Source organism: Dendrobates tinctorius, unplaced genomic scaffold, assembly GCF_039654945.1.
Source record: "Dendrobates tinctorius isolate UK_male_01 unplaced genomic scaffold, ASM3965494v1 ptg000178l, whole genome shotgun sequence".
NCBI lineage: Eukaryota > Metazoa > Chordata > Amphibia > Anura > Dendrobatidae > Dendrobates > Dendrobates tinctorius.
In genome coordinates, this window is record NW_027361845.1 from 4212 (window position 1) to 148390 (window position 144179).

At 46.5% G+C, this 144179-nt stretch overlaps 2 protein-coding genes and 4 non-coding genes across 9 annotated transcripts; 5 read left to right on the forward strand and 1 right to left on the reverse strand.

The window, feature by feature from the left end:
• Nucleotides 1–5680: 5680 nt before the first annotated feature.
• On the forward strand, nt 5681–82704 carry LOC141054318 (transcription factor HES-7-like). The gene is made up of 4 exons (XM_073551621.1): nt 5681–5828; nt 35518–35613; nt 71733–71820; nt 81962–82704. Exons 1-4 carry the CDS (start codon nt 5796–5798, stop codon nt 82342–82344), a joined length of 600 nt encoding a protein of 199 aa, XP_073407722.1. The 5' UTR covers nt 5681–5795; the 3' UTR covers nt 82345–82704.
• A 17316-nt stretch (nt 82705–100020) lies between these two features.
• On the reverse strand, nt 100021–100105 carry TRNAR-UCU (transfer RNA arginine (anticodon UCU)). Its single transcript is given in 2 exon segments — nt 100021–100056; nt 100069–100105. It is a non-coding gene; the product is annotated as a tRNA-Arg (tRNA).
• Nucleotides 100106–126469: 26364 nt separating this feature from the next.
• On the forward strand, nt 126470–134385 carry TMEM107 (transmembrane protein 107). Of its 4 annotated transcripts, none has more exons than XM_073551625.1 (6): nt 126470–126602; nt 127945–128036; nt 128462–128529; nt 129039–129139; nt 130258–130354; nt 131551–134385. In XM_073551625.1, the coding sequence occupies exons 2-6, from the start codon at nt 127950–127952 to the stop codon at nt 131618–131620; spliced, it is 423 nt and encodes a 140-aa protein (XP_073407726.1). In that variant the 5' UTR covers nt 126470–126602; nt 127945–127949; the 3' UTR covers nt 131621–134385. The 4 variants fall into 4 exon arrangements, with proteins under 4 accessions (XP_073407726.1, XP_073407724.1, XP_073407723.1 ...); XM_073551623.1 differs by lacking the exon at nt 126470–126602 and adding an exon at nt 126740–126996; XM_073551622.1 differs by lacking the exon at nt 126470–126602 and adding an exon at nt 127194–127441.
• Nucleotides 126602–126683, forward strand: TRNAL-UAG (transfer RNA leucine (anticodon UAG)). The gene has a single exon. It is a non-coding gene; the product is annotated as a tRNA-Leu (tRNA).
• Nucleotides 134386–134906: 521 nt separating the features above from the next.
• On the forward strand, nt 134907–134980 carry TRNAT-AGU (transfer RNA threonine (anticodon AGU)). Its single transcript has one exon. It is a non-coding gene; the product is annotated as a tRNA-Thr (tRNA).
• Nucleotides 134981–138254: 3274 nt separating this feature from the next.
• LOC141054369 (U8 small nucleolar RNA) lies at nt 138255–138389 on the forward strand. Its single transcript, XR_012221414.1, has one exon. It is a non-coding gene; the product is annotated as a U8 small nucleolar RNA (small nucleolar RNA).
• Nucleotides 138390–144179: the final 5790 nt, after the last annotated feature.

Genomic DNA, 144179 nt, shown 5'->3' on the forward strand with positions numbered 1-144179 from the left:
CCCCATCTCCTCCTCCTCCTCATATACTATTACCCCATCTCCTCCCCTCCTCATATACTATTACCCCATCTCCCCCTCCTCTCATATACTATTACCCCATCTCCCCCTCCTCCTCATATACTATTACCCCATCTCCTCCTCCTCCTCATATACTATTACCCCATCTCCTCCTCCTCATATACTATTACCCCATCTCCCCCTCCTCCTCATATACTATTACCCCATCTCCTCCTCCTCATATACTATTACCCCATCTCCCCTCCTTCTCATATACTATTACCCTATCTCCCCCTCCTCCTCATATACTATTACCCCATCTCCCCCTCCTCATATACTATTACCCCATCTCCCCCTCCTCATATACTATTACCCCATCTTCCCCTCCTCCTCATATACTATTACCCCATCTCCTCCTCCTCATATACTATTACCCCATCTCCCCCTCCTCATATACTATTACCCCATCTTCCCTCCTCCTCATATACTATTACCCCATCTCCTCCTCCTCATATACTATTACCCCATCTCCTCCTCCTCCTCATATACTATTACCCCATCTCCTCCTCCTCCTCATATACTATTACCCCATCTCCCCTCCTCCTCATATACTATTACCCCATCTCCCCTCCTCCTCATATACTATTACCCCATCTCCTCCCCCTCCTCATATACTATTACCCCATCTCCCCCTCCTCCTCATATACTATTACCCCATCTCCTCCTCCTCATATACTATTACCCCATCTCCTCCTCCTCATATACTATTACCCCACCTCCTCCTCCTCATATACTATTACCCCATCTCCCCCTCCTCCTCATATACTATTACCCCATCTCCCCTCCTCCTCATATACTATTACCCCATCTCCTCCTCCTCCTCATATACTATTACCCCACCTCCTCCTCATATACTATTACCCCATCTCCCCCTCCTCATATACTATTACCCCATCTCCCCCTCCTCCTCATATACTATTACCCCATCTCCTCCCCCTCCTCATATACTATTACCCCATCTCCCCCTCCTCCTCATATACTATTACCCCATCTCCCCCTCCTCATATACTATTACCCCATCTTCCCCTCCTCCTCATATACTATTACCCCATCTCCTCCTCCTCCTCATATACTATTACCCCATCTCCCCCTCCTCCTCATATCTATTACCCCATCTCCTCCTCCTCCTCATATACTATTACCCCATCTCCCCCTCCTCCTCATATGCTATTACCCCATCTCCTCCTCCTCCTCATATACTATTACCCCACCCTCCTCATATACTATTACCCCATCTCCTCCCCTCCTCATATACTATTACCCCATCTCCCCCTCCTCATATACTATTACCCCATCTTCCCCTCCTCCTCATATACTATTACCCCATCTCCTCCTCCTCCTCATATACTATTACCCCATCTCCCCCTCCTCCTCATATGCTATTACCCCATCTCCTCCTCCTCATATACTATTACCCCATCTCCCCCTCCTCCTCATATGCTATTACCCCATCTCCTCCTCCTCATATACTATTACCCCATCTCCTCCCCCTCCTCATATACTATTACCCCATCTCCCCCTCCTCCTCATATACTATTACCCCATCTCCCCCTCCTCCTCATATACTATTACCCCATCTCCTCCTCCTCATATACTATTACCCCACCTCCTCCTCCTCATATACTATTACCCCATCTCCCCCTCCTCCTCATATACTATTACCCCATCTCCTCCTCCTCCTCATATACTATTACCCCATCTCCCCCTCCTCCTCATATACTATTACCCTATCTCCTCCTCCTCATATACTATTACCCCACCTCCTCCTCCTCATATACTATTACCCCATCTCCCCCTCCTCCTCATATACTATTACCCCATCTCCCCTCCTCCTCATATACTATTACCCCATCTCCTCCTCCTCCTCATATACTATTACCCCACCTCCTCCTCATATACTATTACCCCATCTCCCCCTCCTCATATACTATTACCCCATCTCCCCTCCTCCTCATATACTATTACCCCATCTCCTCCCCCTCCTCATATACTATTACCCCATCTCCCCCTCCTCCTCATATACTATTACCCCATCTCCCCCTCCTCATATACTATTACCCCATCTCCTTCTCCTCATATACTATTACCCCATCTCCCCCTCCTCCTCATATACTATTACCCCATCTCCTCCTCCTCATATACTATTACCCCATCTCCTCCTCCTCATATACTATTACCCCATCTCCCCCTCCTCCTCATATACTATTACCCCATCTCCCCCTCCTCATATACTATTACCCCATCTCCTCCTCCTCATATACTATTACCCCATCTCCTCCTCCTCATATACTATTACCCCATCTCCTCCTCCTCCTCATATACTATTACCCCATCTCCCCCTCCTCATATACTATTACCCCATCTCCCCCTCCTCCTCATATACTATTACCCCATCTCCTCCTCCTCATATACTATTACCCCATCTTCCCCTCCTCCTCATATACTATTACCCCATCTCCCCCTCCTCCTCATATACTATTACCCCATCTCCTCCTCCTCATATACTATTACCGCATCTCCTCCCCCTCCTCATATACTATTACCCCATCTCCCCCTCCTCCTCATATACTATTACCCCATCTCCTCCTCCTCATATACTATTACCCCATCTCCTCCTCCTCATATACTATTACCCCATCTTCCCCTCCTCCTCATATACTATTACCCCATCTCCCCCTCCTCCTCATATACTATTACCCCATCTCCCCCTCCTCCTCATATACTATTACCCCATCTCCCCCTCCTCCTCATATACTATTACCCCATCTCCCCCTCCTCCTCATATACTATTACCCCATCTCCTCCTCCTCATATACTATTACCCCATCTCCCCTCCTCATATACTATTACCCCATCTCCCCCTCCTCATATACTATTACCCCATCTCCTCCTCCTCCTCATATACTATTACCCCATCTCCTCCTCCTCCTCATATACTATTACCCCATCTCCTCCTCCTCCTCATATACTATTACCCCATCTCCTCCCCCTCCTCATATACTATTACCCCATCTCCCCTTCCTCCTCATATACTATTACCCCATCTCCTCCTCCTCATATACTATTACCCCATCTCCTCCCCCTCCTCATATACTATTACCCCATCTCCTCCTCCTCATATACTATTACCCCATCTCCTCCTCCTCCTCATATACTATTACCCCATCTCCTCCTCCTCATATACTATTACCCCATCTCCTCCCCCTCCTCATATACTATTACCCCATCTCCTCCTCCTCATATACTATTACCCCATCTCCCCCTCCTCCTCATATACTATTACCCCATCTCCTCCTCCTCATATACTATTACCCCATCTCCTCCCCTCCTCATATACTATTACCCCATCTCCTCCTCCTCATATACTATTACCCCATCTCCTCCTCCTCCTCATATACTATTACCCCATCTCCTCCTCCTCATATACTATTACCCCATCTCCCCCTCCTCCTCATATACTATTACCCCATCTCCTCCTCCTCATATACTATTACCCCATCTCCTCCCCTCCTCATATACTATTACCCCATCTCCTCCTCCTCATATACTATTACCCCATCTCCTCCTCCTCCTCATATACTATTACCCCATCTCCTCCTCCTCATATACTATTACCCCATCTCCCCCTCCTCCTCATATACTATTACCCCATCTCCTCCTCCTCATATACTATTACCCCATCTCCTCCCCCTCCTCATATACTATTACCCCATCTCCTCCTCCTCATATACTATTACCCCATCTCCTCCTCCTCATATACTATTACCCCATCTCCTCCCCCTCCTCATATACTATTACCCCATCTCCTCCTCCTCATATACTATTACCCCATCTCCTCCTCCTCCTCATATACTATTACCCCATCTCCTCCTCCTCATATACTATTACCCCATCTCCTCCCCCTCCTCATATACTATTACCCCATCTCCTCCTCCTCATATACTATTACCCCATCTCCCCCTCCTCATATACTATTACCCCATCTCCCCCTCCTCCTCATATACTATTACCCCATCTCCTCCTCCTCATATACTATTACCCCATCTCCTCCCCCTCCTCATATACTATTACCCCATCTCCCCCTCCTCCTCATATACTATTACCCCATCTCCTCCCCCTCCTCATATACTATTACCCCACCTCCTCCTCCTCATATACTATTACCCCATCTCCTCCCCCTCCTCATATACTATTACCCCATCTCCTCCTCCTCATATACTATTACCCCATCTCCTCCTCCTCCTCATATACTATTACCCCATCTCCTCCTCCTCCTCATATACTATTACCCCATCTCCTCCTCCTCCTCATATACTATTACCCCATCTCCTCCTCCTCATATACTATTACCCCATCTCCTCCCCCTCCTCATATACTATTACCCCATCTCCTCCTCCTCATATACTATTACCCCATCTCCCCCTCCTCATATACTATTACCCCATCTCCCCCTCCTCCTCATATACTATTACCCCATCTCCTCCTCCTCATATACTATTACCCCATCTCCTCCCCCTCCTCATATACTATTACCCCATCTCCTCCTCCTCATATACTATTACCCCATCTCCTCCTCATATACTATTACCCCATCTCCTCCTCCTCCTCATATACTATTACCCCATCTCCTCCTCCTCCTCATATACTATTACCCCATCTCCTCCTCCTCATATACTATTACCCCATCTCCTCCTCCTCCTCATATACTATTACCCCATCTCCCCCTCCTCATATACTATTACCCCATCTCCTCCTCCTCCTCATATACTATTACCCCATCTCCTCCTCCTCATATACTATTACCCCATCTCCTCCCCCTCCTCATATACTATTACCCCACCTCCTCCTCCTCATATACTATTACCCCATCTCCTCCTCCTCATATACTATTACCCCATCTCCCCCTCCTCCTCATATACTATTACCCCATCTCCTCCTCCTCCTCATATACTATTACCCCATCTCCTCCTCCTCATATACTATTACCCCATCTCCTCCTCCTCCTCATATACTATTACCCCATCTCCTCCTCCTCCTCATATACTATTACCCCATCTCCTCCTCCTCATATACTATTACCCCATCTCCCCCTCCTCCTCATATACTATTACCCCATCTCCTCCTCCTCCTCATATACTATTACTCCATCTCCTCCTCCTCATATACTATTACCCCATCTCCTCCTCCTCCTCATATACTATTACCCCATCTCCTCCTCCTCATATACTATTACCCCATCTCATCCTCCTCATATACTATTACCCCATCTCCTCCTCCTCCTCATATACTATTACCCCATCTCCTCCTCCTCCTCATATACTATTACCCCATCTCCTCCTCCTCATATACTATTCCCGCACTTTCTGATAGTTCTAGGTCTTCATGTACGCTTGTGCCGTGTTTACCTCTTGACGCCATGTAAGTGACGTCCCTCTGCACTGCGCATTGTTTGTGTGACGTCACTGCTCCCTGCTCATTGTGTGACGTCACTGCTCCCTGCTCATTGAGTGACGTCACTGCTCCCTGCTCATTGTGTGACGTCACTGCTCCCTGCTCATTGTGTGACGTCACTGGTAGTTGCCCCCCCCCTCGCTCTCCTGTCCCCTGTGTGACTTCTGACCAAGCGGCAGCAGGGGGCGGGGTCAGTGGCCCCTCCTCTTGTGGCACGGGGGCGTGGCCCAGGATCGCGCTTTAACCCCTTGTGCGGGCTGCGGCCGCGCTGAGTCCCGGTGCTGGACATGGAGTGCGCGGAGAGTCTCCCGTCCCGGAAGGTAGGAGCCGCCGTCTCTCCGGAGACCGCTCTAGTTCTGCCTTAGGGCTCATACGAGAACCCGGCGCTGCCGCCCGCACTGGGAAAGGAGCGTGCGTAGGCATAGGGCATGTATCCGCACCCTCCGGTCCAAGTGTCGGCGGCAGTGCCGCGTATGGACTCACATGTGTATTATCTCGTCGCTTTTCCTCTGCGATCTTTCTCCCCCCTCTTTCTCGGACACTACAACTCCCAGCAGTGCCGCGGCCGTGGTGTCAGTGGTGATTGGAGCAGTCTTTCCACAGTTCCGCCGGCATGGACGGCCCGAGCACTGGGTGAGGGCTGCAAACCGCGCGGTGTGGACGCCGCCTGAGGGGATGTTCCCGCGGTGAGGATTTTCTGCAGATAGTGTGCGGCTTTCCCCTGCAGATTCCTGTAGGCTGTGTGCACACGCTGCAGCGTGCTCTGCGGTTTATCACCTCCACAATGGAGCAGATGGCAGCGGAATCTGCAGAAAAGAATGACCTGTCAGTTCTTTCTGCGGATTGGAAATTGCGGAGAATTCCGCACCGTCTGCACTGCGGCGTTCGTTTCCCATAGGATGTAATGGTGCTGGACACCGCAGCGGAATCTGCAGCGTCTGCACACAGCCGAATGGAAGAGGTGGAAGAACGTTGCGGATTCCGCACAGACTTTTCTCCAGCGTGTGCACAGACCCTGAGGGAGCGAGTGCTGCCCCCGACCCTGCGGCTTCTCTGTGACCCCCGCAGAGCCAGGGTGTGTGGCGGGGTCTCCCTGTGTCAGCGTCACCAAGGATCCTGCAGGTTTCCATGCTGCGCTGATGTCCTACAGTCTGCACCAGGATGTGGCGGCTACAGGGGGGGGGGGGCTCACCATTACTGGGGGATGGGGCCACCAGGTAATCTATCCAGGGGTAATGCCCCCCCATATTCTGGTATAATGCCCCCCCCATATTCAGTATATTGTACCCATACTGCTATAATGCCCCCCCCCCAATATTCTGGTATAATGCGCCCCCCCCCCAATATTCTGGTATAATGCCCCCCCCCCCCAATATTCTGGTATAATGCCCCCCCCCCCCAATATTCTGGTATAATGCCCCCCCCCCCAATATTCTGGTATAATGCCCCCCCCCCCATATTCTGGTATAATGCCCCCCCCATATTCTGGTATAATGCCCCCCCCATATTCTGGTATAATGACCCCCCCATATTCCGGTACACTATCCATACTGCTATAAAGCCCCCCCCCCCCGTATTCTGGTATAATGCCCCCCCATATTCTGATATAGTGTACCCATACTGGTATAAAGCCCCCCCCCCCCCCATATTCCAGTATATTGTACCCATACTGGTATAAAGTCCCCCCATATTCTGGTATAATGCACCCCCCCATATTGTGCTATATTGTACCCATACTGGTATAAAGCCCCCCATATTTTGGTATAATGCCCCCCATATTCTGGTATATTGTGCCCATAATGTTATAATGCCCCCCCATACTCCAGTATATTGTACCCATACTGGTATAATGCCCCCCCTATTCTGGTATATTGTGCCCATACTGGTATAATGCCCCCCCCCCCATATTCTGGTATATTGTACCCATTCTGGTATAATGCCCCCCCCATACTCCAGTATATTGTACCCATTCTGGTATAATGCCCCCCCATATTCTGGTATATTGTACCCATACTGGTATAATGCCCCCCCTATTCTGGTATATTGTACCCATACTGGTATAATGCCCCCCCTATTCTGGTATATTGTACCCATACTGGTATAATGCCCCCCCCATACTCCAGTATATTGTACCCATACTGGTATAATGCCCCCCCATATTCTGGTATATTGTACCCATACTGGTATAATGCCCCCCCTATTCTGGTATATTGTACCCATACTGGTATAATGCCCCCCCCATATTCCGGTATATTGTACCCATTCTGGTATAATGCCCCCCCATATTCTGGTATATTGTACCCATTCTGGTATAATGCCCCCCCCATATTCCGGTATATTGTACCCATTCTGGTATAATGCCCCCCCATATTCTGGTATATTGTACCCATTCTGGTATAATGCCCCCCCCATATTCCGGTATATTGTACCCATTCTGGTATAATGCCCCCCTATATTCTGGTATATTGTACTCATACTGATATAATGCCCCCCCATATTCTGGTATATTGTACCCATTCTGGTATAATGCCCCCCCATATTCCGGTATATTGTACCCATTCTGGTATAATGCCCCCCCCATATTCCGGTATATTGTACCCATTCTGGTATAATGCCCCCCCATATTCTGGTATATTGTACTCATACTGATATAATGCCCCCCCATATTCTGGTATTTTGTACCCATACTGATATAATGCCCCCCCCCCCATATTCTGGTATTTTGTACCCATACTGGTATAATGCCCCCCCATATTCTGGTATATTGTACCCATACTGGTATAATGCCCCCCCTATTCTGGTATATTGTGCCCATACTGGTATAATGCCCCCCCCCCATATTCTGGTATATTGTACCCATTCTGGTATAATGCCCCCCCCATACTCCAGTATATTGTACCCATACTGGTATAATGCCCCCCCATATTCTGGTATATTGTACCCATACTGGTATAATGCCCCCCCTATTCTGGTATATTGTACCCATACTGGTATAATGCCCCCCCCCATATTCTGGTATTTTGTACCCATACTGGTATAGTGCCCCCCCATATTCCGGTATATTGTACCCATTCTGGTATAATGCCCCCCCCCTATTCTGGTATAATGCCCCCCCCATATTCTGGTATATTGTACCCATACTGATATAATGCCCCCCCATATTCTGGTATTTTGTACCCATTCTGATATAATGCCCCCCCCCCTGTATTCTGGTATAATGCCCCCCCATATTCTGGTATATTGTACCCATACTGGTATAATGCCCCCCATATTCTGGTATTTTGTACCCATACTTATATAATGCCCCCCCCCCTGTATTCTGGTATAATGCCCCCCCCATATTCTGGTATTTTGTACCCATAATGGTATAATGCCCCCCCATATTCCGGTATATTGTACCCATACTGGTATAATGCCCCCCCCATATTCCGGTATACTGTACCCATTCTGGTATAATGCCCCCCATATTCTGGTATTTTGTACCCATACTGGTATAATTGCCCCCCCCATATTCCGGTATATTGTACCCATACTGGTATAATAAGCCCCCATATTCTGGTATATTGTACCCATTCTGGTATAATTCCCCCCCCCCCATACTCCAGTATATTGCACCCATACTGGTATAATGCCCCCCCATACTCCGGTGTATTTTAACCATATTGGTATAAGGCCCCCCCCATATTACGTTATATTGTACCCATAGTGATATAATGCCCCCCCATATTCTAGTATATTGTACCCATACTGGTATAATGCCCCCCCCCCCATACTCCAGTATATTGTACCCATGCTGGTATCATGCCCCCCCATATTCCGGTATATTGTACCCATACTGGTATAATGCCCCCCCCCCATACTCCAGTATATTGTACCCATACTGGTATAATGCATCCCCCCCCATTTTCCGGTATAATGCGCCCCCCTATATTCCGGTATATTGTACCCATGCTGGTATAGTGCCCCCCCCCATATTCCGGTATAGTGTACCCATACTGGTATAATGCCCCCCCTATTCTGGTATATTGTACCCATACTGGTATAATGCCCCCCCTATTCTGGTATATTGTACCCATACTGGTATAATGCCCCCCCCATACTCCAGTATATTGTACCCATACTGGTATAATGCCCCCCCATATTCTGGTATATTGTACCCATACTGGTATAATGCCCCCCCTATTCTGGTATATTGTACCCATACTGGTATAATGCCCCCCCCTATTCTGGTATTTTGTACCCATACTGGTATAATGCCCCCCCATATTCCGGTATATTGTACCCATTCTGGTATAATGCCCCCCCATATTCTGGTATATTGTACTCATACTGATATAATGCCCCCCCATATTCTGGTATTTTGTACCCATACTGATATAATGCCCCCCCCCATATTCTGGTATTTTGTACCCATACTGGTATAATGCCCCCCCATATTCTGGTATATTGTACCCATACTGGTATAATGCCCCCCCCTATTCTGGTATATTGTGCCCATACTGGTATAATGCCCCCCCCCCATATTCTGGTATATTGTACCCATTCTGGTATAATGCCCCCCCCATACTCCAGTATATTGTACCCATACTGGTATAATGCCCCCCCATATTCTGGTATATTGTACCCATACTGGTATAATGCCCCCCCTATTCTGGTATATTGTACCCATACTGGTATAATGCCCCCCCCCATATTCTGGTATTTTGTACCCATACTGGTATAGTGCCCCCCCATATTCCGGTATATTGTACCCATTCTGGTATAATGCCCCCCCCCTATTCTGGTATAATGCCCCCCCCATATTCTGGTATATTGTACCCATACTGATATAATGCCCCCCCATATTCTGGTATTTTGTACCCATACTGATATAATGCCCCCCCCCCTGTATTCTGGTATAATGCCCCCCCATATTCTGGTATATTGTACCCATACTGGTATAATGCCCCCCCATATTCTGGTATTTTGTACCCATACTGATATAATGCCCCCCCCCCCTGTATTCTGGTATAATGCCCCCCCCATATTCTGGTATTTTGTACCCATAATGGTATAATGCCCCCCCATATTCCGGTATATTGTACCCATACTGGTATAATGCCCCCCCCATATTCCGGTATACTGTACCCATTCTGGTATAATGCCCCCCATATTCTGGTATTTTGTACCCATACTGGTATAATTGCCCCCCCCATATTCCGGTATATTGTACCCATACTGGTATAATAAGCCCCCATATTCTGGTATATTGTACCCATTCTGGTATAATTCCCCCCCCCCCCATACTCCAGTATATTGCACCCATACTGGTATAATGCCCCCCCCATACTCCGGTGTATTTTAACCATATTGGTATAAGGCCCCCCCCATATTACGTTATATTGTACCCATAGTGATATAATGCCCCCCCATATTCTAGTATATTGTACCCATACTGGTATAATGCCCCCCCCCCCATACTCCAGTATATTGTACCCATGCTGGTATCATGCCCCCCCATATTCCGGTATATTGTACCCATACTGGTATAATGCCCCCCCCCCATACTCCAGTATATTGTACCCATACTGGTATAATGCATCCCCCCCCATTTTCCGGTATAATGCGCCCCCCTATATTCCGGTATATTGTACCCATGCTGGTATAGTGCCCCCCCCATATTCCGGTATAGTGTACCCATACTGGTATAATGCCCCCCCATACTCCAGTATATTGTACCCATGCTGGTATCATGCCCCCCCCCATACTCCAGTATATTGTACCCATACTGATATAATGCCTCCCCCCCATTTTCCGGTATAATGCGCCCCCCTATATTCCGGTATATTGTACCCATGCTGGTATAGTGCCCCCCCCATATTCCGGTATATTGTACCCATGCTGGTATAGTGCCCCCCCCATATTCCGGTATAGTGTACCCATACTGGTATAATGCCCCCCCCATACTCCAGTATATTGTACCCATGCTGGTATCATGCCCCCCCCCATACTCCAGTATATTGTACCCATACTGGTATAATGCCTCCCCCCCATTTTCCGGTATAATGCGCCCCCCTATATTCCGGTATATTGTACCCATGCTGGTATAGTGCCCCCCCCATATTCCGGTATAGTGTACCCATACTGGTATAATGCCCCCCCATATTCCGGTATAGTGTACCCATACTGGTATAATGCCCCCCCCATACTCCAGTATATGATACCAGCATGGGTACAATGCCCCCCCCCATACTCCAGTATATTGTACCCATACTGGTATAATGCCTCCCCCCCATTTTCTGGTATAATGCGCCCCCCTATATTCCGGTATATTGTACCCATGCTGGTATAGTGCCCCCCCCATATTCCGGTATATTGTACCCATGCTGGTATAGTGCCCCCCCATATTCCGGTATAGTGTACCCATACTGGTATAATGCCCCCCCCATACTCCAGTATATTGTACCCATGCTGGTATCATGCCCCCCCCCATACTCCAGTATATTGTACCCATACTGGTATAATGCCTCCCCCCCATTTTCCGGTATAATGCGCCCCCCTACATTCCGGTATATTGTACCCATGCTGGTATAGTGCCCCCCCCATATTCCGGTATAGTGTACCCATACTGGTATACTGACCCCCCCCATATTCTGGTATATTGTACCCATACTGGTATAATGCCCCCCCCCCCCATACTCCAGTATATTGTACCCATACTGGTATAATGCCCCCAATACTCCAGTATATTGTACCCATACTGGTATAATGCCCCCCCCCCCCCATACTCCAGTATATTGAATCATAGAATCGTAGAGTTGGAAGGGACCTCCTGGGCCATCTGGTCCAACCCCCTGCTCAAAGCAGGATTCGCTAAATCATCCCAGTCAGATGTCTGTCCAACCTCTGTTTGAAGACTTCCATTGCAGGAGAACTCGCCACTTCTCGTGGCAGCTTGTTCCACTCATTGATCACACTGTCAAAAAGTTTTTTCTAATATCTAATCTGTGTCTCCTCCCATTCAGTTTCATCCCATTGCTTCTAGTCTTTCCTTGTGCAAATGAGAATAAAGTTGATCCTTCTACAATGTGACAGCCCTTGAGATATTTGTAGACAGCTATTAAGTCTCCTCTCAGTCTTCTCTTATGCAAACTAAACATTCCCAAATCCTGCAACCTTTCCTCATAAGACATGGTTTGCAGACCGGTCACCATTCTGGTCGCTCTTTTCTGAACTTGCTCCAGTTTGTTGATGTCTTTTTTAAAATGTGGTGCCCAAAACTGGACACAATATTCCAGATGAGGTCTGACCAAAGAGGAGTAGAGGGAAATAATGACTTCACGTGATCTAGACTGTATGCTTCTGTTAATACATCCTAGAATTGCATTTGCCTTTTTTGCTGCTGCATCACACTGTTGACTCATATTCAGTCTGTGATCTATTAGTATACCCAAGTCTTTTTCACATGTGCTGTCACTTAGCCCTATTCCTCCCATTCTGTATATGCTTTTTTCATTTTTATTGCCCAGATGTAGTACTTTGCATTTCTCCCTGTTAAAAACCATTCTGTTAGTTGCTGCCCACTTCTCCAGTTTATTTAAATCTTTTTGAATCCTCTCTCTCTCTTCTCTAGTATTAGCTATCCCTCCTAGCTTTGTGTCATCAGCAAATTTAATCAGTTTACCCTCAATTCCTTCATCTAAATCGTTGATAAAGATGTTGAACAATACAGGGCCCAGGACAGAGCCCTGTGGTACCCCACTTGAGACACTTTTCCAACTGGATGTGCAGCCATTTACGACCACTCTTTGGGTCCGATCACTAAGCCAGTTATGAATCCACCTAACAGTTGGACCCAAACTGGTATAATGCCCCCCCCCCCCATATTCTGATATATTGTACCCATACTTTTATAATGCCCCCCGATATTTTGGTATGTTGTACCCATACTGGTATAATGCGCCCCCCCATATTCCGGTATATTGTGCCCATACTGGTATAATGCCCCCCCCATATTCCAGTATATTTTACCCATACTGGTATAATGCCCCCCCATATTACGTTATATTGTACCCATAGTGGTATAATGCCCCCCCCCATATTCTGGTATATTGTACCCATACTGGTATAATGCCCCCCCCCCATATTCTGGTATATTGTACCCATACTGGTATAATGCCCCCCCCCATATTCTGGTATATTGTACCCATACTGGTATAATGCCCCCCCCCCATATTCTGGTATATTGTACCCATACTGGTATAATGCCCCCCCATATTCCGGTATATTGTACCCATACTGGTGTAATATCCCCCCCCATATTCTGGTATAATGCCCCCCATATTCCGGTATGTTGTACCCGTACTGGTATAATGCGCCCCCCCCCCATATTCTGGTATATTGTACCCATAGAGGTATAATGCGCCCCCCCCCCTCCATATTCCGGTATATTGTACCCATGCTGGCATAATGCCCACCCCCCATATTCTGGTATATTATAATGCCCCCACCCCATATTCTGGTATATTGTACCCATACTGGTATAATGCCCCCCCCCCCCCCATATTCTGGTATATTGTACCCACTCTGGTATAATTTCCCCACCATATTCTGGTATATTGTACCCATACTGGTATTATGCCCCCCCCATATTCTGGTATATTATAATGCCCCCCCCCCCATATTCTGGTATATTGTACCCATACTGGTATAATGCCCCCCCCCCATATTCTGGTATATTGTACCCACTCTGGTATAATTTCCCCCCCATATTCTGGTATATTGTACCCATTCTGGTATAATTTCCCCCCCATATTCTGGTATATTGTACCCATACTGGTATAATGACCCCCCATATTCCGGTATATTGTACCCATACTGGTATACTGCCCCCCCATATTCCGGTAATTGTACCCATACTGGTATAATCCCCCCCATATTCTGATATATTGTACCCATACTGGTATAATCCCCCCCATATTCCGGTATAATGCCCCCCCCATATTCTGGTGTACTGTACCCATGCTGGTGTAATGCCCCCCCCCCCCCATATTCCGGCATATTGTACCCATAGTGGTATAATACCCCCCATGTTCTGATATATTGTACCCATTCTGGTATAATGCCCCCCTCCATATTCTGGTATATTGTACCCATTCTGGTATAATGCCCCCCCCCATATTCCAGTATATTGTACCCATTCTGGTATAATGCCCCCCCCCCATATTCCGGTATACTGTACCCATTCTGGTATAATGCCCCCCATATTCCGGTATAATGCCCCCCCATATTCTGGTATATTGTATACATAGAGGTATAATGCGCCCCCCCCTCCATATTCCGGTATATTGTACCCATGCTGGCATAATGCCCACCCCCCATATTCTGGTATATTATAATGCCCCCCCCCATATTCTGGTATATTGTACCCATACTGGTATAATGCCCCCCCCCCCCATATTCTGGTATATTGTACCCACTCTGGTATAATTTCCCCACCATATTCTGGTATATTGTACCCATACTGGTATTATGCCCCCCCCATATTCTGGTATATTATAATGCCCCCCCCCCATATTCTGGTATATTGTACCCATACTGGTATAATGCCCCCCCCCCCATATTCTGGTATATTGTACCCACTCTGGTATAATTTCCCCCCCATATTCTGGTATATTGTACCCATACTGGTATAATGCCCCCCCATATTCCGGTAATTGTACCCATACTGGTATAATCCCCCCCCCCCATATTCTGGTATATTGTACCCATTCTGGTATAATTTCCCCCCCATATTCTGGTATATTGTACCCATACTGGTATAATGACCCCCCATATTCCGGTATATTGTACCCATACTGGTATACTGCCCCCCCATATTCCGGTAATTGTACCCATACTGGTATAATCCCCCCCATATTCTGATATAGTGTACCCATACTGGTATAATCCCCCCCATATTCTGATATATTGTACCCATTCTGGTATAATGCCCCCCATTTTCCGGTATAATGCCCCCCCATATTCTGGTGTACTGTACCCATGCTGGTGTAATGCCCCCCCCCCCCATATTCCGGCATATTGTACCCATAGTGGTATAATACCCCCCATGTTCTGATATATTGTACCCATTCTGGTATAATGCCCCCCTCCATATTCTGGTATATTGTACCCATTCTGTTATAATGCCCCCCCCCCCCATATTCCAGTATATTGTACCCATTCTGGTATAATGCCCCCCCCCCCATATTCCGGTATACTGTACCCATTCTGGTATAATGCCCCCCATATTCCGGTATAATGCCCCCCCCCATATTCTGGCATATTGTACCCATAGTGGTATAATACCCCCCATGTTCTGATATATTGTACCCATTCTGGTATAATGCCCCACTCCATATTCTGGTATATTGTACCCATTCTGGTATAATGCCCCGCCCCCCCCCATATTCCGGTATACTGTACCCATTCTGGTATAATGCCCCCCATATTCCGGTATAATGCCCCCCCCCATATTCTGGCATATTGTACCCATAGTGGTATAATACCCCCCATGTTCTGATATATTGTACCCATTCTGGTATAATGCCCCCCCCATATTCTGGTATATTGTACCCATACTGGTATAATGCCCCCCCCCCCCCATATTCCGGTATACTGTACCCGTTCTGGTATAATGCCCCCATATTCCGGTATAATGCCCCCCCCATATTCTGGTGTACTGTACCCATGCTGGTGTAATGCCCCCCCCCATATTCCGGCATATTGTACCCATAGTGGTATAATACCCCCCATGTTCTGATATATTGTACCCATTCTGGTATAATTCCCCCCTCCATATTCTGGTATATTGTACCCATTCTGGTATAATGCCCCCCCCCCCCCCATATTCCGGTATATTGTACCCATTCTGGTATATTGTAGTATATTGTACTCATTCTGGTATAATAATGCCCCCCCCCCCCATATTCCGGCATATTGTACCCATAGTAGTTTTAATACCCCCCCATATTCTGGTATATTGTACCCATTCTGCTGTAATACCCCCCCTCTCATATTGTGGTAACACCACTAAAAAGCTTTGGCAAGCATCCATAATTGCAGAGAGGCGCAGGAAGAAGATGCATTTGCAAGATGACTTCACTGCACTCAGACAAGCAACACTTGCATTCAAATCTGCCCTCACCTCTGCTAAACAGGCCTACTTTGCATCCCTTGTATCTTCCTTATCCCACAACCCCAAACAGTTGTTCAATACTTTTAACTCCCTCCTCCGCCCACCACTGCCCCCTCCAACTTCCCTAATCTCTGCCGAGGACTTTGCTGCACACTTCAAAAACAAGATAGACCAAACACGGCAAGTCTTTATTTTTCAACCACCAAAACTCCTTTGTATACCAGACCAATGCCCAAACCCCATAACCTCCTTATCCAACATCACTGAAGGGGAGCTTACTCATCTTCTCTCCAAATCACACCTCACAACTTGTGTACTTGACCCCATCCCACCTCCTCCCCAACATCACCACCACTCTTATCCCATCCCTAACCCACCTCTTCAACCTGTCACTAACTTCCGGTACCTTCCCTTCTGCTTTCAAACATGGCACAATCACGCCTATCCTTATCAAGCCAACCCTCGACCCAACAGCCACGTCCAGCTATCGCCCAATATCGCTGCTCCCATTCGCTTCTAAACTGGAGCAGCACGTCCACGTTGACCTTTCCTCCCACCTCTCATCTAACTTGCTCTTTGACAATCTACAATCTGGCTTCCGCCCCCATCACTCCACTGAGACAGCCCTGACCAAAATTAGTTATTACTCCTGCTTCTAGACCTGTCCTCTGCTTTCGACACAGTTGACCACTGCCTCCTACTACAAATCCTCCCCTCCTTTGGCATCAAATACCTCGCCCTATCCTGGATCTCCTCATACCTTTCCAACCGCACATTCTCCCACTCCCACACTACCTCCTCATCCCACCCTCTCTCTGTTGGAGTCCCCCAAGGCTCTGTTCTAGCCTAGGACCCCTACTCTTCTCAATCTATACACTTGGCCTGGGGCAACTCATAAAGTCCCATGGATTCCAGTACCACCTTTATGCCGATGATACTCAGATCTACCTCTCTGGCCCAGACATCACCTCTCTGCTGTCCAGAGTGTCTATCAGCCATATCCTCCTTCTCCTCTCGCTTCCTCAAACTCAATGTGGACAAATCTAAACTAATCATCTTTCCTCTATCTCACAGATCTTCTTATATGACCTTTCTATAACAATTGACAACATCATGCTTTCCCCCCGTACCGGAGGTCCGCTGCCTCGGAGTAACCCTTGACTCTGCCCTGTCCTTCAAACCGCACATCCAAGCTCTCTCCACCTCCTGTCACCTCCAGCTCAAAAATATTTCCAGAATCCGTCCCTTCCTCAACCCTCAATCTACTAAAATGCTTGTGCATGCCCTCGTCATCTCCCGCCTCGACTATTGCAACATCCTTTTCTGTGGCCTCCCTGCTAACACCCTCGCACCTCTCCAGTCCATCCTCAACTCTGCCGCCCGACTAATTCATCTTTCTCCTCGCTACTCCTCTGCTTCTCCCCTCTGCAAATCTCTTCACTGGCTCCCATTCCCTCAGCGTATCCAATTCAAATTACTAATACTGACCTACAAGGTCATCTATAACCTGTCTCCCCCATATGTCTCTGAACTAATCTCCCGATACCTTCCCTCACGTAATCTCCCGTCCTCCCAAGACCGCCTTCTCTCCTCCACACTTATTCGCTCCTCACCCAACCGCCTCCAAGACTTCACCCGAATAGCCCCCATCCTCTGGAATTCCCTGCCCCAACACGTCCGGCTATCAACCACACTCGGATCCTTCAGATGGAACCTGAAAACCCACCTCTTCAGGAAAGCCTACAGCCTGCAATTATTGCCGCTGCCTCCTCACCACTACCTGAGCTACCGCTTCACCATCACTGGAGCTGCTGCAACTCCACAACCTACTGTCTCCTTCCCCACCATCATGTAGCATGTAAGCCCGAAATGGCAGGGTCCTCTCTCCCCTCTATATCATTCTGTTATTGTTAGTTTGTTTACTGTAAGTGATATTTGTATTTTGATGTAACCCCTTCTCATGTAGAGCACTATGGGACTAATGGTGGGATGAGGAGGTAGTGTGGGAGACGCTGAATGTGCGGTTGGAAAGGTATGAGGAGATCCAGGATAGGGCGAGATCTTTGATGCCAAAGGAGGAGAGGATCTACAGTAGGAGGCAGTGGTCAATTGTGTCGAAAGCAGAGGACTGGTCTAGAAGGAGGAGACTAGAGTATTGTCCTTTAGCTTTTGCTGTAAGTAGGTCATTAGTAATTTTGGTCAGGGCTGTCTCAGTGGAGTGATGGGGGCGGAAACCAAATTGTAGATTGTCAAAGAGCAAGTTAGATGAGAGGTGGGAGGAAAGTTGAGCGTGGACGTGCTGCTCGAGGAGTTTGGAAGCGATTGGGAGCAGCGATATTAGGCAATAAGCTGGACATAGCGGTTGGGTTGAGGGTTGGCTTTTTAAGGATAGGTGTGATTGTGGCATGTTTAAAAGCAGAAGGGAAGGTACCAGAAGTTAGTGATAGGTTGAAGAGGTGGGTTAGGGATGGGAAAAGAGTGGTGGTGATGTTGGGGAGGAGGAGGTGGGATGGGATTGGGTCAAGTGCACAAGTGGTGAGGTGTGATTTGGAGAGAAGATGAGCAAGCTCCCCTTCAGTGATGTTTGATAAGGAGGTTATGGGGTTTGGGCATTGGCCTGGTGTGCAAAGGGGTTGTGGTGGTTGAGCAATAAAGACTTGCCGTGTTTGGTCTGTTTTGTTTTTGAAGTGCGTGGCCGAGTCCTCGGCAGAGATGAGGGAAGTTGGAGGGGGCAGTGGTGGGCGGAGGAGGGAGTTAAAAGTATTGAACAACTGTTTGGGGTTGTGGGATAAGGAATATATGAGGGATGTAAAGTAGGCCTGTTTAGCAGAGGTGAAGGCAGATTTGAATGCAAGTGTTGCTTGTTTGAGTGCAGTGAAGTCGTCTTGTGAATGTGTTTTCTTCCAGCGCCGCTCTGCAATTCTGGATGCTTGCCGAAGCTTTTTAGTGATGTTATTGTGCCAGGGTTGTATGTTGGTACGTCGCACTCTGTTGTGCATGACAGGGGCGACTGAGTCGATGGCTGAGGAAAGAGTGGCATTGTAGAGACTAGTGGCAGTGTCTTTGTCGTGGAGTGAAGATATGGAGGACATTGGTAGGATAGAGTCAGAGAGCGTGTGGGTGCCTAGGTGTGCAAGGTTTCTGCGGGAGTGCGCATGTGGCTGGACATGGGTGACAGGTGAGGAGGACAGGGATGAGAAAGAGAGTAGATGGTGGTCAGAGGGAGAGGGGAGGTTGTGAAGTTAGAAAGAGAGCAGAGGCGAGTGAAGACCAGGTCTAATGTATGTCCGTCTGTGTGGGAGGACCACTGGGTAAGTCCAAAAGATGGAAGTAAGGGACAGGAGTTTGGAGGCTGCCGACTGGTGGGTGTCAATGGGGATGTTGAAGTCACCCATGATGATGGTGGGAATGTCAGCAGAGAGAAAGTGAAGGAGCCAGGTGAATTGGTCAAAAAAGGCAGTGGTCGGGCCCGGAGGTCGGTATATGACAGCCACTTGGAGGTTGGAGGGAGAATAAATGCGGACAGAGTGGACTTCAAAAGAGGGGAGCATAAGGGAGGGTAGAGGTGGGATTGGGTTGAAGGTGCAGTTGGAAGAAAGGAGAAGGCCCACTCCTCCACCATGTCTGTTGCCAGGGTGAGGAGTGTGGGTGAAGTGGAGGCCGCCGTAACCTAGCGCAGCAGGGGAGGCGGTGTCGGAGGGGGTCAGCCATGTTTCGGTGAGGCCAAGGAAGGAAAAATTACGAGAGGTAAAGAGGTCGTGAATCACATGGAGTTTATTGCAGACGAAGCGGGCATTCCAGAGTGATCCAGATAGTGGGAGCAGGGTGGTGGTTGTCAAGGGCACGGATTTGAGGTGGGAAAGATTTCTGGTGTTTGTATTGGGTTGGGAAAGATAGAAGGGGGTAATAATGGGAGGTAAGGGCTGTGGGGGTCCAGCAGTGAGGAGAAGCAGAGAGAAGGAGGGTGGGTGGCTTGTTTTGTATTTTATTATTATAGCTCTGAGGTCGAGGAGCAGGTCAGCAGAGGAGGTCAGGTGGGGAGGCAAGAGGGAAGGAGAGATTATTATTTGAGTAGTGGGTGCTGGGGTTTGCATATAGCGAAGGAGAGTGAGGAGTAATGGAGCCAAAACTGTTAGAGCGTATGTCAGCATGGTGAGAGTTATTGTGAAAGCAAAAGAAATTTAGTACATGTAAACACAGCGGTTAGTCGTACCTTCTGGTCTCTTCTGGCTCATTTCTGGCATATTTCTGATGTTATCCTTAAAGACATCCTTAAAATAGACAGCCCCCCATATTCCGTTATATTGTACCCATACTGGTATAATACCCCCCCATATTCCGGTATATTGTAACCATTCTGGTATAATGCCCCCCCATATTCCAGTATATTCTACCTATTCTGGTATAATGACCCCCCCATATTCCGGTATATTGTAACCATTCTGGTATAATGCCCCCCCATATTCCAGTATATTGTACCTATTCTGGTATAATGACCCCCCCATATTCTGGTAAATTGTACCCATACTGGTATAATGCGCCCCCCCCTCATATTCTGGTATATTGTACCCATACTGGTATAATGCCCCCCATTCTGGTATACTGCCCCCCATATTCCGGTATATTGTACCCACACTGGTATAATGCCGCCCCCCCATATTCTGGTATATTGTACCCAAACTGGTATAATGCCCCCCCATATTCTAGTATATTGTACCCAAACTGGTATAATGCCCCCCCATATTCTGGTATATTGTACCCATACTGGTATAATACCTCCCCCCCCCCCCCCCCCATATTTTGGTATATTGTACCCATACTGGTATAATCCCCCCCCTCATATTCTGGTATATTGTACCCATATTGGTATAATGCCCCCCCATATTCTGGTATATTGTACCCAAACTGGTATAATGCCCCCCCATATTCTGGTATATTGTACCCAAACTGGTATAATGCCCCCCCATATTCTGGTATATTGTACCCAAACTGGTATAATGCCCCCCCATATTCTGGTATATTGTACCCATACTGGTATAATCCCCCCCCCCCCCATATTCTGGTATATTGTACACATACTGGTATAATCCCCCCCCCTCATATTCTGGTATATTGTACCCATACTGGTATAATGCCCCCCATTCTGGTATACTGCCCCCCCCATATTCCGGTATATTGTACCCATACTGGTACAATGCCCCCCCCATATTCCGGTATATTGTACCCATACTGGTATAATGCCCCCCCCATATTCTGGTATATTGTACCCATACTGGTATAATGCCGCCCCCCCCATATTCTGGTATATTGTACCCATACTGGTATAATACCTCCCGCCCCCCCCCCCCCATATTCTGGTATATTGTACCCATACTGGTATAATGCCCCCCATTCTGGTATACTGCCCCCCCGTATTCCGGTATATTGTACCCACACTGGTATAATGCCGCCCCCCCATATTCTGGTATATTGTACCCAAACTGGTATAATGCCCCCCCATATTCTAGTATATTGTACCCAAACTGGTATAATGCCCCCCCATATTCTGGTATATTGTACCCATACTGGTATAATACCTCCCCCCCCCCCCCCATATTCTGGTATATTGTACCCATACTGGTATAATCCCCCCCCTCATATTCTGGTATATTGTACCCATATTGGTATAATGCCCCCCCCATATTCTGGTATATTGTACCCAAACTGGTATAATGCCCCCCCATATTCTGGTATATTGTACCCAAACTGGTATAATGCCCCCCCATATTCTGGTATATTGTACCCAAACTGGTATAATGCCCCCCCCATATTCTGGTATATTGTACCCATACTGGTATAATCCCCCCCCCCCCATATTCTGGTATATTGTACACATACTGGTGTAATCCCCCCCCCTCATATTCTGGTATATTGTACCCATACTGGTATAATGCCCCCCATTCTGGTATACTGCCCCCCCCATATTCCGGTATATTGTACCCATACTGGTATAATGCCCCCCCCATATTCTGGTATATTGTACCCATACTGGTATAATGCCGCCCCCCCCATATTCTGGTATATTGTACCCATACTGGTATAATATCTCCCCCCCCCCCATATTCTGGTATATTGTACCCATACTGGTATAATGCCCCCCATTCTGGTATACTGCCCCCCCATATTCCGGTATATTGTACCCACACTGGTATAATGCCGCCCCCCCATATTCTGGTATATTGTACCCAAACTGGTATAATGCCCCCCCATATTCTAGTATATTGTACCCAAACTGGTATAATGCCCCCCCATATTCTGGTATATTGTACCCATACTGGTATAATACCTCCCCCCCCCCCCATATTCTGGTATATTGTACCCATACTGGTATAATCCCCCCCCTCATATTCTGGTATATTGTACCCATATTGGTATAATGCCCCCCCCATATTCTGGTATATTGTACCCAAACTGGTATAATGCCCCCCCATATTCTGGTATATTGTACCCAAACTGGTATAATGCCCCCCCATATTCTGGTATATTGTACCCATACTGGTATAATCCCCCCCCCATATTCTGGTATATTGTACACATACTGGTATAATCCCCCCCCCTCATATTCTGGTATATTGTACCCATACTGGTATAAATGCCCCCCATTCTGGTATACTGCCCCCCCCATATTCCGGTATATTGTACCCATACTGGTATAATGCCCCCCCCATATTCTGGTATATTGTACCCATACTGGTATAATGCCGCCCCCCCCCCCATATTCTGGTATATTGTACCCATACTGGTATAATACCTCCCCCCCCCCCCCCCATATTCTGGTATATTGTACCCATATTGGTATAATGCCCCCCATTCTGGTATACTGCCCCCCCCCCATAATCCGGTATATTGTACCCATACTGGTATACTGGCCCCCCCCCCCATATTCCGGTATATTGTACCCATACTGGTATAATACCCCCCCATATTCTAGTATATTGTAGCTACCCTGGTGTAATATCGTCCCCTCCCCCATTCTGGTATACTGTCCCTCCATCCTGTCTGTTCTTCTCCAGCTCATTGTAATAACACCGGATTCTCCTCGCCTTCCCCCGTTCCCACACCGTGCGGCATCCTCTTCTGTAGGGGACGCAGGCGCGGGCAGCTGACTCAGGTGTGCCGGCACATGCAGCACATGACGTTACTGCCATGCGCCTCCCATCACTGGTGAGCCGGTGGCGTGTGTTGCAGGGAGCCGCAGTACATTTCACCTGAATGTGTGTAGGAGACATTGACATCAGTGGACACCACCCCCACCCTACCCCCTCCAGCACCGGCCCGGTCAGTCGCGGTCCCATTGACAATGAATGGAGCCGAGGCCGAGCAGCTGCACCTCCACTCAATTCAAGATGGGGACTGTCAGCCTCCTTGTTTGGGATCTGGGAATCGGCGGACGGGGGAGACGCCGGGATCCTACGTGTGCGGCACATGTCGTTACGCCGTGCCCAGTTGTCAGATTTTGCCTGAAGTGCCCCTTTAACCCCTTCATGACCCAGTCTATTTTGACCTTAATGACCTGGTCATTTTTTGCAATGAGGTGTCCCTTTATGAGGTAATAACTCTGGAATGCTTCAACGGATCCTAGCGATTCTGAGACTGTTTTTTCGTGACATATTGGGCTTCATGTTAGTGGTAAATTTAGGTCAATAATTTTTGTGTTTATTTATGGAAAAAAATCGGAAATTTGGCTAAAATTTTGAAAATTTCGCAATTTTCAAATTTCTATTCTGTTAAACCAGAGAGATATGTGACACAAAATAGTTAATAAATAACATTTCCCACATGTCTACTTTACATCAGCACAATTTTGGAAGCAAAATTTTTTTTTCGTTAGGAAGTTATAAGGGTTAAAAGTTGACCAGCGATTCTTACATTTTATTGTAAAAATGGGATTTTTTTTTTTTTTTTGTGACCACCTCACATTTGAAGTCACTTTGAGGGATCTATATGGCAGAAAATACCCAAAAGTGACACTACACATTCAGCTTTACCAAAATGAACACAGTCTCCTCTCACTGCCCCTGATCAGTATAACACGGACTCCATTCCGTTACCTGTTGGATCGGCCACACAGGTTCTCGGATCCCTCTTCTACTCAGAGGTATTCCATAAATATCAATACACAGTCTCTTTCTGACCCCGGTCACTACTTTATAACACGGACTCCGTTTCGTTACCTGTTGGCCACGCAGGTTCTCAGATCCCTCTTATCCACAGAGGTATCCTGTAAATCTCTCTCACTGACCCCAGTCAGCATAACTCACGGTTTTCAAGACCGTCTACTCCTTTTGCTCACTCGCCAGCATTGCTTCCCCAGGCTATGTGACGTCCGGCCTGGAAACATGGGAGCTCTGTCCAGGCTGACAGACTCCCAACACACACTCTCCCATGTGCAACACACCTTCCTTAGATAGGTAACTGGGAGTGGTTACAGCTATCAGATGGCTAGTCACATGGTCATGACCGCATCACAGGTCCTCAAAATTCACAACCACACACACAACTTCAGGCAAAACCGGGTACGGTGAGCCCCCTCACCACAGAGCGAGGTAAATGGGTAGCACAACCCTCCCAACTCTGAGCTACCTAGACCCAAACGTGAACAAAAACTACTTGGATTCCCTTTAAGTGTATGTAAGTTCTGTCGCCCCATTTTTGGCCTATAAGCTGCGGCCACTGCCATCAGGGGCTTATCTACAGCGTTCTGTAATGCTGTAGATAAGCCCCCGATGTAACCTGAAAGATAAGAAAAACTAATTAGATTATATTCAGTGGGGGGGGGGGGGGGGGGGGGTCGGTTGTGGTGGCTGTCGTGGTCCGTCCGGCGCCTCCCATCTTATAGAGATGATATCCTCCTTCTTACTTCTGCCTCGGCTCCTGTGCAGGCGCACTTTATCTATCTGCCCTGTTGAGGGCAGAGTAAAGTACTGCAGTGCGCAGGCTCTGGACCTCTCTGACCTTTCCCGACGCCTGCGCACCTTTACTCTGCCACGGCAAAAGTAAGAAGGAGGATGTAATCTCTAGAAGATGGGAGGCGCCGGACCAGACCGCGGCACCCAACCCGTCCCCCCACCCCCATGAGTATAATCGAACTCGTTTTTTTCCTCTTTCAGGTTACATCGGGGGCTTTTCTACAGCATTACAGAATGCATTACAGAATGCTGTAGTTAAGCCCCTGATGTCGGTGCCGGCAGCTTATAGGGCTAAAAATGGGATGATAGACTCCCTTTAAAAAAAAACACTCCGGGCTACATCACAGGGAGCTGCCACTCCTGTGATACATACCTCCCATTAACTATCCGGGCATTAGTATCGCTACAATACATAGTGAGCACTTTGAGCCCCCAGGTGCTTCACAAATCTAATATATAAAGCTCAAAGTATGTGTGTGTGTATGTATGTGTGTGTGTATGTATGTGTCCGGGATAGGCATCCGCACCGTCGCAGCTACAGCCACAAAATTTGTAATAGGCAGAGATGACAATGCATATGGCTGAAATTGACTATCATCATGTATCATAGATATATTTGTTATAAATCGTGCAAAGAATCTTAATCCGCCCATAGCCAATCAGTGTAGGACACACTGTAAATATATATAATAAGAAAGACAGAGGAAAAACCAGCGCATAGACGTCCAGCGCTAAATAGAAAAATCACACATCTTTAATAAAGACACAGGTTAAAAAGGCATAGTGGCATAACAAGAGTGACATAAAAGACAGCAGGATGATAGGTGCACAGTGTCCATGTACAATCGTACTCAAATATATAGTACATGACATCTGGCAGTGACACAAATGATATTACAGAAATAGGTTTACATAGTCCGAGTTAGCATATGAAACATATTAGAGATCCAGCCAGTCAATAAAGAGTTAGTGGTATAATCCCCGACCGATCAGCATATAGTGAAAAGCCGGCCAGTCAATGAAGAGTTAGGGGTATAATCCCCGACCGATCAGCATATAGTGAAAAGCCGGCCAGTCAATGAAGAGCTAGGGGTATAATCCCCGACCGATCAGCATATAGTGAAAAGCCGGCCAGTCAATGAAGAGTTAGGGGTATAATCCCCGACCGATCAGTATATAGTGGAAAGCCAGCCAGTCAATAAAGAGTTAGGGGTATAATCCCCGACCGATCAGTATATAGTGGAAAGCCGGCCAGTCAATAAAGAGTTAGTGGTATAATCCCCGACCGATCAGCATATAGTGAAAAGCCGGCCAGTCAATGAAGAGTTAGGGGTATAATCCCCGACCGATCAGCATATAGTGAAAAGCCGGCCAGTTAATAAAGAGTTAGTGGTATAATCCCCGACCGATCAGTATATAGTGGAAAGCCAGCCAGTCAATGAAGAGTTAGGGGTATAATCCCCGACCGATCAGTATATAGTGGAAAGCCAGCCAGTCAATGAAGAGTTAGGGGTATAATCCCCGACCGATCAGTATATAGTGGAAAGCCAGCCAGTCAATGAAGAGTTAGGGGTATAATCCCCGACCGATCAGTATATAGTGGAAAGCCAGCCAGTCAATGAAGAGTTAGTGGTATAATCCCCGACCGATCAGTATATAGTGGAAAGCCAGCCAGTCAATGAAGAGTTAGGGGTATAATCCCCGACCGATCAGTATATAGTGAAAAGCCGGCCAGTCAATAAAGAGTTAGGGGTATAATCCCCGACCGATCAGCATATAGTGAAAAGCCGGCCAGTCAATAAAGAGTTAAAGGCATAATCCCCGGCCAATCCGCTATATAAAACACAGATAAATAGTGAGGACTAAAATAGCAGACCACATACCAGAAGGTGGGACACTGGACACCCCGTGCTGCAAGAGCCCCGACGTACGTTTCGGAAGCAAATCTTCCTTCCTCAGGGGGTGTGTCCAATGGGCGCTGCGTGCACTTTATATAGGGGTCTTAAAACCAAACGCCAATCGGGCAGGAGGACGGAGCACAACCTCCCAAGCTGCCTAGGCTGGCGCTGACCGTGCACGGGGCCCCGTGACGTCAGACCACAGGCAGACGGGGGTGGAGCGGAAGGCGCGTCGACCCGCGCATGCGCAGATACATGTAAACAGGCCGCGGCCATCTTGAAAAAGGGCATACATAAGGGAAACATCAAATCAATACAAAAAAGATGTGGGGCATGCAGGGTTGACGAAAAACATTAAAAAGACTACTCTTAGGAGGTCGACGTCAATATATATAGGTACCTATTGTGAAAACCCTATAAAGAATCCATATTATGGAGATGGACAAGAAATAATCAACCTGGTTAAATACAGATGAAAAATATGATAAAGTTTACGTCGCATAACAAATTGTATCTGCAGCATATGCCAATAAAGCGTGATGGGGAAGTAATGGAGACAGTAGATAATCAATCCAACATATTATAGGCAAAGCGTGTATCACTTATACCTCAATAAGAGACATACACAATCCATCATGACTTGATCATGCAGATAATGAGATGGAAAAAGAGAATTCTAGATACATCAGTAAACCCACAAATAAAAGAACTGATATACATTGTGTATAAATCCACGTAAAATAGGATACACACAACAAGGTATAAGAGACGTCCAGCGCAGTGTTATAGTCCATAATGTAGTCGAGAAGAATCCCCAGTCTTCATCTTGATTTGAAGAAAAATTCATCAGGTTCATCAGAGGAACTGAACCGACCGCAACACAGCCACAGAAGGGTGCCAATATACACACCAAAATAAAAACGAGTTAAAACCAACGACACAACATATGTCAGGGAAATAGATTATAAAAAGGGAGCAAATGAGAGACACTCACTGAGGCCGTGTGGGTGGACTGTGTTTAATTTCCATATCCGCCTCGCTTCCAGTTGACCAAGCCTCTTAGAGAGACCCCCACCCCGGATATCAGTTCTCAGGGCCTCAATACCTCGCACTTTTAATAAGGTTGAGTCAGTTATGATGATCTTTAAAGTGTCTGGGAATAGTCCTCAGGGTGGAGTCATCCGTGTGACCATGTGCAGCCTGGATCCCCAACACATGCTCCCTAACCCGTACCTTTAGTTGATGCGTGGTTAAGACCACAGGGGCACGTAGAATGGTACACGGCGTATCTTGTTGTGCCTGTAATCCGTTGCCTGATGGTAAAACTTTGATCACCATCCGAATTACTAAAGTCAACGCAGCGCACAGTGTTGGGGCGGCTACACCCAACCCTGGGGATAAAACCATCCAGGAACGAGGGGTTAAGACCACCGGCATAGCGACTTCTGACCAAATGATCCCTTGGGATTTTAGCCCGTCGGAACGCCATAGACGGCCTCTCAGTAATGTATTTATGAGCGGATCGATTCGCAGAATAGGCCTTTAGGAGGGCAGTGCGGACAGCAACCTAGAGTTATAGGTGGTGCCGAACCTCCCCACCCGTATATCCTCAACACTTCAGGTGTCCCGGATTTATAGAACAAATCTTGTCTACAGGTATGCTTAGCTCGATTAAATTTGGCACAGTCACACGTCTGGACCCCGAGAGCATCCTAGGCTATGCGGCGAAATTTTAACCCCACGCGTTACAATTCACCAAACAATTTTGCCCCTATCTACTGTACATACTGGGGAAAAAGTGTGTGCACGTCAAGCCCCGCCCCTCATTATGATGTCACAATGGTTGACATGGCGACGCTGATGTCATCAAGCCCCGCCCCTCATTATGATGTCACAATGGTTGACATGGCGACGCTGATGTCATCAAGCCCCGCCCCTCATTATGATGTCACAATGGTTGACATGGCGACGCTGATGTCATCAAGCCCCGCCCCTCATTATGATGTCATAATGGTTGACTATGGGATGGAGGATGTGTATGATGGGTATATGGCCACTGGACTATGGGATGGAGTATATGTATGATGGGTATATGGGCACGGGACTATGAGATGGAGGATATGTATGATGGGTATATGGGCACGGGACTATGGGATGGAGGATATGTATGATGGGTATATGGGCACGGGACTATGGGATGGAGGATATGTATGATGGGTATATGGGCACGGGACTATGGGATGGTGGATATGTATGATGGGTATATGGGCACGGGACTATGGGATGGAGGATATGTATGATGGGTATATGGGCACGGGACTATGGGATGGAGGATATGTATGATGGGTATATGGGCACGGGACTATGGGATGGTGGATATGTATGATGGGTATATGGGCACGGGACTATGGGATGGAGGATATGTATGATGGGTATATGGGCACGGGACTATGAGATGGAGGATATGTATGATGGGTATATGGGCACGGGACTATGGGATGGTGGATATGTATGATGGGTATATGGGCACGGGACTATGGGATGGTGGATATGTATGATGGGTATATGGGCACGGGACTATGGGATGGAGGATATGTATGATGGGTATATGGGCACGGGACTATGAGATGGAGGATATGTATGATGGGTATATGGGCACGGGACTATGGGATGGTGGATATGTATGATGGGTATATGGGCACGGGACTATGGGATGGAGGATATGTATGATGGGTATATGGGCACGGGACTATGGGATGGAGGATATGTATGATGGGTATATGGGCACGGGACTATGGGATGGAGGATATGTATGATGGGTATATGGGCACGGGACTATGGGATGGAGGATATGTATGATGGGTATATGGGCACGGGACTATGGGATGGTGGATATGTATGATGGGTATATGGGCACGGGACTATGGGATGGAGGATATGTATGATGGGTATATGGGCACGGGACTATGGGATGGTGGATATGTATGATGGGTATATGGGCACGGGACTATGGGATGGTGGATATGTATGATGGGTATATGGGCACGGGACTATGGGATGGAGGATATGTATGATGGGTATATGGGCACGGGACTATGGGATGGAGGATATGTATGATGGGTATATGGGCACGGGACTATGGGATGGTGGATATGTATGATGGGTATATGGGCACGGGACTATGGGATGGTGGATATGTATGATGGGTATATGGGCACGGGACTATGGGATGGTGGATATGTATGATGGGTATATGGGCACGGGACTATGGGATGGAGGATATGTATGATGGGTATATGGGCACGGGACTATGAGATGGAGGATATGTATGATGGGTATATGGGCACGGGACTATGGGATGGTGGATATGTATGATGGGTATATGGGCACGGGACTATGGGATGGAGGATATGTATGATGGGTATATGGGCACGGGACTATGGGATGGAGGATATGTATGATGGGTATATGGGCACGGGACTATGGGATGGTGGATATGTATGATGGGTATATGGGCACGGGACTATGGGATGGTGGATATGTATGATGGGTATATGGGCACGGGACTATGGGATGGTGGATATGTATGATGGGTATATGGGCACGGGACTATGGGATGGAGGATATGTATGATGGGTATATGGGCACGGGACTATGAGATGGAGGATATGTATGATGGGTATATGGGCACGGGACTATGGGATGGTGGATATGTATGATGGGTATATGGGCACGGGACTATGGGATGGAGGATATGTATGATGGGTATATGGGCACGGGACTATGGGATGGAGGATATGTATGATGGGTATATGGGCACGGGACTATGGGATGGAGGATATGTATGATGGGTATATGGGCACGGGACTATGGGATGGAGGATATGTATGATGGGTATATGGGCACGGGACTATGGGATGGTGGATATGTATGATGGGTATATGGGCACGGGACTATGGGATGGAGGATATGTATGATGGGTATATGGGCACGGGACTATGGGATGGTGGATATGTATGATGGGTATATGGGCACGGGACTATGGGATGGTGGATATGTATGATGGGTATATGGGCACGGGACTATGGGATGGAGGATATGTATGATGGGTATATGGCCACTGGACTATGGGATGGAGGATATGTATGACGGGTATATGGGCACGGGACTATGAGATGGAGGATATGTATGACGGGTATATGGGCACGGGACTATGGGATAGTGGATATGTATGATGGGTATATGGCCACTGGACTATGGGATGGAGGATATGTATGATGGGTATATGGGCACGGGACTATGAGATGGAGGATATGTATGATGGGTATATGGGCACGGGACTATGGGATGGAGGATGGGTATATGGGCACGGGACTATGGGATGGAGGATATGTATGATGGGTATATGGGCACGGGACTATGAGATGGAGGATATGTATGATGGGTATATGGGCACGGGACTATGGGATGGTGGATATGTATGATGGGTATATGGGCACGGGACTATGGGATGGTGGATATGTATGATGGGTAAATGGGCACGGGACTATGGGATGGAGGATATGTATGATGGGTATATGGGCACGGGACTATGGGATGGAGGATATGTATGATGGGTATATGGGCACGGGACTATGGGATGGAGGATATGTATGATGGGTATATGGGCACGGGACTATGGGATGGTGGATATGTATGATGGGTATATGGGCACGGGACTATGGGATGGAGGATATGTATGATGGGTATATGGGCACGGGACTATGGGATGGTGGATATGTATGATGGGTATATGGGCACGGGACTATGGGATGGTGGATATGTATGATGGGTATATGGGCACGGGACTATGGGATGGAGGATATGTATGATGGGTATATGGGCACGGGACTATGGGATGGAGGATATGTATGATGGGTATATGGGCACGGGACTATGGGATGGTGGATATGTATGATGGGTATATGGGCACGGGACTATGGGATGGTGGATATGTATGATGGGTATATGGGCACGGGACTATGGGATGGAGGATATGTACGATGGGTATATGGGCACGGGACTATGGGATGGAGGATATGTATGATGGGTATATGGGCACGGGACTATGGGATGGTGGATATGTATGATGGGTATATGGGCACGGGACTATGGGATGGTGGATATGTATGATGGGTATATGGGCACGGGACTATGGGATGGTGGATATGTATGATGGGTATATGGGCACGGGACTATGGGATGGTGGATATGTATGATGGGTATATGGGCACGGGACTATGGGATGGAGGATATGTATGATGGGACTATGGGATGGAGGATATGTACGATGGGTATATGGGCACGGGACTATGGGATGGAGGATATGTATGATGGGTATATGGGCACGGGACTATGGGATGGAGGATATGTATGACGGGTATATGGGCACGGGACTATGGGATGGAGGATATGTATGATGGGTATATGGCCACTGGACTATGGGATGGAGGATATGTATGACGGGTATATGGGCACGGGACTATGAGATGGAGGATATGTATGACGGGTATATGGGCACGGGACTATGGGATGGTGGATATGTATGACGGGTATATGGGCACTGGACTATGGGATGGTGGATATGTATGACGGGTATATGGGCACGGGACTATGGGATGGTGGATATGTATGATGGGTATATGGGCACGGGACTATGGGATGGTGGATATGTATGATGGGTATATGGGCACGGGACTATGGGATGGAGGATATGTACGATGGGTATATGGGCACGGGACTATGGGATGGAGGATATGTATGATGGGTATATGGGCACGGGACTATGGGATGGTGGATATGTATGATGGGTATATGGGCACGGGACTATGGGATGGTGGATATGTATGATGGGTATATGGGCACGGGACTATGGGATGGTGGATATGTATGATGGGTATATGGGCACGGGACTATGGGATGGTGGATATGTATGATGGGTATATGGGCGCGGGACTATGGGATGGAGGATATGTATGATGGGTATATGGGCACGGGACTATGGGATGGAGGATATGTACGATGGGTATATGGGCACGGGACTATGGGATGGAGGATATGTATGATGGGTATATGGGCACGGGACTATGGGATGGAGGATATGTATGACGGGTATATGGGCACGGGACTATGGGATGGAGGATATGTATGATGGGTATATGGCCACTGGACTATGGGATGGAGGATATGTATGACGGGTATATGGGCACGGGACTATGAGATGGAGGATATGTATGACGGGTATATGGGCACGGGACTATGGGATGGTGGATATGTATGACGGGTATATGGGCACTGGACTATGGGATGGTGGATATGTATGACGGGTATATGGGCACGGGACTATGGGATGGTGGATATGTATGATGGGTATATGGGCACGGGACTATGGGATGGAGGATAATTATAATTTGTTATAACCACAGTTAGTTACTATGCCTGGGCAGCGCCGGGCTCTTCAGCTAGTTGATCTATAAAAATGAAAAAGTACTTTTTTTTTTTTTTTTTTTTTTTTTTGCCTCAATTTTTTCATTTTCACATGGTCAACAGGATAAAGTGGATACTAAAATGTTTTGGGAAATTTCTCCTGAGTACACCGATACCTCATATGTGGTCATAAACCACTGTTTGGGCGCACGGCAGGGCCCGGAAGGTAAGGAGCGCCATTTGACTTTTTGATTGGAAAATTAGCTCAAATCGTTAGCGGACACCATGTCGCATATGGAGAGCCACTGTGTGCCTAAACTTTGGAGCTCCCCCACAAGTGACCCCACTTTGGAAACTTGACCCCCCCCCCAAGGAACTTATCTAGATGTGTGGTGAGCACTTTGAACCCCCAAGGGCTTCACAGAAGTTTATAACACAGAACTGTGAAAATCGTTTTTTTTCCACAAAAGTAATTTTTTAGCCCGCTATTTTTTATTTTCCCAAGGGTAACAGGAGAAATTAGACCCCAAAGTTGTTGTGCAATTCTTCCTGAGTACGCTGATGCCCCATATGTTGGGGTAAACCACTGTTGGGCACACGTCAGGGCTCAGAAGGGAGGGATCACCGTTTGACTCTTTGAACGCAAAATTGGCTGGAATCAATGGTGGCGCCATGTTGCATTTGGAGAGCCCCTGATGTGCCCAAACAATGGAAACCCCTCAATTCTAACTCCAACCCTAACCCCAACACACCCCTAACCCTAATCTTAACCCTAATTCTAACCCTAATGGAAAAATAAAAATATTTTATTTCATTATTTTTCCCTACCTCTGGGGTGATAAAGGGGGGGTTTATTTACTATTTGTATTTTATTTTGATCACTTTGATAGACCCTATCACAGTGCTCAAAATGTACCTGGAATGAATCAATCAATCTGCCAGGTGCTGGCCGGCAGATCTCGGCATGCGCCCGCCATTTTAGAAAATGGCGGCACCAATGGGGGAAGGCCTGAAGACGGAGGGACACCGGGACTCGGAGGCCACTGGGGGGGGGGGGAATCGGATGGTGGGGGGAGCGGAGGGGAGGGGAGCAAATACTGACGGCGGCAGATCTCCGTTGTCAGTTGGTGGCGGGGGCAGTTCACCGTCGTCAGGCGGGGCAGATTGCGGTCTCCAGCCATGGCCAATGATATTGCGGCATCGGCCATGGCTGGATTGTAATATTTCACCAAGTTTCATTGGTGAAATATTACAATTGTTCTGATTGGCTGTTTCACTTTCAACAGCCAATCAGAGCGATCGTAGCCACGGGGGGCAAAGCCACCCTCCCGGGGTGAAGTACAAGTCCCCACGTACCTGTAGGTTGAGTGACCTTTCAGTGATCCCGGTCACCCAAACGCGATCTCCCCACGACACCACATAGGCGTCACAGGTCGGATTGGCACCGACTTTCATGACGCCTACGTGGCGTCACAGGTTGGGAAGGGGTTAAGCAGTGTGTGGCCTGTACCCTCAGTGATCGCTGTGTTCCCTCCTGTTCTAGATCCTGAAGCCGGTGGTGGAAAAGCAGCGACGGGATCGAATAAACCGGAGTCTGGATGAAATGAGAGTCCTGCTTCTCAATCTAACCGGAAACCAGGTTGGCCTCCATAAAATTCCTTTAATCCGTAATCCTGTCAGATTAACGGATCAGATCCTTGTAGTTCGGCATCCGATAACTCAGAAAGTCTCATCTGTCCTGTAAATTGTGTGGATTCTTTTCCTGGGCGTCCAGTAATCCAGAGTATGTGATAATCCGGCGGCGCTTCAGTCCCGGTATAGCGGCCTCTGCTACTATTATGAGACAACACTGCCCCCTAGTGGCTGCCACACTTGTGTGCAGCCCTCTACTATGGTTTCAAGCCGGACACTTGGCAGTCCAGTAATCTAGAACATTTGTTAATCTGGCACATATAATACGGATTAAAGGAATTTTTTTTTTTTTTTTTTTTTTTAAATGAGTTATCAATGTTCTTAGGTTAACTACAATTTTTCACCCTTCATAAAGCAAAATTTTTCGGCGGGCCATAGATGGAAGTATTGGCCCTATTAAAAAGAGGGTTTCTCGCACCTAACAATACGGGATTTTAAGGTGCATTTCCATTTAAGAAACTACTCGACTGCCGTAAAACTGCTTTTTATTTTATTTTTTATTTTGACGTCCATTAGAAAAACTAACTGGTTAAAAAAAAAAGTATTAACCTTAATTGAAATGTTCTTTTGTAATTTTTATTAACGTTTTAAAATTCTTATTAATGTTTTTACTTTTATTTTATATTAATACTTTTTTTTTTTTTTTTCTCTCTTAATTTCCCCAAAGTATTTTTACTAAAATTGATTAAAGGGGAAAAAAAATGTTTTAAAGGGAATGTGTGATAAGAATATGATGTTTCTTTAAATAAGTTTTTTGTGTTACGTGTATTTTTGTAAACCGTTTTTGACCATTTTTAATTTTAATTCCGTATCTGTATTAGAGCTCACAATGATTAAGTTTGTGATTCTTACACTGGTCATTGGAGCGATTATAGACCTTTTTATATTTGCTGTCCTTTCATGAAAAGTCTTCAACACATTCCTTATCATAAGAGGCGGGATAACATTGACTGATAATACCCCTATATACAGTAGATAACACAGGATCCACCATTCACAATAGGTGATGTCACAGCTCACCTCCTCCGCCTGTACAATGACTGATAACACCTCTGTATACAGTATATAACACAGGATCCACCATTCACAATAGATGTCACAGCTCACCTCCTCCTCCTGTACAATGGCTAATAACACAGGATCCACCATTCACAATAGGTGATGTCACAGCTCACCACCTCCTCCTGTACAATGACTAATAACACAGGATCCGCCATTCACAATAGGTGATGTCACAGCTCACCTCCTCCTGTACAATGGCTAATAACACAGGATCCGCCATTCACAATAGGTGATGTCACAGCTCACCACCTCCTCCTGTACAATGACTAATAACACAGGATCCGCCATTCACAATAGGTGATGTCACAGCTCACCTCCTCCTCCTGTACAATGGCTAATAACACAGGATCCGCCATTCACAATAGGTGATGTCACAGCTCACCTCCTCCTCCTGTACAATGACTGATAACACCTCTATATACAGTAGATAACACAGGATCCACCATTCACTATAGGTGATGTCACAGCTCACCTCCTCCGCCTGTACAATGACTGATAACACCTCTGTATACAGTATATAACACAGGATCCACCATTCACAATAGATGTCACAGCTCACCTCCTCCTCCTGTACAATGGCTAATAACACAGGATCCACCATTCACAATAGGTGATGTCACAGCTCACCTCCTCCTGTACAATGACTGATAATACCTCTATATACAGTGGATAACACGTGATCCACCATTCACAATAGGTGATGTCACAGCTCACCACCTCCTCCTCAATGACTGATAATACCTCTATATACAGTGGATAACACAGAATTCACAATAAGAGGTGTCACTGCTCACCTCCTCCTCCTGTACAATGGCTAATAACACAGGATCCACCATTCACAATAGGTGATGTCACAGCTCACCTCCTCCCCCTCCTGTATGATGGCTGATAACACCTGTATGTACAGTAGATGACAAAGGATCCACTATTCACAATAGGCAGTCACAACTCCCCTCCTCCTGTGCAATGACTGATAACACCTCTATAAACATCAGATAACACAGTATCCACCATTCACAGAAGGTGATGTCACAGCTCACCTCCTCCTCCTCCCCTTCACAATAACCTTTACACTTTCATTAGATGCTTCAGTACAAATGATTTCTCTGTTTGTCTATTGCTTCTAATGTATATGTGTATTTCCTGAAGTTTGAATATGAAGACGTATTTAATTTTTAACCCCTTCACCCCCAAGGGTGGTTTGCACGTTCATGACCGGGCCAATTTTTACAATTCTGACCACTGTACATTTATGAGGTCATAACTCTGGAACGCTTCCATGGATCCCGGTGATTCTGACCTTGTTTTCTCGTGACATATTGTACTTCATGTTAGTGGTAAAATTTCATTCAAATAACTTGCGTTTATTTGTGAGGAAAAACGGAAATTTGGCGAAAATTTTGAAAATTTCGCAATTTTCCAACTTTGAATTTTTATGCCCTTAAATCACAGAGATACGGCACACAAAAAACTTGATAACTAACATTTCCCACATGTTTACTTTACATCAGCACAATTTTGGAACCAAAATTTTTTTTTGTTAGGAAGTTATAAGGGTTAAAAATTGACCAGCGATTTCTCATTTTTACAACACCATTTTATTTTTACGGACCACATCACATTTGAAGCCACTTTGAGGGGTCTATATGATAGAAAATACCCAAAAGTGACACCATTCTAAAAACTGCACCCCTTAAGGTGCTCAAAACCACATTCAAGAAGTTTATTAACCCTTTAGGTGCATCACAGGAATTTTTTTGAATATTTAAAAAAAAATGAACATCTAACTTTTTTTCACAAAAAAAATACTTCAGGTTCATTTTTTTTTATTTTACCAAGGGTAACAGGAGAAATTGGACTGCAAAAGTTATTGTACAATTTGTCCTGAGTACGCTGATACCTGATTTGTGGGGGGGAACGACTGTTTCGGCGCATAGCAGAGCTCAGAATGGAAGGAGCGCCGTTTGACTTTTTCAATGCAAAATTGGCTGGAATTCAGATCGGGCGCCATGTCACGTTTGGAGAGCCCCTGATGTACCTAAACAGTGGAAACCCCCTACAAGTGACCCCATTTTGGAAACTAGACCCCCCAAGGAACTTATCTAGATGTGTGGTGAGAACTTTGAACCCACAAGGGCTTTACAGAAGTTTATAACGTACAGCGGTACAATTAAAGAATCATATTTTTTCCACAAAAATGATCTTTTCACCCCAATTTTTATTTTCCCAAGGGTAACAGGACCCTAAAAGTTATTGTGCAATTTGTCCTGAGTACGCTGATACCCCACATGTGGGGGTAAACCACTATTTGGGCGCATGGCAGAGCTCGGAAGGGAAGCAGCGCCATTTGACGTTTTTGGCTGGAATTGAGATCGGACATCATGTCGCGATTGCAAAAACCCTGATGTACCAAAACAGTGGAAACCCCCCACAAATGACACCATTTTGGAATCTAGACCCCCCAAGGAACTTATCTAGATGTGTGGTGAGAACTTTGAACCCCCCAGTGCTTCACAGAAGTTTATAACGCCCGGGCGTGAAAATAAAAATATCGTATTTTTTCCACAAACATGATCTTTTAGTCACCATTTTTTTTTATTTTCCCAAGGGTAACAGGCGAAATTGGACCCCAAAAGTTGTTGTCCAATTTGTCATGAGTATGCTGACACCCCATATGTGGGAGAAAACTACTGTATGGACACACGTCGGGGCTCGGAAGGGAAGCAGTGACGTTTTGGAATGCAGACTTTGATGGAATGGTCTGCGGGTGTCATGTTGCCTTTGGAGAGCCCCTGATGAACCTAAACTATTGAAACTCCCCACAAGTGACCCCATTTTGGAAACTAGACCCCCCACGGAACTTATCTAGATGTGTGGTGAGCACTTTGAACCCCCAAGTGCTTCACAGAAGCTTATAACGCTCGGACGTGAAAATAAAAAAATCATTTTTTCCACAAATGATATTTTTGCCCCCAATTTTTTATTTTCCTAAGGGTAACAGGAGAAATTGGACCCCAAAAATTGTTTTGCAATTTGTCCTGAGTAGGCTGATACCCTACATTTGGGGGTAAAACACTGTTTGGGCGCATGGCAGAGCTTGGAAGGGAAGGAGCACCATTTGACTTTTTCAACTCAGAATTGGCTGGAATTGAGATCAGACGCCATGTTGCATTTGGAGAGCACCTGATGTGCCCAAACAGCGGAAACCCCCAATTTTAACTCCAACCCGAACCCCAACACACCCCTAACCCTAATCTCAGCCCTAACCCTAGCCCTAACCCAAATGGAAATAAATACATTTTTTTTTATTTTATTATTTTTCCCTAACTAAGGGGGTGATAACGGGGGGTTTGATTTACTATTTATGGCGGTTTTTATGTTTGGCGGCTGTCGCACGCTAAAAGACGCTTTTTATTGTAAAAATAGTTTTTGCATCACCACATATTGAGAGCTATAATTTTTCCGTATTTTGACCCACCGAGTCATGTGAGGTCTTATTTTTTGCAGGACGAGTTGACGTTTTTATTGGTACCATTTTCGCGCACGTGACTTTTTTGATCGCTTTTTATTCCGATTTTTGGGACGCAGAATGAACAAAAACCAGCGTTTCATGAATTTCTTTTGGGGGGGTGCGTTTACACCGTTCCGCGTGCAGTAAAATTGATAAAGCGGTTTTATTCTTCGGGTCAGTACGGTTACAGCGATACCTTATTTAGGTCTTTTTTTTTTTTTTATGTTTTGTCGGTTTTATGCAATGAAAACTTTTATATAAAAAATAATTATTTTTGCATCACTTTATTCTGCGAGCTATAACTTTTTTATTTTTTCGCTGATGATGCTGTGTGGCGGCTCGTTTTTTGCGGGACAAGATGACATTTTCAGCGGTACCATGGATATTTATATGCGTCTTTTTGATCGCGCGTTATTGCACTTTTTGTTTGGCGGTATGATAATAAATCATTATTTTTTTGCTTCGTTTTGTATTTTTATTTTTTAAGGGGTTCGCTAAAGGGGTTAACTAATAGGATAGTTTTATAGGGCGGGTCGTTACGGATGCGGCGATACCTAATATGTGTACTTTTATTGTTTGTTTTTTTTTTTTTATTTCCAAAAAATGGATTTATTTGGGGGAATATTCTAATTTCTAATTTATTTTAACACTTTTTTTTATTTTTTTTTTTAACTTTATTAAATAGTCCCAGGTGGGACATCACTGTCCTGTGACAGATCGCTGATCTGTCACATCACAGATCACTGTGACAGATCAGCGATCTGTCACAGGCAGTGCAGAAGGCTTCCTCTTACCTGCGCTTTGCAGGCACTGAGGAAGCCAGCTTCCTGCAGGCCCCCGAAGGCCCCCGTCGCCATCTTGGATTTGGGGGCCTGCAGGAAAGGAGCCCCCCGCAGCAGCGCTGCACATTGCGCTGTCGTGGGGGGCTCAGGGAAGCACGGAGGGAGCCCCCTCCCTGCCAATGCTTCCCTTTAACTCCCGGTACACCGCGATCATGTTTGATCACGGTGTGCAAGGGGTTAACGTGTCGGGGGCGGTCCGTGACCGCCCCTGACACATAGTGCCGGGTGTCAGCTGTGATAATCAGCTGACACCCGGCCGCGATCAGCGGCGCTCACCACGTGGGCGCCGCTGATCGCAGTAGACGTACTGTCCCGTCCATGGGCATAGGGGCCCGGGTACCATGGACGGGATAGTACGTCGGATGTCAGAAAGGGGTTAAAGTGTGATGTGGAGAAATACAACATTGTCAAAAATGTTTAAAAACTAATTTAACATTAAAACCTGATTTTTAAACCATTCCCTTATTTTGCCTTAAAAATGTTTACTATATTATAATTAATCTTTATTCATTTTCTATTTTCCTATCTTTTACTTGAAATTGGAAAAGCTAATGTACCGGCTTAGCAGAAAATTAACTAAAAATAAAAGCATAGAATATGTACAGTATGTGACTGTTCAGTTATTATTTTTTTTTTCCAAATTGACATGTATTAATACAACATAGAGTTGAGGTTACTTTACATTTTGATTATAAATCTTGTTTCATTTTATGGCTGTTGTTGCTATTTATTTTTAGAGAGGTGGCGGTGAGGAGGAGGAGGAGGAGAGAGGTGGCGGTGAGGAGGAGGAGGAGAGAGGTGGCGGTGAGGAGGAGGAGGAGAGAGGTGGCGGTGAGGAGGAGGAGGAGAGAGGTGGCGGTGAGGAGGAGGAGGAGAGAGGTGGCGGTGAGGAGGAGGAGGAGAGAGGTGGCGGTGAGGAGGAGGAGGAGAGAGGTGGCGGTGAGGAGGAGGAGGAGAGAGGTGGCGGTGAGGAGGAGGAGGAGAGAGGTGGCGGTGAGGAGGAGGAGGAGAGAGGTGGCGGCGAGGAGGAGGAGGAGAGAGGTGGCGGCGAGGAGGAGGAGGAGAGAGGTGGCGGCGAGGAGGAGGAGGAGAGAGGTGGCGGCGAGGAGGAGGAGGAGAGAGGTGGCGGCGAGGAGGAGGAGGAGAGAGGTGGCGGCGAGGAGGAGGAGGAGAGAGGTGGCGGCGAGGAGGAGGAGGAGAGAGGTGGCGGCGAGGAGGAGGAGGAGAGAGGTGGCGGCGAGGAGGAGGAGGAGAGAGGTGGCGGCGAGGAGGAGGAGGAGAGAGGTGGCGGCGAGGAGGAGGAGGAGAGAGGTGGCGGCGAGGAGGAGGAGGAGAGAGGTGGCGGCGAGGAGGAGAGAGGTGGCGGCGAGGAGGAGGAGGAGAGAGGTGGCGGCGAGGAGGAGGAGGAGAGAGGTGGCGGTGAGGAGGAGGAGGAGGAGGAGAGAGGTGGCGGTGAGGAGGAGGAGGAGGAGGAGAGAGGTGGCGGTGAGGAGGAGGAGAGAGGTGGCGGTGAGGAGGAGGAGGAGAAGAGAGGTGGCGGTGAGGAGGAGGAGGAGAAGAGAGGTGGCGGTGAGGAGGAGGAGGAGAGAGGTGGCGGTGAGGAGGAGGAGGAGAGAGGTGGCGGTGAGGAGGAGAAAGATGGTGGAAGAGAGAGGTGGCGTTAAAACCTTTCAGATGATTTTTCTACCCCAGACTTATGTTGGTTAAGCACAGTCTCTTTGATGTAGATCAGAGGTGGGCAATTTAATTTTCCCGAGGGGCTACATGAGAGACGGCAGTTTGGAGAAGGCACCCTTCAAATATCAGGGACCTGGAGCAGTTTGCCAAAGAAGAATGGTCTAAAATTCCAGCAGAGTATTGTAAGAAACTCATTGATGGTTACCGGAAGCGGTTGGTCGCAGTTATTTTGGCTAAAGGTTGTGCAACCAAGTATTAGGCTGAGGGTGCCAATACTTTTGTCTGGCCCATTTTTGGAGTTTTGTGTGAAATGATCAATGTTTTGCTTTTTGCTTCATTCTCTTTTGTGTTTTTTCATTTAAGACAAATTAAATGAAGATAATAATACCAAAGAATTTGTGTTTGCAATCATTTTCAGGAAGAAACTGAGCATTATCTGACAGAATTGCAGGGGTGTCAATACTTTTGGCCACAATTGTATATACAGTCTGAGCTCATACGCTGCCTCTCTATATACACTCTATATACACTATGAGCTACACATGGCTCACATAAAGTATGAGTCCCTATACAGCACTCCTATATACAGCATGAGCCCACGCTCTGCCCCTATATACAGTATAAGCCCCCACATAGCCCCCTATATGCAGTATGAGCCCCCACATAGCCCCCTATATACAGTATGAGCCCCATAGAGATCCTTGTAAAAATCCAATGTAATTTATTCCAGAATATTAAAAACTTCACAGCAGTGAGGAGACAAAAACAGAGCAACGCTTCGGCCAAATGGCCTTTCTCAAGCCTGAAAATAGTCTCATAAGGCTCGAGAAAAGCGCTTTACCGTTTATACACAACAGTCATGAGTAACAACGGTAAAGATAATACGATAATTAACGCAAAATAAGCCGCCCCTGCTCGTGAGATCTTACAATCTACAATGCGGTGGGGGAGACGCAAAGTACAGGTGTGTATTTACAATGGTGGTCCAGCCATCTTGAGGGAATGGGGGATGGATAAAGGCTGAATGAGCTAGTCACCAGCCAGTATTTGTGGTGCTGTTGGGTGAGGTGGAGTTTGATGGAGGGTTATTCTCAGATAGTGAATGGGCTACACACACTGATATTAAATAATATACACACACTTTCATTAGGGAACGTGATAGGCCGCTCTAAAGTGTTTTGAGGGAGCGCCTAAAACTGTGTAAGTTGGGGTAGAACATTCCAGATGATTGGTGCAACGTGAGAGAAGTCTTGGAGCTGTGAGTAGAAGGTATGGATTAGTGCAGAGGTTAGTCGAAAGTCGCTTGCGGAGCGTAACGTGCGGGTACACCGATAAATAGAAGTGAGGGAGATGTAGGGGGGCCGCACAGTGGAGAGGACGGGTAGGGTGATAGAAATGAGGGTGGAGATGTAGGGGGGTGCTGCACTGTGGAGAGTTTTGTGGGTGAGGACAAGCCATTTAAATTGTATCCTATTATGAATGGGCAGCCAGTGCAATGACTGTCGAAGAGCGGACGCGTCAGAGTACCGATTAGCCAGGTGGACGACCCTGGCTGCTGCATTAAAGGGAATCTGTCACCTCATTTTTGGCATATAAGATGCGGCCTCCGCCATCAGGGGCTTACCTACACCACTCTGTAATGCTGTAGATAAGCCCCCAGTGTAACCTGAAAGATAAGAAAAACGAGTTAGATTATACTCACCCGGGGGCGGTCCGATCCGATGGGTGTCGCGGTCCGGTCTGGCGTCTCCTACTGTATCTTCTAGCAATGATTTTTGCTTTCACACTCTCCCTCTGCTCCTGCGCAGGCGCACTTTATCTCCCCTATTGAGGGCAGAGTAGAGTACTGCAGTGTGCAGGTCCCGGGAAAGGTCAGAGAGGTCCGGCGCCTGCGCACTGCAGTACTTTACTCTGCCCTCAATAGGGCAGATAAAGTATGCCTGCACATGAGCCGCAGCAGAAGTAAGGAGGAGGACGTCAAAGCTAGAAGAGGCGCCGGACCAGACCGCGACACCCATCGGACCGGACCCCCGGGTGAGTATAATCTAACTCGTTTTTCTTATCGTTCAGGTTACATCGGGCACTTATCTACAGCATTACAGAATGCTATAGGTAAGCCCCTGATGGCGGTGGCCACATCTCATAGGCCAAAAATGAGGTGACACATTCCCTAGACTGGAGAAGGGAAAGTCAAGTGAGGGGGAGGCCAATTAATAAAGCATTACAGTAGACCAGGCGGGAGTGGATCAGGGCGACAGTGAGGGTTTTTTGTTTCCATGGTGAGAAAGGTGCGGATTCTTTAGGTGTAAGGGGCAAGAGTTTGTATATGGGAGGTGAAGGAGAGATTGGTGTCAAACATAACACCCAGACAGCGTGTCTGGTGCCACCCACGGAGAGGGAAATGTCAGGTTTAGGAAGGTTAGTAGATGGCGGGAGCAGAAGAAGTTCTGTTTTGGAAAGGTTGAGTTTCAGATACAGGGCGGACATGATGTTGGAGACTGTGGACAGACAGTCACTGGCGTTCTGTAGTACCGCGGGGGTAAGGTCGGGGAATGACATAGTTGTGTGTCATCAGCATAAAGATGGTACTGAAAGCCAAATCTGCTGATGGTCTGTCCAATTGGGTCCGTGTAGAGAGAGAAGAGAAGGAGGCCAAGGACTGAGCCCTGAGGTACCCCGACAGCGAGAGGAAGAGGAGATGACGTGGAGCCAGCGAACAAAACACTGAAGGAGCGGTCAGAGAGATAGGAAGAGAACCAGTAGAGAGCGATGTCCTTAATGCCTAGTGACTGGAGCCTAGAGAGTAGGAGACAGTGGTCAACAGTGTTGAAAGCTGCAGAAAGGTCAATAAGAATGAGCAGAGAGTGGTCATTGTTACATTTTGCTGTCAGAAGGTCACTGGTAACTTTGAGTGCAGTTTCAGTCGAATTTGCAGGGTCTAAGAGGGAGTGAGTAGCGAGGTAATGGGTAAGGTGGGAGTAGACTAGGCGCTCCAAGAGTTTAGAGATGAAGGGGAGATTGGAGACTGGTCTGTAGTTATTTGTTCAGGATGGGTCAAGAGCGGATTTCTTTAATAATGGAGTAATGATAGTGTTTGAAGGAGGAGGGGAAAATGCCCGAGGAGAGGGAGAGATTAAAGATTGCAGTTAGGTGAGTAGTGACAACTGGAGAGAGACTGGAGGAGATGTGAGGGAATGGGGTCTGTAGTGCATGTAGTCAGAAGAGAGGAGCCTGGAAACTTCTTCTTCTGTGATGGGATCAAATGTGGAGAGTGAGCCAGGGGAGATGCAGGAAGGGATGAACTCACAGCACTTGGTGGCTGGAAGCAGATTTCCTGATGGATATTCTCTATTTTCTCTGTGAAGTGGGAGGCCAGGTCATCGGCACAAATGTCTGTGATAGGGGCTTGTGCTTTTGGCCTGAGGAGAGAGTGAAAGGTGTCAAAAAGTTTTTTTGGGTTGTTGGCTAGTGAGATCAGGGTGGTGTAGTAGGTCTGTTTGGCGAGGTGAAGGGCAGAGTTATAGGTTCTTAACATAAATTTGTAGTGGATGAAGTCTTCTGATGTGCGGGTTTTCCTCCATAAGCGTTCAGCACTTCTAGAGCATCGCTGGAGAAGTCGAGTTTGCGATGTGAGCCAAGGCTGTTTTACTCTGTGTTTGTAAGTTCTGAGTGTGAGGGGAGCTACTTGGTCAAGGGTGCTTCTAAGAGTGTCGTAATGGTGCACAGCCAGATCAGGACAGGAAAAAGAGATTGGTGACAGTGATGAGTGTAGGGAGTCTGAAAGTGTATGAGCGCTTGTAAATTTCTGAATATGTGGTAGGTAGGAGTGTGCTGGGGTGGGCAAGGATTTGTGAGCTTGAAGGAGAGAATGTTGTGGTCAGAGAGGGGAAGCTGTGAGTTATATAGGTAGGATATTGGACAGAGTTGGGCAAAGACTAGGTCCAGGGTGTTACCGTCTTTGTGTGTCTCAGAGGTTGAGAGCTGTAAGAGGCTGAGAGAAGTGGTTAGTGATAGAAGCTGGGATGCAGATGTGGAAGTGGGGCTGTTAATGGGGATGTTGAAGTCTCCCAGGATAAGGGTTGGGAGTTCTGAGGAGATTAAGTGCAGCAGCCAGGCAAAGAAATGGCCAAGAAAGTGGGTGGGTGAGCCTGGTGGATAGCATATGACCGCTACTCTGAGGGAGAGGGGATGGAAGAGCCTGATGATGTGGACCTCTAAAGAAAGGTCAGAAAGTGATGGAACTGGGGGGGATGACTTGGAAAGTGCATTGTGGGGACAGGAGTATGCCGACTCCACCACCAGGTCTGTTTGTGGGTCTCGAGGAATGGGTGAATTATAAGCCACCATGGGAAATGGCAGCAGAGGAGACAGTGTCAGAATCCTGAATCCAGGTTTCAGTGAGGGCCAACAGATTAAGAGAGTTGTTGATAAAGTAGTTGTGCAGGAAAGGAAGCTTATTACATACAGACCGTGGATTCCAGAGTGCACTATTAAAAGGAGATGAGGGAGTGCAAGTAATATTAATAAGGTTAGAAAGGTTTTGTTGTGAAGTGGGGGAGGGGTTGAGGTTGGTGGAGGGTGGATCAGGGTTGGGGGAGATATCCCCTGAAATAAGTAGCAGGAGAAAGAGCAAGTAGTTCTTGGAATTGTGACATGGTTTTTGTGTGATATCTTTGGGCAAGATGGACTGAGGTTTTTCAGGAGGGTGAGAAATGCATGGGAGCTGTACGTGGGAGAGGCAAGTAGAGAGGGGCTGATGTGGATGAGTGGTGAAGGGACAGTGAACGTGGATAGCAAGGGCACAAAGGAAGATAGAAATAAAGCACATGGCTAAAATGGAGTTCAGACTGTGGGTAACGTGACTTCTGCCCTAACTGCCAATGAATTAACTGCTGCTTCTGAATACTTAGCTACAGGGATACTTTGCTGAAGGGACGCGTGCCCCCCCCTAGAATGCTTCTAAATTTATTGGGCTCACTACAGGGTCAGGTGAGGGGAATTGTGGGAGCTGGTTTAGGATAAATTAGCAGCTGGTCAGTACACCAGGGGATGATAGATGATCAAAGACACTAGGCCTGGTTCCATCTATATGCTATAACACCTTTCACCAGATAACATATAGACACCATACAGTGGGGGAAATTAGTGTTTTGATCCCTTGCTGATTTTGTTCATGTTTGTCAGTGGGCAAACTTACAGTCTATAATTTCTAGGGAAGGTTAATTTAACATTGAGAGATACAATATCCAAAATAAAATCCAGAAAACCACATTTTCTAAATTTATATAAATTTATTTGAATTTTGCAGTGAGCAATAAGTATTTGATCCTCTAGCAACAATTTAGGCTGTGTGCCCACGTTGCGGTTTTTATGCGTTTCCACCGCAACGGAAACCCTTAAATGCTAATAAAACGCACCCCCATGCAATCCTCTGGGATTCCGCAATTGCTGTGCCCGTGCTGCGGATTTTACAGCTGCGGAATCGCATAGCGGTAAAATCCGCAGCATATTAATTATTTCTGTGTAATCGTGGCGATTTCGCCGCCATAGAATTGCATTTAAGCGCTCACTTTACGCATGTGGCTATGCCCACCATGCGTAAAGTGAGCGCTTCATGTGCGGATGGTACCCAGGGTCTGGAGGAGAGGAGACTCTCCTCCATGCCCTGCGTACCATAAACCTGTAAAAAATAGAATTAAAATAAAAAATAGGGATATACTCCCCTTCTGGTGGCCACCGGAGTCCTTCCCGCCTCTCAGCCACGCTGCCGGCATCTTCCGTTCCCAGGGATGCATTGCGCGAATGACCTCTGATGTAGAGCTTTTGTGTGATGCTGTGTCATTAGAGGTCATTGTCGCAAGGCATCACTGGGACTGGAAGTTGCCGGCAGCGTCGCTGACTGCCGGGACGAATCCGGGGGCCGCCAGGAGGTGAGTATATCCCTATTTTTTATTTTTTTTTTATTTTTAACATTCTATCTTTTATTATTGATGCTGCATAGGCGACCTCAATAGTAAAAAGTTGGTCACACTTGTCCAGTACTATGCTTGACAAGTGTGATCAACCTGTCAATCACTTTCCAAGCGATGCATGGAAACCGCAAGCATTCTGCAAGTTAAAAACGCTTGTGTTTTGTGGGAAAACGCATGCGTTTTACCCATGGTAGGGAGTTGCGGAAATGCTGCGAACATTTCCGCAGCATTTCTGCAACTTGCACACATAGCCTAAGAGTTCTGGCGCCTACAGACCAGTTAGACGCTCCTAATAAACTCATTACCAGCATTAGACAGCTGTCCTACATAGTCGCCTTTATAAAAGACTCTCATGTCCACAGACTCAATTAATCAGTCAGACTCTAACCTCTACAGTCATGGCCAAAAGTTTTGAGAATGACACAAATATTATATTTTCACATGATCTGCTGGCCTCTGGTTTTTATGTGTGTTTGTCAGATGTTTTTATCACATACAGAAATATAATTGCAATCATATTATGAGTAACAAAAGGTTATATTGACAGAATGAGTTAATGCAGCAAGTCAATATTTGCAGTGTTGACCCTTCTTCTTCAGGACCTCAGCAATTCTCCCTGGCATGCTCTCAATCAACTTCTGGATCAAATCCTGACTGATAGCAGTCCATTGTTGCAAAATCAATGCTTTTATTGTCTAAATTTGAAGGTTTTTGTTTGTCCACCCGTCTCTTGATGATTGACCACAAGTTCTCAATGGGATTAAGATCTGGGGAGTTTCCAGGCCATGGTCCCAAAATCTCTGTTTTGTTCCCTGAGCCATTTAGTTATCACCTTTGCTTTATGGCAAGGTGCTCCATCATGTTGAAAAAGGCATTGTTGATCGCCAAACTGCTCTTGGACGGTTGGGAGAAGTTGCTCTTGGAGGACATTCTGGTACCATTCTTTATTCATGGCTGTGTTTTTAGGCAAGACTGAGAGAGAGCCCATTCCCTTGGCTGAGAAGCAACCCCACACATGAATGGTTTCAGGATGCTTGACAGTTGGCATGAGACAAGACTGGTGGTAGCGCTCACCTGGTCTTCTCCGAATAAGCCGTTTTCCAGATGTCCCAAACATTCAAAAAGGGGATTCATCAGAGAAAATGACTTTACCCAGTCCTCAGCAGTCCACTCCCTGTACCTCTTGCAGAATATCAGTCTGTCCATGATGTTTTTTCTGGAGAGAAGTGGCTTCTTTGCTGCCCTCCTTGAGACCAGGCCTTGCTCCAAGAGTCTCTGCCTCACAGTGCGTGCAGATGCACGCACACCTGCCTGCTGCCATTCTTGAGCAAGCTCTGCACTGCTGGTAGCCCGATCCCGCAGCTGAAACAACTTTTAAGAGACGGTCCTGGCGCTTGCTGGTCTTTCTTGGGCGCCCTGGAGCCTTTTTGGCAACAAGGGAACCTCTCTCCTTGAAGTTCTTGATGATGCGATAGATTGTTGACTGAGGTGCAATCTTTCTAGCTGCGATACTCTTCCCTGTTAGGCCATTTTTGTGCAGTGCAATGGTGACTGCACGTGTTTCTTTAGACATAACCATGGTTAACAGAAGAGAAACAATGATGCCAAGCACCAGCCTCCTTTTAAAGTGTCCAGTGGTGTCATTCTTACTTAATCATGACAGATTGATCTCCAGCCCTGTCCTCATCAACACCCACACCTGTGTTAATGGAGCAATCACTGAAACGATGTTAGCTGGTCCTTTTAAGGCAGGGCTGCAATGATGTTGAAATGTGTTTTGGGGGATAAAGTTAATTTTCTAGGCAAATATTGACTTTGCAAGTAATTGCTGTTAAGCTGATCACTCTTTATAACATTCTGGAGTATATGCAAATTGCCATTAGAAAAAATGAAGCAGTAGACTTTGTAAAAATTAATATTTGTGTCATTCTCAAAACTTTTGGCCATGACTGTACAACATGGGCAAGACCAAAGAGCTTTAGAAGTATGTCAGCGACAAGATCATAGACCTGCACAAAGCTGGAATGGGCTACAAAACCATAAGACGCTGGGTGAGAAGGAGACAACTGTTGGTGCAATAGTAAGAAAATGGAAGAAATACAAAATGACAGTCAATCGACATCGATCTGGGGCACCATGCAAAATCTCACCTTTTGGGGTATCCTTGATCATGAGGAAGGTGAGAGATCAGCCTAAAAACTACACAAGGGGGGAAACTTGTTAATGATCTCGAGGCAGCTGGGACCAAAGACACCAAAAAAAACATTGGTAACACATTACGCCGTAAAGGCTTAAAATCCTTCAGAGCCCGCAAGGTCCCCCTGCTCAAGAAGGCACATGTGCAGGCCCGTCTGAATTTTGCCAGTGAACACCTGGATATTTCTGTGAGTGGTTGGAAGAAGGTGCTGTGGTCATGTGAGACAAAAATTGAGCTCTTTGGCATTAACTCGGCTCACCGTGTTTGGAGGAAGAGAAATGATGTCTATGACCCAAAGGACACCATCCCCACTGTCATGCATGGAGGTGGAAACATGCTTTGGGAGTGTTTCTCTGCTAAGGGCACAGGACTACTACACCGCATCAATGGGAGAATGCATGGAGCCATGTACCGTAAAATCCTGAGTGACAACCTCCTTCCCACCACCAGGACATTAAAATGGGGTGAGGCTGGTTCTTCAAGCACGACAATGATCCAAAACTTACAGTCAAAGCAACAAAGGAGTGGCTCAAAAAGAAGCACATTAAGGTCATGGAGTGACCTAGCCAGTCTCCAGACCTTAATCCCATAGAAAACTTATGGAAGGAGTTGAAGCTCCGAGTCGCCAAGCGACAGCCTCAAAATCTTACTGATTTAGAGATGATCTGCAAAGAGGAGTGGACCAAAATTCCTCCTGACATGTGCGCAAACCTCATCATCAACTACAAAAAACATCTGACTGCTGTGCTTGCCAACAAGGGTTTTGCCACCAAGTATTAAGTCTTGTTTGCCAGAGGGATCAAATACTTATTTCTCACTGCAAAATGCAAATACATTTATATAATTTATACAATCTGATTTTCTGGAGTTTAGTTTTGATATTCTATCCCTCAATGTTAAAATTAACCTTCCCATAAATTATAGACTGTTCATGTCTTTGTCAGTGGGCAAACTTACAAAATCAGCAAGGGATCAAATACTTATTTCCCCCACTGTATATACAGTATGAGCATCCTATACGGTATGATCTTATACACAGCCTCCCTACAATACAGTATGAGATCCCACATAGCCCCGGTATATGCAGGGTGGGCCCCTGTCTTGCATTGAAATCTGCTGCAATGACTCGGGTACTGTGTTCACCAGACATCAACAGTTTCTATCTGCTCCTCACGTGTTAACCTCTGCGACATGTCAATGGCTGTAAACAAAGAGAAACTTGTAAATAACTCATGAAAGAATAAAGTTACGTTAAAACCAAGCACACCATTGTTTTTCTTTTGAAATTCTCAATAAGTTTGATGTGTCACATGACCCTCTTCCCATTGGAAAAAATAAAGTTCGATCCAAAATGGCCGACTTCAAAATGGCCGCCATGGTCACCACCCATCTTGAAAAGTTTTTCCCCCTCCCATATACAGTTGTGGCCAAGAGTATTGACACAACTGCATCACCATAGAGTTTACAGGAGAAAAAAAAGAGGCATTCAAAGAAAAGAACACGGTCCCTACAGTCAAACATGGCGGAGGTTCCCTGATGTTTTGGGGTTGCTTTGCTGCCTCTGGCACTGGACTGCTTGACCGTGTGCATGGCATTATGAAGTCAGAAGACTACCAACAAATTTTGCAGCATAATGTAGGGCCCAGTGTGAGAAAGCTGGGTCTCCCTCAGAGGTCATGGGTCTTCCAGCAGGACAAAGACCCAAAACACACTTCAAAAAGTACTAGAAAAAGGTTTGAGAGAAAGCACTGGAGACTTCTAAGGTGGCCAGCAATGAGTCCAGACCTGAATCCCATAGAACACCTGTGGAGAGATCTAAAAATGGCAGTTTGGAGAAGGCACCCTTCTAATATCAGGGACCTGGAGCAGTTTGCCAAAGAAGAATGGTCTAAAATTCCAGCAGGGCATTGTAAGAAACTCATTGATGGTTACCGGAAGCGGTTGGTGGCAGTTATTTTGGCTAAAAGTTGTGCAACCAAGTATTAGGCTGAGGGTGCCAATACTTTTGTCTGGCCCATTTTTGGAGTTTTGTATGAAATGATCAATGTTTTGCTTTTTGCTTCATTCTCTTTTGTGTTTTTTCATTTAAGACAAATTAAATGAAGATAAGAATACCAAAAAATTTGTGATTGCAATCATTTTCAGGAAGAAACTGAGTATTATCTGACAGAATTGCAGGGGTGTCAATACTTTTGGCCACAATTGTACAGACACACATCCCACACCCAGTGACTTGCAAAGGTATTCACCCCCTGTTTTATTACACTACAACCGATGTTGAAATATTTTTGTAATCCGTCTTGTGTGATGCATCAGCGCTAAATAGTCTAAGTTGGTACAGTCAAAAAAATATAGGCATAAATTAAATTTCTTTGGTCAAATAACAAAAAATTGGCATGATCTCTTTTTTTTTTTTTCCTCTCTGCATATCACATATGTCATGTGCCATCCCATGTGGTACCTGACCGAACTTTGACGTCATGTGTTTTTGGCATCCATGTTTGAAACCTCCATTGCTATTTAAACGATACCTTTGCTGTTTTTGCGTTATACTTGCGGTCTTTCCTGATGAAGTCATTTCTACTTTGAAGCGCGTAGAATAAACCACCATTTTGTTTTATATCCTGGGATATAAGTCTCATTAACTGTCGGCAAACCCAGAAACCATCTACAAACCTTTCATTCCATGCTTTGAAAAAATTGGCATGTGCGTATGTATTCATCCCCCTAAAGTCAGTACTTTGTAGGGTCTCCTTTTGCCACTTGGATTTTTGCCCATTCCTCAAGGCATAACTGTTCCAGCTCCTTCCAGTTAGATGGTTTCCTCTGGTGAACAGCAATCTCCAAGTCTGACCACAGATTCTCCTTTGGCTTAGGCCATGTACACACGATGCATTTTTCCTGCAGATCCGCAGCGGATTTTACCGCGCAGAAACGCTGCAGATCCGCAAAGTGATTTACAGTACAATGTAAATCAATGCAAAAAAAAAAAACCCGCTGTGGTTTTTTCCGCGCGGTTTTTGTGCGGTACAAAAAATGCAGCATGTCACTTCTTTTGTGCGGTTTTCCACCTGCTCCATTCTCCATATCCGCAGGGGGAAAACCACAGTGGAAAACCGCACAAAAACCGCAATAAAAAAGGAAGAAATCCGTATGAAAAATGCAGGTCATTTGACCTGCGGATTTCTTCAAATCTGTGCGGAAAAATCCGCAGGAGGAAAATCTACGTGTGCACTTAGCCTTAAGGTCTGAGCTGTGACTCGGCCATTCCAAAATATTACACGTGTTGCTTTAGCAGTATGCTTTAGGTTACTGTATTGTTGGTAGGTCAATCTCTGTGCCAGTCTCAAATCACTGGCAGACTGAAGCAGGTTTTGTTCAATAATATCCCTGTGTATTTCGCACCACCCATCTGGACTTGGACCATTTTCCCTTTACCTGCTGTCGAAAAGCATCCCCATAGCATGATGCAGCCACTACCATGTTTCACTGTGGGGATGGTGTTCTTGGAGTGATGAGCTAGAGTTGTGCTCAAAAGTTTACGTACGCCAGCAGAATTTTTGCTTTCTTGGCCTTTTTTCAGAGAATATGAATGATAACCCCAAAACATTTTCTCCACTCATGGTTAGTGGTTGGGTGAAGACATTTATTATCAAACTACTGTGTTTTTTCTTTTTAAATCATAATGACAACCCAAAACATCCAAATGACACTGATCAAAAGTTTACATACCCCATTTCTTAATACTGTGTATTGCCCCCTCTAACATCAATGACAGCTTGAAGTTTTTTGTGGTAGTTGTGGATGAGGTTCTTTATTTTCTCAGATGGTAAAGCTGCCCACTCTTCTTGGCAAAAAGCCTCCAGTTCCCGTAAATTCCTGGGCTGTCTAGCATGAACTGCGCTCTTGAGATCTCCCTAGAATGGCTCAATGATATTGACGTCAGGAGACTGAGATGGTCACTCCAGAACCCTCACTTTTTGTTCTGCTGTAGCCAATTACAGGTCCTCTTGGCCTTGTGTTTTAGATCGTTGTCATTTTGGAACATCCAAGTACATCTCATTTGCAGCTTCTGGGCAGATGATTGCAAATTTGCCTCCAGAATTTGCTGATAAAGTGATATATTCATCTTTCCTTCAACTTTGACCAAGTTTCCTGTGCCTTTTATAGCTCAGACATCCCCAAAACATCAGCGATCCACCTCCTTGCTTTACAGTAGGAATGGTATTCCTTTCATCATAGGCCTTGTTGATCTCTCTCCAAATGTAAGGTTTATGGTTGTGGCCAAAAATTTCAATTTTGGTCTCATTACTCCAAATTACCTTGTTCCAGAAGTTTTGAGGCTTGTCTCTGTGCTGTTTTACATATTATAGGCGAGATACTTTGTGGCATTTGCAAAGTATTGGCTTTCTTCTGAAGACTCGACCATTCAGCCCATTTTCTTCAAGTGCCTCCTTATTGTGCATCTTGAAACAGCCACACCGCTAGTTTTCAGAGAGTCCAGTATTTCATCTGATGTTCTTTGTGGGTTTTTCTTTGCATCCCGAACAATTTTCCTAGCAGCTGTGGATGATTTTTTTTGTTGGCCTACCTGACCGTGGTTTTGTTTTTACAGTGCCCCTGATTTTTCCATTTGTTGATCACAGTTTGAACGCTGCTGACTGGCATTATCCATTCCTTGGATATCTTTTTGTATCCTTTTTTCTGTTTTATACAGTTCAACTACCTTTTCCCATAGATCCGTTGACAATTCTTTTGCTTTTCCCATGACTCACAATCCAGAAACGTCAGTGGCTGGATGAAAGATGCAAGAGTCTGTCTGACAAGCAAACAGGTCACAGGTGAGGATGGTACCTTTAGGAGCCATTCAAACCCATTTGTGTCAACCTTCTGTGCATGTTATCAGGCCAAAATCACCAGGTTATGTGAACTTTTGATCAGGGTCATTTGGATGTTTTGGGTTGTCATTCTGATTTAAGAGATAACACAGTAGTTTATCAATAAATGGCTTCACCCAACCACTAACCATGAGTGGAGAAAAGGTTTCAGTGTTATCATTCAAATTCTCTGAAAAAAGGCTAAGAAAGTGAAAACATTCTGCTGGGGTATGTAAACTTTTGAGCACAACTGTATGTTGGTTTGTGGCAAGACATGGCACTTACATTGGTGGCCAAAAAGTTCAATTTTGGTCTCATCTGACCACAGCACCTCCCTCCATACATTTGGGGAGTCTCCAACTTGTCTTATGGCAAACTCAAAACGAGCCTTACAATTTTTGAGTGGAAGTAAAGGCTTTTTTTTTTTCTGCCCACACTTCCATAAAGGCCACCTCTATGGAGTGTACGGATTATTGTTACGGATTATTGTGCTTGTATGGAAAGATACTCCAGTCTCTGCTTGGGAACTCAGCAGCTCCTTCAGGGTTACCTTTTGGTCTTTGTGCTGCCTCTCTGATTAATGTCCTCCTTGCCTGTTCTGAGAGTTTCAGCCCTCTCTTGGCAGGTTTGTTGGGGTACCATGTTCTTTCCATTTGGTGATAATGGATTTGATGGTGCATTGGGGATCATCAGAGATTGGGATATTTAATTTTTTTAATTTTTTTTGTTTATCACCCATTCCTGAGTTGTACGTCTCAACGACTTTGTCCCTGGCTTGTTTGGAGATCTCCATGGTCTTCATGGTGGTGGTTGGAGATCTCCTTGGTCTTCATGGTGGTGGTTGGAGATCTCCTTGGTCTTCATGGTGGTGGTTGGAGATCTCCTTGGTCTTCATGGTGGTGGTTGGAGATCTCCTTGGTCTTCATGGTGGTGGTTGGAGATCTCCTTGGTCTTCATGGTGGTGGTTGGAGATCTCCTTGGTCTTCATGGTGGTGGTTGGAGATCTCCACGGTCTTCATGGTGGTGGTTGGAGATCTCCACGGTCTTCATGGCGGTGGTTGGAGATCTCCACGGTCTTCATGGCGGTGATTGGAGATTTCCATGGTCTTCATGGTGGTGTTTGGTTAGTGGTGCCTCTTGTTAATGGTGTTACAGCCTCTGTGGCCTTTCAGAATAGGGTAAAGTGTATATACTGACATGTGACACTTAGATTGCACACGGGGACGTCCTGTAACTAAGCAACTTTGTAAAGTTTGTTTTATGATATGTAAATGAACCCTTTGAATAGTCGATGGGGCGTTTGTCCCCAGACTAGTCTGCCCAATTAGCATGTTATCATTCCCCTTGACATACAAGCGACTGTTATAAACTGCGCTATACAAATCTCGCACATGCGCTTCTTTCCATCACTGCATTGATCCTCTAAATCTGGATGTATGCGTCCCGACTCCAGAGGAGCGCGTTGCACGTGATTGGAGGTCTTCTGCACTTCGATCATGTGCAGTGCGTCTCTCTGAAGCCGAAACTCATACACCGATCTTCATAGGATGAAGGCAGTGCGAGAGAGAATCACATGTGCGAGGTTTGTATAGCCCTAGTGAGGTCGCCGGCACTTGTAAGTCAAGTTATCACGCACAAAGGGGCGTGATAACATACTATGTGTGCCAACTAGGCTGGGGACAGGAACGCCCCATCGACTAGTCAAAGACTTAATTTACATGTCATAAACTGACTTTACAAATACTTTTTCGAAAGATGTTTGTGTGTAATGTAATACAGGGCCTGTTAGGCTGGGTGTCTACATATGCAGACACAACTGCTGGTGGTTCTGGGGGCACGGGGGACCTGACAGGTTCCCTTAAGCTGATTTTTCTCACTTCACCATCTTAAGTCCCAATAAGAATGGAGAAGTCTCTAATTTTTACCATAGGTACACTTCGACTGTGAGAGACAGAATATTAAAATAAAAACCAGATAATCACATTGTAGGATTTTTAAATAATTTGCAGGAAATAAGTATTTGATAGAAAAACAGAACTTAATATTTGGTCCAGAAACCTTTGTTTGCAGTTAGAGGTCAGACGTTTCCTGTAGTTCTTGGCCAGGTTCGCGCACACTGTAGCAGGGATTTTGGCCCCCTCCTCCATACAGATCTTCTCCAGATCTTTTAGGTTTCTTGGCTGTCACTGGAAAACATTGAGATTTAGCTCCCTCCCAAAGATGTTCTCTTGGGTTCAGGTCTAGAGACTGGCAAGGCCACTCCAGGACCTTGAAATGCTTCTTATGGAGTCACTCCTTAGTCGCCCTGCCTGTGGGTTTCAGGTCATTGTCATGTTGGAAGACCCAGCCACAACTTATTTTCAATGCTCTTACTGAGGGATGGAGGTTGTTTGCCAAAATCTCACGATACATGGCCCCATCCATCCTCTTTAATACGGTGCAGTCAACCTGTCCCCTTTGAAGAAAAGCACCAACCAAAGCATGATGTTTCCCCCACCATGCTTCATGGTTGGGACGTTATTCTTGGGGTTGTACTCATTTTTCTTCTTCCTTTGAACACAGTGAGTGAAGTTGTTGATACCAAAAAGTTCTATTTTGGTCCCATCTGACCAAACCACCTTCTCCCACACCTCCTCTGGATCATCTAGGTGGTCATTGACAAGCTTCTAACAGCCTGGACATGTGCTGGCGTGAGCAGTGGGCCCTTTGGTATTGTAATCCATGATGGCGTAGTGGTCTCTTGAGGTCATTGACCAGGTCATTCAGTGTAGTTCTGGGCTGATTCCTGACCTTTCTCAGAATCGTCCTTACCCCACGAAGCGAGATCTTGTATGGAGCCCCAGACTGAGGAAGATTGACAGTCGTGTTGCGTTTCTTCCATTTTCTAATAATTGCACCAACAATTGTTGCCTCCTCACCAAGCTGCTGCTGACTATTGTCCTGTAGCCCATCCCAGCCTTATGTAGGTCTACAATTTTTTCCCTGGTGTCCTTAGACCGCTCTTTGTTCTTGACCATGGTGGAGAGGTTGAAATGTGATTGAGTGTTTGGACAGGTGTCTTTTATACAGGTAACGAGTTCAAACAGGTGAAATTAATACAGGTAATGAGTGAGCGCAGGAGGCTTCTTAAAGAAAACCTAACAGGTTTGTGAGAGCAGAATTCTTGCTTGTTGGTTGGTGATAAAATACTTATTTCATGCAATAAAATGCAAATTAATTATGAAAAAATTATATAATGTGATTTTCTGGATTTTATTTTTAGATTCTGTCTCACAGGTGAAGTGTACCTATGATGAAAATTACAGACCTCTCCATTCTTTGTAGGTGGGAAAACTTGCAAAATCGACAGTGTCAAATACTTATTTTCCAACCTGTATATCATCTCTCCTGATGATCATGTTGCAACCAAACTATTGATATTGCTCATTAGCTTGAAAATGCAGCGAGGGATTTATAAATAATGGGAAATGGCTTTTCCACAACGAAGGTATGAATTTACTCGACATTACAGCGACTTTGCTGTGATAACTTTAGTTTGGGGTAGAAAAACCTGGCGACAGGTTCTCTTAAAGGATTGACTGCAGGGGTGCGAGAGTATTAGATGAGAGGACATGGAGGAGGATATGGCGCAGTAGTGTACCTCTGTGCCTCAGGACAAAATTAAAAAAATAAAATCTACAAAGACCAATATATTTATAATGCCACATAAAATAAACAATGCCGCCACTCCATGACAATATATTACTACCGCCCACCAGTTACTGCGCAAAACCCTCTATACAAAGACCAATATACCAATGAAACCACATGCAATGGATAAATACCGCCTCACCATGACCATACAGTGGATATAGAAAGTCTACATACCCCTGTTGAAATAACATATTTTTGTCATCTAATAAAATGCTACATAGAAGAAGAATTTCAGAACTTTCTGGCCGAGGGGGGGGGGCACTAAAATAATGTGGTTGCATAAATCTACACCTCCTTTCAGTAATGCTTTATTGAAGTTCCCTATGAAATTTTTGACAGTATTCAGTTCTTTTGGGTCGAAGTCAATCACATGGCACATCTAGAATTGGCGATCTTTGCTTGTCCTCCACATCTGTTGTTGCAGTGGCATCTCCTGTCTGTGGCGCCCTCTTCAGGTCTCCCACAGATTTTCAGTTAGATTCAGGGCTCGGCTCTGGCTTGGCCATTGCCAAACTTTAATCTTCTTCTGAGAAAGCCATTGTTATGTTGATTTGGAGGTCAGTGACGTTCTGAAAGGTGAAATCATTCTCTTCATTTTCAGCGTTTTAGCAGGGGCCAGAAGGTTTTGATGTAAAATTGACTGTGATTTGTAACTGTTCATAACACTGCCCCCAGCTTGACTAAAGCCCCAATTCCAGCTGCTGAAACAGCCTTAAAGCAAAATGCTGCCTCCACCATTCTTCACTGTGGGTATGGTGTTTTTTTATGGTGATAATTAGTGTTGGAATTTCACCTTTTGTAATTATGGCCAAAAAGGTCCACCTTGGCCTCCTCACGTGTAACCAGTTTCCTCTCATGCTTTTGGCAGACTTGATTTTAGGTTTTGGTAAATCCTAGCCAGTCTTGGATGGTTTTTGTTTGTAACTAAAGGCGTCCATCTTGCCGCTCTACCCAGCAGACCATACATGGGAAACATGTAGTATAAAGCCAGCACTTGCCAGAAATTCCTACAGATTCACAGACTAATTTTCTTCTTGCTTTTTCATCAATTTTTGAGGGTCGTTCAATTCTAGGTAATGTCACTGTTGTGCCAAATTTCAGCCAGTTCTTGATGAAGTCTTTATAGTGCTCTGTGGTTGATCTAATGCATTGGAAAGGTTTCTGCACTCTTCTCCTGACTAATAACTTCCCACGGTGAGAACCCTTTGCTGTGTTGCCGGCTGTTTTACGACTTTTACTGTAAAATGCAGCTAAGGCCGGTTTCACACTAGCGCATTTTCAACGCGCGCACGGCCGGGGGTAGCTCCGCCCCCGATCCGGCTCTCTGCCCGGCGTGCCCGCCCCTTCCTTGTAGCGCCGCCTCCTAGCGGACAGCGGCGCCTGCGATCGGCGCACCCTATCTTTAGCATAGGGTGCGCCGATCGTGCGCAGGCCGTGCGCTAGTTGCGCTTTGACCTGCGCTGCGCACTTATGACGGTGCGCCGTGCGCGCCAAAATCGAACTTTTCGGATTTTGGCGCGCACGGCGCACCGTCAAAAGTGCGCAGCGCAGGTCAAAGCGCAACTAGCGCACGGCCTGCGCACGATCGGCGCACCCTATGCTAAAGATAGGGTGCGCCGATCGCAGGCGCCGCTGTCCGCTAGGAGGCGGCGCTACAAGGAAGGGGCGGGCACGCCGGGCAGAGAGCCGGATCGGGGGCGGAGCTACCCCCGGCCGTGCGCGCGTTGAAAATGCGCTAGTGTGAAACCGGCCTTAGAAATGTCTGAGAATTCTCAAACGGCAAAACATTCTATGCAGTTATCTCGGTAAATGATGGGACTGTGCACTGACTGTGTAACATGAGTAAATGTGATTGGCTAATTCTGATCACAACCATATCCCCAATAATAAGAGGGCATTCACACTTATGCAACCACATTAATTTAGTTTTATTTTTTTCTCCCCACAAACTAATTCAGTGGATTTATACAAATTACGGGCAACATTAAAGGTGGAAAAGGTTCTGAAATGATTCTCCCTGATTTAATATTTTTAGATTAAAAAGTGGCATTTTAACAGGTGTGTAGACTTTTTTAAATTTAAAATATTATACTTTAATTGTTAATATAAAAAGAAAACCTTTCTAACACTAATATTGCCCCTATATGAGGACCGTATAGTGGAAGACATCTGTATCCACAGTGCAGGTAGCTTCAGATAATTGACGGGAACCTTCCTTCTGTACAGTGGCGTAACTAGAGTCCGATGAGCCCCTGCAGAAAAATTGGACTTGTGCTTTCCCCTCTCCCCCCGTATGTTGGTCAGACTTTATGGTCCATTATAGCATTATAAAACCTATAAGGATCTACATGTTGCCCTCCCTCCCATTATGTAGTAATGTCTCCCCCATTCTCTGCCCCTTAAAGGTATATATGTCTCCCATCTTGGTATGTATTTCTTCCATCCTGGGATACATGTCTCTCATCCTGGACCCCATCCTGGTATATGTCCAAATTCCTGGTATGTCTCATATCCTGGGTCCTTCCTGGTTTATACAGTCATGGTCGAAAGTGTTGTCACCCTAAAAACTATTTCAGAAAATGAAAGTTTCTCCCAGAAAATTATTGTATTTACTCATGTTTTGTTCTACACATGTTTGTTTCCTTTGTGTGTATTGGAACAATATTTAAAACAAGACAAGTTGGACATACTTTCACACAAAACCACAAAAATGGGCTGGACAAAATTGTTGCCACCTTTCCAAAATTGTGAGTAAAAAAACATGTGATGCTCTTTCAAACTCACCTGTGGCAAGTAACAGCTGTGGGAAATCGCACCTGAAACCAGATGAAAAAGGGGAGAAGTTGAGTCAGTCTTTGCATTGTGTGCCACAGAAAGAGAGAAGACTTGAGAACAAAAATTGTTGAAAAATATCAACGATCTCAAAGTTACCAGTTCATCTCCAGATATTTTGCTGTGCCTTTGTCCATGGTGCACAACATAATCAAGACGTTTACGACCCATGCAACTGTAGCTAATCCCCCTGGAAATGGACGGCAGACAAACATTGATGAAAGGTTTCAACGTAGGAAAGTCTGGATGGTGGATAAGCAGCCCCAATCAAGATTCAAAGAAATTCAAGCTGTCCTGCAGGCTCAGGGCGCATCAGTGTCAGTGTGAACTATCCATCCATATTTGTATGAAATGGCAGGAGATCCACTGCTGACAGACTTGAAAAGCTAGACTGCAGTTTGCCAAAATGTGCGTGAGTAAGCCAAAATCCTTCTGGGAAAGCATCTTGTGGACAGATGAGACCAAGATGTAGCTTTTTGGTAAAGCACATCATTCCACTGTTTACTGAAAATGAAATGAAGCCTTCAAAGAAAAGAACACAGTACCTAAAATCAAATATGGTGGAGGTTCAAAGATGTCTTGTTGGTGTCTTCAAGCAGGACAATGACCCCAAGCATATATAAAGAAACACTCAGAAATGGATGGAAACAAAGAGCTGTATAGTTCTGAAGTGGCAGCTGTGAGTCCTGATCTAAATTCCATTGATCACCTGTAGAGAGATCTTAAAATTGCTGTTGGGAGGAGGTGCCTTCAAATAGGAGAGATCTGAATCGGGTACAAAAGTGTTCCAAAATTCCAGTTGAGAAGTGTAAGAAGCTTGTTGATTGTTACAGGAGGTGATTTATTGCAGTTATTTATTCCAAAGGGTGTACAGCCAAATATTAAGTTGAGGGTGTCAACAATTTTGTCCCGCCCATTTATGGTGTTTTGTGTAAAATTATGTCCAATTTTTTCTTTTTTGTTTGTTCCAATACACAGGAAATAAATGTGTACTTGCGATAATTTTCTGGGAGAAATACTTAAATTTCTGTATCAATTTCAAGGGTGCCAACATTTTTGCCCTTAACTGTATGTCCCCCTTTCTGCCACTGTTCTTTAAAGCATTTAAAAATAAACAATTCTACTTGCCTTCCTGCACCCCCACAACATGCAGCGTCGTCTTCTATAGCCGCGGTGCAGGAGCCAGCAGGTCTCTGCCACATGCCGCCAGTGTCACCTGCCGGCCTCCAGTTGGGCAGCAGCCGGACTCGGATTGGCCAGCAGCTTGTGTTGCGGTGCAGGGGCTCTGCGCCACAGTGCAGTTCAGCTGAGTGTGCATCCTCACTGGTTTCGGCAGGCCTTCTCCCGCACTCCCCCGGTTGCTGCTGCACCCTTGATCGTTTTGCTCATGCTTATATCCCATGGGAACCATAAGTTTTATAAAGTAGGGATGTTCTCCTATGTATCCCCCATACAGTAGTAATGCTTATGTTCCCGTTGTGCCCACACGCAGTAGAATTGCCCCCATCACGGCAACCATACAGTAGTTGTGATCCGCATCGGACTGAAGCACCTTGGGGCCCACTATGTAGCTACATAGAAATAAATACAAGGCCACCAAATGTGCGGTAAAGCACTAATATCAGGGTATCAGATAAGGTAGTGCACATCTTAATTATGTAGCAGAGATTGGGATAGAATCATAGAGGGGTAGCCCCCTCATAGAATATAATGCAGCACCCCACAAAATATAATGCAACCCCCACCATAGAATATAATGTAGCACCCTTATAGGGTATAATGCAGCCCCACCACAGAGTATACTGTACCCCCCTCATGGGGCACAATGCTGCCCCCCTCCTATTGTATGATGTAGCCCCCACAGAATATAATGTAGTCCCCTGAGAGAATAATGCAGCCTCCCATAGAGTATACTGTAGCCCCCCCCAGAATATAATGTAGTCCCAAGAGAATAATGCTGCCCCACCACAGAATATACTGTAGCCCCCTCATATACACTGTGTTCCAAATTATTATGCAAAAAATATTTCCTCATTTTCTCTAAATTACCTCTATGAATAGCAGTCATTGTTATTTTCCAGTCATCTAATATTCTAGTATAATTGCAATGTTTTTGAACAAACTGCCTATGAAAACAGTATATTTTTAAAAATAAGAAACACTCAGAATGCCTGTTCCAAATTATTATGCACAGCAGAGTTTTCAACCTTTTTATGTTTATTTTGAAGAAAAAAATGGTGAATAGTGAAATGATAAGCATTATCAGCTTATTAAAAAATCAAATCAAACAGTTTTCAAGTCTAAACTTTTTTCTAGGTGATGTTACATTTGCACATAGGACCCCTTGTTGGAAAGAAGCTTCTGAACTCTCTCGTCCATTGAATTTGGCAGTTTTTGGACGGTTTGTGCTTTAGTTGTTTTGCATGTGGACAGAATCCCCTCCCAGAGCTGTTGCTTAGATGTGAACTGCCTCCCGCCATCATAGACACTCCTTGTGATGATGCTCCAGAGGTTCTCAATGGGGTGGAGGTCAGGGGAAGATGGTGGCCACACCATAAGTTTGTCCTCTTTTATGCCCATAGCAGCCAGAGATGCAGATGTGTTATTTGCAGCATGAGACGGTGCATTATCATGCATGACAATGATCTCTCTGCGGAAAGCACGGTTCTTCCTCTTGAACCATGGCAGGAAGTGCTGTTTTAGAAACTCCACATAGATTATGGAGTTCATCTTTACCCCTTCAGGGATCCTAAAGGGGCCAACAATCTCTCTCCCCATGATTCCAGCCCAAAACATTACTCCACCTCCTCCTTGTTGGCGCCTTAGCTGTGTTTTCATGGGGTGTCCATCAACCAGCCATCCTCCACTCCATCCATCTGGACCATCGAGCGTTGCACGGCACTCATCGGTGAACAAAACAGTTTGGAAGTCAGTCTTCTTGTATCGTTTGGCCCACTGGAGCCATTTCTGCTTGTGTGCAGTGGATAGAGGTGGTCGACAGGATGGCTTACGCACAGCTGAAAACCTCTGAAGGACCCTGCATCTTGTTGTTCGGGGGACGTTGGAGGCACCAGCAGCTTCAAAAACTTGTCTGCTGCTATGACAAGGCATTTTTGCAGCTGCTCTTTTAACCTGACGCAATTGCCTATTGGAAAGAGTCCTCAATTTTTCCTTTTCAGCACGCACACGTGTGTGCTGGGAATGAATCAGCTGCATACTTCTTGATTGTGCGATGATCACGATGAAGTGTCTTGGCAATGTTGATTGTAGTCATGCCTTGACCTAAATACTCCACAATTTGTTGCTTCTCAGCAGTGGACACATCCTTTTTCTTTCCCATTTTGGCAAAAAATGTAGGCTGCTTAATAATGTGGAGCAGCCTTCTTAAGTAGTCTTGCCTTTATTTGGACACACCGGCCAAACTAATGTGCACAGGTATCTGCAATTCCTTCAGTGATATAAAGAGCCCTGACACACATCACCATCAATGAGTTTAAATGACAAACAAAAAAATTCTAACCTTATCACTCCTAAACTCTTTTTGCATAATAATTTGGAACAGTTTAGTATGATGTATGTTTAGTATGATGTATGTAGCCCCCCAGAATATAATGTAGCCCCCTCAAAGTATAATGCAGCCCCTCTCCACCCCCCATCATTGTCCTCATCACCACCTCAATCATTGCCTCCTCCCCACCACATCATTGTCCATTTCATCACCTCCATCATTACCTCCCCCACCACCATCATTGCACATGACCTCCATCATTGCCTCCCCCCACCAATAACATTGTCCTTCCCCACCACACCACTCACTTACTTACACACACACACACACACACACACACACACACACACACACACACACACACACACACACACACACATTCACGCAGACACACCACACAGCTCACCTTCCCGCAGCACATCCCGGCAGCCTCTTCCTCACTGGCAGCTTTCTGTCTGAGACCGCGCACTGGATGATGTCATCCAGCTGGGCTGTCTCAGACAGGAAGCGCCGGGCAGGACGCCGGGATGTGCTGTGGTGCGGTGCTTTGTGTGTGTGGTGCGGTGGTGGTGGGGCTTTACATGCGGGCAGTGTTAGCTGCAGCCTGCGGCTAACGCCCGCTATTAAAGTGAAATGGTATTCACGCCTCTCCACGCTCATAGGGGCGTGGGGAAGCGTGAATATTCATTTCGCTTTACCAGCGGGGACAGGATCCTGTCTCCAGCTGCTGCTACGCTAGCACAGGGCGGACCCCCTTGACTCAGGGGCCCTTGGAGCAGTGGGGGCCAGTATGCCAGCAGGTGTCAGTGCCTGTGCTCACCGGAAAATCCTCTGGTTCTCTGGTGGGACAGTCCGAGCCTGGTTGTGATCACCTATGCCGACATACAGATGTCGCGTCCCTCCTAGCGCCCCTAATATACACTGTGCACAATTATTTGGCAATTTTTTTCTTGTATGTTTTGAATACTGTTTCAGCTTAAGGCAGATCCCAATTCATTTGGTGGTGCCCTCATTATTTTCTTTTGACAATATAGTAATATGGCTGCCCTTGTCTTCACTAATGGCCATAAGCTCCATCCATGGAGTCTGGCAGGTTCTTCATCTTTTCAGCTGCACTAACCACCGGCCCGGACACTGATCAGAGCGGTGATTGTTCTCATTCACCATAAATCTCCTGTTTAAGAAGGGGCCACAAGTTCTCAGTAGGGTTTATGTTGGGTGAGGACGGGGTTGGGTCTTTAGTCTTCATATAAGGCCTTTTCTGGCACCGAACAGTGGAGTCTTTGATGCTGCGATGGAGAATTGTCCTGTGCCACTGCTGGAAGAAGGTGTCTTCTAAACCAGTGGTCCCCAACCTTTTTTGCACCAGGGACCGGCTTGAACCAAGACCATTCTTCCATGGCCCGGCAGGGCGGGGATGGAGGTGTGACAGGGGCGGGGCTTTGGTCATAAGGGGGCGGGGCTATGGACGCGGTTGTAGTTTAGCAGTGCATACTTATCATTTAATTAACATTTTTAATGTGACTCAACTCACCATAGGTTTTGAATGAGTGGGAGTACCTGGCTTGTTTCTCTGTTTCAGTGGGAGCACTGGGCTACTTCTACTGATGACCGTCACTGCTAATGATGATTGGAACCTACAAGGAAATGGAGCATTGAGCACTTAAGAAAAATTGTACTGGAGTACTGTACATGTTGATTATTTTCTAATCATCAGAAAATGTATGTGTGGTCCCCCCGTCCTGTCCAGCTCTGTGTGGCTCCCCCTGTTGTATGCATGGCTCCCCTGTCCCATCCTGTATACATGGCTCCCCTGTCCCATCCTGTATACATGGCTCCGCTCCCATCCTCCCATCCTTGTATACATTGCTCCGCTCCCATCCTTGTATACATGGCTCCGCTCCCATCCTGTATATATGGCTCCGCTCCCATCCTCCCATCCTGTATATATGGCTCCGCTCCCACTCTCCCTCCCTTGTATACATGGCTCCGCTCCCACTCTCCCGGCCTCCCTTGTATATATGTCTCCGCTCCCACTCTCCCTCCCTTGTATATATGGCTCTGCTCCCACTGTCCCTCCCTTGTATATATGGCTCTGCTCCCACTGTCCCTCCCTTGTATATATAGCTCCGCTCCCACTCTCCCTCCCTTGTATACATGACTCCGCTCCCACTCTCCCTCCCTGGTATATATGGCTCCGCTCCCACTCTCCCGGCCTCCCTTGTATATATAGCTCCGCTCCCACTCTCCCTCCCTTGTATATATGGCTCTGCTCCCAGTCTCCCGGCCTCCCCTGTATATATGGCTCCGCTCCCAGTCTCCCGGCCTCCCCTGTATATGGCTCTGCTCCCACTCTCCCTCCCTTGTATATATGGCTCCGCTCCCACTGTCCCTCCCTTGTGTATATATAGCTCCGCTCCCACTCTCCCTCCCTTGTATACATGACTCCGCTCCCACTCTCCCTCCCTGGTATATATGGCTCCGCTCCCACTCTCCCGGCCTCCCTTGTATATATGGCTCCGCTCCCACTCTCCCTCCCTTGTATATATGGCTCTGCTCCCAGTCTCCCGGCCTCCCCTGTATATATGGCTCCGCTCCCAGTCTCCCGGCCTCCCCTGTATATATGGCTCCGCTCCCAGTCTCCCGGCCTCCCCTGTATATATGGCTCCGCTCCCAGTCTCCCGGCCTCCCCTGTATATATGGCTCCGCTCCCAGTCTCCCGGCCTCCCCTGTATATATGGCTCCGCTCCCAGTCTCCCGGCCTCCCCTGTATATATGGCTCCGCTCCCAGTCTCCCGGCCTCCCCTGTATATATGGCTCCGCTCCCAGTCTCCCGGCCTCCCCTGTATATATGGCTCTGCTCCCAGTCTCCCGGCCTCCCCTGTATATATGGCTCCACTTGGCTCCCCCATCATACTTACCCTCACATCGCTGACCTTCCCTCCCTGCATCTCGCAGCGCTTCAGCTCCTGTGCGGAGCGGTCACGTGCTACCGCTCATTAAGGTCCATGAATATGGACGCCACGCCTATGGGAGAGGAGTGGCGTCCATATTCATGACCTTAAATGAGCGGTACACTTGACCGCTCAGCGCTGGATGAAGCCGCCGCGGGATGCAGGGTGAGTATCAGCTGCTGCACCGCCGCCGGCTCCCCTTCTGTCCGCGGACCGGCAAGGGCACTGCAACGGCCCAGTGCTGGGCTGCAGACCGGTGGTTGGGGACCCCTGTTCTAAACAATTGCAGGAGGTTTGGAAGGTGTTGCGATTATTTATATATATATATATATATATATATATATATATATATATATATATATATATATATATATATATATATATATATATATATATATATATATTATTTTTTTTTTTTTTTTTTTTTACACTCCATCTTCATACCAAAAAGGTCCAACTAGCTCATCTTTAATAATCCCAGTACCCCACCTCCACCTTACTGGCATCTGCCCCAGGAAGTGGAGGTCTGTGCCCATTATTGATCCAGCCAGGGCCCGTCCACATGGTCTGTCAAGAGTTGCTCTTGTCTCATCAGTCCCTAAAACCTGAGAACAATCAGATATTTTTGGCCCAGTCTTGACGTGTCCACTTTTGTGTCTTGCTCAGTGGTGGTCGGGCTCAGCCTCCTCACCCCAGCATTGTCTCTGAGCACCTTGTACTTCTGGACACTCCAGTTCGGGAATATGGCAGCAATCTAGGATAATGGCTCTTGGTCGTGTCACGTTTTGATCCCTCTCTCGTACCTTTTCGTTCTTTCTGCTGCTATTTTTTTTTTTTCAGCATGTTTTTTGCGCTCTATTGACTATTTCCAGCAAAACGTTTGATGGTTGTGTGATTGTCTCAAAATCTGAGCAGTTTCAATAGCTTTGTCCAATGTAAGACTGGGAATTATTTTTTTTCACTTTTCTGAGTCGGGTAACTATTTAATTTTGCCTGAAGAGAACAAGCTGCCTAATTCTGTACACCCTGATGAAGGACATTGTATCCTTAGACCGAACCCCTCTCATTACACAAATACTCATCACCTAATCTGCTTCATCCAATCAGAATTCAGGTTTATACAGTTCGGAGGTGGGAAATCTGCATAAAAATGATGATACTGTAATGCTGCTGCAGTGCAGTTTAGCGCAACCTCCACTAGGGGTTGCTGGCGAGGGAAGAGGGGTTGCACACATATCATAGCACCACTGAGCAGCAGCACAGGTGCCACCTGATGGAAAAAGAGTGGTCAGACGAGCCGAGACAGGAACAGAAGTACCAGACGTCACAACAATACACGCTGTCAAATACAAGCCAAAAGTCAGAGCCAGACGGGAGCAGAGATAACCAGACGTAAGACAGTCAAACAGGTCAAAAGATAAGCCGGGTCAAATACCAAGAGGTCCAAGCACAGGGAGCGAACACTAAGACAAGCGGAGGGGGCAGGAAAGGGAAGTCACAGGAACAGCGTTAACAGGCAGAGGACAAACACTGTATCAAGGGGTCAGCTCCTCTAGCCTGGGAGCATGAACTATCACTGACGGTCTGCAGGCCGCAGCAGACTGAAAGAGCCACACAAAACCCAAAACGAGGCAGAGAAGGTTAACCCCTGCATGACCAGACCTGGGGGAGAATAACAAACAAACCCCGGCCTGGATCATGACAGATACGCTCCAAATAATCACTTGCCTAATAATTCTGCACACGGTGTAGTATTTGTATTCTCCTATGTGGCCCCCAAACTGTAATAATCTCCAATTCTTTCCCCTGTACATTTATATTGGATACCATAGCGATCCTGTGGTCTGCCCCCTCTGGGCTCTATGCAATCTCTCACCTTTCCCTTCTCCCATTGAGCAGGTCAGTTTTCTTCTTCCGGCATGCTGGCGTTAAGGCAGCGTAATGGTGTCATACTGGCTTCTAATGGCAGGCCCTGCCTGATGTACTTTGCCTGATGTACTTACGCTGGTCTGCTCTGCATCTGTGGGTCTCTGATGGGTAGAGTAAGTGTGGCACAAGGAGCCAGTGGCTCTCTGCTCTGCAGTAATTGTCAGCTTTGCACTTCCAGTTGAAATTGGCACTGAGTTATGAGCCCAGTCACAGTCAGATTTCCTGGGACCGTGATGGTTACGCCCGTTAGGTAGAGATGAGGGTATGTAGTAATTTTTCTGTTGATTCAGGGTTGATGAGGAAAGGACAAATTTTGGAAATGTATTTTTTTTTTTTAGGTGGAAAGGGCGTGATGGCATTTATCGTGATAGTTTTGGTATGTGGACTTGACTGAGATGGGGATAGAGTTTTAGGAAGCGTCATGAAAAAAGGAGGGTTTGGCTCTTAGGACCTACTGAGATTCTGGACAGCAGAGAGGTGATATCTGGGCCAGAAACATAGATTTCAGTGTCTTTCAAATATAGGTGGAACTGGAAGCCATTTAGGCCACAATTCACGGAATACTGAAAAAGGTAAATTTCAGCTCACCTCTTATAAGTTCGTAAGAACTATTGAAAAGCTCTGAGCGCGGACACGTCTCTGCCAGGACGTATAATGATAATGACTCAGAGTCTAAGAGCATTTGTGCTCGAAACGCGTACAGAGACCTGGAGAATATCCCCATGCGGTGAACTTTGTTGCCGTTACTTGATCACAAGCAGCCATGAATGTATTTTAACCCTGATACAATAAAAATCCTGGATTTTAAATTTCTGGAGCTGGACCTTTCTTCCTTTTCTTACAATTCACGGAATGCCTGCTGGTCTCCTGAACATAACAGAACCATTACAAAACTGCCCATAAAGGGTCAGAAGACCCACACCCGGTCCATATAGTGTGGTACATACTGGGACTGTGAAACACTTTATGGTCATTGTATTTCTTCAATCTTTTTTTATCTTGTCATACGCAGAAACTTCGGAATCCTAAAATGGAGAAGGCCGACATCTTGGAGCTTACTGTGATTTATGTCCAGAACGTGACGCGTATGAAAACGCACGGTATAAGTCATTCTAGTCATGTCCTGTGTTATTGTTGTGCATGCGAGACAACTGGGTGGTCAGGGTCACGCCCCTTTAATTTTCTTGTAGGAGCTTAGACCTCATCGATTTAGGCCTATGGGGACTGAAGAATTACCTTTTAGCTCCCCAGGAAAATGTTTATGTACTTACATCTATTATGAGTATGTTTTCTTGGTTCGAGAGGAGCACTTAGTTCAGGTCAGCACCAAATGCTTCTCTTGAAAGAAGAAAATTTAATAGAATCTTCTTGACCAAATTAGTGCCCAGGGTGATTTAATTTGTTTTTGTCATTGCGGTGGAACATGGTTCTAATGACTACTTGGAATCCTCTTCACAACCTTAATGAGTCCACCAAGACCAATGGTCCAACCCATCAGAAGTCTAGCTTGGTGTAGGAGGATTGTGTTGCGCTTATTTTGCATTTGGCCAATCTATGGATCACTTTTCAAATACGGTAGTCCACAGTCCTTGTTTCGAATCGGTTCACAGTCTAGTAAGTTAAAGTGGCCAAACAATTGGAAGAAGTCGTAGATTCACTTAGGAGATGAAGGGGGTTTACTTGGGCGTCTGTATTAATGTTCAGATTGGTTTTCCACAGGTGACCAGTTCACATAAACAGGTTCTTCTCATCATATGGCTACCAGGAGTAACCATGGTACCCTGAGAAGGAAAGGTACTGAGGTCTTCTAAAAGATCTACGGTCTTTTTAAAGCCAAAGGACCAATTTGGTTGTGTATGGGGGGTTGAGAGGAAGTGGCCCACTGACTTAGTTTATGCTAGCAAATTACGGTTAAAGAAATCCTACTTCAAGACCATAAAGCATATTGTTAAAGGGGTTGTAAACTAGTAGGACAACCCCTTTCTGAACTAAATGTTTGGCCCCGATTTAAAATTTAAAAAACCTATACTCCCCACCGGTGCTGGTGCTGTTCCAGCTGTGTCAGCACTCTGTCCTGGAGCTCTGGTGCCCAACGCCCAGTCAGCACTGGCTTCACTGTCCCCGCCTTTGTATGGAACATGAACATGAAGTGGAGGCTAGGTCTGCATCTAATATCTGACTTCACCTTCATGTTCAATCCATACAAAGGCAAAAACAGTGATGCCGGGTCCGGGGACCACGTGTCATTCCACTGCACCAGAGCTCTGGGACCACGAGTGCTGATATTACTGGAAAGGCGCCAGCACGGGAGGTGAGTATTGTGGTAGTTAATTTTTATTTTAAAAAATAAAAAATTCGACACCAAACCTTTTAGTTCAAGAAATGGCTGTCCTAGTAGTAGACAATCCCTTTTAAGGTATTGGATACACAGTACCAAATTGGGGATGAAAAATAGCAGGAAAAAGATATTGAAGTCCAACTATGAAGACTTCTTCCAATTAATTCCTACAGGAAGACAACTATTCCGGCACTGGTAAGTTGAGGCACAAGTGCTTTTCACTAAATTAGAATATCATCAAAAAGTTAATTTATTTCAGTTCTTCAATACAAAAAGTGAAACTCTTATATTCTATACAGTCATTACATGGAGTGATCTATTTCTCGTGTTTATTTCATTTAATGTTGATGATTATGGCTTACAGCCAATGACAACCCAAAAGTCATTATCTCAGTAAATTAGAATAATCAACAAAAAGCACCTGCAAAGGCTTCCTTAGCGTTTATAAAGGTCCCTTAGTCTGTTTCAGTAGCGCCACAATCATGGGGAAGACTGCTGACTTGAAATATGTCCAGAAGGCAGTCACTGACACTCTCCTCAAGGAGGGGAAGCCACAAAAGGTCATTGCTAAAGAAGCTGGCTGATCATAGAGTGCTGCATCCAAGAATATTAATGGAGAGCCGAGTGGAAGGAAAAAGTGTGGTAGAAAATTGTGCACAAGTAACCGGGATAACTGCAGCCTTGAAAGGATTGTTAAGAAAAGGCCATTCAAAAATTTGGGAGAGATTCACAAGGAGTGGACTGCAGCTGGCGTCATTGCTTCAAGAGCCACCACACACAGACAGACCTATCCAGGACATGGGCTACAAGTGTCGCATTCCTTGTGTCAAGCCACCCATGACCAATAGACAATGCCAGAAGTGTCTTACCTGGGCCAAGGAGAAACAGACCTGGACTGTTGTCAGTGGCCCAAGGTGTTGTTTTTCAGATGAAAGTAAATTTTGCATTTCATTTGGAAATCAAGGTCTGGAGGAAGAGTGGAGAGACCACAATCCAAGCTGCTTGAGGTCTAGTGTGATGGTTCCACAATCAGAGATGGTTTGAGGAGTCATGTCATCTGCTGGTGTAGGTCCACTGCGTTTTATCAAGGCCAAAGTCAGCACAGCCTTCTGCCAGGAAATTTTAGAGCACTTCATGCTTCCCTCTACCGATAAGCATTTTGGAGATGGAAATTTCATTCTCCAGCAGGTCTTGGCCCCTGTCCACACTGCCAAAAGTACCAATACCTGGTGTAAAAACAACAGTATCACTGTGCTTGATTGGCAGCAAACTTGTCAAGAGGAAGAGGAGACTCCAGACCCAACAATACAGACGAGCTGAAGGCTGCTATCAAAGCAACCTGAGCTTCCATAACCCCTCAGCAGTACCACAGGCTGATCGCCTCCATGCCATGCTGCATTGATGCAGTAATTGATGCATAAGGAGCCCCGACCAAGTATTGAGTGCATTTACTGAACATACTTTTCAGTAGGCCAACATTTCAGATTCGAACCCCTTAGCGACAGAGCCAATTTGCTACTTAATGACCAAGCCAATTTTTACAATTTTGACCACTGTCACTTTGAGGTTATAACTCTGGAATGGTTTAACAGATCCCGCTGATTCTGAGAATGTTTTTTCGTGACACATTGTACTTCATGTTGGTGGTAAAATTTATTTGATATGACTTGCATTTATTTATGAAAAAAAAATGGAAATATGGTGAAAATTTTTAAAATTCTGCAATTTTCAAACTTAATTTTTATGCCCTTAAATCAGAGAGATGTCACACAAAATACTTAATAAATAACATTTCCCACATGTCTACTTTAAATCAGCACAATTTTGGAAAAATTTTTTGTTAGGAAGTTATAAGGGTTAAAAGTTGACCATAGATGTCCCATTTTTACAACTAAATTTACAAAACCATTTTACACTTTTTTTTTTTTTTTGGGCCTTCATCACATTTGAAGTCACTTTGAGGGGCATGTATGATAGGAAATACCCAAAAGTGACACCATTCTAAAAACTGCACCCCTCAAGGTGCTCAAATACACATTCAGGAAGTTTATTAACCCTTTACGTGCTTCACAGGAACTGAAGCAATGTGGAATGAAAAAATTAACATTTAACTGTTTATCACAAACATTTTACTTCAGAACCATTTTTTTTTTATTATTTTCACAAGTGTAAAAAAGAGAAAACGAAACACAAAATTTGTTGTGCAATTTCTCCTGAATACGCCGATGGCCCCGTATGTGGGGTAAACCACTGTTTGGGCGCACGGCAGAGCTCGGAAGGGAAGGAGCACCGTTTGACTTTCAACACAGATTCAAGTAAATAGGAAAGATCTCACCTCGCTTTCCTTTGTTTTTATCACTTAAAGAGACCATGAAGTGTCCTATATGATTTCCCATGTGGGGTATTGTGTGGATGAAATAAATGCCTCCACCCTTGGATAATATTTAACCATCGTCCCTTGAATTGACGAAAACAAAGGAAAGCAATGTGAGATCTTCCCAATTTATTTGAATCTGATGCCATTGAAATATTGGATATTTGATTACTTTCATGATTGAAGTGGTTGCACTACAGCACTTTTGTGGACTTGGTCTTTTAATCTCTTTCATGAGGTCTAAACTGTTGATTGTCACTCTAGGACAGTGATGGCGAACCTATGGCAAGCGTGACAGACAGGGCACGCAGAGCTCTCTCAGCTGGCACTGTCCTTGCCTCACTGTTCAGAGCTGCAGCTTCCTCACACACATTGAGCGGCGTGGCCATGGAGTTGAATGATGATGTCATCCAGCCGTGGCCACGCCTCTCAATGTGTTAGAGGAAGTAAGCTGCCGGCGCGGAGAGGCGAGTTTGGCCGTTTGGTGTGGAGAGGGCCAGTGATGGTGGTGATGGGGGGAGGTCCGGTGATGGGGGGAGGTCCGGTGATGGGGGGAGGTCCGGTGATGGGGGGAGGTCCGGTGATGGGGGGAGGTCCGGTGATGGGGAGAGGGCCAATGATGGCGGTGATGGGGAGAGGGCCACTGATGGCGGTGATGGGGAGAGGGCCACTGATGGCGGTGATGGGGAGAGGGCCACTGATGGCGGTGATGGGGAGAGGGCCACTGATGGCGGTGATGGGGAGAGGGCCAATGATGGCGGTGATGGGGAGAGGGGCGGTGATGGGGAGAGGGCCAATGATGGCGGTGATGGGGAGAGGGCCAATGATGGCGGTGATGGGGAGAGGGCCAATGATGGCGGTGATGGGGAGAGGGCCAATGATGGCGGTGATGGGGAGAGGGCCAATGATGGCGGTGATGGGGAGAGGGCCAATGATGGCGGTGATGGGGAGAGGGCCAATGATGGGGAGGAGGAAATGATGGAGGTGGAATGGGCAAAATTTCTACAAGAAGGGGATCATGATGGGGCATATATCTGCATGAAGAGGATCATGATGGGGCATATTTCTGCATGAAGGGGATCATGATGGGGCATATTACTACAGGAAGGGGATCATGATGGGGCATTTGGCACGTGTTGGCACTTCGTCATAAATAATTGGGTTTTAGGTTGCAGTTTGGGCACTTGGTCTCAGAAAGGCTCGCCATCCCTGCTCTAGGATATCCAATTATTTGGTCAGCAGTATAGCTGAGGGTTGATAATGTGAATTCCCCTTTGTGTATGTTTTGTCTGTTTTGTTGCCTATATAGGGCTATTTTAAACATACTCCAATAAAGTTTTAATTGAATGATCACACCCTGCTATTTCACGCTGGAAGCCATAATCATCACCATTACCAGAAATTAACATGTGACATAGATCACTCTGTGTGTAATGACTCTATATAAATGAGTTTCACTTTTTGTATTGAAGAACTGAAACAAGTTAAATTTTTGATGGTAATTTAGTGAGCCGCATTTGAGTGAGAACTTCCTGGAGGAATTAATTGGAAGTCTTCATATTTGGACTTCAATATGTTTTTCCTGCTTTTTTTTTTTTTTTTTTTTTTTCATCCCCAATTTGCTACCGTGTGTATCCAATACCTTTTTTAAAGGGGTTGTCCACTACTAGGACAACCATTTCTTGAACTAAAAGGATTGGCCCTAGTTATTTTAACAAAAAATTAAGTATACTCGCCTCCCGTGACGATATTCTAATTTGGTGAGAAGCACCTGTACAGTGGGGAAAGAAAGTATTTAGTCAGCCACCAATTGTGCAAATTCTCCCTCTTAACAAGATGAGAGCGGCCTGTAATTGACATCATAGGTAGACCACAAGTATGAGAGTCAAAATGAGAAAACAAATCCAGAAAATCACCTTGTCTGATTGGGTAAGATTTATTTTGCAAATTATGGAGGAAAATAAGTATTTGGTCATTAACAAAAGTTCATCTCAGTATTTTGTTATATATCCTTTGTTGGCAATGACAGATGTGAAACGTTTTCTATAAGTCTTCACAAGGTTGGCACACACTGTTGGTGGTATGTTTCCTCATTCCTCCATGCAGATCTCCTCTAGAGCTAGATGTTTTGGGCCTGTCGCTGCGTAACACGGAGTTTCAAATCCTTCCCGAGGTTTTCTTTGGGGTTGAGATCTGGAGTCTGCCTAGGCCACTCCAGGACCTTCATATGCTTCTTACGAAGCCACTCCTTCATTGTCCTGGCAGTGTACTTGGGATCATTATCATGCTGAAAGACCCATTCACATTTCATCTTCAATGCCCTTGATGATGGAAGGAGGTTTGCACTCAAAATCTCACGATACATGGCCCCATTCATTCTTTCATGTACACGAATCAGTCGTCCTGGTCCCTTTGCAGAGAAACAGCCCCAAAGCACGATGTTGCCACCCCCATGCTTCACAGTAGGTATGGTGTTCTTTGGATGCAACTCGGCATTCGGTCTCCTCCAAAAACGATGAGTTTTGTTTCTACTAAACAGTTCTACTTTGGTTTCATCAGACCATATGACATTCTCCCAATACTCTTCTGGATAATACAAATGCTCTCTAGCAAATTTCAGACGGGTCCGGACATGTACTGGCTTAAGCAGGGGGACACATCTGGCACTGCAGGATGAGTTCCTGGCGGCGTAGTGTGTTACTGATGGTAGCATTTGTTACGGTGGCCCCAGCTCTATGCAGGTAATTTCCTAGGTCCCCACGTGTGGTTCTGGTATTTTTGCTCACCGTTCTTGTGATCATTTTGACCACACAGGGTAAGATCTTGTGTGGAGCCCCAGATTGAGGGAGATTTTCAGTGGTCTTGTATGTCTTCCATTTTCTTATTATTGCTCCCACAGTTGTTTTCATCACACCAAGCTGCTTGCCTATTGCAGATTCAGTCTTCCCAGCCAGGTGCAGGGCTACAGTTTTGTTTCTGGTGTCCTTTGACAACTCTTTGGTCTTCACCATAGTGGAGTTTGGAGTGTGACTGTTTGAGGTTGTGGACAGGTGTCTTTTATACTGATAAGTTCAAACAGGTGCCATTACTACAGGTAATGAGTGGAGGACAGAGGAGCCTCTTAAAGAAGAAGTTACAGGACTGTGAGAGCCAGAAATCTTGCATGTTTTTTGGTGACCAAATACTTATTTTCCACCATAATTTGAAAAATAAATCTTGCAAAATCAGACAAGGTGATTTTCTGGATTTGTTTTCTCATTTTGACTCTCATAGTTGTGGTCTACCTATAAAGTCAATTACAGGCCACAGGCCTCTCATCTTTTTAAGTGGGAGAACTTGAAGAATTGGTGGCTGACTAAATACTTTTTTCCCCCCACTGTATGTTCATGACTTCTAGAACTTTGCAATTGAACTTTATTATTCTCAATGCTGTTTAGAGGACCTGTCCTTAAGTGAAAAGTGGCCAGTTCTTGCTCTTATTTTTTCATTACCTCTGCAATCGGAAATATTCCACAAATATGGTTCCACAGAACAATAAGAAAAAACACCAAGTCGCCCTTTCTTTTCCGATTAGTGAGGAGGCGTGAGAACCCACTACAGCTCAGCGTTTGTAGATTCAAGTTCAAGGGGAAAAAAGGGGGTCCAGATCCAATTGCACATACAAGTGTGATTTTTCATTTATTTTTATTAATCTATTAAAAAATACACACCTTGTAAAAATAAAATAATGGGGGTAAGATGGCTGCCGTACAGATCCTCAGTGGGAGATGGGCATCATCAAGGCTGGCTTATATACACAAGACCAAAGTGGTAAGTAGTGTTTGAATATAATATTCATGATCCATATCTGCAAAGAGGATGAATTTGCAGACCATTCGGAAAGAACCAAAAAGAGAAGGCCGAACATGTGGTCAAGAAGAAATGGGAACAATTATCCTGTAATAAAATACCGTTATTAATACAATTGGTAAGTGGTAACACCACAACACACGAGTGTCCGCACATGAAGATAAAATGGGATTATACACAGAGAAAGCTATAAAAAAAAAATATATAATAAAAAAAACAGCAGAGCCACCAAGTGCAATAAATGTTAATAACAACCAGGATATTAAAAGGTCCTGATGCAGGAGTATCTACTGTATATAGCAATATCTAATGCTGCCACAGGGTAAATGTTTGTCCCAGTAATAAGTATAGGGCCCAGGACCTTAGCCTATAAAGCCATAAGGGAAGTATTTAGTAATCAATCATGCATGTACAGTTGTGGCCAAAAGTATTGACACCCCTGCAATTCTGTCAGATAATACTCAGTTTCTTCCTGAAAATGATTGCAAACACAAATTCTTTGGTATTATTATCTTCATTTAATTTGTCTTAAATGAAAAAAGACAAAAGAGAATGAAGCAAAAAGCAAAACATTGATCATTTCACACAAAACTCCAAAAATGGGACAGACAAAAGTATTGGCACCCTCAGCCTAATACTTGGTTGCACAACCTTTAGCCAAAATAACTGCAACCAACTGCTTCCGGTAACCATCAATGAGTTTCTTACAATGCTCTGCTGGAATTTTAGACCATTCTTCTTTGGCAAACTGCTCCAGGTCCCTGATATTAGAATGGTGCCTTCTCCAAACTGCCATTTTTAGATCTCTCCACAGGTGTTCTATGGGATTCAGGTCTGGACTCATTGCTGGCCACATGAGAAGTCTCCAGTGCTTTCTCTCAAACCATTTTCTGGTGCTTTTTGAAGTGTGTTTTGGGTCATTGTCCTGCTAGAAGACCCATGACCTCTGAGGGAGACCCAGCTTTCTCACACTGGGCCCTACATTATGCTGCAAAATTTGTTGGTAGTCTTCTGACTTCATAATGCCATGCACACAGTCAAGCAGTCCAGTGCCAGAGGCAGCAAAGCAACCCCAAAACATAAGGGAACCTCAGCCATGTTTGACTGTAGGGACCGTGTTCTTTTCTTTGAATGCCTCTTTTTTCTCCTGTTAACTCTGTGTTGATTCCTTTGCCCAAAAAGCTCTACTTTTGTCTCATCTGACCAGAGAACATTCTTGCAAAACGTTTCAGGCTTTTTCGGGTAAGTTTTGGCAAACTCCAGCCAGGCTTTTTTATGTTTCGGGATAAGAAGTGGGGTCTTCCTGGGTCTCCTACCATACAGTCCCTTTTCATTCAGACGCCGACGGATAGTACGGGTTGACACTGTTGTACCCTCGGAATGCAGCGCAGCTTGAACTTGTTTGGATGTTAGTCGAGGTTCTTTATCCAACATCCGCACAATCTTGCGTTGAAATTTATTGTCAATTTTTCTTTTCCGTCCACATCTAGGGAGGTTAGCCACAGTGCCATGGGCTTTAAACTTCTTGATGACACTGCGCACGGTAGACACAGGAACATTCAGGTCTTTGGAGATGGACTTGTAGCCTTGAGATTGCTCATGCTTCCTCACAATTTGGTTTCTCAAGTCCTCAGACAGTTCTTTGGTCTTCTTTCTTTTCTCCATGCTCAATGTGGTACACACAAGGACACAGGACAGAGGTTGAGTCAACTTTAATCCATGTCAACTGGCTGCAAGTGTGATTTAGTTATTGCCAACACCTGTTAGGTGCCACAGGTAACTTACAGGTGCTGTTAATTACACAAATTAGAGAAGCATCACATGATTTTTCGAACAGTGCCAATACTTTTGTCCACCCTCTTTTTTATGTTTGGTGTGGAATTTTATCCAATTTGGCTTTAGGACAATTCTTTTTGTGTTTTTTCATTTAAGACAAATTAAATAAAGATAATAATACCAAAGAATTTGTGTTTGCAATCATTTTCAGGAAGAAACTGAGTATTATCTGACAGAATTGCAGGGGTGTCAATACTTTTGGCCACAACTGTATGTTTATATGGCTATTAATATAGGAAGCTGGGTGAAAATCCAAAGTAGTATGAGGGAAAGTGAAGCTGTACTATGCAAGGAGCAACAAGATCACTGCAGCATGGTAAGAAAAAACACTAATTACCTGGTGGGTGGTGGCTACATGTGCGTCGCACTCCCCAACGCGCGTTTTGGATCTTAGTTGTTCATCCTGGTATGAAGACTGTTTGACGCTCGTAGGTCGCACTGAGGTCTCCCCCTTTTATTTTATTTTTGCAATGTGTATATCTTTTTTTTTTTTTTTTTTTTTTCTTCTCGCACTTCCAGAGAATAATCCTTTACATGGCTCACTGGATTCTCCGGGGATGTATCTTTAGGCAGCTCTGTATAATAACCCGGTGAGCCTCACCTACTCGGTAAATGCCATAAAAATCTGCACCGAAGTAAAAGGCCCATATCTCTGGGACCATATAGTGAATTTAAAATACAAAGTAGACAAACCGGAATACTCCGGGAAGCAGACGGGATAACCTAGAAACTGGCTACTTTTGACCTGCTGACAATGTTCTTTTTAAGTAAAAGAAAAAAATGTCTAACCTTGGCCTAAGTCACCATTTTTCTTTATAATCTCCACTTTCCTTTACTCTACCAGAGCCACAGCGATGGGTGTCGCCTGCCGAAAAGTTCTACCTCTCAGGATTTAGAGATTGCCTGGATCGCACCGAAGACTTCATTCAAGATATCAGCCCAACGGCTAAAGCCCGCTTTTTAGACGAGCTGCAGACCCATCTTCAACACCGGTTAAGATTCCCAAAACAATTAAATCTATGCAGTCAAGCGAGACGACGAGAGGAGGACTTAACTTCTGATGGAAATGTCTCTCCAAACTCGACCGGTGGCTCTGTAAGCCCGTACTCCCCGTCGGTGAATGGCTCGGAGAATTGCGGTCCACCAAGTTGGGTGTCTTCAAATTCTGGAGGGTTACAGAATGACCCTAATCATAGTAACACCTTTGTCTGGAGACCTTGGCCTTAGGACGGAGGAGGCCTCTCCATTTCTCCTACCTAATATTCCCATATTTAATGTACATATATATGCAATATACTACTGACATCTAATACATGAGTGGAGCAGTCTCACAAGATGCTGCTCTCCTGGTGGGTGGATGCATTTTTTTTTTTTTTTTTTTTTTTTTGGGCGAGACCTATCAAAGATATGTATTTATAGCTGCTTATATACAGTATCTGTATGAGATTCTTCTATATGTTGTGCATATGTATTCACGCCCTGATTTGCCAATATATAGCTCATTCGCTGTTGTACAGCACCTACGTGTGTTTTTTTTTTTGTTTTGTTTTTGTTTATTTTTACTATTGAATAAAGTTTTCAAACGTTTTTGGGTGGAATGTTAATATTGTGCTGTTCATCCCAAGTGTTATAGAGACGGTCTAAGTACGGTCGAGGATAATCGGCTGCTTTTGGCAAATACGTATGTCAATGAGCGTCCCGAGAAAAGCCTGGTTGATTGACCCCAAAAAACGAGACAAATATCCATTAAGTTCAACTGTTGGATGGGAAAGATAAAAAAAAAAAACAAAAAAAAAAAACTATATGGACAACCACAATACGTGATCCAGTCCACGCCCCATTTCTTACCCCCCCCCCCCCCCCCAGACTATTAGTTCTTGTGGAAAAGAGGCCTTCATTCCTCTGGAGAATGAACCTGTCTTTCTCCTGACAGGAGGAGTGCCCCCTTGTCTTTCTCCTGACAGGAGGAGTGCCCCCCTTGTCTTTCTCCTGACAGGAGGAGTGCCCCCCTTGTCTTTCTCCTGACAGGAGGAGTGCCCCCCTTGTCTTTCTCCTGACAGGAGGAGTGCCCCCCCTTGTCTTTCTCCTGACAGGAGGAGTGCCCCCCCTTGTCTTTCTCCTGACAGGAGGAGTGCCCCCCCTTGTCTTTCTCCTGACAGGAGGAGTGCCCCCCCTTGTCTTTCTCCTGACAGGAGGAGTGCCCCCCCTTGTCTTTCTCCTGACAGGAGGAGTGCCCCCCCTTGTCTTTCTCCTGACAGGAGGAGTGCCCCCCCTTGTCTTTCTCCTGACAGGAGGAGTGCCCCCCCTTGTCTTTCTCCTGACAGGAGGAGTGCCCCCCCTTGTCTTTCTCCTGACAGGAGGAGTGCCCCCCCTTGTCTTTCTCCTGACAGGAGGAGTGCCCCCCCTTGTCTTTCTCCTGACAGGAGGAGTGCCCCCCCTTGTCTTTCTCCTGACAGGAGGAGTGCCCCCCCTTGTCTTTCTCCTGACAGGAGGAGTGCCCCCCCTTGTCTTTCTCCTGACAGGAGGAGTGCCCCCCCTTGTCTTTCTCCTGACTTTTTACTTGAAACTGCTTTTGCAGAATCAAGCATTTGTCCAGCACACGTGTTGGTATAAGTGCAATGTGTAGGTGCACATTCACACTGTGGCTATTAACAGACAAAGCCTAGGAGAAAAACAAATGGCAAATACACTGCAGTAACTAAATATTAGTACACGTAAATAACAGGATACTTGACTCTATTTAAACCCCTTCATGACATGAGCTTTTCTGCGTTTTTGCGTTTTCATTTTTCACTCCCCTCCTTCCCAGAGCCATAACTTTCTTTTTTTTTTTTTCAGGATGAGTTGTACTTTTGAAGGATACCATGGTTTTTACCATGTCGTGTAAAAGAAAACTGGAAAAAAATGCCAAGTGCGGTAAAATTGCAAAAAAAAAAAAAAAGTGTGCAATCCCACACTTGGTTTTTTTTTTTTTTTTGTGTTTTGGCTTTTTCGCTAGGTTCACTAAATGCTAAATCTGACCTGCCATTATGATTCTCCGGGTCATTACGAGTTCATAGAAACCAAACATGTCTAGGTTCTTTTTTTAGCTAAGTGGTGAAAAAAAATTCCAAACTTTGCTAAAAGAAAAACAATTGCGCAATTTTCCAACACCCGTAGCGTGTTCATTTTTCGTGATCTTGGGTTGGGTGAGGGCTTATTTTTTGCGCGCCAAGCTGACGTTTCTATTGATACCATTTTGGTGTAGCTATGATCTTTTGATCGCCTATTATTGCATTTTAATGAAATGTCGCGGTGACCAAAAAATCACATCTCAATGGCTTAAAACTCCTAAAATAATTAAATTAAAAAAACTCCTAAAATAAAAAAATTAAATTAAAAAAACTCCTAAAATAAAAAAAACAACTATCAAATCTAATCAATTTCCAAAAGTGCCTGCTGCTTTGGGTATCGCCCCGTGTTGGAGGCGTTTGCTTACCTGGCTGCCCATGGATATGTCCTGTAGTTCTTCCTTGACTGGTCGCACATGCTCAGTAGATGCCTGCTGCTATTTTTCTAGTGCATGCATGGTTGCGCCGTCCTCACTGCACAGGGTGGACATGGGCACTGGGTAAAGGAGGAGCAGCCATCGCCCTCTGACCGCGCCGCTCGGGTGGGTGCTACATGCAGCAGAGCGGGCCCAGGAGCGACTCGCCTTGATGCCAGTGGTTTCGTACATTAAAAGTATGAAGATTTCTATCTGTATCTGTTGTAAAGGACGGCCTACTGCTAAACATGATAAAAATATAACGAGGCCTTCATCTGTACTGCCTGAAACGGAAAAAGCCATTTTTTTGCCCTTAGCAACCAATCAGAGCTCGGCGTTCATTTTTTAAATGGCTCTGGTGAAATGAAAGCTGTGCTGTGATTGGTTGCTATGGGCTACAAAATGTTAGGAGGCCACACACACACCCCAAATTCATCATGGAGGCTTGTAGCCCTTAAATTGGGCGGTGTGGACACAGAAAAGAATTACATTTTATAGAGGCCACACTTCAGCCTCCTCCTGTCAGCTCGGCCCCTGCTGCCAATGACAGATTGGGGGCGTAGTTAACGGCAGCTGTGCCGAGGGTGCTTGTGGGAAATGTAGTTCGCATTGGTCACATGGTCAGCACTGAAGGACCGCCCACTACACACTGAGCAGCGCAACGCAGTTATGGAGAAGTTGGAGCCAGAAGGCGGAGTAAGGATGTAGCCGATGAATAACTGGAGGCATAGATGGGATGCTAGAATGAGGTGATTCAGCTCCAGGGAGTTTGAAACAATATAATATCTTCCAGGATCACCCCCTTTAATACACGACAATACCCTGCTGGCTTTACAAGCTGCTCACTGACATTGCATGCTGTTAGTCTATGATCTACAAGAACACCCAGATCTTCCATTACGAGGACCCTCCTAGTTTAAATATGGTGTCTGCGTATTATTGGAGCTTACGTGCAGAACTTGACATTTCTCCTACTGATCCTCATCTGCCAACCCTTATAAATATCTTTTGTATTCTGCACTATACTACACTGCGCAAAAAAATAAAGGGAACACTAAATGACCACATCCTAGATATCACTGAATGAAATACCGTATTCCAACTACAAATCTTTATTCATTACATAGTGTTATGCGCCAAGAACAATAAGGTGTAAAACTGATCAATCTAAATCAAAATATCCCATGTAGGTCTGGATTTAGGATGATGCTCAAAATCAAAGTGGAAAATCAAATTACAGGCTGATCCAACTTCAGTGGAAATGCTTCAAGACAATGAAACGATGCTCAGTAGTGTGTGTGGCCTCCACGTGCCTGTATAACCACCATACAAGGCTTGCGCATGCTCCTGATGAGGAGGTGTATGTTCTCCTGAGAGATCTCCCAGACCTGGGTTAAAGCAAGTGCCAATGGTGCTCATAGCCCAACACCTACTTATGGACGTCAGACCCTCATACTACCCTCATGGAGTCTGTTTCTGACAGTTTGAGCAGACACATGGATATTAGTGGTGTGATGTCACGAGTGACTGGATACTCCGCCTCCAGCAGGGCGAATTTCTATGACACCCGTGACCCTGGATACACCGCCTCCAGCAGGGCGAATTTAAACAATGAAACGTGCAGCCGGATACACCGCCTCCAGCAGGTGAATTTCAATAGTTACACGTGTATCTGGATACACCGTCTCCAGTATGGCGGTGTATCCAGATACACGTTTAACTTGAAATTCGCCTGCTGGAGGCGGTGTATCCGGCTGCACGTTTCATTGTTTAAATTCGCCCTGCTGGAGGCGGAGTATCCAGTCACTCGTGAAATCACATCACCAACCCCGGGAAACCAATACAATGGAGGGCCCTGCAATAGGGAACGGGGACGTGGAGACCTCCTGCACTCCCCTGAGTCAGTGTCTCTACACTCCTGATGGTCCCTAAGCAGGTTCCGCACCTGGCGACGAGCAGGATACCGAAAAACCCTAGCTCGCCCTGCACCTATCCCTTTCTAATGAATTGGACGGTGCAGAAACTAATCCCACCACTGCACTAATACACACATAAGGAAAGTTACAAACGGGGAAAAAACCACTTAGCTTTGCTCTGTTGCTATTTCTCCCAGCAACAGAGTCCAGCACCTGACTGCAGCTTTCCTCCTGAATAGCTGCTACTTCACCAAAGCTCAGTCAGACCTGCAAGGAACTCCTCACTGTTGCTCCTTCACCACCAGGACTCTGACTGAGCTGCAAGGAACTCTTCTCTAGCTCCTTCCTCCACCAAGGATGGTTGGAAATAACCAATATCACCAACAGTGAGTGAGACCACCTGACTCTCCTTTATAGGCTAGAGCAGGAGCAATCACACCTGCTATTGATTCCCGTGTAATAATACTAGCCACCACCGGGGGCAAAACTAGAACTAAAGATACCACTGTGTAATGATCCAAATGCCCACCGGGGGCAAAACTAACTTTAAGAAAACAGCTTAAAGGAAAAAAAAAAGGTTATATGTGCTTTTATCTGTCACAATGCAGCATGGATTGTGACAAGTGGCCACTGGAGGTCATTTTGCAGGGTTTTGGCACTGCTCCTCCTGTTCCTCCTTGCACAAAAGAGGAGGTTCCAGTCCTGTTGCTGGGTTGTTGACCTCCTACAGCCCCATCCCCACCTGGTGTACAGGCCTGTCCTGTGGTATCTGCTCCATGCTCTGGACACTGAACTGACAGACGCAGCTACACTTACCACAGCTCGCATTGATGTGCCATCATGGATGAGCTGCACTACCTGAGCAACTTCTGTGGGTTGTAGAAAATAGACATTGGACCCCAAGAAGCGCTATCTAAGTGCATGCCTCCCTCCACATACTGCTGCACCGCTTAATGGATGTACATATGAATTAAAATAAAGGAAATGGTGAGTGCTGCCTTTCTATTGTTGGCCCCTGTGCCACAAGAAAATAAATTTCTTTAGCAGCCATTTCTGTCTAGATACAGAAGACAAAAGCACCAGTGCCTCCCCATCTCCATATTCTCTGTGGGTTGTAGACACCGCCTCATGCTACTGTACAGTACCTCTAGGGGTGAGAGCAATGGCAAAATGCAAAAGTGACCAAAACAACAGCTAAAAAGGATGAGAACAGAGAAATGGTCTGTTGTGACCCCTTACAGAACCGCTCCTTTTTAGGGGTTGTCTTGCGCGTTGCCTATCATTTCTACCTGTTGTCTGTTCCATTTGCACAACAGCAGGAGAGATTGATTCACAATCAGTGTTGCTTTGACAGGTTGATTTCAGGGAAGCTTGGAGTTACATTGTGTTTAAGAGTTGCCTGTATTTTTTTGAGCAGTGTACATAGCTAGTTATCAACTGCAAAAATAGAAAAACACCAGTATTAATCCTGTCTTCTAGATGATTAATAAATTGAATACTAGCAGACCCAGCACTGAACCTTGAGGGTCACCAGAGGTCATTCAGAGTCGCCATCATTCACCACAACTCTCTGGGTGCACTCTGAGACAGTTTTCAATCCAATTACAAACCCTAGTTTCTAACCCCATAGACTTTTATATACCCACTGGGCATTTACGTGGGAAAGTGTTAAATGCCTTTCGGAACTCGAAAAACACTATGGGGCTGATTCATCAATGCTTCTGTGTGCCCGGCCGTCTTGATGAATCTGCCCCTATATCCACAGCTGCGCCTCTGTCCAAGTTTCTACTTACCTCCAATATGAAAACTAATTAGGTTGGTTTGGCAACTTCTATCCTTAGTAAAACAGCGCTGACTATCACGTGTAACGAACGCCGGCGTGTCTACCACTGCTTCTCTCCCCCAGCTGAGACGCTGACTCATTTATCGACGTGGCCTCCTTCCCACACTGCGCTGAGATCCCCGGGCACTGTTATTAGGGCACATGCGGTCCCATTCTCTTAAAAGGACAGCGCACCATCCTAAAGTGTCACCAGCCAATGGCTGTGAGACACTCATATAAGGCACCTCCACCTGATGAGTGGTGCCTCTGCAGCGTTGTCAGTTTGTTCATAAGACTCTTGCTAGTTCTCAAGTCCCAGTTCTTGTATTCATGTATACCAACTTGTCTATCAGCCATGCCAGCCTGCCTGACTTCCAGCCGTGCCCACCTGCCTGTCTTCCAGCCATGCCTGCCTGTCCATCAGCTATGTCCGCCTGCCTGTCTATTAGCCATGTCCGTCTGTGCTTGCCAAGGCAACCATCTCTTGTTCCTGCCTCCTGTCCCTTGGGGGTCAGCTGCCATCCACCCGAGGTCAGTTCTGGCGTAGCACCTAGTCCTGCCTCCCTTGTCTCTCCTCAGATCGCGGTATCATCAGCCGCCAAGAATCCGATGTCAGACTTGGTGAGGCACCTAGTCACACCCCTCTGGGCTTTCCTCGGGTAACGACACCATGGTTCCACCACCCAGACCCAGTCCCTTACAGTAATGTTTTCTATCACATACTGTATATAGTCTCTTACAAGACCATCAAACATCTTTCCCCAATAGATGTTAAAGGGATGGCCTCAAACTAATGTACTGTAAATTTTAATCATAAATGTCTTATCAATTATTGTAATAATCAAAGGAGGAGGTGAGCTGTGACATCACCTATTGTGAATGGCAGATCCTGTGTTATCAGTCATTGTACAGGAGGAGGAGGTGAGCTGTGACATGACCTATTGTGAATGGTGGATCCTGTGTTATCTACTGTATATAGAGGAGTTATCAGTCATTGTACATGGTGAGCAGGTGAGCTGTGACATGACCTATTGTGAATGGTGGATCCTGTGTTATCTACTGTATATAGAGGAGTTATCAGTCATTGTACATGGTGAGCAGGTGAGCTGTGACATGACCTATTGTGAATGGTGGATCCTGTGCTATCTACTGTATATAGAGGTGTTATCAGTCATTGTACAGGAGGAGGAGGTGAGCTGTGACATCACCTATTGTGAATGGTAGTTCCTGTGTTATCTACTGTATATAGAGGTGTTATCAGTCATTGTACATGGTGAGCAGGTGAGCTGTGACATGACCTATTGTGAATGGTGGATCCTGTGTTATCTACTGTATATAGAGGAGTTATCAGTCATTGTACATGGTGAGCAGGTGAGCTGTGACATGACCTATTGTGAATGGTGGATCCTGTGCTATCTACTGTATATAGAGGTGTTATCAGTCATTGTACAGGAGGAGGAGGTGAGCTGTGACATCACCTATTGTGAATGGTAGTTCCTGTGTTATCTACTGTATATAGAGGTGTTATCAGTCATTGTACATGGTGAGCAGGTGAGCTGTGACATCAATTATTGTGAATTATGGGTCGTGTGTAATCTACTGTATATAGGGGTGTTATTGTCCAGGAGGAGGTGAGCTGTGATATTGCATATTGTAAACTTTTTTATCCTGTGTTATCTACTGTATAAAGAGGTGTTAACAGTCATTGTGCAGGAGGAGGAGGTGAGCTGTGACATCACCTATTGTGAATGGTGGATCCTGTGTTATTTACTGTATGTAGAGGTGTTATCAGTCACTGTACAGGAGGAGGAGGTGAGCTGTGACATCGCCTATTGTAATTGGTGAATATCTAGAGTATACAGAAGTGTTATTACTCTGTACAGGAGGAAGAGGAAGGGAGATGTGACATTACTTATGATAAATGTGCTAGTTCTAGTATATTACTAGCTGTAGGTTATGTACTGTGTGTAGTATATTACAAGCTGTAATATCCTTGTGTTTCCTCCCGCTACTAATGTACCTATACCCGACATTGCCATTTCTGTGTGTGGTTCCACTATTACTCCCCAGCAACAGGCCCGCTGTCTTGGGGTCATACTTGATTCCGAGCTTTCCTTTGCCCCCCACATTCGATCACTGGCTCGCTCTTGTCATCTGCACCTCAAAAACATTTCTAGAATTCGACCTTTTCTTACTTTTGACTCTGCAAAAACTCTTACTGTTTCTCTTATTCATTCTCGTCTCGACTACTGTAACTCTCTTCTAATCGGTCTCCCTCTTACCAAACTCTCCCCTCTCCAATCTGTCTTGAATGCTGCAGCCAGGATCATATTCCTCACCAATCGTTACACCGATGCCTCTACCTTGTGCCAGTCATTACACTGGCTACCCATCCACTTCAGAATTCAGTATAAACTTATTACCCTCACCCACAAAGCCCTCCATGGCTCAGCACCACCCTACATCTCCTCCCTTGTTTCAGTATACCACCCTACCCGCGCCCTCCGTTCTGCTGATGACCTGAGGTTAGTATCCTCAATAGTCAGAACCTCCCACTCCCGTCTCCAAGACTTTACACGTGCCGCGCCAATTCTTTGGAATGCACTTCCCAGGTCAATACGATTAGTCCCCAATCCCCACAATTTTAAGCGTGTCCTGAAAACGCATTTATTCAGACTGGCCTATCGCCTCAACACATTAACCTAACCTATCCCTGTGTGGCAGAGCCAAAAGTTTTACCATAACCAGGTTCCCAGCATCATGTTCCCACATGCTTTATGCATCCATTAGCCCTCTGTGTCTGTACTGTTACACACTTAACATTATGGCTGGTCCATACATCAGGGCAACTGTTACCACCCACCTTTCGTGTCTACCTCTTTCCTCATAGACTGTAAGCTTGCGAGCAGGGCCCTCACACCTCTTGGTATTTCTTATAATCTACTGTATGTGATTATTGTTATACTGTAATGTCTATTGTCTGTACAAATCCCCTCTGAAATGTAAAGTGCTGCGGAATATGTTGGCGCTATAAAAATAAAATCTATTATTATTATAAGCTGTAGGATATGTACTGTGTGTAGTATATTACTAGCTATAGGATATGTACCGTGTGTAGTATATTACTAGCTGTAGGATACGTACTGTGTGTAGTATATAACTACCTGTAGGATACGAGCTGTGTGTAGTATATTACTAGCTGTAGGATATGTATTGTGTGTAGTATATTACTAGCTGTAGGATACGAGCTGTGTGTAGTATATTACTAGCTATAGGTTCTGTACCGTGTGTAGTATATTACTAGCTGTAGGATATATACCGTGTGTAGTATATTACTAGCTGTAGGTTCTGTACCGTGTGTAATATATTACTAGCTGTAGGTTCTGAGTGCAGTATATTACTAGCTGCAGGATATGTACTGGGTGTAGTATATTACTAGCTATAGGTTCTGTACCGTGTGTAGTATATTACTAGCTGTAGCATATGTACCTTGTGTAGTATATTACTAGCTGTAGCATATGTACCGTGTGTAGTATATTACCAGCTGTAGGTTATGTACTATGTGTAGTATACTACTAGCTGTAGAATATGTACCGTTTGTAGTATATTACTAGCTGTAGCATATGTACCGTGTGTAGTATATTACTATCTGTGGGTTATGTACCGGGTGTAGTATATTACCAGCTGTAGGTTATGTACTATGTGTAGTATACTACTAGCTGTAGGATATGTACCGTTTGTAGTATATTACTAGCTGTAGGATACGTACTGTGTGTAGCATATTACTAGCTGTAGGATATGTACCGTGTGTAGTATATTACTAGCTGTTGGATATGTACCGTGTGTAGTATATTACTAGCTGTAGGATACGTACTGTGTGTAGTATATAACTACCTGTAGGATATGTACCATGTGTAGTATATTACTAGCTGTAGGATATGTATTGTGTGTAGTATATTACTAGCTGTAGGATACGAGCTGTGTGTAGTATATTACTAGCTATAGGTTCTGTACCGTGTGTAATATATTACTAGCTGTAGGTTCTGAGTGCAGTATATTACTAGCTGCAGGATATGTACTGGGTGTAGTATATTACTAGCTATAGGTTCTGTACCGTGTGTAGTATATTACTAGCTGTAGCATATGTACCTTGTGTAGTATATAACTAGCTGTAGGATACGTACCGTGTGTAGTATATTACCAGCTGTAGGTTATGTACTATGTGTAGTATACTACTAGCTGTAGAATATGTACCGTTTGTAGTATATTACTAGCTGTAGCATATGTACCGTGTGTAGTATATTACTATCTGTGGGTTATGTACCGGGTGTAGTATATTACCAGCTGTAGGTTATGTACTATGTGTAGTATACTACTAGCTGTAGGATATGTACCGTTTGTAGTATATTACTAGCTGTAGGATACGTACTGTGTGTAGTATATTACTAGCTGTTGGATATGTACCGTGTGTAGTATATTACTAGCTGTAGGATACGTACTGTGTGTAGTATATTACTAGCTGTTGGATATGTACCGTGTGTACTAAATTACTAGCTGTAGGTTATGTACTGGGTGTAGTATATTACTAGCTATAGGTTCTGTACCGTGTGTAGTATATTAATAGCTGTAGGATATATACCGTGTGTAGTATATTACTAGCTGTAGGTTCTGAGTGCAGTATATTACTAGCTGTAGGATATGTACTGGGTGTAGTATATTACTAGCTGTAGGATATGTACCGTGTGTAGTATATTACTAGCTGTAGATTCTGTGTGCAGTATATTACTAGCTGTAGGATACGTACTGTACTGTGTGTAGTATATTACTAGCTGTAGGATATGTACTTTGTGTATTATATTTTTAGCTGTAGGATACGTACTGTGTGTAGTATATTACTAGCTGTTGGATATGTACCGTGTGTAGTATATTACTAGCTGTAGCATATGTACCGTGTGTACTATATTACTAGCTGTAGGTTATGTACTGGGTGTAGTATATTACTAGCTATAGGTTCTGTACCGTGTGTAGTATATTACTAGCTATAGGTTCTGTACTGTGTGTAGTATATTATTAGCTGTAGGATATATACCGTGTGTAGTATATTACTAGCTGTAGGTTCTGAGTGCAGTATATTACTAGCTGTAGGATATGTACTGGGTGTAGTATATTACTAGCTGTAGGATATGTACCGTGTGTAGTATATTACTAGCTGTAGATTCTGTGTGCAGTATATTACTAGCTGTAGGATATGTACTGGGTGTAGTATATTACTAGCTGTAGGATATGTACTTTGTGTATTATATTTTTAGCTGTAGGATACGTACTGTGTGTAGTATATTACTAGCTGTTGGATATGTACCGTGTGTAGTATATTACTAGCTGTAGGATACGTACTGTGTGTAGTATATTACTAGCTGTTGGATATGTACCGTGTGTACTATATTACTAGCTGTAGGTTATGTACTATGTGTAGTATATTACTAGCTGTAGGATATGTACCGTTTGTAGTATATTACTAGCTGTAGGATACGTACTGTGTGTAGTATATTACTAGCTGTAGCATATGTACCTTGTGTAGTATATTACTAGCTGTAGCATATGTACCGTGTGTAGTATATTACTAGCTGTGGGTTATGTACCGGGTGTAGTATATTACCAGCTGTAGGTTATGTACTATGTGTAGTATATTACCAGCTGTAGGTTATGTACTATGTGTAGTATACTACTAGCTGTAGAATATGTACCGTTTGTAGTATATTACTAGCTGTAGCATATGTACCGTGTGTAGTATATTACTAGCTGTGGGTTATGTACCGGGTGTAGTATATTACCAGCTGTAGGTTATGTACTATGTGTAGTATACTACTAGCTGTAGGATATGTACCGTTTGTAGTATATTACTAGCTGGAGGATACGTACCGTGTGTAGTATATTACCAGCTGTAGGTTATGTACTATGTGTAGTATATTACTAACTGTAGGATACATACCGTATGTAGTATATTGCTAGCTGTAGGTTATGTACTATGTGTAGTATATTACTAGCTGTAGGATATGTACTGGGTGAAGTATATTACTAGCTGTAGCATACGTACCACGTGTAGTATATTACCAGCTGTAGGTTATGTACTATGTGTAGTATATTACTAGCTGTAGGATATGTACTGGGTGCAGTATATTACTAGCTGTAGGATTTGTACCGTATGTAGTATATTACTAGCTGTAGGATATGTACTGGGTGTAGTATATTACTAGCTGTAGCATATGTGCCGTGTGTAGTATATTACTAGCTGTAGGTTATGTACTGGGTGTAGTATATTACTAGCTGTAGGATATGTACCGTGTTTAGTATATTACCAGCTGTAGGTTATGTACTATGTGTAGTATATTACTAGCTGTAGGATATGTACCGTTTGTAGTATATTACTAGCTGTAGGTTCTGTGTGCAGTATAGTACTAGCTGTAGGTTATGTACTTTGTGTAGTATATTACTAGCTGTAGGATATGTACCGTTTGTAGTATATTACTAGCTGTAGGTTCTGTGTGCAGTATAGTACTAGCTGTAGGATATGTACTGGGTGTAGTATATTACTAGCTGTAGGATATGTACTGTACTGTGTGTAGTATATTACTAGCTGTAGGATATGTACTTTGTGTATTATATTTTTAGCAGTAGGATACGTACTGTGTGTAGTATATTACCAGCTGTTGGATATGTACCGTGTGTAGTATATTACTAGCTGTAGGATACGTACTGTGTGTAGTATATTACTAGCTGTTGGATATGTACCTTGTCTAGTATATTACTAGCTGTAGGATATGTACTGTGTGTACTATATTACTAGCTGTAGGTTATGTACTATGTGTAGTATATTACTAGCTGTAGGATATGTACCGTTTCTAGTATATTACTAGCTGTAGCATATGTACCGTGTGTAGTATATTACTAGCTGTAGCATATGTACCGTGTGTAGTATATTACCAGCTGTAGGTTATGTACTATGTGTAGTATATTACTAGCTGTAGGATATGTACTGGGTGTAGTATATTACTAGCTATAGGATATGTACCGTGTGTAGTATATTACTAGCTGTAGCATATGTACCGTGTGTAGTATATTACTAGCTGTGGGTTATGTACCGGGTGTAGTATATTACCAGCTGTAGGTTATGTACTATGTGTAGTATACTACTAGCTGTAGGATATGTACCGTTTGTAGTATATTACCAGCTGTAGGTTATGTACTATGTGTAGTATATTACTAGCTGTAGGTTATGTACTATGTGTAGTATATTACTAGCTGTAGGACACGTACCGTGTGTAGTATATTACCAGCTGTAGGTTATGTACTATGTGTAGTATATTACTAGCTGTAGGATATGTACTGGGTGTAGTATATTACTAGCTGTAGGATATGTACCGTGTGTAGTATATTACTAGCTGTAGGATATGTACTAGGTGTAGTATATTACTAGCTGTAGCATATGTACCGTGTGTAGTATATTACTAGCTGTAGGTTATGTACTGGGTGTAGTATATTACTAGCTGTAGGATATGTACCGTGTGTAGTATATTACTAGCTGTAGGTTATGTACTGGGTGTAGTACATTACTAGCTGTAGGATATGTACCGTGTTTAGTATATTACCAGCTGTAGGTTATATACTATGTGTAGTATATTACTAGCTGTAGGATATGTACCGTGTGTAGTATATTACTAGCTGTAGGATATGTACTAGGTGTAGTATATTACTAGCTGTAGCATATGTACCGTGTGTAGTATATTACTAGCTGTAGGTTATGTACTGGGTGTAGTATATTACTAGCTGTAGGATATGTACCGTGTTTAGTATATTACCAGCTGTAGGTTATATACTATGTGTAGTATATTACTAGCTGTAGGATATGTACCGTGTGTAGTATATTACTAGCTGTAGGATATGTACAAGGTGTAGTATATTACTAGCTGTAGCATATGTACCGTGTGTAGTATATTACTAGCTGTAGGTTATGTACTGGGTGTAGTATATTACTAGCTGTAGGATATGTACCGTGTTTAGTATATTACCAGCTGTAGGTTATGTACTATGTGTAGTATATTACTAGCTGTAGGATATGTACCGTTTGTAGTATATTACTAGCTGTAGGTTCTGTGTGCAGTATAGTACTAGCTGTAGGTTATGTACTTTGTGTAGTATATTACTAGCTGTAGGATATGTACCGTTTGTAGTATATTACTAGCTGTAGGTTATGTGTGCAATATAGTACTAGCTGTAGGATACGTACTGTGTGTAGTATATTACTAGCTGTAGGTTATGTACTATGTGTAGTATATTACTAGCTGTAGGATATGTACCGTTTGTAGTATATTACTAGCTGTAGCATATGTACCGTGTGTAGTATATTACTAGCTGTAGCATATGTACCGTGTGTATTATATTACCAGCTGTAGGTTATGTACTATGTCTAGTATATTACTAGCTGTAGGATATGTACTAGGTGTAGTATATTACTAGCTGTAGAATACGTACCGTGTGTAGTATATTACTAGCTGTAGCATATGTACCTTGTGTAGTATATTACTAGCTGTAGCATATGTACCGTGTGTAGTATATTACTAGCTGTAGGATACGTACCGTGTGTAGTATATTACCAGCTGTAGGTTATGTACTATGTGTAGTATACTACTAGCTGTAGGATATGTACCGTTTGTAGTATATTACTAGCTGTAGCATATGTACCGTGTGTAGTATATTACTAGCTGTGGGTTATGTACCGGGTGTAGTATATTACCAGCTGTAGGCTATGTACTATGTGTAGTATGCTACTAGCTGTAGGATATGTACCGTTTGTAGTATATTACCAGCTGTAGGTTATGTACTATGTGTAGTATATTTCTAGCTGTAGGATACGTACCGTGTGTAGTATATTACAAGCTGTAGGTTATGTACTATGTGTAGTATATTACTAACTGTAGGATACATACCGTATGTAGTATATTACTAGCTGTAGGTTATGTACTATGTGTAGTATATTACTAGCTGTAGGATATGTACTGGGTGTAGTATATTACTAGCTGTAGCATATTTACCGTGTGTAGTATATTACCAGCTGTTGGTTATGTACTATGTGTAGTGTATTACTAGCTGTAGGATATGTACTGGGTGTAGTATATTACTAGCTGTAGGATATGTACCGTGTGTAGTATATTACTAGCTGTAGGATATGTACTAGGTGTAGTATATTACTAGCTGTAGCATATGTACCGTGTGTAGTATATGACTAGCTGTAGGATACGTACTGTGTGTAGTATATGACTAGCTGTTGGATATGTACCTTGTGTAGTATATTACTAGCTGTAGGATATGTACCGTGTGTACTATATTACTAGCTGTAGGTTATGTACTATGTGTAGTATATTACTAGCTGTAGGATATGTACCGTTTGTAGTATATTACTAGCTGTAGCATATGTACCGTGTGTAGTATATTACTAGCTGTAGCATATGTACCGTGTGTAGTATATTACCAGCTGTAGGTTATGTACTATGTGTAGTATATTACTAGCTGTAGGATATGTACTGGGTGTAGTATATTACTAGCTGTAGAATACGTACCGTGTGTAGTATTTTACTAGCTGTAGCATATGTACCTTGTGTAGTATATTACTAGCTGTAGCATATGTACCGTGTGTAGTATATTACTAGCTGTAGGATATGTACCGTGTGTAGTATATTACCAGCTGTAGGTTATGTACTATGTGTAGTATACTACTAGCTGTAGGATATGTACCGTTTGTAGTATATTACTAGCTGTAGCATATGTACCGTGTGTAGTATATTACTAGCTGTGGGTTATGTACCGGGTGTAGTATATTACCAGCTGTAGGTTATGTACTATGTGTAGTATACTACTAGCTGTAGGATATGTACCGTTTGTAGTATATTACCAGCTGTAGGTTATGTACTATGTGTAGTATATTACTAGCTGTAGGTTATGTACTATGTGTAGTATATTACTAGCTGTAGGATACGTACCGTGTGTAGTATATTACCAGCTGTAGGTTATGTACTATTTGTAGTATATTACTAACTGTAGGATATGTACCGTATGTAGTATATTACTAGCTGTAGGATATGTACTAGGTGTAGTATATTACTAGCTGTAGCATATTTACCGTGTGTAGTATATTACCAGCTGTAGGTTATGTACTATGTGTAGTATATTACTAGCTGTAGGTTATGTACTATGTGTAGTATATTACTAGCTGTAGGATACGTACCGTGTGTAGTATATTACCAGCTGTAGGTTATGTACTATGTGTAGTATATTACTAGCTGTAGGATATGTACCGTATGTAGTATATTACTAGCTGTAGGATATGTACTAGGTGTAGTATATTACTAGCTGTAGCATATTTACCGTGTGTAGTATATTACCAGCTGTTGGTTATGTACTATGTGTAGTATATTACTAGCTGTAGGATATGTACTGGGTGTAGTATATTACTAGCTGTAGGATATGTACCGTGTGTAGTATATTACTAGCTGTAGGATATGTACTAGGTGTAGTATATTACTAGCTGTAGCATATGTACCGTGTGTAGTATATTACTAGTTGTAGGGTATGTACTGGGTGTAGTATATTACTAGCTGTAGGATATGTACCGTGTTTAGTATATTACCAGCTGTAGGTTATATACTATGTGTAGTATATTACTAGCTGTAGGATATGTACTGTTTGTAGTATATTACCAGCTGTAGGTTATGTACTATGTGTAGTATATTACTAGCTGTAGGTTATGTACTATGTGTAGTATATTACTAGCTGTAGGATACGTACCGTGTGTAGTATATTACCAGCTGTAGGTTATGTACTATGTGTAGTATATTACTAACTGTAGGATACATACCGTATGTAGTATATTACTAGCTGTAGGATATGTACTAGGTGTAGTATATTACTAGCTGTAGCATATTTACCGTGTGTAGTATATTACCAGCTGTTGGTTAAGTACTATGTGTAGTATATTACTAGCTGTAGGATATGTACCGTGTGTAGTATATTACTAGCTGTAGGATATGTACTAGGTGTAGTATATTACTAGCTGTAGCATATGTACCGTGTGTAGTATATTACTAGCTGTAGGTTATGTACTGGGTGTAGTATATTACTAGCTGTAGGATATGGACCGTGTGTAGTATATTACTAGCTGTAGGTTATATACTATGTGTAGTATATTACTAGCTGTAGGATATGTACCGTTTGTAGTATATTACTAGCTGTAGGTTCTGTGTGCAGTATAGTACTAGCTATAGGTTATGTACTTTGTGTAGTATATCACTAGCTGTAGGATATGTACCGTGTGTAGTATATTACTAGCTGTAGGATATGTACCTTGTGTTGTATATTACTAGCTGTGGGTTATGTACTTTGTGTAGTTTATTACTAGCTGTCGGTTATGTCCCGTTCGAAGCATAATACAGCTACATACTATAGGATATCTTACTAGCTGTAGTATATTTACTATATTATATACGTGTATGTCTGCAGTTTGTAGATGTGTAGCATAAGCATATTACTTATTGCATGGCTTTCTAGTGTGTATATTACTATATCTAGGAAGAAAGAGTAACAAAAAGCGACTCTGGTGGGACTCGAACCCACAACCTTTGAATGACTGCACCAACTAGAAGTCCAATGCGCTATCCATTGCGCCACAGAGCCTGTTATGTGAGCTTTGTCCCTTCCTGCTCTTCAAGAACTGAGCTAGGCCTGCCCAAGGGTGGAGCATGGGTGGAGTAAGGGTGGAGGTGTTTCCTCCTCTCCCTCCTTCCTCTTGTCTATCACCAGGTTGTCAGAGTTTCTCTGATCCCTGAACCCTCCTCCCAGAGTGCTGCTCATGTTCTCTATAGGGAAGCTCCAGTTACTTGTTGCTGAGGCCCCAGTGGAGATAGAGAAGTTTTTTGGAGAGTGCTGAGTGCGTATGGTGAGGGGACTTGGACAGATCACTAACGTCCCATGGAGCAAAGCTTCTCCTGTTTCTTCTACTGGGTCTCTCCAGACCAAGAAGATATGTGGGCCTCACCATCTGTAGCTGAAGTCCAACTTAAAAATATCTCAAAATTTTCCTTTTTTGTTTCCTGAACATAAGTATAACATTACAACAAGCACAAGCTGAAAAGATTATGGCAGGAACTACATCATTCTGAAGATGTAAAAAAAATGATCACTTTTATGAAAACCTAGGGGGCGCCATACAGTTTGAAAAGCCCTGCTATAGAGAATGCAGGGGGACATAGAGGGGACTATAGACTTGTCTCTATATGTCCTAGCGAGAGTGCTGAGGATACTGATAATAATAATTTAATTTCTATAGCGCCGACATATTCCGCAGCACTTTACATTATAGAGGGGATTTGTACAGACAATAGACATTAAAGCATAAAAATAATCACATAGATCATAACAGATACCAAGAAGAATGAGGGCCCTGCTCGCAAGCTTACATTCTATGGGGGAAAAAAGGGAGACATGAAAGGTGGGTGGTAACAATTGCTTTTATTGTTCGGATCAGCCATAGTGTAAGAATCGGGTGTTCTTGTTGCTGCATGAACCAGTTAACAGTCTAAATATGTAACAGTACAGACACAGAGGGCTAATGGATGCATAAAGCATGTGGGAACATGATGCGGGGAACCTGTTTATGGTAAAAAAACTTTTGGCTGTGCCACATAGGGATAGATTAGGTTAATGTGTTGAGGCGGTAGGCCAGTCTGAATTAATGCGTTTTCAGGGCACACTTAAAATTGTGGGGATTGGTGACTAATCGTATTGACCTGGGAAGTGCATTCCAAAGAATTGGCGCAGCACGTGTATAGTCTTGAAGACGGGAGTCGGCGGTTCTGATTATTTAGGATGCTAACCTCAGGTCATCGGCAGAACAGAGGGCACGGGTAGGGTAGTAGGCTGAGGCGAGGGAGGAGATGTAGGGTGGTGCTGAGCCATGGAGGGCTTTGTGAGTGAGGGTAATAAGTTTGTACTGGATTCTGGAGTGGATGGTTAACCAGTGTAATGGTGTTGATGGCCTACAACTGAGGGACAAGCGTATATATAGGCCTACATGTGAGCGCCAAGAATATATCTAAGCCTACACATGAGGTCCATGAATATACACCCAGGGCCACAAGTATATATAGGCCTACACCCGAGGGTGTTTCATGTATATACATAACTACTCCCAAGGGCCCCTTTTAATTTTTCACTCTTCGTTTCATTGCAGCCATTTGGTAAGTTCAAAAAAAGTTTATTTTTTTTCTCATTAATGTACACTCTGCACCCCATCTTGACTGAAAAAAAAAAACAGAAATGTAGAAATTTTTTGGAAATTTATTAAAAAAGAAAAACTGAAATATTACATGGCCATAAGTATTCAGACCCTTTGCTCAGACACTCATATGTAATCCACATGCTGTCCATTTCCTTGTGATCCTCCTTGAGATGGTTCTACTCCTTCACTGGAGTCCAGCTGTGTTTAAATAAACTGATAGGACTTCATTTGTAAAGGCGCACACCTGTCTATATAAGACCTCACAGCTCACAGTGCATGTCAGACCAAATGAGAATCATGAGGTCAAAGGGACTGGCCAAGGAGCTCAGAGACAGAAATGTGGCAATGCACAGATCTGGCCAAGGTTAGAAAAGAATTTCTGCAGTACTCAAGGTTCTTAATAGCACAGTGGCCTCCATAACCCTTAAATGGAAGGTTTGGTACCACCAGAAGTCTTCCTAGACCTGGCCATCCAGCCAAACTGAGCAATCGTGGGAGAAGAGCCTTGGTGAGAGAGGTAAAGAAGAACCCCAAGGTCACCGTGGCTGAGCTCCACAGATGCAGTAGGGAGATGGGAGAAAGTTCCACAAAGTCAACTATCACTGCAGCCCTCCACCAGTCGGGCCTTTATCGCAGAGTGGCCGGACGGAAGCCTCTCCTCCCTGCAAGACATATGAAAGCCCGCATAGAGTTTGCTAAAAAACACATGAAGGACTCCCAAACTATGAGAAATAAGATTTTCTGGTCTGATGAGATGAAGATTGAACTTTTTGGTGATAATCCTAAGCGGTATGTGTGACGACTGGTTGCAATTGAAGGAAACATGAAGTACAAAGATATCCTGTATGAAAACCTCTTCCAGACAATGACCCTAAGCATACAGCTAAAATAACAAAGGAGTGGCTTCAGAACAACTCTGTGACCATTCTTGACTGGTCCTGCCAGAGCCCCAGGGCTGCCATCAGGGCATTACTGCCCTAACTGGCGAATGGGGCCGGTGGGCAGAGGGGGCCCGCATCGGGCCCCGTTTCATCTGCTCACCGGGCCCTAAACTGGGCGCTTAGCGGCGCTGCAGAAGCTGAACGCTATTGACATGCGGGCCTGTCTGCCCGCACGTCAATAGTTAACAGCCGCCAGTCAATGGGAGGCTGGCAGCTGACGTCAGTCGCAGCCCGCACGTCGCTGGCGTCTGATGTCACTGTCAATTGCCGGCAAGTGCGCGCTTCAGCAGCGTGAAGGGAGCGTCGCCGCTGGAGCGTGGCCAGGTAAGAAGAACTTTATTTTTTTCTTTTTTAATTGAAAGCAGCGATCCGGGGCAGAATGCTGGGCATGATGGGGGCAGATTGCAGACATGGGGGCAGATTGCAGACATGGGGGCAGATTGCAGACATGGGGCAGAATGCAGACATGATGGAGGCAGAATGCTGGACATGATGGGGGCAGAATGCTGGGCATGATGGGGGCAGATTGCAGACATGGGGCAGAATGCAGACATGATGGAGGCAGAATGCTGGACATGATGGGGACAGATTGCTGGACATGGGGGCAGATTTCAGACATGATGGGAGCAGAATGCTGGACATGATGGGGCAGAATGCAGACCCGGGGGCAGAATACAAGACATGATGGAGGCAGAATGCTGGACATGGGGTAAAATACTGGACATGATGGGGGCAGATTGCAGACACGGGGGCAGAATACAAGACATGATGGGGGCAGAATGCAGACATAATGGAGGCAGAATGCTGGACATGGAGGCAGAATGCAGACATGATGGAGGCAGAATGCTGGACAAGGGGGCAGATTGCAGACATGGGGCAGAATGCAGACATGATGGAGGCAGAATGCTGGACATGATGGGGGCAGAATGCTGGGCATGATGGGGGCAGATTGCAGACATGGGGCAGAATGCAGACATGATGGAGGCAGAATGCTGGACATGATGGGGCAGAATGCAGACCTGGGGGCAGAATACAAGACATGATGGAGGCAGAATGCTGGACATGGAGGCAGAATGCTGGACATGATGGGGACAGAATGCTGGACATGATGGGGACAGATTTCAGACATGATGGGAGCAGAATGCTGGACATGATGGGGCAGAATGCAGACCCGGGGGCAGAATACAAGACATGATGGAGGCAGAATGCTGGACATGATGCGGCAGAATACAAGACATGATGGAGGCAGAATGCTGGACATGGGGTAAAATACTGGACATGATGGGGGCAGATTGCAGACACGGGGGCAGAATACAAGACATGATGGGGGCAGAATGCAGACATAATGGAGGCAGAATGCTGGACATGGAGGCAGAATGCAGACATGATGGAGGCAGAATGCTGGACAAGGGGGCAGATTGCAGACATGGGGGCAGATTGCAGACATGGGGGCAGATTGCAGACATGATGGGGACAGAATGCTGGACATGGGGGCAGATTGCAGACATGATGGAGGCAGAATGCTGGACATGATGGGGCAGAATGCTGGACATGATGGGGCAGAATGCTGGACATGATGGGGGCAGAATGCAGACATGATGGGGCAGAATGCTGGACATGGAGGCAGAATGCTGGACATGATGGGGGCAGAATGCTGGACATGATGGGGCAGAATGCAGACACGGGGGCAGAATACAAGACATGATGGGGCAGAATGCTGGACATGATGGGGCAGAATGCAGACATGATGGGGCAGAATGCAGACATGGGGAAGAATGCTGGACATGATGGGGCAGAATGCTGGACATGATGGGGCAGAATGCTGGACATGATGGGGGCAGAATGCAGACATGATGGGGGCAGAATGCAGACATGATGGGGGCAGAATGTAGACATGATGGGGGCAAAATGCAGACATGATGGGGCAGAATACAAGACATGATGGGGGCAGAATGCTGGACATGGGGGCAGAATGCAGACATGGGGGCAGATTGCAGACATGATGGGGACAGAATGCTGGACATGGGGGCAGATTGCAGACATGATGGAGGCAGAATGCTGGACATGATGGGGGCAGAATGCTGGACATGATGGGGGCAGAATGCAGACATGGGGTGGGGGCAGAATGCAGACATGATGGAGGCAGAATACTGGACATGGAGGCAGAATGCAGACACGGGGGCAGAATACAAGACATGATGGGGCAGAATGCTGGACATGATGGGGGCAGATTGCAGACACGGGGGCAGAATACAAGACATTATGGGGTAGAATGCTGGACATGGGGGCAGATTGCAGACATGGGGGCAGATTGCAGACATGGGGGCAGATTGCAGACATGGGGACAGAATGCAGATGGGTCGCCCTCCCAGGGCTGTGGGGGTACTCGGTACTGGGCCCGATGAGCTTCAATGGGAGATGTCACGGCAGCTGGGATCCAGCCCGTGGCCCTGGGCGCCCATTGTAAATGGGGTTTGTGGCTGTGTGCTTATTGTGGTGAAAGTTTATAAGTGATTCGTGACGCCACCTGTGGTGTTCGGCAATGGAGATGTAAGCCGATGCTGCAGACAGATCCTCTGGGACAGATGGAGTGGTGCAGCAGTGATGTTATAGCCCTCCTCAGGCAGGGCTGTAGTCCCAGGGCAGAGTAAGTGAAGTGACACGTAGATGGTGTAGTGCTTGGCACAAGGGATGTAGCAGTGCTGGACGGGCTGGCGCAGGAATGAGTGGAGGACACCAGGGCATGTAGTTCCAAAGCTTTACTCACAGTCTGCTGTACAAACAGGTGCCTGCCTCCGTGCCGTGTACTCCGGGTCAGGGACTCAGTCAACCTCCAGGCCAGATGGAATACTCCTTTCCAACACTCCGCCATGTGCCTTTCTGAACGTCTCCTCTTATAGCGCCTTTAAATGAAGTACTCCTAGTACTGAGTTACACTGGAGTTCCTCCTGTCCGATGTTCTTATGAACTCTACTTGTACGGCAGACAGCTGTAGCCTGCTTCGGGGACTCCTTGCTACTAAGTCCCGGCTCACTATCCAGTTGCTGTTGTGCCCCCAAGTCTTGTGTGGGAATAAAGTGGTCACTACTTCTATTCCTCCGGTGTCTGGACCATTAGTATCCATACAACCTCGGGGACCGGGCCCCGGCCTTGCGCTTAGAGCTTCTAGGAAGGGTTCTCTTCTCACCCACGTCCTCTGTTCTCTTTTACTCCTCACGTTCCGTACTAGTCTTTCTTTCTATGGAGAATCAGGCTTTCAGTCTATGTTGCTCTTTCTCTCTTCCTTTCCTGTGCCAGCAGACCCAGGTCACTGGGATCTGCTGCAGCACTTCCATCCATCTATCCCTCTCCGGGGATCTTCTCTCCAACTCTCTAACCAACCGACTGACTCCTCATCCTAAACTCTTCCCTGTTATGAATGGGTCACCGAGGAGAAAAAAAGCAACACACGCTAAGTCTCAGAAAACCAGAGAGGTTGGTAACTATGCAGATTGCAGATCCCTGATCTTAACACACAACTAGCAGCAGTCGTGGAGCGTGCCTACGATGGTCCTGGACGCCTCGTCACAACCGGAGAACTACATAAGCCTAAAGTAAGAAAAGAGGAAAACTAATTCCCCCAGAGCAGACCTCAAAGGAAAGACAGCCCCCAACATGTATTGATGGTGAAGCAAGATGAAAACACAAACAAAGGCAGAAAAATAGGCTGAGCAAACGATGGGGCCAAACTAACTAGAAAGGACAGTAAAGGAAAGACACTGTCTGCAATCTGCCAAAAAACCTACCAAAAATAATGTCCAACACTTCTGATAAAATTAACCCTGAAGTCACTAGACTTCTCCCACTATATCAGCACTCTGAAATATTCTGAGACAGAGCAAAAAAGAGGCCAATCTAATAAAGGACAAAAAGGCAAATTGGCAAATACAGATAAATAAGAGTGGAAGTTCAGCACAGCCCAGCCGGGCTGGCTGACCACAAAAAAAACTGAGTTGACCAACAAGAGCAAGTGTGAACATTAGCAAAAACAAACTTAACTTGAGAAGACTGGAGCAGAGCTGAAGTCCAAGACCTGAGAAGCAGACTGAATCACCAGCAACTGGATAGGGCGTCAGCTGTCTTATATCCAGTCTGATAATCCAGAAATCCAATCATTATCCTCCTCGTCAGGTGGCAGACCATTACCAATTAAACCAACCTCACTACCTCCTGTCACCACCAGAGGGAGAACGGAAGGAGAACTCCCAGCTGGTGGAGCAGAAAATGAGCTCATAACACTTCCCGCTCCTTGTAATGTAAACTAACTCCACCCACCTCCCAGCACGTTTCGTGTTCCAAGCAGGGAGCCACCGAAGGTGCTTTGCTACAATACTTTGTGGTGTGGGGTGCAGGTGTTGGAGCGTGGTCAGGTGTCTCCACCTTACCTGGATGGTGGGATACCACACCTCAGGAGGAGGTGCAGAACCTCTGGGTTCTGGGGGCAGAATACAAGACATGATGGGGGCAGAATACTGGACATGATGAGGGCAGAATACTGGACATGATGGGGCAGAATACTGGACATGATGGGGCAGAATGCAGACATGATGGGGGCAGAATGCTGGACATGGGGGCAGATTGCAGACATGGGGGCAGAATGCAGACAGGATGGGGACAGAATGCTGGACATGGGGGCAGATTGCACACAGGATGGGGGCAGAATGCTGGACATGGGGGCAGAATGCTGGACATGGGGGCAGAATGCAAGACATGATGGAGGCAGAATACTGGACATGGGGGCAGAATGCTGGACATGGGGGCAGAATGTTGGACATGATGGGGGCAGAATGCTGGACATGGGGGTCGAATGCTGGACATGATGGGGCAGAATGCTGGACATGATGGGGGCAGAATGCAGACAAGGTGGGGGAGAATGCAGACATGATGGGGAGAATGCAGACATGATGGGGAGAATGCAGACATGATGGGGAGAATGCAGACATGATGGGGCATAATGCTGGACATGATGGGGGAGAATGCAGACATGATAGGGGCAGAATGCTGGACATGGGGGCCGAATGCTGGACATGATGGGGCAGAATGCAGACATCATGGGGGCAGAATGCAGACATGATGGGGCAGAGTGCAGACATGATAGGGGCAGAGTGCAGACATGATCGGGGCAGAATGCAGACATGACGGGGGCAGAATGCTGGACATGATGGGGCAGAATGCAGACATGATGGGGAAGAATGCAAACATGATGGGGCAGAATGCAGACATGATAGGGGCAGAATGCTGGACATGATGGGGTAGAATGCTGGACATGATGGGGCAGAATGCTGGCCATGATGGGGGCAGAATGCAGACATGATGGGGGAGAATACAAACATGATGGGGCAGAATTCAGACATGATAGGGGCAGAATGCTGGACATGATGGGGGCAGAATGCTGGACATGGGGGACAAATGCTGGACATGATGGGGGCAGAATGCAGACATGGGGGCCGAATGCTGGACATGATGGGGGAAGAATGCAGACATGATGGGGCAGAATGCAGACAGGATGGGGCAGAATGCAGACATGATGGGGCAGAATGCTGGACATGATGGGGGCAGAATGCTAGACATGATGGGGGCAGAATGCAGACATGGGGCAGAATGCTGGACATGATGGGGCAGAATACAAGACATGATGGGGAAGAATGCAGACATGATGGGGCAGAATGCTGGACATGATGGGGCAGAATACAAGACATGATGGGGAAGAATGCAGACATGATGGGGCAGAATGCAGACATGATGGGGAAGAATGCAGACATGATGGGGCAGAATGCAGACATGATGGGGCAGAATGCTGGACATGGGGGCTGATTGAAGACATGGGGCAGAATGCAGACATGATGGGGCAGAATGCAGACATGATGGGGGCAGCATGCTGGACATGGGAGCAGAATGCAAGACATGATGGGAGCAGAATGCTGGACATGATGGGGCAGAATGCAGACCCGGGGAAGAATACAAGACATGATGGAGGCAGAATGCAGACATGGGGGCAGAATACAAGACATGATGGAGGCAGAATACAGACATGGGGGCAGAATAAAAGACATGATGGGGCAAAATGCTGGACATGGGGGCAGATTGCAGACATGGGAGCAGAATACAGGCATGATGGGGGCAGAATGCTGGACATGGGGGCAGAATGCAGACATAATGAGGGCAGAATGCAAAACATGATGGGGGCAGAATACGAGACATGGGGGCAGAATGTGACAGTGAGACACAGGAGGGGGCAGAATGTGAGGCATGGAGACAGAATGTGACAGTGAGACATAGGGGGCAGGATGGGAGACACATGGTGCAGGATCATGGGGCAGGATGGATATGATGGAGACAGATGGGGAGATCATATGAGGCACAATGGATACTCATGAGGGCGGGATGGGAGAACATATAGCTGAAGCCAGGAATGAGACACACGGGGGCCAGGATGGGGAATATTATTACCATATGGGCTAATTAAGGTATATTTTTACTGCAGTGATGTATTTGCTTTTTTTTAGTATACTGTTTTAAATGGGGGGATGGTCCTGTTACTGTGTAGAGTGATACTATGTCGCCTTTTATTCTTCATGTGATGTAATGTGTTCTGCAAGCGGAGCTCTAGGTAACTGTGTTATTTCTTGCAGAGACGAGTCCTGGCTGGAAGAAATGATGGCGGTCTGTGCTGGATAAAAGGTGAAAAGCGAAGATAAAGGACTTCACCTAGATACATCACTGGTGAGTTAGTGTGTTACCTATACACTGACACTATACACTGTATACTATATACAAAGGTCCTGTGTATAATGTCACCAGTGATCCCTGTATTACCTGTACACAGACACTGCATATTAAGTACAGATCTCCTGTGTATAATGGCACTTATGGTGATAGTATTGTGTTTTTTTTATTACTGATCAGTACTGTAGTATTAAGTCACTATGTTCCTTGGGGAGTCTAGTTTCCAAAATGGGGTCACTTGTGGGGGGTTTCCACTGTTTAGGTACATCAGGGGATCGCCAAATATGACATGGCGTCCAATCTCAATTCCAGCCAATTTTGCGCTGAAAAGGTCAAACGGCGCTCCTTCCATTCTGAGCTCTGCTATGCACTGAAACAGTGGTTCCCCTCCACATATCAGGTATCAGCGTACTCAGGACAAATTGCACAATAACTTTTGGGGTCCTGTTTCACTTGGGAAAATAAAAATTGGGGGTGAAAAGATCATTGTTGTGGGGAAAAATATGATTTTTTAATTTTTTCTCCCACATATGAGGTATCAGCGTACTCACGACAAATTGGACAACTTTTGGGGTTTAATTTCTCCTGTTACCCTTGGTAAAATAAAAAAAAAATGGACCTGAAGTAATTTTTTTGTGAAAAAAAGGTAAATGTTCATTTTTTTTTTTAAACATTCAAAAAATTCCTGTGAAGCATCTGAAGGGTTAATGAGCTTCTTGAATGTGGTTTGAGCACCTAGAAGGATTCAGTTTTTAGAATGGTGTCACTTTTGGGTATTTTCTATCATATAGACCCCTCAAAGTGAGCTCAAATGTGATGTGGTCACTAAAAATAAAATGGTGTTCTAAAAATGAGAAATCGCTGGTGGTCAACTTTTAACCCTTATAACTTCCTAACAAAAAAAATTTTGGTTCCAAAATTGTGCTGATGTAAAGTAAACATGTGGCAAATGTTACTTATTAAGTTTTTTGTGTGCCGTATCTCTGTGATTTAAGGGTATAAAAATTCAAAGTTGGAAAATTGCAAAATTTTCAAAATTTTTGCCAAATTTCTGCTTTTTTCACAAAAAACACAAGTTATATGAATGAAATTTTATCACTATCATGAAGTACAATATGTCATGAGAAAACATTGTCAGAATCACCGGGATCCATGGAAGTGTTCCAGAGTTATTACCTCATAAATGGACAGTGGTCAGAATTGTAAAAATTGGCCCGGTCATGAACGTGAAAACCACCCTTGGGGGTAAAGGGGTTAACATTCATGGAACTAGGGAGAAAGGTAATAGAACATTAAAAGCGTGAAAAAAAGCGACCAACGAGCTTGTCTAGGAGTCAGCCTTTTAACGGACTCGATATACGCCACATTTTTTTGATCCGTGATTACCGTAATCGGATGAGCCACCCCTTCCAAAAAGTGCCTCCATTCTTCGAATGACAATTTGACCACAAGAAGTTCCTTGCTGCCCACATCATAATTTCTCTCAGTGGATGAGAACTTCTTGGAAAAGGCACAGGGTATAAGGTTGTTCAAAGTGTCAGGACCCTGGGACAACACTGCTTCAGCCCCACATCAGAAGTATCCACCTCAACAACAAAAGGCTTGGACGAGTCTCGCTGTACCAAAATCAGAGCGGACATAAAACATTTCTTAAGTGCCAAGGACTCCTTGGTGAGCCCCGACCAATTTCTAACATCCACCCCCTTGCGAGTAAGATCGGTAAGTGGTTTAACCACTTATGAAAAACCCTTAATAAACTTCCGATAATAGTTTGCGAATCCCAAGAAGCGCTGCAACCCCCTAAGATCTCTGGGTTGAACCCAGTCTGCAATCGCCTGCACCTTCTTGGGATCCATGCGAAACCCCTTACAGGAAACAATCAGACCCAAAAAAGACAGTTCTTGAACAAAAAATGAGCATTTTTCCAACTTAACAAACAATTGATTTTCCCTGAGTCTTTGGAGAACCGTCCGCAGATGTTGTAAATGAGTCTGACTCTCTGGGGAATAAACTAACATGTCATCCAAATAAATAATAACAAAGCGGCCTATAAGGTCCGCAAAGACATTGATGAAACTTTGAAAAATAGCGGGAGCATTAGTAAGTCCAAACGACATAACCAGATTTTCCAAAAGTCCCTGACGTGAGGAATGCTGTTTTCCACTCATCCCCCTCCCGAACCCTTATCAAATTGTAAGCCCCCCCGGAGATCTAGTTTGGAGAACTATTTGGCCCCCCGATAACTGGTTACATAAATCTGAGATAAGTGGAAGAGGGTAGGTGTTTCTTACAGTTATTTTGTTCAGTTCTCGAAATTCAAGGCAGGGGCGCAGACCGCCATATTTTTTCTTCACGAAAAAGAACCCGACAGCCACAGGAGAAACGGAAGGCCATATACGTCTCTTACGGAGGCTTTCTGCAATATACTCCTTCATGACTAACCGCTCAAAACCGGACAAATTGAACAGACGGGTTTCGGTAATTTAGCCCCCGGAACCAACTCAATGGCACAATCAAAAGATCTATGTGGCGGCAAGACCACAGCCTCACTTTCAGAAAACACGTCCTCGAAGTCCATCAGGTACTCCGGTATACCCTCCAGACCGACAGACGACACAGAGACAGGTTTGATTTACAACAATGGTTAACACAATTAGGACCCCATTGGACAATCTCCCCCGTCTCCCAATTGATATAGGGTTGTGGCGTTGTAATCAGGGCATACCTAAAATCAACCCAGCCGTCAAATTATCCAAAACAAAGCAACTTATTTTCTTCACATGATTAGAGCTCACTTTGAACGAGAAGACTTCCGAGACATAGCGAATCCCTTCTTTGGTGAGGGGAGAAGAGTCAATGGCCACCACTTTAATAGGAGTCTGGAGTCTAATCATCCCTATCTTGCACTGGGAGATCAAATGAGGGCTGATCAAGTTGATGGATGAACCGCAATCCACAAAAGCTGTAGAAAAAGAAGGACAACTGTCCAATAGAAGTTCCATCTGCAGCAAAACTTTGAAACATGAGAAAAAATGTACCTGAAGGTCTGGATCACCTCCTCGACTACTACCCAGACTTGAATAATGGCGTCTTCCAGAGAGTCAGGTGGAGGATGAAGTGCTAAGGCATCCTTCAGACGTTCAGACAAGCCTCTACGGAACAAACCCTGAAGGGCGGCATCATCCCATGAAACCTCAGCAGCCCAATGTCTGAATTCTGTGTAAAACCACTCGGCCAAGTGTTTTCCCTGACAGACATTCATCACCATGTCCTCAGCCAAGTGCACTTGATCAGGCTCATAGTAAATGTGCCCTAGGGCCTCAAAAAAACGCATTCACCGACACTCTCTCAGGGGCCGTAGAGGGAAGAGAAAATGCCCAGGCTTGCGGGGCCCTCCTAAGCAGAGACATAACCACTCCCACCCTCTGACTCTCACCACCAGAGTCTCAAGGAAAATAAAAGCTTACAGCCTTCTTTAAACACTCTGAGCTCTTTCTTGTTACCAGAGAACGTATCGGGTAATTAACCAGGGGTTCGGGAAAAACTAAAGTGACGCCTCTAACCCCTGCCCCCTGAATCCCCGAGACCAAAGCCCCCTGAACCGTGTCCGCAACCTGCTGGTGGGACTTGGCCAGGGCATGCTGCTCCAAATTTAACTTCTGCAGCATGTGAGTCAGGTGCTTAACCTGCTCAGACAGAGCATGCGCTGGATCCATGCTACAGAAGGAAAAAAAAAAGTTGTGGTCAGTTAAAATCATAGAATCATAGAATCATAGAATCGTAGAGTTGGAAGGGACCTCCTGGGCCATCTGGTCCAACCCCCTGCTCAAAGCAGGATTCGCTAAATCATCCCAGTCAGATGTCTGTCCAGCCTCTGTTTGAAGACTTCCATTGAAGGAGAACTCACCACTTCTCGTGGCAGCCTGTTCCACTCATTGATCACTCTAACTGTCAAAAAGTTTTTTCTAATATCTAATCTGTGTCTCTTCCCATTCAGTTTCATCCCATTGCTTCTAGTCTTTCCTTGTGCAAATGAGAATAAAGTTGATCCTTCTACAATGTGACAGCCCTTTAGATATTTGTAGACAGCTATTAAGTCTCCTCTCAGTCTTCTCTTTTGCAAACTAAACATTCCCAAATCCTGCAACCTTTCCTCATAAGACAGGGTTTGCAGACCGGTCACCATTCTGGTCGCTCTTTTCTGAACTTGCTCCAGTTTGTTGATGTCTTTTTTAAAATGTGGTGCCCAAAACTGGACACAATATTCCAGATGAGGTCTGACCAAAGAGGAGTAGAGGGAAATAATGACTTCACGTGATCTAGACTGTATGCTTCTGTTAATACATCCTAGAATTGCATTTGCCTTTTTTGCTGCTGCATCACACTGTTGACTCATATTCAGTCTGTGATCTATTAGTATACCCAAGTCTTTTTCACATGTGCTGTCACTTAGCCCTATTCCTCCCATTCTATATATGCTTTTTTCATTTTTATTGCCCAGATGTAGTACTTTGCATTTCTCCCTGTTAAAAACCATTCTGTTAGTTGCTGCCCACTTCTCCAGTTTATTTAAATCTTTTTGAATCCTCTCTCTCTCTTCTCTAGTATTAGCTATCCCTCCTAGCTTTGTGTCATCAGCAAATTTAATCAGTTTACCCTCAATTCCTTCATCTAAATCGTTGATAAAGATGTTGAACAATACAGGGCCCAGGACAGAGCCCTGTGGTACCCCAAAATGTCACGGACCACGCAACGGGTACCCACCGATTCGTGCGCATCCAGTGCAGAGCAGACAGACGAGGTTCGCAGCGTCCGGGGTATAGACGGGACAGTATGCGACCGCCAGAAAACAGGACCTGCGGCACGTGATCGCAGAGAGGGCGTGCGGAGTCAACAGCAGTATGCCCAGAGGAGATAGCCGGACGAGACCGGGTCCGACCCGACTGCAGAAGGGTAACATGAGCTGGGGTCACCGGGTAAGAGCACAGGAGCAGAAGAGGGGTCAGGGTCAAGCCAGAGGAGTCAGAAAACCGAGAAAGGCAATAGCGGTACCAAGGGAGCAGACAGAGCGGATAGTCAATAACCACATAAAAGTCCAAGAACCAGGCGAGCAAACAGACAGTACCAAATCAGCAGGCAAATACACAACGAGGAAACAGACTGAGTCAGATCCAATTAATCACACACGAGAACAGGCACAAGGCACAGGCAACAGGGGTCAACTTAACTCAGCTGAGGGCAGGAGTATAACTGACAAGGACTAGAGCAACCCGAGGCTATAAAAAGCCCTCCCAGATCCAGAGAGAGGCCACAATGATTAACCCCTGGTGCATCAGTCCCAAACCACCCATAGGATCATGACATCGGGTATATTCCCCGCTTTCATCTCTGATCCTGGGTATATTCCCCGCACTTGTCTCTGATCCCGAGTATGTTCCCCACTGTTGTCTCTGATCACGGGTATACAGTATTCCCCGCTCTCGTCTCTGATCCCGGGTATATTCCGGCTCTCGTCTTTGATCCTGGGTATATTCCCCGCTCTCTTCTTTGATCCCGGCTATATTCCCCGCTCTTGTCTCTGATCCCAGGTATATTCCCCGCTCTCGTCTCTGATCCCGGGTATATTCCAGGTCTGATTTTGCAATAAGACTTATGTCATATTTCCTGACAATGTGCCTTTTCTGGGTAGCTGTGGGCTGCTATTATTAGGCTGAGGGGGCCAATATCCATGGCCCCTTACCAGCCTGAGAATACCAGCCCCCAGCTGTCAGCTTTAGCAAGGCTGGTTGTGAAAAATGGGGGGAACCCCACGCCGTTTTTTTAAATTATTTATTTAAATAATTAAAAATACTGCATGGGGACCCCTCTATTTTTGATAACTAGCCTTGCTGAAGCTGACAGCTGAGGGTTGTAGCCCCCAACTGGGAGTTTTGCCTGGCTGGTTATAGAAAATAGGGGGCAACCCACGCCAGGATTTTCATTTGTTTATTTATAGCGCAGGCGGCTGAGGAATACCCCCATCAGCCAGGGTAGAATGATGAGAGCGTCTTCAGCACCCGACACCCGAGAACAGCGCTTACTGTAGGGCTTCTTCCCTGATGCCCATTCGTGTGGTACTGATGCGGCACACGATTGCCACACATGTGCCACAAGTATTGCACACATGGATACTGTCATCTCCGGTACTGGAAATAAACGTACGTGTGAAACCGGCCTTACTGTGTGAGGGCACTGAGGAGGCATCATTACTATGTGCGAGCACTAAGGGGAATCATTACTGTGTGGGGGCACTAAGTGGAATCATTACTGTGTGGTGGCACTAAGTGGAATCATTACTGTGTGGTGGCAATAAGGGGAATCATTACTGTGTGGGGGCACTAAGTGGAATCATTCCTGTGTGGGGGCACTAAGGGGAATCATTACTGTGTGGGGGCACTAAGGGGGCATCATTACTGTGTGGGGGCACTAAGGGGCACCATTACTGTGTGGGGGCACTAAGGGGAATCATTACTGTGTGGGGGCACTAAGGGGCACCATTACGGTGTGGGGGCACTAAGGGGCACCATTACTGTGTGGGGGCACTAAGGGGCACCATTACTGTGTGGGGGCACTAAGGGGGCATCATTACTGTGTGGGGGCACTAAGGGGCACCATTACTGTGTGGGGGCACTAAGGGGCACCATTACTGTGTGGGGGCACTAAGGGGGACCATTACTGTGTGGGGGGACTAAGGGGTATCATTACTGTGTGGGGGCACTGAGCAGGCACCATTACTATGTGGGAGCACTAAGGGGAATCATTACTGTGTGGTGGCAATAAGGGGAATCATTACTGCGTGGGGGCACTAAGTGGAATCATTCCTGTGTGGGGGCACTAAGGGGGCATCATTACTGTGTGGGGGCACTAAGGGGCAACATTTCTGTGTGGGGGCACTAAGGGGAATCATTAATGTGTGGGGGCACTAAGGGGCACCATTAGTGTGGGGGCACTAAGGGGTATCATTACTGTGTGGGGGCACTAAGGGGGCATCATTACTGTGTGGGGGCACTAAGGGGCACCATTACTGTGTGGGGGCACTAAGGGGAATCATTACTGTGTGGGGGCACTAAGGGGCACCATTACTGTGTGGGGGCACTAAGGGGCACCATTACTGTGTGGGGGCACTAAGGGGTATCATTACTGTGTGGGGGCACTAAGGGGTATCATTACTGTGTGGGGGCACTAAGGGGCATCATTACTGTGTGGGGGCACTAAGGGGTATCATTACTGTGAGAGCACTAAGGGGCATCATTACTGTGTGGGGGCAGTAAGGGGGCATCATTACTGTGTGGGGGCACTAAGGGGGTGTCATTACTGTGTGGTGGTACTAAGGGGGCATCATTACTGTGTGGGGGCACTAAGGGGGAATCTTTACTGTGTGGGGGCACTAAGGGGGCATCATTACTGTGTGGGGGCACTAAGGGGAATCATTACTGTGTGGGGGCACTAAGGGGGCATCATTACTGTGTGGTGGCAATAAGGGGAATCATTACTGTGTGGGGGCACTAAGGGGGCATCATTACTGTGTGGTGGCAATAAGGGGAATCATTACTGTGTGGGGGCACTAAGGGGGCATCATTACTGTGTGGTGGCAATAAGGGGAATCATTACTGTGTGGGGGCACTAAGGGGGCATCATTACTGTGTGGGGGCACTAAGGGGCATCATTACTGTGTGGGGGCACTAAGGGGCATCATTACTGTGTGGAGGAGCTAAGTGGAATCATTACTGGGTGGGGGCACTAAGGGGGCATCATTACTGTGTGGTGGCAATAAGGGGAATCATTACTGTGTGGGGGTACTAAGGGGGCATCATTACTGTGTGGAGGCACTAAGGGGCATCATTACTGTGTGGGGGCATTAAGGGGAATCATTATTGTGTGGTGGCACTAAGTGGCATCATTCCTGTGTGGGGGCACTAAGGGGGCATTATTAATGTGTGGGGGCACTAAGGGGGCATCATTACTGTGTGGTGGCAATAAGGGGAATCATTACTGTGTGGGAGCACTAAGGGGGCATCATTACTGTGTGGGGGCACTAAGTGGAATCATTCCTGTGTGGGGGCACTAAAGGGGCATCATTAATGTGTGGGGGCACTAAGGGGGCATCATTACTGTGTGGTGGCAATAAGGGGAATCATTACTGTGTGGTGGCAATAAGGGGCATCATTAATGTGTGGGGGCACTAAGGGGCATCATTACTGTGTGGGGGCAATAAGGGGAATCATTACTGTGTGGGGGCACTAAGGGGGCATTATTACTGTGTGGGGGCACTAAGGGGAATCATTACTGTGTGGGGGCACTAAGGGGAATCATTACTGTGTGGGGGCACTAAGGGGCATCATTACTGTGTGGAGGCATCATTACTGTGTGGGGGGCAGTAAGTGGGCATCATTACTGTGTGGGGGCACTAAGGGGAAACATTACTGTGTGGGGGCACTAAGGGGCATCCTTACTGTGTGGGGGGCACTAAGGGGCATCATTACTGTGTAGGGTCATCATTAATGTGTGGGGGCACTAAGGGGCATCATTACTGTGTGGGGGCACTAAGGGGCATCATTACTATGTGGGGGCACTAATGGGAATCATTACTGTGTGGAGGCATCATTACTGTGTGGGGGCACTAAGGGGCATCTTTACTGTGTGGGGGCACTATGGGGCATCAATACTGTGTGGGGGCATCATTACTGTGTGGGGGGCACTAAGCGGCATCATTACTGTGTGGGGGCATCATTACTGTGTGGGGGGCACTAAGGGGCATCATTACTGTGTGGGGGCACTAAGGGGCATCATTACTGTGTGTGGGGCACTAAGGGGGAATCATTACTATGTGGGGGCATCATTACTGTGTGGGGGGCACTAAGGGGCATCATTACTGTGTGGGGGCATCATTACTGTGTGGGGGGCACTAAGGGGCATCATTACTGTGTGGGGGCACTAAGGGGAATCATTATTGTGTAGGGGCACTAAGGGGCATCATTACTGTGGGGGGGCACTAAGGGGCATCATTACTGTGTGGGGGCACTAAGGGGGAATCATTACTGTGTGGGGGCACTAAGGGGCATCATTACTGTGTGGAGGCATCATTACTGTGTGGGGGGCACTAAGGGGCATCATTACTGTGTGGGGGCACTAGGGGGCATCATTACTTTGTGGGGGTACTAAGGGGAATCATTACTGTGTGGGGGCACTAAGGGACATCATTACTGTGTGGGGGGCTCTAAGGGGCATCATTACTGTGTGGGGGCACTAAGGGAGCATCATTACTGTGTGAGGGGCACTAAGGGGTATCATTACTGTGTGAGGGGCACTAAGGGGTATCATTACTGTGTGAGGGGCACTAAGGGGGCATCATTACTGTGTGGGGGCTCTAAGAGGGCATCATTACTGTGTGGGGGCACTAATGGGCATCATTACTGTGTGGGGGGCAATAAGGGGGTATCATTGCTGTGTGGGGGCACTAAGGGGGCATCATTACTGTGTGGGGGCACTAAGGGGGTATCATTACTGTGTGGGGGCACTAAGGGGGCATCATTACTGTGTGGGGGCACTAAGGGGCATCATTACTGTGTGGGGGCACTAAGGGGGCATCATTACTGTGTGGGGGGCACTAAGGGGAATCATTACTGTGTGGTGGCAAAAAGGGGAATCATTACTGTGTGGGGGCACTAATGGGGCATCATTACTGTGTGGGGGCACTAAGGGGCATCATTACTGTGTGAGAGCACTAAGGGGCATCTTTACTGTGTGGGGGCACTAAGGGGGCATCATTACTGTGTGGGGGCACTAAGGGGGCATCATTACTGTGCGGGGGCACTAAGGGGGCATCATTACTGTGTGGGGGCACTAAAGGGGCGTCATTACTGTGTGGTGGTACTAAGGGGGCGTCATTACTGTGTGGGGGCACTAAGGGGGAATCATTACTGTGTGGGGGTACTAAGGGGGCATCATTACTGTGTGGGGGCACTAAGGGGCATCATTACTGTGTGAGAGCACTAAGGGGCATCATTACTGTGTGGAAGCATCATTACTGTGTGGGGGGCAGTAAGGGGCATCATTACTGTGTGGGGGCACTAAGGGGAATCATTACTGTGTGGGGGCATCATTACTGTGTTGGGGGCACTAAGGGGCATCATTACTGTGTGGGGGCACTAAGGGGCATCATTACTGTGTGGGGGCACAAAGGGGAATCATTGCTGTGTGGAGGCATCATTACTGTGTGGGGGGCACTAAGGGGCATCATTACTGTGTGGGGGCACTAAGGGGCATCATTACTGTGTGGGGGCATCATTACTGTGTGGGGGCACTAAGGGGAATCATTACTGTGTGGGGGCATCATTACTGTGTTGGGGGCACTAAGGGGGCATCATTACTGTGTGGGGGCACTAAGGGGGCATCATTACTGTGCGGGGGCACTAAGGGGGCATCATTACTGTGTGGGGGCACTAAAGGGGCGTCATTACTGTGTGGTGGTACTAAGGGGGCGTCATTACTGTGTGGGGGCACTAAGGGGGAATCATTACTGTGTGGGGGTACTAAGGGGGCATCATTACTGTGTGGGGGCACTAAGGGGCATCATTACTGTGTGAGAGCACTAAGGGGCATCATTACTGTGTGGAAGCATCATTACTGTGTGGGAGCACTAAGGGGCATCATTACTGTGTGGGGGCACTAAGGGGCATCATTACTGTGTGGGGGCATCATTACTGTGTTGGGGGCACTAAGGGGCATCATTACTGTGTGGGGGCACTAAGGGGCATCATTACTGTGTGGGGGCACAAAGGGGAATCATTGCTGTGTGGAGGCATCATTACTGTGTGGGGGGCACTAAGGGGCATCATTACTGTGTGGGGGCACTAAGGGGCATCATTACTGTGTGGGGGCATCATTACTGTGTGGGGGCACTAAGGGGCATCATTACTGTGAGGGGGCATCATTACTGTGTGGGGGGCACTAAGGGGCATCATTACTGTGTGGGGGCACTAAGGGGCATCATTACTGTGTGTGGGGCACTAAGGGGGAATCATTACTGTGTGGGGGCATCATTACTGTGTGGGGGGCACTAAGGGGCATCATTACTGTGTGGGGGCATCATTACTGTATGGGGGGCACTAAGGGGCATCATTACTGTGTGGGGGCACTAAGGGGAATCATTATTGTGTGGGGGCACCAAGGGGCATCATTACTGTGGGGGGGCACTAAGGGGCATCATTACTGTGTGGGGGGCACTAAGGGGCATCATTACTGTGTGGGGGGCACTAAGAGGCATCATTACTGTGTGGGGGCACTAAGGGGCATCATTACTGTGTGGGGGCACTAAGGGGCATCATTACTGTGTGGGGGCACTAAGGGGAATCATTACTGTGTGGGGGCACTAAGGGACATCATTACTGTGTGGGGGGCACTAAGGGACATCATTACTGTGTGGGGGGCACTAAGGGGGCATCATTACTGTGTAGGGGCACTAAGGGGTATCATTACTGTGTGAGGGGCACTAAAGGGGCATCATTACTGTGTGGGGGCACTAAGGGGGCATCATTACTGTGTGGGGGCACTAAGGGCATCATTCTGTGTGGGGGGCACTAAGGGGGTATCAATACTGTGTGGGGGCACTAAGGGGGCATCATTACTGTGTGGGGGCACTAAGGGGCATCATTACTGTGTGGGGGCACTAAGGGGGCATCATTACTGTGTGGGGGCACTAAGGGGCATCATTACTGTGTGGGGGCACTAAGGGGGCATCATTACTGTGTGGGGGCACTAAGGGGGCATCATTACTGTGTGGGGGCACTAAGGGGCATCATTACTGTATGAGAGCACTAAGGGGCATCATTACTGTGTGGGGGCACTAAGGGGGCATCATTACTCTGTGGGGGCACTAAGGGGGCATCATTACTGTGTGGGGGCACTAAGGGGGTGTCAATACTGTGTGGTGGTACTAAAGGGGCGTCATTACTGTGTGGGGGCACTAAGGGGGAATCATTACTGTGTGGGGGTACTAAGGGGGCATCCATACTGTTTGGGGGTACTAAGTGGGCATCAATACTGTGTGGGGGTACTAAGGGGGCACCATTACTGTGTGGTGGCAATAAGGGGAATCATTACTGTGTGGGGGCACTAAGGGGGCATCATTACTGTGTGGTGGCAATAAGGGGAATCATTACTGTGTGGGGGCACTAAGGGGGCATCATTACTGTGTGGGGGCACTAAGGGGGTGTCATTACTGTGTGGTGGTACTAAAGGGGCGTCATTACTGTGTGAGGGCACTAAGGGGGAATCATTACTGTGTGGGGGTACTAAGGGGGCATCAATACTGTGTGGGGGTACTAAGGGGGCATCAATACTGTGTGGGGGTACTAAGTGGGCATCATTACTGTGTGGTGGCTATAAGGGGAATCATTACTGTGTGGGGGCACTAAGGGGGCATCATTACTGTGTGTTGGCAATAAGGGGAATCATTACTGTGTGGGGGCACTAAGGGGGCATCATTACTGTGTGGTGGCAATAAGGGGCATCATTACTGTGTGGGGGCACTAAGGGGGCATCATTACTGTGTGGGGGGCACTAAGGGGAATCAATACTGTGTGGTGGCAATAAGGGGCATCATTACTGTGTGGGGGCACTAAGGGGGCATCATTACTGTGTGGGGGCACTAAGGGGCATCATTACTGTGTGAGAGCACTAAGGGGCATCATTACTGTGTGGGGGCACTAAGGGGGCATCATTACTCTCTGGGGGCACTAAGGGGGCATCATTACTGTGTGGGGGCACTAAGGGGGCATCATTACTGTGTGGGGGCACTAAGGGGGTGTCATTACTGTGTGGTGGTACTAAAGGGGCGTCATTACTGTGTGGGGGCACTAAGGGGGAATCATTACTGTGTGGGGGTACTAAGGGGGCATCAATACTGTGTGCGGGTACTAAGGGGGCATCAATACTGTGTGGGGGTACTAAGGGGGCATCATTACTGTGTGGTGGCAATAAGGGTAATAATTACTGTGTGGGGGCACTAAGGGGGCATCATTACTGTGTGGTGGCAATAAGGGGAATCATTACTGTGTGGGGGCACTAAGGGGGCATCATTACTGTGTGGTGGCAATAAGGGGAATCATTACTGTGTGGGGGCACTAAGGGGGCATCATTACTGTGTGGGGGCACTAAGGGGAATCATTACTGTGTGGGGGCACTAAGGGGGCATCATTACTGTGTGGTGGCAATAAGGGGAATCATTACTGTGTGGGGGCACTAAGGGGGCATCATTACTGTGTGGTGGCAATAAGGGGAATCATTACTGTGTGGGGGCACTAAGGGGGCATCATTACTGTGTGGGGGCACTAAGTGGAATCATTCCTGTGTGGGGGCACTAAGGGGAATCATTACTGTGTGGTGGCAATAAGGGGAATCATTACTGTGTGGTGGCAATAAGGGGCATCATTACTGTGTGGGGGCACTAAGGGGAATCATTACTGTGTGGGGGCACTAAGGGGGCATCATTACTGTGTGGTGGCATTAAGGGGAATCATTACTGTGTGATGGCACTAAGGGGGCATCATTACTGTGTGGTGGCAATAAGGGGAATCATTACTGTGTGGTGGCAATAAGGGGCATCATTACTGTGTGGGGGCACTAAGGGGCATCATTACTGTATAGGGGCACTAAGTGGAATCATTCCTGTGTGGGGGCACTAAGGGGAATCATTACTGTGTGGGGGCACTAAGGGGCATCATTACTGTGTGGGGGGCACTAAGGGGCATCATTACTGTGTGGGGGGCACTAAGGGGCATCATTACTGTGTGGGGGCACTAAGGGGCATCATTACTGTGTGGGGGCATCATTACTGTGTGGGGGCACTAAGGGGCATCATTACTGTGTGGGGGCACTAAGGGGAATCATTACTGTGTGGAGGCATCATTATTGTGTGGGGGGCACTAAGGGGCATCATTACTGTGTGGGGGCACTAAGGGGCATCATTACTGTGTGGGGGCATCATTACTGTGTGGGGGGCACTAAGGGGCATCATTACTGTGTGGGGGCATCATTACTGTGTGTGGGGCACTAAGGGGCATCATTACTGTGTGGGGGCACTAAGGGGCATCATTACTGTGTGTGGGGCACTAAGGGGGAATCATTACTGTGTGGGGGCATCATTACTGTGTGGGGGCACTAAGGGGCATCATTACTGTGTGGGGGCATCATTACTGTGTGGGGGCACTAAGGGGAATCATTATTGTGTGGGGGCATCATTACTGTGTGTGGGGCACTAAGGGGCATCATTACTGCGTGGGGGCACTAAGGGGCATCATTACTGTGTGTGGGGCACTAAGGGGGAATCATTACTGTGTGGGGGCATCATTACTGTGTGGGGGGCACTAAGGGGCATCATTACTGTGTGGGGGCATCATTACTGTGTGGGGGCACTAAGGGGAATCATTATTGTGTGGGGGCACCAAGGGGCATCATTACTGTGGGGGGGCACTAAGGGGCATCATTACTGTGTGGGGGCACTAAGGGGGAATCATTACTGTGTGGGGGCACTAAGGGGCATCATTACTGTGTGGGGGCATCATTACTGTGTGGGGGCACTAAGGGGCATCATTACTGTGTGGGGGCACTAAGGGGCATCATTACTGTGTGGGGGCATTAAGGGGCATCATTACTGTGTGGGGGCACTAAGGGGCATCATTACTGTGTGGGGGCATCATTACTGTGTGGGGGCACTAAGGGGCATCATTACTGTGTGGGGGCACTAAGGGGCATCATTACTGTGTGGGGGCATTAAGGGGCATCATTACTGTGTGGGGGCACTAAGGGGAATCATTACTGTGTGGGGGCACTAAGGGACATCATTACTGTGTGGGGGCACTAAGGGGCATCATTACTGTGTGGGGGCACTAAGGGGGCATCATTACTGTGTAGGGGCACTAAGGAGTATCATTACTGTGTGAGGGGCACTAAGGGGGCATCATTACTGTGTGGGGGCACTAAGGGGGCATCATTACTGTGTGGGGGCACTAAGGGGCATCATTACTGTGTGGGGGCACTAAGGGGGTATCATTACTGTGTGGGGGCACTAAGGGGGCATCATTACTGTGTGGGGGCACTAAGGGGGTATCATTACTGTGTGGGGGCACTAAGGGGGCATCATTACTGTGTGGGGGCACTAAGGGGCATCATTACTGTGTGGGGGCACTAAGGGGGCATCATTACTGTGTGGGGGGCACTAAGGGGAATCATTACTGTGTGGTGGCAATAAGGGGCATCATTACTGTGTGGGGGCACTAAGGGGGCATCATTACTGTGTGGGGGCACTAAGGGGCATCATTACTGTGTGAGAGCACTAAGGGGCATCATTACTGTGTGGGGGCACTAAGGGGGCATCATTACTCTGTGGGGGCACTAAGGGGGCATCATTACTGTGTGGGGGCACTAAGGGGGTATCATTACTGTGTGGGGGCACTAAGGGGGTGTCATTACTGTGTGGTGGTACTAAGGGGGTGTCATTACTGTGTGGGGGCACTAAGGGGGAATCATTACTGTGTGGGGGTACTAAGGGGGCATCAATACTGTGTGGGGGTACTAAGGGGGCATCAATACTGTGTGGGGGTACTAAGGGGGCATCATTACTGTGTGGTGGCAATAAGGGGAATCATTCCTGTGTGGGGGCACTAAGGGGGCATCATTACTGTGTGGGGGCACTTAGTGGAATCATTCCTGTGTGGGGGCACTAAGGGGAATCATTACTGTGTGGTGGCAATAAGGGGCATCATTACTGTGTGGGGGCACTAAGGGGAATCATTACTGTGTGGGGGCACTAAGGGGGCATCATTACTGTGTGGTGGCAATAATGGGAATCATTACTGTGTGGGGGCACTAAGGGGGCATCATTACTGTGTGGTGGCAATAAGGGGAATCATTACTGTGTGGGGGCACTAAGGGGGCATCATTACTGTGTGGGGGGCACTAAGGGGAATCATTACTGTGTGGGGGCACTAAGGGGAATCATTACTGTGTGAGGGCACTAAGGGGCATCATTACTGTGTGGGGGGCACTAAGGGGAATCATTACTGTGTGGGGGCACTAAGGGGAATCATTACTGTGTGAGGGCACTAAGGGGCATCATTACTGTGTGGGGGGCACTAAGGGGAATCATTACTGTGTGGGGGCACTAAGTGGCATCATTACTGTGTGGGGGCATCATTACTGTGTGGGGGCACTAAGGGGCATCATTACTGTGTGGGGGGCATTAAGGGGCATCATTACTGTGTGGGGGGCACTAAGGGGCATCATTACTGTGTGGGGGGCACTAAGGGGTATCATTACTGTGTGGGGGCATCATTACTGTGTGGGGGGCACTAAGAGGAATCATTACTGTGTGGGGGGCACTAAGGGGCATCATTACTGTGTGGGGGGCACTAAGGGGAATCATTACTGTGTGAGGGGCACTAAGAGGAATCATTACTGTGTGGGGGGCACTAAGAGGAATCATTACTGTGTGGGGGGCACTAAGGGGAATCATTACTGTGTGGGGGGCACTAAGGGGAATCATTACTGTGTGAGGGCACTAAGGGGCATCATTACTGTGTGAGGGCACTAAGGGGAATCATTACTGTGTGAGGGCACTAAGGGGAATCATTACTGTGTGGGGGCACTAAGTGGCATCATTACTGTGTGGGGGCACTAAGGGGAATCATTACTGTGTGAGGGCACTAAGGGGAATCATTACTGTGTGAGGGCACTAAGGGGAATCATTACTGTGTGGGGGCACTAAGTGGCATCATTACTGTGTGGGGGCACTAAGGGGCATCATTACTGATTGGCTGCAGCGCTCATCTTCAGTATAGTTTTTAAGATGAGGTTGTGTGAGTAGTGGAGGCATCACTTATACTGTGTGTGGACACTAAGCTATGGCCATGGGGCAAAAACTGGTACTATTACTTTGTGCGGCAGAGGCGGGCACTAGTTAGAGAAAAAAAAAACCTTCCGTGTCCCACTGCCCTGTACAGCTACGGAGTCCCAAGTGTACCATCAGATGGTCAGAGCACCATTTCTTTGTGTGGACTTCCCCTGTAACGAACCTCCAATCTCCTGACGCCGTGTGACGTCACCCAGAGCCGCTGATGATCCCTTGGAGTCCTAGCACACAATCACTAAGGTAGCGTGGCCGAGCGGTCTAAGGCGCTGGATTTAGGCTCCAGTCTCTCTGGAGGCGTGGGTTCGAATCCCACCGCTGCCATCCTTTTATTTATTTATTTTTTATTCCCTTCTGTGTGCGCTCAGTGATTGCACTTCTGAATAAACGGATGGCACCGACGTTCTCACCGGCCTCCGGCGCTTTGTGTCTTACTGCGCCCACATACAGAGCGGCGGCAGACATTTTGTTGTAGTCTATGAAGTATCCAATCACTCGTCTCCGGCGCCTGATGATGTCAGTGAGACTTACTGCAATCCTATTGGTTGTTTAGAGACGTCACCGTCTCGCGCCTTTTTCGGCCTCGGCAACGGCGACTGGTTGCTTAGCAACACGGAGAGCTCGGGCCTGAGAGCAGGTAATGGTGCCGGGACGGTCGATGTGATGAGGGTGATGATGGGCAGACATGGCCGCTGGGGCAGAGGCAGTAATACCTCACTCTGGATGTTTCTACATGGTGGGGAAAGCCTATAAAGGCGAAAACAGCACTGCTACTGAAAAACTACAACTCCCAGCATGCCCAGATAGCCGTTGTCGGCCAGGGCATGCTGGGAGTTGTAGTTTTGCAGCTGTTGCTCAGAGACCACCTATCTACAATGTGGAATTCACATAGGAGCTGTTGTGACCTGCTGCGGCTGCCGTGACCCCATGCTGGTCCTGTTCACACAGGGCGGCCTGTTGTGATGTGTCCTGACCCTCCGTTGGGGTGCAGCCACTTCTCACAGCCCATCGGGGGTATGTGACGCCGCTAGGCCCGCTCACGAGGCCGTCAGGGTGGACCGGGACCTGTAATCATAAAACGGGTGAGAAAAGCTCCTTAAACCGCACTTACCGGCCCGATTCCTTGGTCACTGACCGATATAATGGTTGTTGGTGCGTAAAAAACGGATAAAGTATGTATAAAAATACCCGGGGTGCAGAATTGGGGAACGTGATTGTCGAGAGCTTTATAGGGACCTTTACTTTGGGAAAACCCCTAAACGTGCCCTAAGTCACCCTCCCCGGGTCCAGCGCTGAGCGTCCCGGGGTCCATTATTGTCCGCAGCTCTTACATCATGTGGTCAGTGCTGCAACCAATCACCGAGCTCATCGATTGACTGCAGCGCCGTCCGTGTGATGAGAGTAACTGACCCGGGGAGGGGGAGTAATGCGCAGTTTGCTTTAAAAAAAAAAAATAAAAACACCACAGACAAGTGAGAGGGGGAAAATACTTGGTGGCGGCACAAATGGTGCAGGACAACCCACACCGATCACATCGAAGCTCCGCATGTCGGCCGTGGTTCATCATCAGCGTCCTGTCTTGCAGGTGTCATGGCGGTGATCAGCAGCCTGGTGCCCGCCCGCTTTCTTACACTCACCGCCCACCTGGTCATCGTCATCACCATCTTTTGGTCACGGGTAAGTTCTCCTGATGCACATCATTTCACCATTCTCAAGGTCTCCGCTTGCTGTCAGTGAATGGGAAGAGGAATTGTTTTACATCCAAAAACTGATAGTGAGAATCCCCTTTCTGCTCATAAAGTCCTTCTCCCAGGGCTGACAGCAATCAGGGGGGTCCCCAGTCACAAAGCGTAATGAAAGAGGCAGAGTTTCCTTCTAATTCAGCATCGAGGAGACCTGGTGTATAGTAGTCTGGATTATCAGATAGACTGATTTCCTGGCACAACACGTGTGGGCACATTACACGTCAGCGCTCATGGGCACGGGGTAGTGGAGACGGACCCCTCATAAATGAGAAGCTGAAGATACAAGGCGGGTGGTGGGGGGTTATCGGGCCGTGTGAGGGCGACGCTCTACATCACCAGTAATGTCTGCTGTCCTAGGAGAATAATGTCCTCGCCTGTCTGCCCCTGGAGTACACGCAAGACCAGTTCAAGGCCGCAGATACTGAGTAAGTACCGAGATGAAGAGGGAGAAACAGAGAGGAGGGCTGTGAGTCTCCTCCCCCTGCAGGGTGATACAGATAGGCGGAGCTATTAGTCTCCTCCCCCTGGAGGGTGATACAGATAGGAGAAGCTATGAGTCTCCTCCCCCTGGAGGGTGATACAGATAGGAGAAGCTATGAGTCTCCTCCCCCTGCAGGGTGATACAGATAGGAGGAGCTATGAGTCCCCTCCCCCTGCAGGGTGATACAGATAGGAGGCGCTATGAGTCTCCTTCCCCTGCAGGGTGATACAGATAGGAGGAGCTATTAGTCGCCTCCCCCTGCAGGGTGATACAGATAGGAGGAGCTATTAGTCTCCTCCCCCTGCAGGGTGATACATATAGGAGCTATGAGTCTCCTCCCCCTGCAGCGTGATGATGATAGGAGGAGCTATGAGTCCCCTCCCCCTGCAGGGTGATACAGATAGCAGCTGTGGTCGCCCGTCCTCCATGTGTGACCCCGTCTCTCTCTTGCAGGCTGATCGTTGCTCTGTCGGTGACGTTGGGGATGTTCCTCATTGAGCTGGCTGGATTCTTCTCCGGGGTGTCCATGTTCAACAACACCCAGGGCGTCCTCTGTATCCTTCTGTGTCGCCCTAGTACAGACATTAGTGGTTCTCCTACAGTATCACCAGACATACTGCGGGGTATGGGTTCTATTATTGGTGTGTCTGGGTGCAGTGACATCACCGGGACGTTCTGTGATGTCATTGTATGCCTGGAAAGCTTAAAGTGCACCCGTCACCTTTTGGCCGCTATAAGCTGCGGCCGCTGCCGTTCAGGGCTAATCTCACATTCTATAATGCTGCAGATAAGCCCCCGATCCCACCTGCAAGATAAGAATTATAAGCTTTATTATACTCACCCGGGGGGTGGGGGGGGCGGTCCGATGAGCATCGCAGGTTCCGGCGCCTCCCATCTTCTTGCGATGTCGCCCTCCTGCTTGCTTCATCGCTCCCTGGCATCGCGCTCCGCAGGCGTCCTTATCTTCCTGAGTACTGCAGTGCGCAGGGGCCGGGAAAGGTCAGAGAGGTCCAGCGCCTGCGCGCTGCAGTACTCTGCTCTGCCCTCACCAGGGAAGATAAGTACGCCTGCGCAGGAGCGCGATGCCGGGGAGCGATGAAGCAAGCAGGAGGGCGACATCGCAAGAAGATGGCAGGCGCCGGAACCAGACCGCCCCCGGGTGAGTATAATAAAACTTATTTTTGTTATCTTTCAGGTCGGACCGGGTCTTATATATTATAGAATGCTGTATATCAGCCCTGAAAGGCAGTGGCCGCAGCTTATAGCGGCCAAAACAGCTGACAGGTTCACATTAAAAAACCTACAAGAAGCAAAATAAGCCTAAACCCTGCTGTAACTAAATCAGTAAAAAGCAAAAATATAATTAAATAACACAGAGTCATAAAAGACGTCCCACCGTCTACAAGGTGACTGATCGGGACGGTCCTGGAAAGCTGCCCAGTACGGCCGTCACACAGCGCCATCTGCAGGCGCTGCTCACGTTACGTCAGTGGTGACATTGCCGATCGCCTGCGTGCTGTGATGTGGCGTTATACCGAGCAGTGCCATCTGGTGGCTGGTGTGGTAATCCTTTTTTGCAGTATGCAGCGTGTGTCAGCAGGGGGCGCTTTATGGCCTTTCTTGCTGTGAGGAGTGGTCACCATCATTGTTTGTCCATAACCCCTTCCTGCAGCCATCGGGGCCCACGCCAGCGCCTGCGTGGCCCTTCTGTTCTACCTCTTCGAGGCCTGGACGTGCGCCGTGTACTGGTGGATATTTGCTTTGTGCAGGTAAGTGCCGAGGACACCATATTGTACAGCTTTATTGTTTGTCCTCCTCACTCTCAGACCCTGTCACTGCCTTCCTTGACTCTCTGGTATCAGCCCTGGCCGCCCACTGCTCGGCATCGGTCAGCCTGTCCTTGTTTGTCACCCAGAAGTGGGAGTGCGCCACCTATTGGTATATCTTTGGCTTCTGCAGGTACAATGGGCTGTGGGGGTTACAGAAGGGGGAGGAAAAGATGACGGAGCAACCCCTAAGAGGAGCTATGAAAAGGGACCACCAAATGTAGTGATGGCTGCACCCAGGGGTCTTCTCATTCTCCAGACTGGTGTGGTCGCCCTCTGTTGGACAGTCATTGTACCAAGTCTACCAATACCTAAATTTACAGCTGCAATCTAAGTTATTCACCCCCCATTGTAAATTTGGTTTATTAGCAAAATGTCCACATTTTCTACAGTTTCCAATAAACCAATGAAAGAAGAACAATGTAAAGTGCTGAACATAACTAATTAAGCCAAAACCCAGAATTATTATGCACGTCATGATATCTGTCATTAGTACTTAGTAGAGCTCATCTGGCTGTTATGACCTGCTGCGGACGTGATGTATAGAGAGTCACCTTCTTCTGGCGGCTTTCCTGAGGCACTTTGCTCATGAGTACAAAGTTATAGAAACAAAGGTGTACTACAGGAAAGCATGGTGGGGGCTTGATGATGTCAGTGAAGCATGGTGGGGGCTCGTTCTTGCTTTGTTTTATCTGTCATTATAAACCTGTAACTTATGGGGGGCAGGTTGATTAAATGAAGTATCTGGAAATCCTTGGAGAAAACTTAATTTCTTCTGTGAGAAGCTGATGCTCAAGACCTTCTAACAGGACAATGATCCGCAGCACCTCACAGTGCACCACGGCTCGGTTTACAGTGGAGGTTGAATGATTTTGATGCAGCTGTATGTTGTGCTGCAGCCGCCACATACGATCTGAAGCACAGAGATAAGACTGGCTGTGCTCCAGAGTCTCTGGAGTAAATGTTTCCATTCATTGACAGCAGACAGAGATCCTTAAACCTTGGCACAAAGACTGTCTTGTTTACTGTGTGTGTCTGTGTGAATGTGACAGTATGAAAGATAGAAGAAGGGTGGAGGAGGGTAAGATGGACGCTGACACCAGTCTTGATATTTTTTCTGTTGTGTTCTCTTTCCACAGCGCCCTCCCGGCCTTCACAGAAATCATCATCTTCATCGCTGTGTTAGGGTTGAAGAGGAAGCCCTTATGATGTTATAACCAGCCCTCTGATGTCAGCTCCGGCCTTCTGATGTCATCACCAGCCCTCTGATGTCATCACCAGCCCTCTGATGTCATCACCAGCCTTCTGATGTCATCACCAGCCCTTTGATGTTATCATCAGCCCTCTGATGTCATTACCAGCCTTCTGATGTCATTACCAGCCCTTTGATGTCATCACCAGCCCTTTGATGTCATCACCAGCCCTTTGATGTCATCACCAGCCCTCTGATGTCAGCTCCGGCCTTCTGATGTCAGCACCGGCCCTCTGATGTCATCACCAGCCTTCTGATGTCATCACCAGCCCTCTGATGTTATCACCAGCCCTCTGATGTAATCTCTGTCCTTCTGATGTCATCACCGGCCTTCTGATGTCATCACCGGCCTTCTGATGTCATCACCAGCCTTCTGATGTCATCACCAGCCGTCTGATGTCATCACCAGCCCTTTGATGTTATCACCAGCCCTCTGATGTAAGCTCCGGCCTTCTGATGTCATCACCAGCCTTCTGATGTCATCACCAGCCCTTTGATGTTATCACCAGCCCTCTGATGTAAGCTCCGGCCTTCTGATGTCATCACCAGCCCTCTGATGTCTTCACCAGCCCTCTGATGTCATCACCGGCCTTCTGATGTTATCACCGGCCCTCTGTTGTTATCCCCAGCCCTCTGATGTAAACTCTGTCCTTCTTATGTCAGCTCCAGCCTTCTGATGTTATTACCAGCCTTCTGATGTCAGCTCTGTTCCCGTGATGTAAGCATCAGCCTCTGTGATGATGTATGACGAGGTGCTGTCCCTCGTGATGATAGCCCCTACCCCGTGATGTCGGCACCGTCCTTATGATGACAGCACCGGCATGGTGATGTCAGATCCGTCCCTCTACACCACTAAAAAAAGTCAAACATGGTGTCATTCATGGACACAAGTGTCTCCTCTGCTGCTTGCTCTCAGCCCAGACTAATCCCACCATCCTCATGGAGAGTGTGAGCTGTGACATCTAGTGGGACAGGAGGCAGCTTCACTATGGTCAATATTTGCTTAAAGGGCTATTCCCATCTCACTCCTTTTTCCATATCCCATTCTAGATATGGGACCTTCATCTACCAGACATTTCTGGAGTATCCTTTGGATTAGCCATAGATGTCTGAGATTTCTGTTGTTTGATGAGGGTCGTTCAAGAATCAACAGTAGAGCGGAGGAGTCCTCTTTGCGACTCTCCACTTTGATTCCTGCTCTTGAGGTGATAGACAGGCCACTTAGCCAGGCAGCCGCTGATCTCCTGTCTTCTAGGTCAGCCTAACATGGAGACCTACGGGATCTTACTTTTCTAGTGTCTGACGTTTACAGACCAGCCATCTGTCCCTCAGGCTATGTGCACACGCTAGCGTTTTTAAACGCTCAGGAAAAGGATCCCCTTCCCAGAAATCGCGCGTTTTTTTCCGCCCGATTTTTGACGCGATTTTGACGCGTTTTTGACGCGTTTTTTGACGCGTTTTTTGACACGCGATTTCTGGGATCATTGGGGATGGCTAAAAACGATCAGCAATGCGGAAATTAATGAGCATGCTGCGTTTTTAGCCGCTAAGCGATTCCTGAGCGGTTAAAAACGCATGCATTGGCACAGAAAGCCAAAAACGCATGCTAATTAATTTGATGCATCTTTTAAGCGTTTCTGCAGCGTCTGATCCGGCTCAAACGCTGTGGAAACGCTTAAAAAAACGCATCGTGTGCACACAGCCTTAGGGTGATATCACAGGCTGTCGGCATGCTGGGAGTTGTAGTTTTGCCACAGCCGAAATGACAGAAGATGAAGACCACCAGTGCAGGTTAATGGGGTTGCCCCACATACACAAGGACTTCTCAATCAATAAGTCTTGGAATAACAATAAGTTTTACAACAGGAGGTGGAAAAACAAGTCATTGTGGTGAGCTCCTCCTTATAAAGGATCCGCTGCTGTGTCCTGTGCCCGACCACATGGAGGCGCTACAGCTGGGGTGGAGAGGAAGCAGAAGGCGTGGAGCACAGCTCCGGAGTGAAAGACGTTACTGCTCTCCCTGCTTCTGAGCACCAGGCGTACGTTATTTCCCTGGAGCTTTGCCCGTCTCCTTCACTCCGCGGCGGCGCTCTCTGTAGTGATGAGCTGTGTGATCGGTTCAGGGGCCCGGTCGGCCGCTGAGTTTGTACGTCTCCTGCTTTAGATGGGCCAGCGAAGCCCTGGATAATCTCACCTCTTTGATAACACTGACAAGCAGGGAAATGAGTTATCTCACATAAAGAACCAGCTGAGAGTCGCTGTCCGTGGCAGGAGCAGTGTGTGCGGCCTCCACCTGGTCGGGCACAGATGTCACAGCAGCGGAGCCTCTATATGATGATCTCAGCGTCACATCCATGTGCGGACCGTCATCTTATTCCGAGATCTATTGGGTACACTGCAGTTTTCTGTAACACCGGGACCTCGCGGGCTGTCCAGCACGGGGATGACGCCGCACGTACAGGACGGCTTTACACTACACTTTATACTTTTTCTATGACAGATTCTTCGTTATATTTTTTATTACCTTTTTTGTTTTTTTTAAGTATTTTGGCTACAGATGACAGAAAATGAAGCATTGACTTTTCTACAATGTTTGTAATAATGATTTCATAAATATATTTATTACAAGATTTGTGTTTTCTGTGCATTGGTATGTGATAACATCTCCTGTACTGCAAGTGAAAGGGGCTTTATCTCAAAGTTTCATTTTATCTTTTAAAAATAGATTTTACATAAAATGTATTCATCTCCTCTATTACACTCCAGAGCTGCACTCACTATTCTGCTGCTGCAGTCACTGTGTACATACATTACATTACTGATCCTGAGTTACCTCCTGTATTATACTCCAGAGCTGCACTCACTATTCTGCTGCTGCAGTCACTGTGTACATACATTACATTACTGATCCTGAGTTACATCCTGTATTATACCCCAGAGCTGCACTCACTATTCTGCTGGTGCAGTCACTGTGTACATACATTACATTACTGATCCTGAGTTACATCCTGTATTATACTCCAGAGCTGCACTCACTATTCTGCTGCTGCAGTCACTGTGTACATACATTACATTACTGATCCTGAGTTACATCCTGTATTATACCCCAGAGCTGCACTCACTATTCTGCTGGTGCAGTCACTGTGTACATACATGACATTACTGATCCTGAGTTACATCCTGTATCATACTCCATAGCTGCACTCACTATTGTACAAGAAGCTCATACATATGCCACCAATTGGTGCTGTGGCTTAGTTGGTTAAAGCGCCTGTCTAGTAAACAGGAGATCCTGAGTTCGAATCTCAGCAGTGCCTATTTTTCATGATGGATTTTTTCTAATTAATTTAATTATCATATTAATTAGTAAACTTGCACATGTTCAGTGCAGCTTCATTCATACCAATATGACTTTACCAAGTGGGATGTGTTTATCCTTCTAAGGCTTAAATAGGATGGATGATCTTAACAGGGTTAAATGCCAATTCTCTTATTGCTAGAAGCCAATTGATTTATAATCAACCAAATTCATTGTAAGCATACCAAAAATGTTCATGCATTCGACATTTTCATGATTCGATTTGTCCGAATTCATCCAGCCCTTTATAGAACAGGAAGCGGTTGAAATAAATACATTGTACCCTCCTGTCCTTGGACCTCACCTGACTCCGCTCCCCGATCCTCAGCATGGGTGTTTGGTTCTTCCACTGTGGTCATGTGGTCAGTGACACACATTGTTGACCTCAAGTGACTGTGTAGACCTTGGGGCCAGAAGAACGACAAGGGATCTGAGATGTCAATGGTGTGCATTGCCAAGTGACTGCGTGGACCTCAGAGCCAGAAGAACTATCCAGGGGGCGGAGACGCTAATGACGTGTGTTGTCCCCAAAAGTAACTGTGTGGACCTTAGCACAAAATGACAGGGGAGAAGACATGTCAATAACGTTCGTTGCCTAATGACTGCGGGAACCTCAGATCTAGGAGAACAACAAAGGAGCGGAGATGTTAATGTCTTGTGTGGCCCCCAAGTGACTACGTGGACTTAAGCGCCAGAACAAGTGGGGAGCGGCTATATCAATGACATGCATCTCCCTCAAGTGACTGCTTGAACCTTGCTGCCAGAAGAACGACTGTGGAGAGGAGACATCAGTGACCTGTTTCGCACCCAAGTGGCTCTGTTAACCTCAGTGCCAGAAGGACAACCAGGGAGCAGAGAAGTCAATGACATCTGTCTCCCTCAAGTGACTGCATGGACCTCACCACAAGAAGATCGACCAGAAAGTGGAGACGTTAATGATGTTGGTCGCCCCCAGGTGACTACGTGAACATCAGACCCAGAAGAACAACCGAAGAGCTGAGTTGTCAATGATGTTTGTCACCGCAAAGTGTCTTGATTGTCTTCAGACCAGAGGAATGACCATTGAGTGAAGACGTCAATGGCCTACGTCACCCCCAAGTGACTGTGTGGACATTAGAGCCAGAAGAATGACCGCTGAGTGAAGACATCAATCACCTACATCACACCCACGTGACTGCGTAGACCTCAGAGCCAGAAGTACGACCGCTGAGTGAAGATGTCAATCACCTACGTCACCCCCCCAAGGGACTGTGTGGACCTTAGACCCAAAAGAATGATCACTGAGTGAAGACGTCAATGACCTACATCACCCCCCACGTGACTGCGTGGATCTCAGAGCCAGAAGAACGACCGCTGAGTGAAAACGTCAATGTCCTACGTCACCCCCCTACGTGACTGCGTGGATCTTAGAGCCAGAACAACCGCTGAATGGAGATGTCAATGCCGTACGTCACCCCCAAGTGACTTCGTGGACCTTAGATCCAGAAGAATGACCGCTGAGTGAAGACGTCAATGACCTCCATAACCCCTATGTGACTGCATGGACCTCAGAGCCAGAAGAACGACCGCTGAGTGAAAACGTCAATGACCTACGTCACCCCCATGTGACTGCGTGGATCTTAGAGCCAGAAGAACAACTGCTGAGTGGAGATGTCAATGCCGCACGTCACCTCCAAGTGACTGCGTGGACCTTAGACCCAGAATGACCGCTGAGTGAAGACGTCAATGGCCTACGTCACCCCCACGTGACTGAGTGGATCTCAGATCCAGAAGAACGACGAGGAGTGTAGACGTCAGTCATGTTCTTCACCACCAACTGACCTTGTGGACATGAGCACCAGAAGAACGCCCGGGTAGCGGAGGCGGCGTATTGCGTCAGGTGAGGGCCTAGAACAGATGTGGTGTGGATATTTGATTATTTTTAGCCCCTTCTGTTCCGTGTTTGGCATCTGGAGTGACCTTAGGGTGTACTAAATGTCCTCACAAGTCAATTGTGGCACTTTTAATTTGGACTGATTTTTATTTGACTCCAATTGGATCCACCGACAGACTAAAGCGAACTGACCCGAAACCTATTCTGGGAGAATGTCCCTCCACGTTATAGCTGTCACTTCTTTAGATGGATCGGGACTCTGTCAGCAGCATACAGGCTGCCATATTGTCTGCTAAACACCTTGGCCCCTGACCAGACCCCGACTGGGCCCCACTGACCCCCTGACTGGGCCCCACTGACCCCCTGACTGGACCCCAATAACCGGACCCCCTGACTGGGCCCCACTGACCAGACCCCCTGACTGGGCCCCACTGACCCCCTGACTGGACCCCACTAACCGGACCCCCTGACTGGGCCCCACTGACCAGACCCCCTGACTGGGCCCCACTGACCGGACCCCCTGACTGGGCCCCACTGACTAGACCCCACTGAGGGATACATAGGATGAGAATGACAGAAAGAGACATCCAATCAGGGCACTGCTTCCATTCTCGGAGGGGCCTCTGAGGCACGAGAGCTGGAACCTGATTGGCTGCTCTGGAGGGATCCATCTCTTCCAGCTTACAGTTATCAAGGAATGCCTCCAAGTGTCTGCCCCTTGTCCGCCGCCATTTTACTATCACATGACTACCACACACCGATCGCTAACCGCGACCATTCTGAGACAACAGCGAAACTAGAGGGTGACACGGCATTTTAGTTATGTGCTGATATAGTGGCAGCATTAATCCTCTCATTGTAGCTCAGCAGTCACTACAATTCCCAGCATGCCCGGATATATATATATATAGATATCATCAGTCACATATATTAGCGTCTCAGAGGCGCAGCCTCTAATAAAGAAGAATGCCCTCACTTAAGATGACTGAATCCGGCACCGATAACGTAACAGCAGGACGCTGCCCTTCTCCAGTAGTGACGTAATGACGCTGACGTATTGCCCTTCTCCAGTAGTGACGTAATGACGCTGACGTATTGCCCTTCTCTAACGTTCAGTGGCGTCACCGAGGCTGGCCGAAAGATTTAAGCAAATGACTGCTCGCGATGCACTATGGGTAAAACAATGCAGACGATAACAGTTTATATCGTTTATGAAATCAGCCAGATGTGACGTAAAAGTCATGTGACCAGACCGCGCGCTTATGACGTAACATAACAAAGGTTATCAATTAAAAGGCACTCCATAATGTGGATAAGAAGCGCGGGGAGAGCGGCCTCTGCCGGGAGCGGAGTGCAAGGATCGTCAGTGAGGTTAATCCTTACCTGTTCCTCCTCCGGGAGAAACAGACATGATGAATGGAGGAGGCTGAGTGTGTGATTACACCGAACTCCCGCACCGCCCTGACCGACACCTCGGGGCGCGTGACATTCTGAGACGATCAGGAGGCTGTAGAGACAGATAGCGGGCGGTCTCTCTGCTGTCCCTATGGGCATAATTACCATAGCAGAAGCCTGTAACTTGTGGTCGCGATGGAAAGTTCGGCTCTTTTTGGTGATCGGCACATTCGGCTCCCCCACTGTAAAGAGACCGCTCTTTAGGCTGAGTTCACACGTGGCTTTTTTTTTGCGTTTCCGCGGCGGTTTTGCCGCAAAAAATAAGCATCCCATGCATTCCTATGGGATTCCGCAATGCTGTGGTTTTTACCGCAGCGGAATCGCTTCGCGGTAAAAACCGCAGCATGCTCATTAATTTTGCGGAATCGCTGTGATCCCGCACCCATAGGAATGCATTGTTCCGCTTACTTCCCGCATGTGGCTGTGCCCACCATGCGAAAAGTAAGCAGAACAATTGCGGATGGTACCCACGGTCCGGAGGAGAGGAGACTGTCCTCCGGGTACCATATCCCCATAAAAAATAAAATTTAAAATAAAAAATATTGTTATTCTCACCTTCCGACGTCCCGCGCAGCCTTCCCGCTTCTCTCCACGCTCCCGATCCCACTAATCCTTTGCGAAAATGCCCGCGATGGCGTCCATTCTCGCGGGATCGCGAAGTCTCACGGTCATTCGCGCGACGTCATCGCGGGCATTTTTGCAAAGGATTACTGGGAACAGATGCGCGGGACGTCGGAGGGTAAGAATAACACCGTTTTTTATTTTTTTTTTTTACATTCTATCTTTTACTACTGATGCCGCATAGGCGGCCTCAGTAGTAAAAAGTTGGTCACACTCGTCAAACACTATGTTTGACGAGTGTGACCAACCTGTCAATCAGTTTTCCAACCGATGCTACAGATCCCTTGGAGAACGCTAGCAATTCTGCAAGCTAATTACGCTTGCAAAATGCTAGTTTTTCCGCGGGAAAATCGCGGGAATTTAAAATGCGAATTTCCCGCGGACTGGAATTCCGGAATTCTCGCGGTAATTTCCGCGAGAGTTCCAGTACGTGTGCACTTAGCCTTAAACGGCTCTTTTTTTAAATAGAAATCCATGTTTCACAGTCATCGTTCTAGGTCTTTGCCTGTACAGTGAAGGCCTCATTATACCCCTGTATAAGGATCTAGTGACGCAGTGTAGACTGTTATTCAGCATTGCTGTTTCCTCAGATTGTCAGCTCTTGTGATCAGGCCCCTGCTCCTCGCTCCGGTCTCTCCTGTACAGTGAGGCCTCATTATACCCCTGTATAAGGATCTAGTGACGCAGTGTAGACTGTTATTCAGCATTGCTGTTTCCTCAGATTGTCAGCTCTTGTGATCAGGCCCCTGCTCCTCGCTCTGGTCTCTCCTGTACAGTGAGGCCTCATTATACCCCTGTATAAGGATCTAGTGACGCAGTGTAGACTGTTATTCAGCATTGCTGTTTCCTCAGATTGTCAGCTCTTGTGATCAGGCCCCTGCTCCTCGCTCCGGTCTCTCCTGTACAGTGAGGCCTCGTTATACCCCTGTATAAGGATCTAGTGACGCAGTGTAGACTGTTATTCAGCATTGCTGTTTCCTCAGATTGTCAGCTCTTGTGATCAGGCCCCTGCTCCTCGCTCTGGTCTCTCCTGTACAGTGAGGCCTCATTATACCCCTGTATAAGGATCTAGTGACGCAGTGTAGACTGTTATTCAGCATTGCTGTTTCCTCAGATTGTCAGCTCTTGTGATCAGGCCCCTGCTCCTCGCTCCGGTCTCTCCTGTACAGTGAGGCCTCATTATACCCCTGTATAAGGATCTAGTGACGCAGTGTAGACTGTTATTCAGCATTGCTGTTTCCTCAGATTGTCAGCTCTTGTGATCAGGCCCCTGCTCCTCGCTCCGGTCTCTCCTGTACAGTGAGGCCTCATTATACCCCTGTATAAGGATCTAGTGACGCAGTGTAGACTGTTATTCAGCATTGCTGTTTCCTCAGATTGTCAGCTCTTGTGATCAGGCCCCTGCTCCTCGCTCTGGTCTCTCCTGTACAGTGAGGCCTCATTATACCCCTGTATAAGGATCTAGTGACGCAGTGTAGACTGTTATTCAGCATTGCTGTTTCCTCAGATTGTCAGCTCTTGTGATCAGGCCCCTGCTCCTCGCTCCGGTCTCTCCTGTACAGTGAGGCCTCATTATACCCCTGTATAAGGATCTAGTGACGCAGTGTAGACTGATATTCAGCATTGCTGTCTCCTCAGAATTGTCATCTCTTGTGATCAGGCCCCTGCTCCTCGCTCCGGTCTCTCCTGTACAGTGAGGCCTCATTATACCCCTGTATAAGGATCTAGTGACGCAGTGTAGACTGTTATTCAGCATTGCTGTCTCCTCACATTGTCAGCTCTTGTGATCAGGCCCCTGCTCCTCGCTCCGGTCTCTCCTGTACAGTGAGGCCTCATTATACCCCTGTATAAGGATCTAGTGACGCAGTGTAGACTGTTATTCAGCATTGCTGTCTCCTCAGATTGTCATCTCTTGTGATCAGGCCCCTGCTCCTCGCTCCGGTCTCTCCTGTACAGTGAGGCCTCATTATACCCCTGTATAAGGATCTAGTGATGCAGTGTAGACTGTTATTCAGCATTGCTGTGTCCTCAGATTGACAGCTCTTGTGAACAGGCCCCTGCTCCTCGCTCTGGTCTCTCCTGTACAGTGAGGCCTTATTATACCCCTGTATAAGGATCTAGTGACGCAGTGTAGACTGTTATTCAGCATTGCTGTGTCCTCAGATTGTCAGCTCTTGTGATCAGGCCCCCGCTCCTCGCTCCGGTCTCTCCTGTACAGTGAGGCCTCATTATACCCCTGTATAAGGATCTAGTGACGCAGTGTAGACTGTTATTCAGCATTGCTGTGTCCTCACATTGTCAGCTCTTGTGATCAGGCCCCCGCTCCTCGCTCCGGTCTCTCCTGTACAGTGAGGCCTCATTATACCCCTGTATAAGGATCTAGTGACGCAGTGTAGACTGTTATTCAGCATTGCTGTGTCCTCACATTGTCAGCTCTTGTGATCAGGCCCCCGCTCCTCGCTCCGGTCTCTCCTGTACAGTGAGGCCTCATTATACACCTGTATAAGGATCTAGTGACGCAGTGTAGACTGTTATTCAGCATTGCTGTGTCCTCAGGTTGTCAGCTCTTGTGATCAGTCCACTGCTCCGCGCTCCGGTCTCTCCTGTACAGTGAGGCCTCATTATACTCCTGTATAAGGATCTAGTGACGCAGTGTAGACTGTTATTCAGCATTGCTGTTTCCTCAGATTGTCAGCTCTTGTGATCAGGCCCCGGCTCCTCGCTCCGGTCTCTCCTGTACAGTGAGGCCTCATTATACCCCTGTATAAGGATCTAGTGACGCAGTGTAGACTGTTATTCAGCATTGCTGTTTCCTCAGATTGTCAGCTCTTGTGATCAGGCCCCGGCTCCTCGCTCCGGTCTCTCCTGTACAGTGAGGCCTCATTATACCCCTGTATAAGGATCTAGTGACGCAGTGTAGACTGTTATTCAGCATTGCTGTTTCCTCAGATTGTCAACTCTTGTGATCAGGCCCCTGCTCCTCGCTCCGGTCTCTCCTGTACAGTGAGGCCTCATTATACCCCTGTATAAGGATCTAGTGACGCAGTGTAGACTGTTATTCAGCATTGCTGTTTCCTCAGATTGTCAGCTCTTGTGATCAGGCCCCGGCTCCTCGCTCCGGTATTTGCCTGTACAGTGAGGCCTCATTATACCCCTGTATAAGGATATAGTGACGCAGTGTAGACTGTTATTCAGCATTGCTGTTTCCTCAGATTGTCAGCTCTTGTGATCAGGCCCCGGCTCCTCGCTCCGGTATTTGCCTGTACAGTGAGGCCTCATTATACCCCTGTATAAGGATCTAGTGACGCAGTGTAGACTGTTATTCAGCATTGCTGTTTCCTCAGATTTGCAGCTCTTGTGATCAGGCCCCGACTCCTCGCTCCGGTCTCTCCTGTACAGTGAGGCCTCATTATACCCCTGTATAAGGATCTAGTGACGCAGTGTAGACTGTTATTCAGCATTGCTGTCTCCTCAGATTGTCAGCTCTTGTGATCAGGCCCCGTCTCCTCGCTCCGCTCTCTCCTGTACAGTGAGGCCTCATTATACCCCTGTATAAGGATCTAGTGACGCAGTGTAGACTGTTATTCAGCATTGCTGTTTCCTCAGATTGTCAGCTCTTGTGATCAGGCCCCGGCTCCTCGCTCCGGTCTCTACTGTACAGTGAGGCCTCATTATACCCCTGTATAAGGATCTAGTGACGCAGTGTAGACTGTTATTCAGCATTTCTGTTTCCTCAGATTGTCAGCTCTTGTGATCAGGCCCCGGCTCCTCGCTCCGGTCTCTCCTGTACAGTGAGGCCTCATTATACCCCTGTATAAGGATCTAATGACACAGTGTAGACTGTTATTCAGCATTGCTGTCTCCTCAGATTGTCAGCTCTTGTGATCAGGCCCCTGGTCCTCGCTCCGGTCTCTACTGTACAGTGAGGCCTCATTATACCCCTGTATAAGGATCTAGTGACGCAGTGTAGACTGTTATTCAGCATTGCTGTCTCCTCAGATTATTAGCTCTTGTGATCAGGCCCCGGCTCCTCGCTCCAGTCTCTCCTGTACAGTGAGGCCTCATTATACTTCTGTATAAGGATCTAGTGACGTAGTGTAGACTGTTATTCAGCATTGCTGTTTCCTCAGATTGTCAGCTCTTGTGATCAGGCCTCTGCTCCTTGCTCCGGTCTCTCCTGTACAGTGAGGCCTCATTATACCCCTGTATAAGGATCTAGTGACGCAGTGTAGACTGTTATTCAGCATTGTTCTCTCCTCAGATTGTCAGCTCTTGTGATCAGTCCCCTGCTCCTCGCTCCGGTCTCTCCTGTACAGTGAGGCCTCATTATACCCCTGTATAAGGATCTAGTGACGCAGTGTTGACTGTTATTCAGCATTGCTGTCTCCTCAGATTGTCAGCTCTTGTGATCAGTCCCCTGCTCCTCGCTCCGGTCTCTCCTGTACAGTGAGGTCTCATTATACACCTGTATAAGGATCTAGTGACGCAGTGTAGACTGTTATTCAGCATTGCTGTTTCCTCAGATTGTCAGCTCTTGTGATCAGGCCTCTGCTCCTCGCTCCGGTCTCTCCTGTACAGTGAGGCCTCATTATACCCCTGTATAAGGATCTAGTGACGCAGTGTAGACTGTTATTCAGCATTGCTGTTTCCTCAGATTGTCAGCACTTGTGATCAGGCCCCGGCTCCTGGCTCCGGTCTCTCCTGTACAGTGAGGCCTCATTATACCCCTGTATAAGGATCTAGTGACGCAGTGTAGACTGTTATTCAGCATTGCTGTTTCCTCAGATTGTCAGCTCTTGTGATCAGGCCCCTGCTCCTCGCTCCGGGCTCTCCTGTACAGTGAGGCCTCATTATACCCCTGTATAAGGATCTAGTGACGCAGTGTAGACTGTTATTCAGCATTGCTGTCTCCTCAGATTGTCAGCATTTGTGATCAGGCCCCGGCTCCTCGCTCCGGGCTCTCCTGTACAGTGAGGCCTCATTATACCCCTGTATAAGGATCTAGTGACGCAGTGTAGACTGTTATTCAGCATTGCTGTTTCCTCAGATTGTCAACTCTTGTGATCAGGCCCCTGCTCCTCGCTCCGGGCTCTCCTGTACAGTGAGGCCTCATTATACCCCTGTATAAGGATCTAGTGACGCAGTGTAGACTGTTATTCAGCATTGCTGTCTCCTCAGATTGTCAGCTCTTGTGATCAGTCCCCTGCTC

Coding starts and splice junctions, on each gene's coding strand:
- LOC141054318 (XM_073551621.1), top strand. CDS start 5,796: ATGGAGTGCGCGGAGAGTCTCCCGTCCCGGAAG. Junction 5,829..35,517: donor AGAGTCTCCCGTCCCGGAAG/GTAGGAGCCGCC, acceptor CTCCTGTTCTAG/ATCCTGAAGCCGGTGGTGGA. Junction 71,821..81,961: donor GACGCGTATGAAAACGCACG/GTATAAGTCATT, acceptor TTACTCTACCAG/AGCCACAGCGATGGGTGTCG.
- TMEM107 (XM_073551625.1), top strand. CDS start 127,950: ATGGCGGTGATCAGCAGCCTGGTGCCCGCCCGCTTTCTTACACTCACC. Junction 128,037..128,461: donor TCACCATCTTTTGGTCACGG/GTAAGTTCTCCT, acceptor CTGCTGTCCTAG/GAGAATAATGTCCTCGCCTG. Junction 128,530..129,038: donor TTCAAGGCCGCAGATACTGA/GTAAGTACCGAG, acceptor TCTCTCTTGCAG/GCTGATCGTTGCTCTGTCGG.